The sequence below is a fragment of the Drosophila nasuta genome, chromosome 3, assembly GCF_023558535.2.
Source record: "Drosophila nasuta strain 15112-1781.00 chromosome 3, ASM2355853v1, whole genome shotgun sequence".
Classification (NCBI taxonomy): Eukaryota; Metazoa; Arthropoda; class Insecta; order Diptera; family Drosophilidae; genus Drosophila; species Drosophila nasuta.
Genome location: NC_083457.1, coordinates 25,946,510 through 26,065,225, shown reverse-complemented (window position 1 = coordinate 26,065,225; position 118,716 = coordinate 25,946,510). Strand labels below are relative to the sequence as shown.

Genomic DNA, 118,716 nt, shown 5'->3' with positions numbered 1-118,716 from the left:
AAAATAAAATTGCGACTACTGCAAACAGTTCAACTGTAAAAAGAACACTAAGTAAAAAGAAAATTCATACATATGTATGTAAGTATGCACAACACTTTCAAGGGCTTTGGAAAGCTTAGCTTTCAGGGATCATATCAAGTTGGCAGCTCTGATTACATTTGTGGTTATACCGTGGCTTAAGACTTATCGGAAGTCCTTACACTTGGTGCACTGGGTCAACTAATTTATTTAACTATGTGGCTGTATTTATTTTAAATTTATTTTCATTTAATTCTTTAAGTTTTTAATTGCCAATAAAATTGTATTCAAATATTAAAAATAAAAGACATAATATTGTGGCGGTCGAGCGATTAATATTTGGTGGATTTTAACTATCGAGTTCAAATATGTACATTTTTAGAAAAATATAAATTTAAGCTTTTAGGCTGCTTATAACCTTTTTTACTGTAACTACCTATTTTACCTCAGTTTTATAAATAAGAAAGCTTTCTTATAATTTACCAACAGTTTGCGTTTACTTTTATACCCGCTACCCATAGGGTAGAAGGGTATTATAACTTTGTGCCGGCAGGAAATGTATGTAACAGGTAGAAGGAGGCATCTCCGACCCTATAAAGTATATATATTCTTGATCAGTGTCAACAGCCGAGACGATCTAGCCATGTCCGTCTGTGTGTCTGTCCGTCTGTCCGTCTGTCCGTATGAAACACTGGATCTCAGAGACTATAAGAGATAGAGCTATAATTTTTTTTCGACAGCATTTGTTATGTTTGCACGCAGATCAAGTTTGTTTCAAATTTTGCCACGCCCACTTCCGCCCCCGCAAATCAAAAAAATCGAATAACAAGCGTAATTTTAAAGCTAGAGTTGCGAATTTTGGTATATACAATATTTACTATAGTAGTTATGATTCCTAAAAATTTGGTTGCGATCAGATAAAATTTGTCGAAGTTATTAAAGAAATACTTTTGTATGGGCAAAAACGCCTACTTACTAGGGGTCTTAGTTGCTTTGGCTGACAATCTGGTATATTGTGCCGTCTATGGTATATTTTGAATGCGGTACTATGTCGATATACCAAATATACCATTTGGTATATTTTTAGTATTTTTGCAGTATATTCGGTATATTTTGGGAAAATGGGTAGCGGGTATCTCACAGTCGAGTACACTCGACTGTAGCTTTTTTACTTGTTAAATCTTCTTAGTAGCTAAGCATTACAGCGTGGAAACAAATAACAAACAAACAAAAACTACTTAAAAAATAAAATATTTTATTGCAATTCAATTAAAATTTATATTTGAAATTATTTTATGTTATTTATGCATTCGTTATTCCAATAAAAATCTTGCGGTCAAGACGACTGTTTTTGCTTGTTCATTTAATATATGCTAAATATTGCTGATTAACTAGTCAAAGTATGTATAATCTGTGACTTATATAGTGAAATATTAGCGCATTTGTGCACATTTAAATACATTTTTGGATTTAGCGTTGTCGTTAAAAAGTTATTACAGTTCAAAAAACTCCAAATAAACAACGTAATTCTATAGAATCAGCATGTGCATTTTTGCAAATACATACTTGTATGTATGTTAATATGTATTGTATATTTTATTTTAGAGTCGGGAGTAACGATTACTTAGCGCGTCTAATTAAATCGTGTTTGGCGAGTTTTTTTTTTATCCGTATCTCTTACTGCGCAAAATATATTTGATAAACGAAAATTTTAGACCTTCATTTTTAAATTATGTATGTGTATACTGACATATATACTATAGGATATATCATCTCTCATGTTGAAACACAGTTAAATTTTGTGAAATAATTGCTTCTTATTCATTTCTAAAATATGTATTTGAAAACCATTATTTTACTAAAAACTTAGTATAACGTATCATATGATACATATGACTATCGGCAAGTAGAAATTAAAATTTATAACAAAAATTCAAATTATGGTGCGGGTAGAATGAAAACAAGATTCGTAGCAGTCCCAATATTTCCTTTCGGCACTGCAAGTGGTTTAATAAATTAGTTTATAATTTGTTTGTATAAGTATGCATATCGGAAATTTTTTCGCTAGTTTAATCTGGATGCTTCATTATAATAATATTATCTGTTTGGGCTGAGCTAGAATCTATGCAAACATTTCATGCTGTCGAAGACGTCTCTTGCTGCCTGTTCAGCAACTTGACTATGCCTATTTAATGTCATCTTAAGTCGATGAAAGGTTAATCCCCTACTATTAATATCGTCGAACAAAGAATAGCAGATAACAAAAAATAGATACTAATTTTGTGACTTTCATCTTATTCTTGCTCCACAAGTATAATGAATGTGTGTGTTTATTAACAATACATATATATGTACTCACTGCCACCTGTTGTGGATCTTTATAAGCTTGAGAGCTTTTATCTCAGATGAACTTATTTCTTACAGCTGTAATCGTATGTACACAGTCACAAACTTACATATGTACATGTACGTACGTATGTTATGTGTGTACTTACCTATGCTCATATTGGATGGGCTACAACAACAACAACAATGACACCACCAAGAACTGAGTTGTGTCTTTGCTGCTGCGAGAGTATTTGCATTGCTCAGTCAACTAGTCCGCCCCAGCCACGCACATAACCAACCATTTAAAGACACTTGTCTCGCTCGTCGCTTTGCGTCGCTTCGGTCGTATTGTTGCCGGCTTTTGCCAAAAACAGCTGAGCCCGCTGAGCTCCATAGAACCAGCTGCTTTGTGTTTATATTTTTTTTGCGTCAAATCCAGCGCATGCGCAGAGCGCACAACACGAAGCTGAGCTTCGGAAAACAGCGCTTATAAATTTGTGGTTTAGCGCTAGCCGATTCAGTCGTCTAACGGAGTTCGAAGTAGCTGGGCAGAAAAGTTCTGGCGAGCTTTTGGCAATAAAGCTGCAGCTTGCGTCTATTATTGTGTGTTGTTTCGTTATTTCCCAATTTTTTGCGTACCAATTTCTCATCGTCGCAGCGAGTAAACATAAACAAGTGCGTTGAGCTATGTGCAGTGGTGGAAACAAATAAAATCAAATAATAATAATATACATTCATTGGAATAGTGCACAAAGAAGAATAGTAACAAATAAGAAATAAGAGCGCAAAAAGAAATAAAAAATAAAAATAACGATTTGCAAATCAACAGGCAAAGCCCACTCTAAAAGTTTTCTTACAGTGTTTGTTCTCAGACACGCAAAAAAAAGGTAGTGAAGTGTTAAACAAAAACAAAAATAATAATCATAAAAAATTCAGCAGCATACATACGTACATATTCACACACACACACATACATATGATTGTGTGTACATAGTATTTGCGAAACACTTTGCAACACCTGAACAAAAGAACCGAGGTAAGTTTTTTGTTTGCTAGTATTTGTACAGTGTTTTGTTTTGTTATTATTATTTATTTTCGTTTTTTTTTATGCAAATTAAATTAAGCAATTAAACATGCAGCCAAAAAAAAAAATAAATATTGAAAAAATAGAAGGCGAACTCGAGTTAGATTTTGTCGACATTCATTTTGTCGATTGCCTCACAAATCAACAATAATAATCCAAGATTTCGAAACTTTCCTTTGTGCGCAATAATTAAAATTTAGCAAGTTTTATTTGGCTTTGCAGCATTCGCACTAGTTTTTCGCATATATATTTTTTTACAGTAATCATAGTTAAACTTTTCTGTTTGCCGGCGCGGGAATTCAAATGAAAGCTGGAAAAGTTTCAATAGTTCAACATGTGCATACACACAAAAAAAAAATATATATATATATATGTGTATATTTGTGTTTGTATATACATACATATATAATCTGTTTGACTCCCCAGCTCACACACACTCACATACGTATACGAATTTACATACTTACGTTTGATTGAACAACAAAAAAGTGCAAAAGCAGCAGCGTAAACAGCGTCAACAATCATACTATACTGAACACTGAGCATTGAGCTGTGAGCTGTGAGCTGTGAGCAGAGTGAGACTCAGTAAGTTGTAAGCAGTAAGCAGTTAGCACAGCTGCATTGAGACGACTTTGTTGTTGTTGTTGTTGTTGTTGTTGTTGTTGTGTTCTTTAAATTTGATTTTCATTAGGCCTTCAAACGGTATACAATAGAACTCAAACTATAGCCGGGGCTCAGCTCAAGAAAAATGTGTGAGAAGTCGAAAATCTACAGAAATGTGGGTACGAGTATGAATATGAGTACGAGTACGAATACGAGTACGAGTACTCGAACGATTCAATTCACTTGCGAACATTGAAATATCTACCTATATAAATACCAATCTGTATTTACACAGCGTTTGTTTGCAGAGTGCCATGCAAATTGGTTAAACAAATTGATTAAATCGGATTTTACCAAATCAGCAATTTTCAAATTTTCGTATCTTTAATCTGTGCTGTTCTCACCATCATCATCAGTGGCATATCGATTTAAAGAGATGTTCGACATTTCAAATTGGAAAAATCACGATAGGCAGTTTTGGCCCGCGGACAACCTTAAAATACGGACAGGAATTTTCTCCAAATGGTTGAGACAGCAAAGGATATCAGCTATACAAAAGTATATGTCGTCTGTGTATATCGATTTTTAAATCGGTATTAGGTTGCTAGAGACAATAGAGCAGTTGGAAAAAAGTACTTTCTCTATCTATGTGCCAGACATATATACACACATACTTTTGAGTAGATTGTAAGCCGAATTAGTGTGGCACTGATTGCAGTGACCAACATGTTTAGGCCTTGCGAATGCGTTTGAATTGCGAATTGAGGAGAATTGAGACCGGCTGATGTGCTTTGATTGGCTCAAACAACACGGAAATGCAATAAAGTGCAGGATACGTAAAGGATATGAGAAATTTGCGGCTGATTTGAAGTTTTGATTCTCTGCTCTCCTCTGCTCTGCTCTACTGCTGTAACTGTAAGCTGCCTTCATTTCCTAGGTTCTCACGCTCAGCACCCATTTTTCCTTCTATGTGCAACGCGTAGTTCTGCTTTCTAGCCTTCCGTTTTTCGTTTTGATTTCCTTTTGAAAACTCCTCAACTTCTGCAAATGTCGCCAACAGCATTTTGTGGTTAACAGAACAATAAGAATATGAAATAAGTTGAAGAAAGCAATTGTTGACACTTTATAATTAAAAATTAAATATTAAAAAGCTGTTCAGAAATAACTAATCTTTAGAATCACCTCACTTTATTTTCGGTAATATAAAATTACATTTTTCGATCGTCAAAAATAAGCAAGATATATAGTAAATATTATTATTATAATTACTTTGAAGTACAATACACTTTTTCTATCATCAGCTTATGAGATGGATTAAAATATTAAAAAGATGGAAGAAAATAACGAATATTTAAAATAGTCAAATACTAGTTAATTTTATTCTTATTATTATACTTAGTCTTAATTATCTTATGGATTATTGAAATATTAAAATGGTTGCTTCTAACAATTAATCGTAATTTGAAATTACATTTGTAATCATCAAAAATTAGCATAATATTATCGACATTATTAAATTACTTATTTCTAAGTACTTTTATTCTTATTCCATCATCCGCCAATTGGATAGATAATAATATTGTTTGAAAACATAAATATTCATTGGGTTCTCTTCTCTCAATTTCCAAGTCAAATAGTATGAAGGGCAAGCCCAGGTTTCGTTCACTTTAAGTCAATTACAAAAACAATTAACTCTGAGACGTAGGCAACGAGTTGAGTTTATTGCAAAAAGGCAAATTAGAGACGAGTACTAAGTACTTTCTGGCATAAAGCAAACAACAATAAAGCGCTCGGTTATATTCATGTCAGACGTCAATATATAGTGAAATACGCTCGTGCATTTGCAATTGAAAGCACAACAGAGCACAGAGCGCGTTACAGATCGACAGTAGACTGCAAAAAAGATGCAGTTGTATATATATATATTATATCTACATATATATGGCATATAGTGCATATATTCTATATGCGAAAAAAAAGGTGTTGATTATTTCTGAGATGGAGGTCTAGAAGATAGACAGAGCAGCAGATACAAATGTGTCTGTCTACAAACAGAGATGCAAATGGAGATGCATGCAGTGCTTAGTTATTATTTGGACACATCCAAGAATATGTATAGCCATGTGTATACGTACATATACATATGTATGTATGTATGTATATGCTTATGTACACAACCGAGGCTTTCAGCTATGCAAGACAATAACAGTGAGCAGCTGAAATGGACATGGCTTAGTCTGGAAACATACGCGAAGCGGATGGACTAATGGATGGATGTATGGCTGGATGCATGGATTGTTGGATGGTTGGATGCCTGGATGGTTGGATGGTTGGGCAGGGAAACAGATGGACAGCGTGTCTCTCGACGCGGTCTGTCGACACATCCGTTTGTCTTTGTTGGACAGTTAAGTACTGTTTATATGACTGAGAGCACAACACATTCATTTCACAAAGGCACACAGACCTGCCACAGTTAGCTGTCTGTTTATAGCATATTCATTTGCGTAGCTCATTTGTATTTATGGCCGCTGCCAAGATCGACTCGGCTGATCATTATGCTGGAACTGTAACTGCAATCAGGAATTAGGAAGATGTTAGCTCAGAGTTCCGTGTGCCGTGAAAATGAAAATTCTTCGCTGTGTGTGTGTTGTCGGATACATTTGCTGGCATTTTTTTTTTTTTGTTTGTTCTGCTTTTGCCAGTTGCAGTTTTGTGTTCTGCCGTGCGCCATGTTGCAATTATTATTTCCGGCTCGGAGCGAAAAAATAAAATGAGCAGGATGCAAAACACACACACACAAACACGCCCCAATACGGTGGCAGGCGTGTGAAAAAAATGAGAGAAGCAAAAAAAGGGAAGCATAAAGATGAGGGAACCCTCAAAGCGCGTCCCAACCTCAATTCGAAACCCACAGCCATCATCAGCAACAGCGTCCCGAAAGTGTTCCAGAGCAGCGAACAGCGAGAAGCGAGCGGCGGCATTTCCGCTTTTGTTTGTGCGCGACGCATAATTTGCGAGACAAACATGCAAAAATGCCAGCAGTCAAAGCATATACATACATGCACACACACACATGCACACACACACACTGGGACATTTTTATGCAGACACATTGGCGCACAATTCCCCAGCAAGTTGAAGTGCTAAGTGGAGTAGAGGCCGGGACCAGGACGATGCGAAACGAAACGAAACGAAACCAAACCAAGCCAGAGGCTGATGTGCGCTTCAAGACGTAAAGTTTATCTGGCGCTTAGGCGTCCGTTGCCGTTGCCGTTGCTGTTGCCGTTGCCGTTGCAACGGAAGAGCAACGTCACAGGGGCTTAAAAGTGTGTGGCACGGGGCATGGGGCACGGGCCAAGCTGCCACATTGCTCGTTTTGGGCTGGGCTTAATATGGCTGGCTAGCTGCTGCAGCCTCCTTCTGCTTTCTAGTTTAGTGTAAAGGCTTTTTAGGCGTTTGCTGGCTTGTTTATGGTTATAAGTTGATTTCCGAAATGAAATTTTCCAAAGAGCATTTTTTTGGTCTTTTCCCTTTGCGTGTTTCCCTTTTTACAGGCACCGCAACAGCCGGAAAAATTAAATGCCAAAGTGAAAAAATTCATTAAAGAAACAAAATTCGCTCAATAGTCGCTCGCCGCTGTCCATCTGGTGGCCACGAAGGGGCGGGGCTAAGGCAACTGCTTTGATGCCAATTTGATGATTCTCTTTAAACAGATGCCAAGACAGGATTACCTAAAATTTAAAGTAAAGGATTGTTGTGCGGACTTTAAGTCCATTCGAGTTGTGTGTTATTATTTGCATATTTAGAGAAATGCGCAATGAAAGGCAACTCACCAAAAAAAGAAGAAATATTATAGTACATCCATTCGCAGTCATTGTACGTGTGCCAAAGGTTTTTTTTGTCACCGCGGTCACATCGCAGTCATCAAGTCGGTATTCAGGCAACTGAACCCGAGACTGAGACTGAGACTCTAGCAGTACGAACCCCTCGGAGAAACCAAGGAATACAACATAATTGTAATTTACGTAATTGTGCCCCCAAAGCTGAATGACAAATGAGCAGAGGAAAACTCGACCAACGGACCAACGACCAAGGACCATGGACAACAAGAACAAGAACAACGACGACGACGGGTCATTGAGAAGAGTTTGTTAGTCAAATTGTAGCCGAACCACGAAATATAAAGCGGGTTCTACTCGTACTTTCTGTCGCACTTAGCAAACAGAACACAAAAGGAAAAGGCCAAAGTAAACACAGAGAAAGCGGTATATACAAACAGTTACATGGACATGTACACTCTATATGCATACGTATAACATAGTATAAGTATGGATTGCAAGTTGTGTTCTATTCACCCCCACAAATATTTCGCAGGGTTAACTTAAAGACGTCGCTCTCCATGCAGCTATCCAGTTGCTGTTGTTCACAGTTTACAGTTCTCGCATGTAGCATGGCCAAAGGCTGCAAGTGTGTTATGGCTTAGCGGCAACGTATGTGGCAAGCTCAAAACAACAAGATTATCCGATGCCATAAAGTCAATTTCAAGTAATTTTCGTGCTTGAGCACTAAAAACGCACACATTAAAAAGTCTAGCTTATGACAATACTTTTAGGCTAGGGTAAAGATCGGGATGATTTTTATTATATTTGCACTTTAATTCCAGAAAATTAAAGCAAAAATAATCCATAATAATAATCCACATATAAAAAATAGTCATTAATATTATTAAAATGAAGCAGACGCAAAAATGAAATATTTGAAATTTTTATTTTTATCAAATTTATATTATTACTCGTATTAGGCATTTTATTTTAATCTATTCCATTTTATTTTATCCTATTTTATTTTTCAAATTTTATTTTGTTTTATTTTTTTTAAGCAAATGCCAAAAAATAATGATTGATTTAACAAAAATTGAATATAAGAAATGATTAACTTTTATCAGCTTTTTATTATTTATTTTATTTTGTTTCATTTAATTTGATTTCATTTTAAGAATATAGCTGCAAAAAAAGAACTACTATTTTAATGAAAACAAAATATTTGAAATTATTCAATTTATTAAATTTGTATTGGTTTATTATTAAATTTTAAATAGAGGTAATAAATGATTATTAATTGAATTCAAATGAAAATTGAATTCAAACTGTTAATTTAATTTAATTTTTATTATTATTGGTTTTATTTTATTTTCGTTTATTTGAAATAAGGAAATAGATGACGAGTGTCTGAAAGTCGAACCCACTCAACTTGTTTTGCGTGTTTAACGTTCTCTCTTTCGACAACATACTTCGAGATTATATTTTTAGCTTAGATAACTGCCGATTAATTAATCTACAACAAGTCAAGCCACTGTGCGATGTGGTCTTAAACTAAACAAATCCCCAGCGCCCGCAAATTTAACTTGCAACCAGCGACAAAGTATTTTGCCAGCTGAAGCTTAAGTTAAGTCAAAATTAGGACACGCTCTGTGGCGTACACAATGAAGTAAATAAGGATCTGCAATGTGGCTACTTAAAAACGTAAATGTGTGTAAAAAACAATGGCAAAAGTGTGTGAGAGAGAGAGAGGGAGAGACTCATTCTTGCATTGTCGCAGAGCAGCGATATTTATTTTAGAAAAATGTTGCCAAGTTATGGCCATGGTGAATAGTGGCTGTGACAATAACCATGGTTGGTTTGCCTTCACCTTCTTCCACTTGGCACTTGGCCCACTGTCAGCCACTTGGACAGACGCCCACCATCACCACCGCCACCGCCACCGCCATCTCGACCACGCCCACCCTTGTGTCAAACGCCAACAACGTCGCCCACGCCTACGACAACGCCTAAGATCTTAGGCACACACACACACACAACGAAAACGAAAAGTCGTATTTGTTGCAGTTGCCACTTTTTTTTTGTGTTTTGTTCTTGCCTCTGCTTATTGTGAAGTATTTAAATGCTGCAATTCGAGCTTTGTGGCCGCTGCAAGCACTTGGAATGTGTGCCGCCCGAGCAGCCATTACATTTGTGGCCATTGTTTGCTGCCACTGTGTGGCTATTGTTGAGAAAAGGGCTTAAAAAGATTCTGCTGTTTATGTGTGTACATGTCTCTCTCTCTACCTCCCTCTCTACCTCTCTCTCTCTCACTCTTTATCCCTTTTGTTTGCAGCGCAATCCTTCGACTGTGCTCACTCAGCCATGGCAGGCAGCATGAGCAGCAGGTAGAAGCATCAGCAGTAGAAGCATCAGAAGTCGAAGCTGCAGCATATCTTTGTCCTTTGTGGCATATTGCTGCAGCGGGTGGCCCACAAACCAAACATCATTAAGTTGCCATGGCTAAGAAACAGATTCACCTGATTTTTTTTTGTATTTTTATTAGATATCTCTTTCTTTCGAGTTCATGATGGAGTGTGCCCAAAAGAAGCTTACTCAATTACTTCGATAGCCTTGGCTTTTTTTTCTTGACGAAAATGTATTTATAATTTATTTGATTAAATTACGTATACGTCTTGTAAGTTCGAAGTTGTTTCCTTATGTTTTTTAAGAAGCGTATGTTTGCCCATTAACTCACATGAATTTTAAATTTGTTTGGTAACATTTTAATTAGTTGGCTAACAACACAGCACACAGACTTTTTTCTGCTTCTACATTAATGTTTAATATGCGGTCTGAGTATTTTTTTTTTCAAAAGCCTCGAAGCCACATAAAATCATTGATTATATGTGCATACAACAACACATGTGCGGTGCATGAATACATAAAGTATTTTCATATTGCTTAAGATGATTTGGGCAAGTCGAGTTAATTGTCGACTTCAGTGAGGCATAGATTCAATTTATATATTGTATGTTATGTCTACTATTGATATTGGCCTGCAAGGTGACTCTTCAAGTGTGATTCCATGAACAAATATTTGTCTACACATTCGATTCAATCGGCCAATGCTCATATCATAAGTATTTCTGAATGTTTGTCATCCACATGTTTATTTACTTGTCCGCTTTTCTTCAGATGCTTCGGTTTTTGGTCGATTAGCCTTGAGCATAGCTTGCTAGCTGTGGCATAAACATAGTATCTATCTTTGGATTGCCAATTAATAAACTAATTAGAATGTTGCAATCGATGGTGAATAATGTAACAAACAAACACACACAAGAATTTAAGTGCTCAGCAATTTGTGATATCATTGTGCAAAAATTATACTTTTAACTCGTCAATACGTCAACTGCAATGAGAGAGAATTACAATTGCGGCAAATGAAACCGAAAAATATAATGACAAACCGCTTAGAGACAAGGTGCTGTGGCCAAGGCCAATCAGATTAAATGTACTGAATCATTAAAATAATACAAATAAACAAGTACAGCTTATAGTTGCGACTTTCAGTTACTCTGCACATTAATCAACAAGTGTTAAGAAAAATATATGATAAACAAGATAAATGAATATATTTTGAAGATGTAGCCAAGCAAAATATTTAGGTATAGGGTTTCTTCAATGAGAATAGCTTTAAATACTCTGATATTGGATTTATTAACTTAAATTCAACTCGCACTCTGAATAAAAGGAGTTCACGCATTTGAAACAATTTCCCCGAGTATCTCATACTCGCAGTATTTGGCTGGTCCTTGTCGTTTTTGTCTTAAGCGAACAAGGCGAAACAACGCATGCATAATTAATTTATAAATTGTTGGCACAAAAATGTCTTAGCCTGCTGCTGCCATGCCACGCCGTTGGTTGTTGGTCTAAACATGTCTCAGATGGCTATCAACTGCATGTGGGGGAGAACGCAAGGGATAAGAGTAGAGGAACTTTGTTAGCCTGGCTGATACGAGTGCCATGCTCATCTTTCTTGTCGCATGTCCTCGTGTGACAGCTGCCTAGACCAGGGTTGGCGGATTGATAAGCAACGCCGCCTGCCGCCTGCCTGTCTCAATGAAATTCGCATAGAATTAAATGCGTTCACATGTAGAAATTAGACAGTCTATTAGTATCGGGAGTGATCGACAACGAAATACTCTTTTTAATCAAGTTGGAAGAGTGAATGAAATGTTAGAAATAAGTCAATTTAATAATGTATATCCAAAAAATATATCATCTGATGTTTCTTACATTGTTTTTCTTTAATAGTGTTCAAGTAAAATTTTCAAATTGCTTTGCACCTGAATAGTGAATATATGAGTGTGTTCTAATAAATAAAAAAATGTATATATAGACCATATATTAGAAGAGCAACAAAAACAAATAAATATTCAGCAATTTTTTATGAAAAAATATTAAATTAACTTCCATTATTGTAGACATACGTACATGTTGTATACATACATATGTATGATATAAATAATATTTTGACATACCTACATGTTGTATACATATGTATGATATAAATAATATTTTGATTATTATTTGTAATTAGTGCTTTATACATGATTTACATTCATAATTCATATTTGTATTATTATAACAACTTAGTAATTTAGCTTTGTTCTTTAAAATTCTTTAAAATAGCAGTGCAGTTTTTTTTCTAAAATATATTCCTTTTTGTTAGTTGATAGATAAGAAATAAGCGAAAACCCGGTTAGATTTGGCCTGTATCCTTTTATTTGTTATTATCCATATTCGCTAAAATATTAATTTACCCAAAATGAAAAAATTGTTGAAATATTTAAAAATAAATACATTAAGTTGTTATTACTAAATTTTGATTATAAGGGTTTATTTTCTAAGCACTGATATTTCAAAGAGCACATCTGCTTTTATTTATTTTGCTTACAAATATTTTACGCATTAATACATTTAAACTAATTGTCTGCACCTAATTAAATCGTAAGCTTAGTAGCAATTGTATGCCACATTTTAGGAATCAAAGTTGCGTGCTTTAACATTTGCCTACTGCGTAATTTAACACTTTCGTACCTTGAAGCGACCTCACATCCTTTTTGTGCTTTCCCTGCCGTGCTTTCGTTTCCTTCGTGTCCTCCTGCTGTGTTTCACCGCAACTTCTTCATTCGACTCGCATGCATAATTCTCTTTTAGTTCGGTTTCTTTTACACTTGTATTGCGGTTGAGTTCTTCTTTGAGTGCGGTGATGATTTCAAATAGTTTTTGCTTCGCTTAGTTAAAGCCAGCTGGAGGTAAACGTCTAATCTATAATACAATTTCACCCAAAAAGCAATTTCCCTTTTTTTCTCTCCCCTTTTATGCTGAACTATGTGAGTTGTGGTTGACAAAATGCACGTAGATCTTAAGAACTCTCTCGGTTCATACTTCAGTTAGATTTTTTCGACGCTGCGAATGTTGAAATTAAATCTTTGTCCATAGTTTTTGAAAATCATTAAACTCAAGTGTAGCTGCCATAAATCATTTTACTTGTATTATTATTTTGGTATCGAAGAGCTGGACTTATAAATATTAATAGTTCAAAGTTAATGCAGATGTGCCATTAAATAAAACGTCAACAGAGCTATTAAAAAACACGTTGAAGTTTGAGGATAATATCTTAAATGGAACCAAGTGTTTTACCAAACAACTTGAAAAGCGTTCTGGCTTCTGGCTTGCATATACAAAGTATAGTATATAGATATGACATGGATAAAATTCAACTTTTTACGCTCCATTAAATTTAATTAATTTTTATTCGTGATAAATTTTGTTTTTGTGAAGTGCTGTCAGGCAATGTCGTCGGCACTGACGCTGGAAATGATGAGGGGCGAGAAAGTCGCGACGCGACGCGACTCGACTCGAGTCGAAGCAACGCGATGCGATGCGAAGCGGCGACAGTGAAAAGTTACGCTTTGTGTGTCATAAGAAAAATTAAATTTAAATAAAAGCTCTGTAACTACTTAGTACGAGTAGAAGACTTTCAACCATCCCCCCAGCCATCAGATGCTCCCGCAGCTATGACTGGCTTTTCCCTTCGACTTTTCCTCCTCACTTGAAACGTTGAGGGAGCAAAACTCATGGGATGGACGACTCTGCTGCTGCTGTTGCTGCTTTTGCTACTACTATTTATAAACACGACCAAAGAATTCCGGCTATCTGTAATCAATTTGCTTTTGCGAGTACACAATTTCCTCGTCATTTCCTCTCAGAAGATGCTTGAATTAATCGCAATATAATACGAAAGTGACTATGTAGCGCACAGAGAGCATTCATTTCATCAGCTTTAAATTAGGAAGGCAATGCCAACTGTAATCGCTCCATAATAATTTCCAAGCTGCATAGCTATTTAGAATATTTCAATTATACACAAATTGTTTAACTATAAATTGATTAATAATATATGTTAGTTTATTTATGGCAGTTGTAATTGAACCCTATTTGAACCTCATAATTGTAATGCAAATTGAGTGTTCAGCAATTTCACAAGTAATAGTCTAACATATAATATTGCTAGTTCGTTATTGAACTAAGGAATGAAACTGAACTAGTAAAGTGAAGGAACCTTATAAATTCACCTTCATTATTATTTTTGTTCTTATGTTCTTTAATTCGTTCTTGTTCAATTGATCATTTCAGATATAGACACGTTTGTTAATATCTTATTATTATTATTTCTTATCATCTTATTAGTTGCCCTCGATTCGGCAATTCTTATTTAGATAAAATTTGATTTTGTAAAATATATAAATAATGTAAAGTATACACATTTTGTATCTGCATAATAGACTAGTTCTTATAAAAATAACAATTGAGGACGTAAGCAAATGAAATTGCAACAAAGTTGGGAACAAAATCGAGCAAACTACTACTTTGCTGATCAAAAAATGAACAAACGAACTTATTCAGTCAATTGAACTAATGTTACAGAACACTATTCTATAAGACACTGTTTTCCAGTAACTTAAAACTTCGCAGTCCACTAAGCAAAGTCAACTAAAGCGTGCTAATTGAATCAATTATAAGTTATATTTCATATTTTGGTCGCAGCATAATGATCGGCAATCAAAGCTAAGTGAGTTGAGCGACGAGGAACAACAACTTCCTTGTTGAATCCGAAACAAAATCAATTCGTTACCCAACATTGTCTCTCGCTTTCATCATGCCATTTTGCCATTATGGGGGATGAACAAGAACAAGAACAAGAACAAGAACAAGAACAAGAACAAGAAGAACAAGAACTCAACACTCGCGCGGACATTCGTATGAAGTACTTGCGCGTAGTATCGCAGATGGCTGTAACTATTCCTATTCAGCAACTCGCATACAAAGTTACAAACAAATACATTTGTGGATATAAATGTATATGTATATGTGTGTGTATATTGTATATATATGAGTAAGTCGTAAAGTTTTGGAGTGTGCTTTACTGTTGTTGTTGTTATTGTTGTTATTGCTGCTTTTGTTTGGCGCTGTCTCAGATGTTTTATTGTTGTTGGTTTGTGTTGAACGTAAAATTAATTTGCACAGCCGTTTTTCATTTCGTTTGTTGCCGCGCTGCTTCAATGTTTAGTGTTTGAGCGAGTTTTCTCTGTGTGTGTGTGTGTATGTGTGTGTGTGCGTTTGTGTGTGTTTTGTTTTCGCGTGCGTTCTTTGCATATTTTATCAAAATTGCATTCATTCCAAAGTCATCTCTGCCCATTTTCATTCCAAACTTTTGTACATTGAAAAGGCGCTACAATTCGCTTACAACTTTCCCCGTTCCTCTCTCTCTCTCGCTCTGTCTCTCTCTCTTTCACTCTCTGTACAAATAAAGCTAGATTTATATCAGCTTTGCTGTCTCCAGCGTTTAATGCGCTACTTGTGGCCATTGTCTGCTTCTATCCTTCAAATTAGAGTGTTTAGCTGAGAAAGCCCTCCCCGCTTAGACAATGCCTTTCGCAAAATACGGGCGTGAAATAAAACAATTGTGTGCCGCTCGGGATATTAGCATATTTATGCATCTGCTTAGTTAGTCAACTCGAGAGAGACAGAGAATAGAGAGTTTTCCCCGTTAAGTAATTCAGATCTATCTGCAGGTGTTTCTGCACGAGAATTATTTGCCAAGTCTCTCAAACAGTAAATGAAAATGCCAAAATGAAATGTAATTAGTTTGTGCACAACAGAAATACCTTTGCTAACGATGCACTTACCATCATCAGCCAGATGGGCCAAATATGTAAATGCCTGAAGGTAAATTGCATATTTATCGTACACACGTTTGTTGATAGTCAGTCGATACTTTGTTGCATGCTCTGCTTCTAAAATAAACCACTTGACCAAAAATGATAACCCCGAAGCGTAAATTCATTGACCTGGCTGGTTTTTGTTAACGCCCTCAGCCAGCCAGCCAGCCATCCAGCCATCTAGCCAGCCAGCCAGTTGAGCACGGTCATAAAGTCCTGGGGAAGGAACAACAAAATTTATAGACAAACTTTAGCCAGACTAGGCGAGTACTTTTGCTTGGCTATATTCAAATATATATATGTAATATTCATAAATTTAATACGAACAAACATTTCTCGAATATTTTGTGTTACTCTCTCGACCCCTTTTTGCCGTCGCTGCTTCCACATTTATCGCGGAGGTGGCGTCAAGTACCACTGTTGCAACGATTTCCGGATTTTCTATTGCTTTCTCTTGCAGTTTTGCTACGGCTCTGTTTTGTTTCATTTCGTTTCGTTTCGTTCTGTAGACATAGTAAAAATAAATAATTCATAATGCAAATATGCCAGCAGAAAAACACACAGCAAACAGAAAAAAGAGAAAAACAAAAGGTCGTCAGCAAATACTCATAAATACAAAGCAAGAGCATAGATTTCACATCAGCGGGACTTCGCGTCGTATGCGCAATTTGTCTTGCTTAGTCTGACGAACGAGCCAGCGAGCGAGCGCAAGGGAGAATCTTGTCTTTTGGTTAATGGACGGTAGAGCTGATCTACTTATGACAGCATATTGGAGGGCAGCGCGGAGCACTGAACTCGGTCAAGCGGCGAATTAAGTAACGATTGAGAGCTTAACAGAAAAAAACAGAAACAGAAACACAAGAACAACATCGTCGTCAACCAAGTCTAGGCCAAAGGCAACCATGAATAGAGTACAATATAAAGGGCCAAGCATATTTAAAATAAAAAAAATGCTAAACCGTTGACGTAGGGCGGTCTAAAATAAAATAATCAAAAGTAGCAAAGGAGAAAGGCAAAGAGTGCGGGGGAAAGGAAGAAAATGCAGAACAAGGAATAAGCAGGCGTAATCGTCGGACAGCACACAACATGGCTGAATAAAAAAAAAACACCGAGAAAAAAATGCAACAAAATCGGATTAAAAGAGCTCAGGGGTGAAGCAACTGGGCAAAGCCCAAGTCCAAGCCGAGGCACAAGCGCAAGCCAAAGCCGAAAGCCAACCGCCAAACAGTTCTTTTTGCACTGTTTTGAACAAAAAAAAAAAAACGAGATACAAATTGCAATAAGACGGTCTTTTATAGTTCAACGATGGATTTACGATGTTGCACGACTTTGAACTACATTTGTTGTCGGTGTTCGGTTGTCGGTGTTGACTCGACCAAAATACATATACTTATTTACCTTGCTGCCTCCGGTTGAGTTGCTCATACACAAAAACTCAAAAAACGGGACATAAAAAGTGCAAAGTGTATACACTACTTTATGATATACACCATCATACAATATACACTATCTTGAAGTATAAAAAAAAACCTCTAGTCTGGTTTGTTGAATATACGAGTATTCGTATGCACATCCTTTGAATTCACATTCCTTGCTTGCCATGTGCTATGCAGCGAGTAGCGAGTCGAGTCGAGTTGAGTTGAGGCGTCGTTAAACTGCACGAAGCGACGTCAAGTTGCAACTTTGGTGGAACGGATGAAAATGTGGACCGTAAAAGAAGTGCCAGAGCTTCCAACAAAATTGCAGCATTCTAAACCGTTTTACGGCCGTTGCCGCACTCTATTCACACACCTCTTTCTCTTTTGCCCGTTTTGCCACTTGACTCTGCTATAAAAGTCAAACGCAAAGGTTCCAGCTCCAACTCCAGTCTCCACTCCACAGCCACGTCGACATCTCAGTCTCCCAGTCTGACTGTGGCACAGTGGCTAGCTAAGGAAATTACGGATTCAAATTAGCGGCACTCAATCTCAATCTAAGTTCTGCCTTCTAATGCGCTTAATGGCACCCCACTCAGCCCACTTTTATGCAATTTAATCAACTTATCGCGCAAAATGCACAAGCGTTTTCAGCTCACTTCGCTCAAGTGGCCAACAGCCGCAGTCCAGGCACGAGCTCTCGCTCTCTCTCTCTCGCTTTCGCTCTCTCTCTCTCTCAGCTATAGGCGGAGCAGAAAATCTCACTCGAGACCAGCGAAAAAAAAAGAATAGCAAATCGATGATTTTTCAAATTTTCATTAAACGAAATGCTTTTGCTCAATGGCTCTGCGCTGTTGCATATTCGAAGACTAATTACGCTTTATTTAATGCCGCCCTCGCTGGTAATATGCGAGTATAACATGAAAGTCGCTCGGGGAGACAAACTCGATGTTGAAATCGTAAACGTGGGGGGACTGGGAGAGTTATAAGGGGAGCAGCAATTGGGGGTTATACGAAATTTCATGCGCTGTTTCAAAGTTGAGAAATTGAGTTTGAGTTAAGTATTGGAAACATTTCAATAGGGCTTTTAGCATACGACATTAAAGTAGATTATTTTCATGGAATTTCAAATGCTTAATGCGAATTTCATAGTCGCGTCTGCTGGCATAATGTGTACTCTAATGAATACAATTATGAATACACTGTAAGAGATTTGCTGTATGTGGAATAAGTAATCTAGAATTTTGTGTATGAGGAATACATTATTGAGTAAATAATTTTAAAAAATGTTTTAGGTTCGGATAATTTTTAAGTGAAACAAGGCAGCTCCGACCCTTCAGCCAAGATAAGCGTACAATATCAATATTCCTATATTATTTTTTGGTGTATTATAACAATCAAACCACAGTGCTTCGTCTTTATTCAAAATGGATTTTGGGTATCTCTCAGTCGAGTAAACTCAACTGTAGGTTTCCTACTTGTTTATTTATTAATGATAATAATGCCAATAGTCAATTGATTTTAATAATATTAAAAAAATATATTTATAATACGATAGAAAAAGTTACCAATTGTAGCTTTCATCTTCAATCAACTCGGCAGTTAATTGCTAAATATTTTCATTGTATTTAAAAATTGCACAAATATTTTCAATAATAATATGCAACGTGCAAAACAATGAGAGGATTGCAAAAATGCGTTTTCTAATTAGTTATTGTTTGATTAGTAATCTTATTGTTATTATTAATTTGTCTACTCATTTAATTATTCCATGTACTCGTTGTATTGCCATTTCGCATTACGTATGTGTAATTAAAGCTTGAACTGCCTAAAGCAGATAGCTTGGCGGCAGTCGTGCTCGACGTACAAACATTATGTATATACTATATAAATATATATAGAAAAATACATAGAGATACACTCATATGCTTATATACATTTTGTATTTATATCTGGGCAAGTAAATATCGGACAAAAGACCGGTTTAAGTCAAGGTTATTAAACATTTCTTTCAAGTACACATTAGTTTTCACCCTTTGCTGTGGAAAACAAGTTTTCAAAACTGGCTCGAAACTGGCTGCGACACTTGCTCGACAAATATATACATATGTATATATATATATATATATATATATATATGTATAATCTTGAAGTGATGAAGCTAATGCAATGAAAATTGAAAATATTTGAGGCGCGAATTGCGTACATTCATCTTGCCGCATCATTTTCACACCTTATCGACAATTGCCCCCATCAGCTGGGAGGTAAACTTACAACAGCCAAAACAACAATAACAACAATGAGTACATTGAGTACTCGTTACGTTGCACGTGATGTAGAACTTTAAACAGATACAAGGTCAAGCTCATGCAGTGCCGCCAAGCAAACCGGTTAGCGTTTGAGCCAAGTTAGGCAAATGCTTCTCACATTCAGTCAGTCAGTTAGTCAGGCAGCCAGTCATCGAGTGATTCAAGTTGAGGCACTTGATAATTCAGCTCCCCAAACAGCTGTTGCCGCAGCAAACAACTGTGTGTTAAGCCATCTTAAATGCATATTAAATTATATGTTTGCATATGACGAGAAACAAGAATTCATGATCGATTTGTTTGGTTTTTTTCTATTGGTTTTTATTCTTGTGGAAGACACAAAAATGTGCAAATGAACGCTCACTTGGCTAATTGATTCGAAAATGTGGTGTAACAAGTGAGATGAGAAATTATTCCAGTTCACAGATATTTGAAATTTTTCAATTGATTTCATACAAATTTTCTTGTGGTGTCAAATGCCATCTATAAATATGTCGCATTGTGTGTTAGAGTGTATTTTTATATCTGTTACCGATAGGAATTAAGGCTATTTGAACTTTATGACTGCTGGAAATGTGTATAACAGGCAGAAGGAGTCAGCTCTTGATTCGAATGAAAACTTGGATCTCAGAGACTATAAGAGATATAGCTATTTAATTTTCGACAGAGAAACTGGTATATTTCGTACTCTATGGTATATTTTGAATGTAGTACAATATCGATATACCAAACATTGACTTTTAGTATTTTTGCGGCATATTTCCAGTATACTTGTAGATTATGGTTTTATTGAAAATGGGTTGCGGATATCTCATAGTCAAGCACACTCGTCTCTAGTTTTCTTACTTGTGTTGCTGTGTATTTGTGTATCTAGTTTCCTATGACAATATGCCTGGGCAAAAGAGCAAGAAACCAAAGCAGCTCAGCAGTCTAGAGAAACATGTGTGCGGACGTGTGGATAGCAGGCGTAGACAACAGTGCGTATTAGTAATTTATATGCTTACTTCGTGTGTAGCTGTCAGCTTCATGCATTTAGCTTGAAGCTGTTTATCTCTAAGTGACAGTTTAGCTTGATTTTGCATTGTCTGTCGCCCATGTGCTACAGTTATGCTAACATATAAACTTCTATATAATTGTCTATATACGAGTTGGTTGCTTCAAGTCGACTGGGAATTGTTTAAATTTGCCATCTTTAATGCTGTTAATAGGCTGGCAATCAGGCGATTGTTCGATGCTGCTGTTGGACAGTTTAGAAGCTTGCAGGTTGACCCCTTTCACCTACAAGTGATATGTTAATGCAATTTGTAAGCTGGTGCGATGCGTCGACAGCCGGGACTGACAAAATGCCACACAAATGCGTCCCTTCATTTTCCCATTTCCGAAAGCTATGCGCCTTGGGTTCCTCCACTCCTCCACTCCTCCATTCGCCCAATTAAGCCACATGTCTGCCCCCATTTGGCCACCCGTTTTGGTTTTGGGCGCCGCCCTGTTTGTTGGCCAAATATTTGGAGCTACATGTTACGCATTTACCAAGCCGCATAATACAGCAGCTAAAGTGTTGTTTTGCCATAAAATATTTAGCAGGCGAAGCTTGTGGATAATGTTTGAGTCGAGTGTGATTGAATGGTATCTAATATCTGCTTACGTGCATCTGTATCTAAGAGTATGTGTATCTAGTTGCTGTTGCTGTTGCTCTTAATGAAGCTCTACTAATAACTTGGTTGTTCTCAGCTTTGTTAATGCACTCGAATAACATTTTGCCTTATTCGCTCGTAAACAACAATGATATATGATTGTATTACACTTTTTGTGTAAGTTAAGTAAATAAATAAATTTAGATTCAATATAAAAAGGTTTTATGTGCTTCAGGTCTAATTGCATCTCCGTTTTGCTAATTATACCTTTTGACAGATCATTTTGTATGTCCGAGAGTGTTTCGTTTGAATCGTCGTCGTCGATTTTAAAACCGGTTTTAATTACGTTTCTGATCGACTGACTGAATTGACAAAGAAATCACATGTAGTATGCATATGTTATTAAATAAATTCAACTGGATCGTCTTTTTGTTTTTGTACATTTCGTTATTTGTCTGGGTCAGCAAGATAAAGATCTGACAGTTATTGTGATAAAGACATTATGATTGTGACGGTCGGTAAATAATTTAAAGTTCACTTTTTCGGGGTTGGCAAAATGCAAACGTCTGTTGGAAACTTTTGTATCACATAAATAACTTTCTATTATCAAAAACAGTTACCAAAAACTACTTACAATCTAACGTGTGTATCTCCGTGTGTGCGTGGGTGTGTGTAACTGTGTGTGTTAGACAATCGCATAACTTTTGGAAAAAGGACCGAACCGGCATGTGAAATGAGAACACAAAGACGCCCACAATTATGTTTGTATATTTGTCCCGGCCAAAAGCGAAGCGGACCAGAACCGAACCAAAACAGAACTGAGTAGAAGCCTCATCCCCGTTTTTGTGTCCTGGATCCCGTCCTTAGATGGGTTTCGGTGTGGTCATACATTTTAACGCCAAAGTTTGCCACATGCTTTGGACATTAGTGGAATGAAGTGTGGTGATGCTGCATAATCAGTATTTAGGCTTATGGCTGGGTTTATATTTCACTTAATATTTTTGCTTATGTTAATGCCGTCGTGTTGCTGTCGCTGTCAGTGTGTGTGTGGATTTGCGCATCTCCCATTTTTCAATTATGTATACTACACATGTGTGTGTGGGTGTGGGTGTGTGTGTTGTGTGCGCTGTGTATGTGTGGTAACAATAAAGTATTTAGACAGGTTGAACCAGAGCATAACTGACGGCCAGTCAACAAAGTTAACAAATACAAAACCAATTTAACTTCTTGGCTTCTGCCTCGACTTTGACTTCTGCTTCATTTTCATAAACAAATAAAAACGGAAGACATCAGTGCAGCCTCAATGCCGTGAGCCGTGTGCCGTGTCCTTAATGCCGTGTATGCTCTTACGCCTCGGCTTAGTCCTTCGAGCCACGAGTTGTTGTCGGCTGCTGTTGCCTGCTGCCTGCGTCCTTATCGCATGGCTAACTTAAGTCGCCTTCATGGCTGCTCAAAGCATCATCAGCTGCCTTTGTGTGCTCATTATGGCAACTTGACATTAATTGCATGAAAGGCAACAAAACGCCGTATTTATATTCGCATGTTCTCAGCACAATACATTCACGTACTTACTACACACATGCTCAATACCGAGTGCTAAAAGTAGATTTATGGGCATGCTTAGGGTTAGCAATGCCATCGCCATTGCACAATGAATGGATTTCAAATGATACTTACACGTGTTTTGCATCGTATGATTCTTGTGGTTAAATTATTGTGTTGATTATTGAAAAACTATATATCATAATTACATTTTTATATTACATTTTTATATTTTCAACTAGTAATAATTCTCAAATTTAAAATAATACTCCTAATATTATAAAAATTACACTTTCTTTTACTCACATGAGTTTTGCATCGAATGATTCTTGTGGTTAAATTATTGTGTTGATTATTGAAAAACTATATAATTACATTTTTATATTAAAATTTTATATTTTCCACTACTAATAATTCTCAAAATTCAAATAATACTCCTAATATTATATTATAAAAATTACATTTTCTTTTACTCACATGAGTTTTGCATCGAATGATTCTTGTGCCTAAATTATTGTGTTGACTTTCTTTACAAGTTGTAATTATATTTATTCTGAAAAATAATATTTAACATTTTTAGACAATAATTATTATTATTATTGTACTTATTTCTTTACAATTTTTAATTATATTTATATGGAAAAACGAATATTGAAATTTGATAATTAAATTTTTACTTTGACATTTATTTCTATACAAATTTGCAGCGGAAAAGTCTTGTGGCTTATTTATTGTGTTGATATTCTTTCCTACTACAGAGTTTTTATATTTATGTTGGCATTTTATAATTATAATTGTGTGGTATTATTTTTTAGTGGTAATTATATGTTATTTATAATAACGAAACTATATTCGAAATATTAAAAATATATTTATTATACAAAAACTTGTGATTAAGTTATTTTTTGGATTTTTTTCTAATAGTACTTATATTACATATATACTAAAATGGTCGCTTGTTTTTCTCATTTCAGGTACTTAAATGTTCCCAAGTTTATGAAGTAATAACGTCTTGATTTATAAGGTAATATTGTCATTATTTTTACGATGCGCTGCTGTTGTTAAATTACCGCAGCGAATTCAATTTTGTAGAGTGCCAAACTCAAGTTTTTTAATACTGCACATTATTAAGGAAAATGAAAAATGAACTTAAGCTTAACAAACTTATGATAAAACAAACTAATAGTATTTATGATAGAACAAAAAGTGGAAACTTGATAATTCTGTCAGTTCCTAACAAATTATATAAAGGAAAAGTTAAAAGTTTGAATTTTTTTTGCACAAAATGATTATTAGCTTATAAAGCTTTAATAAAAGAAAAAATGAAGATGAACGCTTTTAATCAAATTTTTTATTAATTTTCATAAATTTTGCTTCATTGTACAAGGAATATTGAACAAAAATTTGAAATTAATAAATAATCTAATTCCGATGGGTTCAAGAATTTTAGTCATTTAATGTTAATCAATTATTTGATTCTTTCATCTCTTCAATAATCGTTTACAATATGTACTTCGAAGCAACTCGAAGATACGAGGTAAATAAGATCAAGTATTTTCTGTGTCTTTTTGTTGTTATTGTTGTTATTGGAAACTTATTGGCCTCGTCAGAGTTGAAGTCAGAGATGGAGTCTGATAAATTGTGAAATTGTGGGCTGTGCTCATTTTTGAGATATTCGCTTATAAGTTGTAAAATTACAAATTGTTGTGTATCTTGAGAGGGGGAAGTGGGGAAGAACTGTAGATGGGGGTTGCTTGTGGTACACATGTTGATGTCTGTCCGTTGATTGTTGTGCAACAAAGGCGGCACAAAAATCAAATAAGCAACACCCAACCAAGAAAAAAAAATAAACTTTTATATAGAGCAGAAGGAAAAAAAGTAAGTTGAAGTTAAGCAAAAAGCAAAAGGCAGACGGCAGGCGGCAAAGTCGAAGTCGAAGTCAGAAAAGTCGGCAAGTCGGCGGTAACTCGGTAGCCAAGGAATACATATTGCCAACACAAACTGCAAGCCATCAAAAGCCGGAAACTAAAATTTTGTGGCAGAAGTTAAGCCAACGCGCAGAACTTGTCGATTGTGCGTTGGCTGTTGCGGCGGCATCAAAACTTTTTTATTTCTTCTTAGATTTTCTGTTGCGAAATTCGTGCCAAGAACTGATTTGACTGAGATGAGCAAAACTGTGAAACTCTGTCGGATGATTGGAAGAGACTGCAAGGGACGACAACGACGACGGCGACGGCGACGGCGACGATGATGTTGCTATAAGGTGGTGCTGATGCCAAAATGTTTTCTATTTCGAAATCAGATAGTTGCTTGTCGGATTTATATTGCTCTTTACAGAGTCGTTTTGCACTGACAAAAATGACTGGCTGACTTTCGTACACTTATCGCTGTTGTGTTACACGAAGTGACGCAGAATTAATTTTATCTTGGATTTAGTACTAATAAAAAAAACCTATATTATGCTGCTCAGTGTGACAGATATGATAACATAAAATTGATGCATGCTGCATTCTTATTCAATGCTGATTTACACAATAGCTTGTAGAGTGCTTTGCCAACTGCATGTGAATTCGAGTTCTTGAAGTTCTTATACAACAGAAGCACAGCCAGAAGCCGAACCAGAAGTAAAAGCAGATGCTTGCACCATAGTGACCGAAGCACTTTTGACTTTCTGTTGGCCATTTTTCTTTTGCTGCTGTTTATTTGTTTGTTTGTTTGTTTGCTTGTGCTGATGGTTGAGTACAACTTTATGCAGCAAAAGTTTGTTTATAAATCAACTTTTTGCTGTACCACAAGCGAACTTTGCCCAATGTACCATGCAGTTCTCCAGCACTCGCGCGAGCATTGTCGGAGCACCAACAAAATGGACTCAGTCGATGGGGAATTTGCGTATATTAACATTCATTTTCTGCAAATTATTGAGAAAACAGATTGGACCACTGTGGGCTGTGGGGGCACAGTCTCTCTCTCTCTCTTTCTCTCTGTCTGCTTCTCTGTCTGTCAAGAGCTTCATAAAAGTGTTAAATCAAGTTTTTCTTTAAACATTGTTCTCTGCTCAAAAGACTACCTAATAATTGCCAAACAAAGAAGAAAAAAAAAAAGACTTACTTAGATGACGTCGTTCCCCACTCATGATGATGATTGCCACGGGCTAACAAGTCTTTCTTGTTGCTGTCGTTTTGTTTGTTCGCATCGATTTGCTTCCTAGTTTTCGGTTGCTATTTTAAATGCCCAACTGGGCATTCACGTGTCTCTCGGACCATTCGTCATTAATCATTTATAATAGTGAAGGGTTTTGAATCAACATCATTGCCTGACGGAAATAGACAATGGGCCTACTCAATTTAAATGCCTAAAAATACAGAATAATCACTGAAGATACATTGGATTCAATTAATTTATATTAAAATGAGAATTTTAATTACAAAATTAATATCAATTTGGGTAAAAATTGTCTACAGCATATCTGCTAGTCGAGCACAATTGGCGAGTGATGCTCTTGACAGCTAGTTAATTGCATTGAAGGCGTTCATCGAGCATCGGGCATTATCGCATATCGAATTGTTTACGGCTATTCGATTAATTGTCATATCGCTCTCGCCATGGACATTATTTGAAGTATTGTAATTAAAAAATTTAATTATTTTAAGCAAAAAAGCCAAGCTTGGTAAACTGCATGACATTTTCATATTAAACACAAATGCATATAATGTGTTTTTTATGGCAACAGATTTAATATCCACATGCATATTGTATGCACACACACACATACGTATAATTTTGTGTGTTAATTAGCATTTCAGAGTCAAGCATCATTGACTGACTGGCTGAATATGTGTTCAACTCGAATCTGATTGTGCATGGAGTGTGCAAATATATATGGTAAATATCAATATAGGAAGGACATTGCAAAGGGCGAGAGCCAACAATTATTGAATTTGTTGTCGCAATTACATTTATTGTTTACCATTAGTATAACTATTTTGCTTTATTTGTGTAATTGTTTTACTAGTTGCATTCCAAAAATGCCAAAAGCGGTCGTCGTTACTGCTTCATTACGGGCATGATAAAACACAAAATATTTAAGCTAACAAATGTGCAGACAAATTTGTGGACTGCATATTCAATAAAAGTGTGCTTTAATAAAACTGAAATAACTTTAAATGCTTACCTAAATAATTATACCAGCTACACATTGGGTTGAAGGGTATTATATATTTGTGCCGGCAGAAAATGTAAAGAAGTCAATTCCGATCTTATAAAGTCGGCGTCAACAGACAAAACAATAGAGCCATGTCTGCCTGTCTGATATCGACTATTAGTTGGAGTCATTGACAATATGGAATATTCGGTTTTCTATGGTATCAAGCGCAATAGTATATCTATATACCAAATACAGAATCAGGTATAATTTGATATTTTTGAATATCGAAATATTATAGTATATCTTAACATCAAATATAGTTTTTGGCATATTTTAGGATTTTTTGCATATTAGTTCGGTTTATTTAAAGAATAATACCACACAGTATTTCTTTTACTGAAAATTGGCAGCAGGTATCTCACAGTCGAGCACCCTCCACAGTATTTTTCTTACTTGTTTTGTTCGTCTTTAGTAGCAAAAAGGTAAACGACATCGACAACGCTGAACAAAGCTTGAAGACTGAAGATTGTGGGCTGGCATAGTTTTTCCGATTAGAAGGGCACTCGATGCCATTTCGCCAAGAGTGTGTGTTTTTTTGTGTGGGAGTGTGATAGTCTTTGATAGATTGGCATGGCTGCCAAAAGGCGTTGCACAGCGTCGTTCCGTCGGCAAATGCAGTTGACACTCTTTGCTAGTTGGGCTGCCAAAGGCTGTTGTATATATTTTTTTGGCGGGTTGGTTGGTTGGTTGGTTTTACTCGACTGTTTGGTTAAGGAAATGAAACATGCAGCGCGATACAAGGTCTGTTGCTGCTGCTCCGCCTATGTATTCGCTTTTGCATGCACATCACGCCGCCGCCGCTGCCGCTGCCGCCCACTTTGCAAAAATCGTTGACATGTGAAATTTTAATTAAAACAAAAATGAAAATAATGCAACGACGCCTTGCCGTAGCAACAAACTTGCTCAAAGTGCAGCCAACCTGTAATAGCAAAAGCAACAGCAATGCCAACAGTAACAGCAACAGCAACAACGACAGCAACAGCGACAGCAACAGCAACAGCAATAACAACAACAACAAAAATGTCAAACGAACACGTCAAAAATATCAAGAGCATAAGCGCAGGTCGACATCGCGTTGGCAGTTTGGTAAGGCATTCGAGTGTGTGAGTGTGTGTGTGTATGAGTGTGAGTGTGTGCGGTACAAAGCTTTTAAGTGCTGGCAGGGAGTAACAAGCGACATCGACATCAAGTATACGCACACATGCACACACAAAGAGCAGCAGTAAGTTGGCAACAGTAAAATGGTTGGCAACCTCCATGCAGAGAGCAGAGCAGAGCAGAGCAACAGCATCTTCTATTAGTGCGTCTGCAACTGCAGCTCATTAGCACCTCTCCAGGTTTGGTCTCAACGCATCGCACACCTTCACGCTGTGTGCTTGGCTTGGTCGCGGTTGACTTGTCTCACCAGCTGGAGTATGCCCTTTCCTTGTCTCCTTCCTGATTCATGCAACATTTTGTTGGAATTGAGTGCAGGCTAAAGTGCTGCGCGTTGCGTGCTAAAGTGCCATACGGAATAATATAATTGCTGCTGCAACATTCGCATAATCACACAATTATCATTTATTTGCATAGAGCTGATCAATAAAGTTCGTATATGCAGCTGCTCGTTTACTAATTAAAAGCTAAACTTTAAATACAAATAATCGCATACATATTACGTATACGTAATCTGTAAATTTTGCGAAATTGAATTGTAAATGAATTTTGTGAGCACTTTTGAACTTTTCAGTTGTGGGTCGGAAACCCTTGACATGCTCCAACAAGTGGAGTGTGCAATGTTTTTCAAAACTTTTTCGGACGAGAAAAGTTAACGCAACACATGCAGAACATTTGCCAGTTATTAAGTCGTTTAGAGCAAAATATTAGAGAAGTGTGGTGTGAGTAGTTCCATTGATTACCTTTACTGCAGATCTCTTGGCCAATTTGCCAAAAGAACAATAATAACAACAACGTTTTGAGAGTTGCACTTTACGTCTTCTTTGCAAACAACAAAGTCAACAGTCAGTCTCATGGGTAAATTTAATAGTACACCAGGGTATATGGCAGCAGAAGGACGAGAAGGATGCAGGAAGGATGCGGATGGAGATGGGAAGCATGTAAGAAGCTAACAGCATTTGTTTTACTTTTTGCAAAAGTTGTTTTGGCCTCTCTGTGTGTGAAGTTGTTGGCACTTTTTAGGGGCTTTGAATGGCCTTCTGCTTGCTGGTAGCTGTCGGGAGACTAGTAAATCTAATTTCTAACCGCACAAGCGGAGACGTAGAGCTCAGCTCTTCAGCGGGTTGCGGCAACACATCTGCGGCATCTGCGGCAATGTAACTGCAACTTGTAGTCGTCCGTAGTACAACTTCGTCAGAGCGCGTCAACTGCAGAGACTCGCTGTCGACAGACGTCACTTTTGTTGCTACTATTTTAGAGCTTACCGACTTTTAAGTTGTTGCCCGTTACAGCGTACTACAACAAACTGCAGTTAACACATACTACATACGTTCTCGTTTGCTATCACGACTTGATGTGTACATTACACTGCGAGAAAAATCAATCAATCAAATCGAAAATCTTGATTCAAGAATTTGCGGTGTCAATATTTAAACGAGACTGTAACTTTTTTGATTCAACCACGAAATTCAACATTTAGGTACACTCGAAGAGTTCTTGATTTCAGAAAGTTCTTCAATTTCTTGATTTAAAAAGTTAAGAAATTTTGAAGCCTGTTTTAGAAGTTTTTTTTAAAACAATATGTTCTTTAATGAAGATTTGTTTTACTTAATGTCTGATTTAAGCTTTTTTGTTTTTAGTGTTACTTAAAATTTTTATGACTGAGCTAACTAAGCTCTGAACCTCGTCATCTCTACTTAGCAAGCTTTCAATAATAGAAACATATTACCGGTTAAAATTTTGTAGAAAAAAGAGTTAAAAGATTTGTTTTGTCTAGATTGTCAATACTGTTGTATTTTTCTGAATGTCATTTTTCATCCCATAGTATTTTATTGGATGAGAAGTCATTGAAGTTCACTCAAGAATCATGCTTTGGTCAAAATTAAGCTTGTACACATAATTCTTCATTGAAGAATTTTATTTTATACTTTTAAGAACGTTCATTCTAAAGTAAGGAGATTCAAGAATAAATCGTTATGCAAATTTCTAGATCGATGTAGAATTCATTTATGAATTTTATTTTGTTCAACGAATTGTACTGCAATTTTTCTCTGTGTATATGTATTTATATATGTTATATGTACTCGTACATATGTATTTATGCCCCGTCAGTCATTTCATAGTTTGACGGGGGTTGGCGGGGGAGACGGTGTTGTTCTTGTATGACGCATGTTTTAGACTGTTTAGGATTTTACTTTTGTTTATTTTTAGCAGAGGGCATTGCATGGCTGCAAGTGCGTGCCACATATGTGGCATGGATGTGCAGCTTCGCATCGCAGGCGGCAACAATGGAACTGCGGAAGTTGCCAAGCAAAGCGGCGGAAATGTAAAGTCAATGCCATTGTTGTTGCGCTGCTACTGTTGACAGCGCTATTGCTCTCTCTCTCTCTCTCTCTCTCTCTCTCTCTCTCTCTCTATTTTACACTCTGATTGCTCTCTCTTTCTCGCTCATTGACGCTGCAAACTCTTGAAAATTGTGAGGCATTGTTGTCACTGTTGTTTGGTGTCTTGCACTTACATTTTATCGTTTGTCGGATTTGTGCATCCTTGTTTGCATTTTTATTGTTGCTGTTGCTTTTGCTGTAGTTCGTTGTAGTTCGTTGTTATTGTTTTGTTGGTATTATTGTGCATTTGTGCTTGAAGCGAATTATGAAAAGTGCATAAAAGTTTTTGCTGCTTTGCGAAATGCGCATGCAAAAATAAATAAACAAACAACATTCATGCTCACATTCACACACCAATCCCCACACTCCACCCATGGGTATTCAGCTGCAGACGCTGCACACACAATTATGCCTGATTTGCAAATACTCCTACGCCTGCTGCTTATCCACATTCAACGAGCTGAGGTCCTGTGCATTTCCATATGCAAACACATCGTTATATTTTAGGTGCATAGCCTTGTGTCTGTGTCTGTGTGTTTCTTTGGCTTTAGTTTGGTTTTCGCAAGTGTATTTAATATGAAATCATTCGCTCTAATGTTGATTTTATATTTTATTGTGCTCGTTATACCCTGCAGTTTTTCCAACCATTTCCGCCAACTCTACCAAGAACTATGTATATTCCATAGTATAATTGCACCAAAGCAGCCGTCTCCGGGCGCATAAAGTAAATTTATTCTATCTCGAGTCTGCTTCTGCTTCTGTTTCTCGGTTTCTGTTTGTCTGGCTGTTTGTTTCGATGCGAATAAAACTTGAGAATATTGTACGCAGCATTGCGTATACGACTTGTTGTCATAACAGCACTAAGGTCAATGGCTGAGCTGCTCAGCGGAATTTATTTATCTGTTTTGCAAAAAGAAAAACACAAGTCCAAATCTCTATATTGATCAAACTAGAGCTCGTGAGTGAAAACTTTTCATAAATGTGAAATACGAGTGCCTATTATTTTATCAATTCGCAGTCATAATCCATTTCTAAACAAACTTTCGAGCAAATGCATGCATACATAAAAATGCTCTTCATTTAATTGGGTAGAATAAATTCTCTTATGTAGGCTATAAAGAACAAACTAAAATGCTTATTGCTTATTGAATTTCTTGAGTGAAATACTTATGTGGAAAATGTATAAATATTTGATTTGATATTTCTTTCGAAATAACTTCAAATGATTGCTCTATTAGTTAAACACTTCAACTGTATCATTTTTCTCTTCTCTATATTTGTTTAAACACACAAGTTTCATATAAATTTTGCTTAAATGAATAATTCATTTTTAGCAAAAGTTTAAACAAGTTGCAATGAAATATTAAATCATTGTTAAAACTGTTTTAAGCCAGCACGAACTTTGCAAGTAGTACAAACCAAACTTATTTTAACTCCACTCAGAGTTTTTAAATAATTACTCAAAGCAATGCTTAGTATTGCGACTAATTTCCATATTGGCCTAGAGCTTGTCCGCATTAAATTCCTGTTGGATGCACCTTATCCTGTTTCCGCATTTTAATAATTGTCAGTCACAAAGTTTTTGGAAAACGATAACGAAAAGTTGAATGTTGGAAATATTGTAAACAAACTCTTAATTATTATTTTTTTTTTTGTAACACTTGAGGAATCTCAACACTGCTTAACTCCTTTAATAAGCCACTATGTAGACATAGCAGAGTACAGGGAACCGGAAGGACAACAACAACCCACGAAACTATGTTTCAGTATGCATATAGTACTAAAGTATATACCGACAAAATACCGATGCCGACACGCTGCTGGAGTAGAAAGTTTTTGCTAGCTCAAACAGCAACTTTGATCTAGATGCTTGCATCTATTCGTGCTATGGCTTTTAGGCTGCTTATCAGAGAGGCCAGAACGGCAGCTCGAAACTTTTCGCCATGCAGAGAACTTTGTGTGTGTGTTGCTGGTGTTGACCAAAAGTTGTCACACTGCGTGCAAGTAATTTTTTATCAACATATTTGCTCGAATTATAAATAAAACAAAGGCCTAAGCATAATCTCCCCTTCCTCTTATTATTATCACCATTTTTAAAGCGGTTTACACTGTTCAGCCAAGTTCGTACAATACTTTACTCTGCTTTTTTCTATGCATATTTTGAGTGGGAGTTTCGACAACTTTGTTTAAAAACTGTTGCTTACCTAGGCACTAAGCTGCAAAAATTTGCTTTGCTGTTGCCGCTTTTGTCGCCAAGTACTTAGGTGTGTTTAGGCACTCACACAGACTCACACACACTCACACCTGCACACACTTATGTCGCTGCCTGAAAGTATGCAATACTTTTACTTTTTCTCTCCCGCTGTGTGTGAGTGTTTGAAACAGAATCCTGTGGACCACAGGAAAGCTGCTTAAGAACACAAACAATAACATTTTTTTTTGGGGGAAAATGTAAAGTGTTGTTCCTGTTTTTGTTGTGCTGTTTTCTGGTTGTCGAAAAATATTTTACACCTTTGCAACGAGCAACGTCGACTCTGTGCTGCGAGTAACTGCCTCCTTATCTAGGCGTCCAAAAAGCCAAAGCCAAAACATAAGCAACAAGGTAAACATTTTGGGGGTAATTAAGAAAAATTACCTCTTTCAAACAAAACATAAAAAAGGGAGCGAGAGCAAGAAGAGGATAAAAATCAACAAAACAAAACAAAAAAAAAAAAAAAAAATAGAAAAAACGAGAGAAAAACAAAACAAAATTGTAAACGAAAAGGAAAAGCATGACACGAAGAACAGGCAATGGCAGCCATAAAATAGCTTCAGACAAGGGGGAAAGCCACACGCAGACAAGCCAAAAGGACAGAGACTGAGTAGGGAAGGGCAGGACAGGACATGGAGGATGAGTGGACGGACAGCCGTCCATAGCTGCACCGTTGTCAAGCAGCAGGCGCTCGGGGACTACAAGGCCCGTGACTAGCCGTCCCTGACTGCTGCGAGTTGTATTTTCTTGTGGCGAGGAGTTTTTGGTGTTAACTTTAAATTAGCAGCAAAGTGGAAAGTGTTGTCGGTTGGCTTCTAAAATGTTTTGCGGTGTATTTCATTTATCAAAAAGGATATCTTTTAGTCAATTGCCTGCTGCTGCTGTTGCTTTTGCTACTCCGGCTGCACACCTTTCCCAGTTGTCATTTGTCTGTCTTTTCGTTGTGTCCTTCGTTATGTGGGTTCATAGCCAACAGAAATAATGCGAAAATATGAAGCAAATGTCGTGTTTTCTAAATTACCATTACAATAGCTTGGCTGTCGCTTTTATGATGTATTCGGTTGCCGAATGTTATCTCTGGTTGCCATAATGGCCAAGTCATTTACATTTTCTACTTCTATTATGAATCATTCTTGGCTTCTAATTTGTTCACATTATCGTAATTAACTCAGTGAAAAATAAAAATAGAATTGAAAGAAATGATAAAAATTTAAATGCTGATTTATGTAGAACAGCTTTTTCTATTACAGATGCGAACTTTTTATGTCAGTTTCAAATTAAAATCTGCGGCTAATTAAGTCAGTCTGATTAACAATTATTTGGATTTGATGAAACCCTATCATCATCGTCATTCTGACAGAACTCGTTTAATACCTGTGGGATTCGTTCGCAAATGAAAACCACGCACATGTCGCAAGTCATAAAAAAGATTCAGGATATTTTGCTGCTCAAACGTTGCGTTTGCCGAGTCCCCGTATGCTAATAAAATCAAAACTGATTACCACATCATCTTCAACGAGCAGAGCGCGAGCTGAGCTGAGCTGAACTGAATCGAAGCATGCATATCATATTACTCATACGCCACGTTATACAATTTACTTACAACGTCAACGAGCAGAACGTTGACTGCTTTAACGCGACCACGAGCAGGGCTAAGGGCATGGACGGGGACATGGGCGGGGGCAGGAGTACGATGAAGACAAATAGATGGCAGAGCGTGTAAGGCACGTAAATGTGAGTGATGGCTTCGTTGTTGCTGTGCGTGTCTGTCTCTATCCATGCGTGTGTTTGCGTGTGTGTGCGAGTGTGCGAGAGTGTGTGTGTGTGTGTGTGCTAGGGTTCTTCAACAATGACAACAACAAAGCAAAAACAATTAATTGAGTTGGCTCACTGCGTACGTGGCGTACGCCAGCCACTGAGAGAGTGCAACTGCGCCAGCTCCCAACACAGTGCTTGCGAAAGATAAAACGCTTTGCAATAGCGCTATAATTTAATCAAATTTGTCACCCTTGCAATTGAGAGAGTCACACGGCAGCGAAATTCAGCGTGTCGCGTATTCCATTCCATTGTGACGACGACGCAGACGAGGACGAGGATGATACGACTGATGCTGATGCTGGCGAGGTCGCAGTCGCAGTCGCTTGAAGAATTTATGAATGGGCTCCGTGTGGCAGCCAAAAGAGATAAAAAGAGTGAGAAAGAGAGAGAGATGCTTGGTGCATCGTCGGAATCGTTCGCACTTTGTAAATTCAATTTAGAATGCGTTTAACGCGCATAAAATACTCGCTATCTTCGACCATGAGCACAGCCAACCTCACCCAAACCACAAACCGTGTTGCTGTCCCTGTCTCTGGCCCTGCCCTCTGTTTATGTCTGCCCCTGCCTATTACTAGAATTTCTCCACGGCTATTGTCTTACAGCTGTTGTCGTCAACATTGCCATTGGCCATTGGTCATGAGCAGTTTGCCCTCTGATACCATACAAGTGCTGCTGGCAAAGGCCATGGACAAACAAATGACGACCCCACTCATCATACTTGCTAGTAGGTTGGCTATAAGGGGATTTCTGATACTGCTGGCTGTCGTCATGTTTGTTGACAATTTTCTAGAGAGGGGTTGTGGAACGGGGCTGCTAATAGCGACAATTAGTCACCAATACTTGACCCAGAGGCGACAGGTAATTTCTAGAGTTATGGCTAACAGATATTGTGGCTCATTAGAAGCTCTACTTAATCTGTACTTAAAAGTAAACTTAATTAGAAAATGGATTTATGATTTCCAACATCCAAGAAATAACTATATTAATGTTTATAGACAAAATTTTGTATTGTATTACAAATTCAAGTAAACAGTTAATCATGTTTCACAACCTTTTTTATTTAAGACAATTTATTAATAAACTTTACTTTATATTCATACAAACAAATTTCAATTTATTATTTAATTATAATCGTTCTAGCGCATAAATAAATTGAAAAGAAAAAGCTGTAGGAATCAAAAACTTTTATCACTTAAAACACAAATATTCAATTGAATTAAATTTTTTTTCATTTTTGAATATTTTTCTTAAACTGTAATTTACGATAGACACAAATGATACGTATAGATCGATTTGTATTTGTTTATTATATATTTATTGTATTTATTAATACCTCTTTAATATACATTGTGAATTCATTTCCAGTTTCAAAAAAAGGATTAAGTATCCAATTATCTAATTTAATATATTTTATTTATATATTATCTAAATAAATAAAATATATTAAAATTCATAATCAATGCAGAAAATGAACTTCGTGCACTTCTTAATCCTCACTAAAAAAGTTTTCAATTTTTCCAGACTCTGAAATTCCATTTCGCAAAAGTTTAGTTTTATGGAACGGCTAAAAACTATTTCCGTTTAGTTGAAAGGTCCGTCTGTTGTGCGTGCAGGGTTGATGTTTTACCATTTTTCATGTTTTTCCGACAAATAGCGGATGTGTTTGCATCGATTTGCAATCGGAATAACGCCTTCGATGGCTGTTCGAGGCAATATTAGTGAGCCACGCAACGTGCAAAGTTGTCAGCATCCTGCGACTATTGCAATGTTCAACATTTTATCAACAGACGAAGAAAAAAGCACACAAAATATTTATCAAAAAAGCTAACAAAAAAAAAAAAAATACTAAAAAAACTGACGTTAAACGAAAAGGTCGGTGGAACATGCCGTCAGTCAGTTTCGGGGATCGAGGGAGGAGGATGTGGGGGAATGGGTTGGTTGGTCGGTCCAATGGTCACGTATATTTTATTTTGCGAATCCCAACGTCGACATCAACGCGCTGCCAGTCTTCGTGTCCGTCCTAGTTCTCTTCCCCTACTCCTCCTTCCTCCATCTCCGTCTACATTTCCGCCAGGCACCTGACCTGTCCAAGGTGGCGCTGTTTCCGAATGCATCTGTGTCCGCCAGTGCGTTCATGGGTCGACGTCGTCGTCGTCGCTGTTTGCGATGTTAGTTGGCAGTTGACAGGTGCATCCGGTTGTGTAGGTGTGTGTGTTTGTGTGTGACCCGCCCCCGCCCCCGCTCGCCTTTATACATATAAAAATGTGTCTCACCGGCTATGAAAATGATTGAAAAATATTGATTGTACGCAATAACTAGAAGAAAGCATTTACTATTATTTAAGGTTCCATATTTTTGACATCCCCATACGAGCACATACATTTTTCAATACCACAAATATGTTGAACTGGACAAGGACAATTCAACAGACGTCGATTTGATTTAAATTAAACTATGCAAGAATGTAGCATAAATTTCTCTAAAGGGTTTTGCATTTCTTACAAGAATGTTTACCTCAAGACCATTTCGCATTCAATGATGATGCTTTTCCTGGTATAAAATGTGAGCAAGTATTTGCTAGTTATTTAATTTAATGCCAAGTTGTGTCTGCAATAAATATGTAGAACATGAAAAATATTCCGATACTTGCAATCAGTTGATTCAACTAAAATGTGCGATATCGATGTACAAATATTTAATTACTACATATACAAATAGTCTGTTTGCATTTATTGTGTTTTTTTTTTATTATTGCAATAATAATTTTAATTTGCTACAGTTGTCTCTAATTATTTGATTGCAAACTCGTTAGTGGTCAATCAAATTCCTTTGAACATTAAAAAAAAAAACCAAACCAAATATGCAATTATTAAAATTGCGAATTGTGAAAAAATGTGAACACCCTATGATTATTTAAATTTGCAATACAGTATGTGCAAAATTTAACGAAATACGTAATGTTTAATGTGCAAATATTAACATTTGTTTTATTTATTATTCACAAATTATAATTGGTTAAAAGTATTTTTTATTTATATTCTCAAAAATGTTTATAATTTTTATATTTATATTGAGAAAACCAACAATATTTCCGTTGATTCAATTAATTTAATGTGTTATTAAGAAATATTCAATGAAAAAATCAATTGAAGACTAATTTTAATTTTGTATTTTCTGTCTGATAATATAAAATAGTTATAAATAGTTATTCTCGCCAACATTAATTGAATTATTTATTTTAATATATTTACAGGCTATACACGGAATAATGCTTAAGCCATTCGGGTTAAAAATTATAACGATATGTCTTTTATTTACGAATGTTAATTCAGGTGTGCCAATTGGTAAGTCGTTTGCTTAACTTTTAATCACTTTTAACATATAAAATAAGACTTAAGCTTTCTTTCAATGAAAATATTGTATAATACATGAATTAGAAAAATTTATAATACACTTTATAAAGTCATAAATTAGAAAATTAATGACACGATATTTAACGTCGAATGCACTTAGCTGCGCTAAGAGTTCAAGTTGATTTGTTGCATGTACGATAATAAATGTTGCTTTAGGAACTGGTGGCCCATCGCAAATATTCGAGAACAAGGATGGCCTGTTAACCTGCGTGGTCTCCGAGAATGTGGCCAACAACACGGTGATATGGAAGAAGGGTGACGAGATTTTAACAGCTGGCTCAGTCCGCGTCACAAATGATAATCGTGTGAGAGTTTTGCATGATGGAAGTAAGTGTTTAAGAATTGTAAAAGAGCTTAATTGTTAAGCAAGTACTATGCATCTAGGCCCAAAGGGACGCAATTTGGAGACGGGCGGAGAGGTCTGGGTGCTGTTGATCAAGGACCTAAAGACAAGTGATTCTGGTGCCTATATCTGCGAGTTGAACTCGGATCCTGTGTTGCGCAGCATACACATATTGACAGGTAAGTGGAGCGTGCTCTCCCATTTTTTCCTTTACTTCTTTCGGTTTAAGCTTTTTATACTCGCTTCCCATAGGATTGAAGGGTATTTGAACTTTGTGCAGGTATAAAGAAGCATCTCTGGCCCCATAAAGTAAATCATATACTCTTAATTAGCACCTATAGTCGAGTCTGTATATATTGTCATGTCTGCATATCCGTTTGTCTGGCTGTCCGTATGAACACTTAGATTTCAGATATAGAGGTAAAGATTAAACACACGTTATTGCTACGGAGAGAAAAACTTTGTACATTTAAAGTTAAAATCCTCGATTTTTGACACACACAATAATAACTACAATTTTAAAATTTGTGGATTTGGTTTTGATTAGATAAAAATTTAAAAGCTATTCATCAGATAATTTTATACGTTTCATTGATTAACAATATGGTATATTGTAAACTCTTTGGTATATTTTGAAATGTAATAGTATACTAAAAATAGCTTTCGGTATATGTCAGTATTTTTTCACGATGAAACTCCTTTTGTTATTATTGAAAATGTGAGTCGGATATCTTACAGTCGAGCACACTCTAATCCAGCTTGCGTACTTGTTTTCCTTTTGTTGATTTTGCAGTCAAGGAGGTGTCGCAGGGCAACAGCACAGACACAGCAACGGCCGAGTCAAGTGACGTGTTCCTGTTGCCGCCACCACTCAATGCCCAGGACAATCGCAGTTTCTGGCGACCGAGTCAAAGTCCGCCAGTGTTCACACATGACTTCACCGAGTGCTGTGAGCGCGCCAATGTGTCCACGCAGTGCATGGGTTTTTGCAATGTGCACAACATCCTCGACGGCACCACGGATGTGGATCCCGAGGCCTGCGAAAAGGACTTTCCCAGTATTGTCAAGTGCATGGCCGATGGTCGCAATCATGTGCCCTGTTGCGTTGAGAAGCAAATACCCGATCTCTGCCAGGATATGTGCCGCGGCGAATACACCCCATTCACCGACCGCCTAAAGACGCGTGTCTCCTGCGTGCACCACACACTGAGTGGGCTGCAGTGCATTCTGAAGGGTGTGCAACAGATACCCAGCATGCCGGTTCAACTCTCTGTGGATCAGGTGCGTGAAAGGAGTGTGAACATCAGTTGGTCGCCGCCACAAAAGCTGGCCGATCAGGTCAGTCATTATACGGTGAATCTGACAACATTGCATAGCTTCGATGAGGACGAGTTAAGCGGTGAGGTTAGACGAAAGTCGCTGGAGTCAACGGAACAGCAGGAAATGGAACTGACGAAGCTCTACAATGTGCCCGCCAATCAGACGTATCTCTATCTGGACTCACTGTCGCCGCTGACCATGTATGCTGTCATTCTGACTGCGGTCAATGAGTATGGCTCCAGTTTGCCCAACGAACGTCTGCGGTTCTTTACCCATACCAGTGCTTCGGTGGCGGAGACACAGGCGGGCAACACCGACAAGCAGGTGATGCCCACGTTGCCTGACATTCGGGGATGCTGCGAGTCGAGTGGCATGACGCATCGTCTGTGCATGGACAAGATGTGTGATCCAGAGAAGGCGGATCAGGCGACGTTGCCTGACCTCATGGTCTGTGCGCCCTGGTCGAACATTACCTTCACTTGCTTGGCCAACAATATTGATCATACGCCATGTTGTCGTGCCAGAGGAATTCCATCGGCTTGTTTCCCGCTCTGCGCTGGCAAGCTGACCTCGCTGGACTTTAGCCTATTCAAGTGGGTTTCGAAATGTCAGTAATTGCAAATAGATGTTAAATGTTCTCCCATTTTAGATGCCTGCGCTTTATGTCTGAGTACAGCAGCTGCCTGTTTCAGGGCTATGGAGTGCTCGCTGATCCGCCTTCGAAGCTGCGGACTGTCGCCAAAACTGACAGCTTTGTGATACTCGACTGGAATAAGCCGAAGCGACTGGCGGACACGGTGACCACGTTCCATGTCAAGTTCCGTCGCCTGGGAGTCGGCGATGACTATCTAACGGTGGAGAAGGTAAGTTGCACGAAGCGAACTTAAATAAGGTTGACTGGCTAATTTAATTAACTTTGCAGCGTCAGCCGCCACTCATTCTCGAAGGTCTTGAGGCGGACATTTACTATGAGTTCTATGTGGTATCAATTAATGCGTATGGCAAAAGCGAACCATCTCCACGTCTCATTACACGCACCCTGGCCGCCGAGCTCGATCTAACGCCGGTTGCCAAATACAACATGTCGACGTGTTGCCAAGCCTCTGGTCTCTTGCCACAATGCGCTCCACTCTGCTCTTATAACATTCGGCTGTCGGACATTGAAAATCTCGGACCAACGTGTCGTGCCCAAATGCGTGAGTAACAGTTAAGCCCACAAACACACACACACACACATAGTAGCGTACACATTCAGCTGGCCAACTCTAATTAGTGTCAGTCCAACATCCTTATTAAGCAGCTCACAGCGCCCTGTTCCCTGTCTCTTGTTCCTTGTTATCCACCATTGACAATAGGGCCTTGCACAATAGACGAATCTGAATGGTTTTTCTGAATTTAATGAGCTCATTTCGGTTTCGCCTTTTTAATTGATCAAATTTGCAGTATTAAGTCCTAAACGAATCTTTGTCTACGTTGGGATTGTTTTTTAGTTGGCATGGCATAGTTACTGTAATATGAGATGCGAATTTCGTTTCGTATAGATTAAACTGGATTGAACTGGAAGCTGATAATTAGATAGCATTAAAGTAGAAATGATTAGATGAATTTGTCTAGATAGTCAAGCATTCTTTAAGAGATGTATTTAAAGCTAATTAATGGAGTGTTGACGGAGTGACAGCAAATCGAGAATTTTTATAAGTGTAAACACACTAAGATTTATATTAGAATTTCAAAAAGCTACAAATAATATAAATATTTTTATAAAAGTTTATAAATACATTATTTTATATAGTTCCCTATGAATAATATTTGCATACACTTAAGCAGAAGTTTAAATAAAGTACAGTAAAGTATTTCGAAATACTACATTTAAATATAACATTTTATTTTTAAGAATTATAATTATCATTATATTTTTAATAATGAGATAAATTAGTTCAGTATTTTATATAGTTTCTGTTGCTTAATACTTGGAAACACTTTTTGAATTAAAGCTTAAGCGATGTAAATTATATTTTGAAATTCAACATTTCAGAATTCCTAAGAAAGTATAAAAAAAGTATTTATTTGCAAGATTTTTTCTACTTTAAACATAATTAATTAATTAAAGATATTTTCTACTTTCAATAAATACTATTTGAAATTCATGGCTTGACTACAATAGCAAGATAAATTACTTAGCAAAGCTAGAGCTGTCTTTGAAGCAAAGTTTCCATTGATTATGCTCATGTCAAGCTTATTAGCGGATGACTTGCGTTTAGAAGAATTGCTCTAAGTAGATGTAAAATCTGCGTTAATTTCCTGAAAAATGCAGACAGAAAACCCGTCGAGTCATGCTTTGCATCATTGACTGCTGAAAAGTTGTTTGTCAGATTAAAGTTGAAGTGTCCAAATCACAGCCAAACAGGATATTGATGTATTCAAAGCGTGAATTGAGGCCACAGATACGCAGCAATTTGCCATGTCATAGTTGAAGTCTACTATTAACCACATTCTCTGTTATTCCTTAGCTATTCTGGCACGTTGCGCAGCTGGAGGACGAGATCACAGTCCGTGCTGCAGTCGCCGTGGCGTTATCAATGCCTGCATGCCACTATGCCGCGGTGTCATGCCCCTTGCACTCTCCACCAAATCGACGGCGGCAACCGCTGCATCGACGGCAGCGGGCATCGGAACTCTAACATCAACAGGCTCATCGACGTTGGCGAGCAATGTGCCAGATTGTTTATCCTACGCTGGCAACATTCTGCAGTGCTTCGAGGAAGGTAAGAAGCGAATATTCGAATAGTCGAATAGCCGTAACCATGGCACTTGTGTGTTTGCGGCTAATTCTGTTTGCCGAATGGCGTGTCTGGCGTGCATGTTGAGTATACGCACTGTTGCACACCATTGTGTGTGCTACATTATTTGGTCAATTCTTTGGTATATCCCACAAAATGGCAGACAAAACCAATATTGGCCAATTAAACTTGCATTATAAAACAACTGTTCACGTTGGCCTTCTACCATCTACCATCTATCTCAAACTCAATCTCTATCTCTCTTTTTCCATGCCAGGCACAAATAATATACCCGGACCACCAGAAGATGTGCATGCAACATCCGTGACGAGCAGAAGCATAAGTCTCGCTTGGACACCGCCCACAGTGGAAACAGCTTCAGCCTCTTCCTCCGCCACCGCGGCAACGCCTGTCGACATGATAACTGGCGATGAACTGGCTGCAGCAGCCGGCATTGTGGCTGGTGACGTTGCGACAGCAGCCGAGACATCGACAACGACAACATCGAAGTCGGCGGACACTGCAAGTGCAACGAATGCAGATGATATTGATTTTGTTGTGCAATATGGACGAGTGAATAATATGACCATGTACGAAACCATCGCGAAGCTGGAGAATGTGAGTAGTTATATTATTAATTGTTAAGTACAGAAAGAGAGAAAGGGGAGAGAGAGAAAGCGAGAGTAGAGTAAAGTAAACAAAAGTTTTGACTTACAATTTAAATACTGTTCCCTGCATGTTTCACTAAAATGACTTTCATATAGTAAAAGTTTTTTGCAAACTCTGCAATATGCAGACGCACAGACAAACAGTAATTTTTGGCTAAGCTGGTTACTCTTAATGAAATAAAGCGTTGGCCACTAATGAATGCAATTAAAACTGTGGCATGCAAATAAATGTAGAAAACTGTAAGCTTATTAGACTTGGTTTGCACTACAAATTTGAGATTAGCAGCGTAATAACAATAGAATTTCAAGCACTTTATAATTATTATGCTTTTTAAAAATATGTTTAATAATAGAATCGAAATAATTTAGAAATTTAGAATTAAATTAATTGGTTATTTTTATTGGGTATTATAACTAAAACAAAAGAAGCAACTCCGACCATATAAAGTCTATATATTCTTCATCAGCGTCAACAGCCGAGACGATATAGCCATGTCCGTTAATATGAACACCTAGAGCTCAGAGTCTATAAGAGATAGAGATATATTTTTTTTCGACAGTACTTCTTATGCTTGCGTGCTATATTTTAAATATTTATTATATAGTACTATATACATATATACCAAATATAGCCTTCGGTATATTTTTGTAATATGTGACGAATATAATTATTTATTGCAATGAGATAAACCAGAGTGACTAAAGTCTTAAGGTTCTGTATATTAAATATGTATATTATAAGAATTATAGCGTACTGTTTTGCTTTTTTTAACGTAGGTAGCGACTAGCCCAGCTTTCTTTCTTGTTTATTAACAGTTTATTTAAACTATTTGCGTTTATTTTTTGTATTGAAATTTAGAATTAAATTAATTGGTTATTTTTTTAAACTGTTAGGGGTCGTTTTCCCATTCAATTATCGCATAGAGGGTGACCTTAATCTGTAAGTAAGGTTTATGGTAGGGCTGTGTGTCATGGCTGCTGGTCGCCAACTGAAACTATTCGTTTAACGGTGCAAACGTGACGATAAACTAGACACAGAAAAGTTTGCCATAAACGCGGACTGCGCGAACTTGGCTTAATATACATATAAATTGCCATTGGCATTGTTGCAGTTATTGACTGTTGTTGTCACACATCACAGAGCGCAACACAGCCCAACATAGTGCGATGCGTTTTGCGGCGCCACCTGCGCTTGCTGCTGTTGCTGCTGTGACGTTGCTGCGGCAAGAATCGCAGTCATAGCCATGGCCATCAGCAGAGTTATTGGCCTCAAAAACTTGCAAATACGAAAACAAAAAGAAAAAAATGCGCTGTAAAAATAACTGAATAACTAGCAAGTGTTTGACGCGTGTTGCTGTTGTTGTTGCTTTTGTCGTTTTTGATGCGCGCAAAATGTTTTCAATGCAAGCTGCGACCCCTCGTTGCAGCAACAAGGCGACATCGACGGACCAGCCCATGATGCCAGCCAACCAGCCAGTCAGCCACCACTAGACACCAATCGAATCGATATTGGAGACGAGCTCAACAGCATGCCGCATGCTGGCTGCCGCATGCCGCACTGAGGCATGTTGTAGCTGTTGCCAGCTTTAGTTTTTGTCAATGTGTTTTTCTTTCACTCTTTTCAATTTCTGTCTCTGTTTCTGTAGCTGTAGCTATTGCTGTTTTTGCTTTTGTTCTTTTTTGCTCTCTTGTGTTCAAAATTCATTCGCCTGCTCACTTTGGTTTTGTTCCTCGGTTGGCTTGGCTGGTCTGCTCTGATCTCCTCTGCTCTGGAGTTGGAAGCTGGCCTGGTCAAGCGGGCGCATCTGTTGCGGAGCTGGTTGGCTGGCTGGCTGGCTGTCTGCTGGCTTAGCTTCTTTTATACTCTCTCACACACAATTTTGGTGTCAATTGGTTTAAATGCGTCTCGGTGCATCGGCCTCAGACTTTTTGGCTGCCTGCACAATGGCGCTATTTTTATCGGTGGTATTCAAACTCTTCTCCTCTTCGTTTTGTATCTCTATGTGTATCGCACGTATCTACAAAACTGTTTTTTTGGGCATCGGCTGGGAGAAAAGCAGGCGTGTTATTGGCACGTTGAGCTGACATCTGACCTCGGTTATTGCCTCTACTTGTATAGTATGTATATAAAAAAGTTAATTGCTTTCGAACGTGCCAGAAATACTTTGGCCTAAGTTTAAATATTTTAACCAGGCAAAAAAAAGGGCAAAAGCGAAATTAACAAAAAAATACAAGGAGAGATAAGAGCGAGAAAAACTCTCTCTGCCAGAATTTGCAATATGTGACTCGGTTTAATTATAGCAGACTGCCAAGAATTTATTTATTTGTATTCACATTAAGTAGTTTGGTTTGGTGGCGAATGAACAACACCTGAAACAAAAGTAAGTCAGGGAAGTGGTTTCGTATATATATATATTAATAGTTTGTAGCGGGAAAAACGAACGTTAAGGATGCTAAGGACACCCCAGGGTGTTTGTCGTGCTCGATTGAATCAGTGCCAATAATTTGGCAATTCCTATTCAACGCGGCAGCATGATCTCACCACCATTGGCATTCGCCGAAGCAATGTCGAAGCCTGGCCAACATCATGGACAGTGTCCTTTTACGAAAGGGTTGGCATGGTTTACGAGGCAAGGTTTGTTGAAGAGGAGAACAGCAGAGGAAGTGAAGGCGAGGCTCTGCTCGAACGTAACTTTTGTGATGATTTTTACTGCCGCAGCTGCTGTTGCCTGTTGGCGAAGCAAGCTTTATTTCTCATTTCTCTTTGTTGTCAAATTCACCCGAAATGTTGGTCATAAAAACTTTTTAATATGGTCGTACGAATAAAATAGTAAAATAGTAAAAAATCCTGCACAGACGACAGACGAAGTCCACCAATTAGATACATTCTAAATGTATATTCCAATAGACTTCGCTTCGGGAGTCTTTTCAAAAGGGTTCAAAATGACATCGATTACGCTGCGAGACTATGCGACTTTTTGAGGCGTTTCACCAGCAAATGACCAACCAGGGACTTGGTTCTATAAATGTGTACACTATGCAAAAGAAAAAAAATATCTTTAATGTCTGAGGAAAAGTTGGGTGGGGGATTGTTGTCCTGCCAACTTGCTCCCATTCCAAGTCATCGCAATGCTCTTTGAATATTTATTCGTTTACGCTGTTTGCTGTCATATTTGGATGCTGTTACTTGTGGTATTTAGGACTGGCTCACCTCAACCTGCCAACCGAGTCGAGCACGTGTTTGTGGCCACATTAATTATTCATTTCGGACCCTGGTCGGACTGTTTTCGCCATGCCAACTGTGGCACATTTAGATTGCGGGGTGGAAAATGTAATTATTGGTCAAAAGGGATATAATAAAGTGACAACAAAGTTGCTGCTCTAGTGTTTTGGGGCTATTAGTACTTGTTTTCGTCCACAAGGTCCTGTGGGGCCCAAGCTCTGACGATAGTACTTGGCATAGTTAAGACACAACAACAAAAAAGGTTTTCTTTTTTTAATTTAATGCTCTTAAGATAAGAGCGTGCAGTAATTTTAAAAAAATATGTAGCTAAATTCCAGACTTGGGCTCAAGGGAAAGAAGTCGTAAAACTATTCTATCTCGTGCCTTATTTAATGTCACTTTGCACAAAGCAAAAACAAATTACTCGGCAGCATTTTAGTAAATTGTGTGCGAAGTATCATGCCAATAAATTTGGAGTTCTTTTTAAAGAGAAGAGTTTCAAATTGAGCTCGAAATAAACAAGAGTTAAATTTGATATAAGATCAAATCTTTAATTGTACTCAAGACTACAATTTGCGTTTATCAAAAGTGATTTATTTTATTTATTGTGAAATTGGTCTACACCTAATCTGAATATCCATCTGTCAGTAAATAAAGTGTCTTGTCAGCGATTATGACTGAATACAACCCCCAGGTGGCAAATTGAAGGCCAAGCTAATTGTTTTTATGTCATTCCGTTGGCACATAGTTGGTCTGACAAGCCAAATATATATAAATATATGAACTTCTACGTATGCGTATAAATCAAAAACACAAGTGGTCGTTGCCCAAAACAACAAATAAAAAAAAAGAGAAGCCGTAAAAGGGAGGCAAAGTATGTATGATACTATGCTATGTAGAGGTTTCGATGCGTTCATATAAATTAAAATGTGCAACAGCAACAAACATGCCAAAACAAGAGAAGCAACACTAGAAACAACAACATCAACAACAACAAAAGTGCATCAACAACCACACACAGCAATGGCAACAACATCGAAGATACGAGCATAAAATGATCAATTTGCTGTTTGTCAGCTGCCTGAGTTGGCTTGACATTGACTCACTTACCAAAATGTCAAAGTCTTGTTACGGGTGGGCTGGAGGTGTAGCATTCTGCTGGCAGCAGGTGGACAGAGTGGAGGTGAAGGCGGAGGCGGAGGAGGAGGGGCAGATAGTCACGTATTTCAAATCGCTTAAGTGTGCAAGTGTGCAAGTGTGTGTGTGTGTGTGTGTGTGTGCGCACACTTTGTCATCATCAGTGGCATCAGTGCGAGCACACAGATTATTTATGCCAGCAGCATTAAAACTCACAAATAATAAAAACACATTTACGCAATAAGCGTGCCACACCACAAGCACAAGCATACACACACACGCTGGCACAAACACATACACATGTGGATGAGTGCAGCATTGGCATAAATTTTGTAGCATTTTCAACCGAAAGCGTAATTAATGGTCCAAAAACGACAACTGAAAGATAATCAAACAGTTTAACATCACAAACTGGATTTCTGGCGACTTTCGGGTATTCTACACGAGCATTGTATCTGTATTCGTCGTGCCTAGATGTATCTGAATCGGTATCAGCTAGTAGTTAATTGTACTCGCAATAAGTATACGCATTAAGTATACGCATTAAGTATACGCACATTATGCGAGTATATTGCTTTTTTTAACTTGCTATTTGAAAAGTAATTAATCAAGTGGTAGAATAGATTGGTGATAATGTGTAAAAGAGAAAGAAAAAGAATTAGCGATCAGAATATAGTTTTAAAATAATATTTTATTTAATTCTTCGCTTCAAATAACACCTCTATTTAAGCCACCTAAATTAGTTTGAAATTTTTGTCTTGTTCTGCCTTTTTTTAAACGTTTAAACTATTATTTAAAATACGTAACTCATTTATAATATTTTCTATTTAATGCTGGACAGATATATATTATAATCATTTTTGTATTTCTATTAAATTTTAAATATTTGGTACCTCATTTATAATATCTTCTGCTCAAGTCTGGATAGTATATGAAAAAATATATTATAATAATTTTTGTATTTCCACTATATTTCGAAGTTAAATTTTTCGTATAATTATTGCCACATTGTCTACTTATAAGCTACTTTAATAATCAACTTTTAGTAGCTAATGTAATGTGTTCTAATGTCGAGCATGCTTGACAGTAGCTTTGCTGTTCAACGCGCATCTGCAGCCAATACTCGGATGCTGGCTAATTCACTGTCAGCTGCCAGCTCTGAAATGGCGGCAAGCTATAGCCGCAGATTACGCAAGCAATTTTTAATGTGGGTCGCTGCTATGCCAGCGAATTATCCTGTCAGCGGAATAGCAAAAATGCGAATACGAATAGAGAAATGAATACATAGAACACACTTTAGTTTGTACATCAACATACATACGAATGATACATACTGTGTCAATTTCGGCAATGACTTTTGAAACAATATGACGCCAGCTGGCAGCAACAATGTAGCTGCTGCTGCTGATGATGATGCTGATGATGGTGTTGGCAGCTGGGTGTGCCTGAGTATGAGTGTGTGAGTGTGTAGAGTGTCGGCTGGCGGTGTCATTTTGCGGCTAAATACCACAAATTGCGCTTCGTCGCGGCAATTACAAAAAGTACTAATCATGACGGCAGCGCGCGTTGCCTTCTCTCCTCTCTCCTCACTTCTCTCTTGCTAAGGAAAACCGCAGAGTGCACTGCGACAACGGTTGTTGTCTCACTTAGGCTGCTGCTCTTGCTGCTGTTCATTTTTGTTTGTTTCATGTTTCTCTAGTATACTATACAAACGTAACTTTACACTTAGGAATTGACCACCAACGAGACCAGCATCGATTTGACCAATTTGGATGAGAATACCTTATACCGCATTACGGTTGTGGCACGTGGAAAATTTGGCACATCGCTGCCAGCATCAATGCTGCTGCTCAACACATCGAGTGTTGCTAGCGAAAATGGTAAGTCATTCAAGGCATTTTGGGGTCAACTCGATTGCACCACTTGCACGAAGACTCACTACCTTTGTTTTTCCTTTTGTGTAGTGCAACATTCAAATGACACCTGGGGAGCACCGTCGCCGCCTCATTCGTTGACCGTGCTCACACACAGTGCCACCTGGATGCAGTTGACATGGCAGCCACCAGAGTATTCGCATCCACACGAGCGCATTACCTACAGGTAAGTTCAGGGTGGGGTGAATGAACCACAGTCTGGTGGTGTTATTATGTGTTGCTAAACCGCCAGCATTGTTCTTACAGGGTCTATCACAAGATGATGAAAACTGACGGCTTCACCAAGATTGAAACAAAGCTGGCTTGGCTGCGACTCACCAATCTGAAGCCCAGTTCGCAGCATGTGCTCTATGTCGAGGCGGTGGGAGAACGTGCCTCCTCGTTGCCCTCAGAGACGCTAGTCGCGTGGACGGATCCCGCTTTGCCTGCCTTTGTCGATGTAATTTGTTTGAGAATATATCTGCATGCACACTTATGTATATACACAGAGATGGAGAGAATCGTTTAGTTTTCAAGAAAACGTCTTGTGTCAAGATGAAAAGGTTTCAAGAGCAAAGCGTGAACACATATTTCTAAATCAAACCAGTCTAGCTATTTCAATCTAAAGCAACGATTTTTCATTTTACATTTGATTGAAGACGAAAAATTCTGAAATCATGAAGCAGGGAATACTAAATGAGCAAAAGTGTTCTTGTATAGAGGTTGTTTAATGAAAAACAAAGTATTTCATTATGTTTGACAAGTTATTTATTTTTTAATGGTTTCATTTGATATATTCCATTTGTTTTATTCAACTTAAATTGACTTTAAAACTCTTAATATATGAAAGGTTTTTAGGGAACGAAGATTTTTAATTTTCTTTGAAAACTAATTTGAAGTGAAAATAATTTCTAATGAAAAAATATGTTTTTTTTTACATAAAATTCATATTTTAGGAATGTGAATTTATAGACAAAATTCAAAGCCCTTTTTAATTTTTTCCCATATTTTCTTCATTCTACTTGCTTTGCCAATAAAAGATTTAATTTTAACAAAGTTTCGGGTAGATGGAAACTCTGATATTAAAACTGAAAGAATTTCTTAAAAAAAACCTTATTTTATTCACATCAAATTAAAGAAAAAATTAAGATATTTTTGTTTAACTTTTGACTAAAGAAATGCTCACATTATTATTTAATGAATGTAAAATTCTTAAATTCGAAAGACGCGTGTTTTTCACGCCCTGTGTATATATAAAATATTTGAGAAAAGTCAGTTTTTCATACATGAATTCACTTTTTTCCTGCAACAGCCACCGACTGTGCATCCGGCGGACAACATACCCGAAGGCGGCTCAATGACCATTCTCTGCCTGGCTCTGGGCAATCCAGCGCCAACCATTTCGCTGTACGTGGGCGGCCACCTGGTGCGTCAGGACACCTCGCGGCACATGGTGACGGTCATACACAATGTATCGGCGGACATGGAGCATGTCTCGTGTTACGCGGACAATGGCTACGGTGTGCCCATGCAGGCAACCAGACGCGTCAACATCTGCTGTAAGTTGCGAGATTTGCGGATGGATTAAATAGACTTTTCATTGATGTTTTGCGTGTGTTCCATAGATCCACCCAAGATACAAGCAGCGGGAATTACAGTGGCCTCGGTGGGCGATGAGGTGGAGCTGCGCTGCACTGTGGACTCGAAGCCAGCGCCCAAGACCATCTTCTGGCGCGATCATGATGGACGCGTCCCTGTGCCCCAAGGTGGCAACTATTATGTGTCCGTTGCTAATGTGTCGACGATTTATACGATGTCGTTGCGCATCAGTAAGCTGCAGGCCAACGATGTTGGCGATTACTTTTGCCATGCCGAGAATCCATTTGGTTCCTCCACGACGCCGGTCTCGGTGCGTATACGTAATACGCCGAGCCTGAATCGCAATGTGTCACAATGTTGCGCCGAGCAGAACGTTTCGCTGGCATGTCGCGATGCCTGCACTTACTACGTCGACTTTGATGCGATTGCCAATCGCCCTGAATGCATTGTGGACTTTGATAAGTTGATGAAGTGCGCCGCCGATGGTTCCGACCATCGTTCTTGCTGTGCCGAGGAGCATGTGCCGCGCAAGTGCCTCAATTGGTGTCGTGGCGAAACGGTGCGTGCGAAGGAGATCTGCAGTCTGCAGTATTCGCGCACCATCATCGGTTGCTTTGAGAAGAATCGTGATCGATTGCCGGGTCCGCCGGAGAACATTGTGGTCAGCGTGATGTCCGATAATGAGGTGAACATTAAGTAAGTGATGAATCGAATTTCTTCATTTCGTTTGCAGCTATCAAATTTAATCTTTTAACTATGTGTCCGTTTCGGTTTGGTTTAGTTTTGGGATTTTTCTCTCTCGGTCGAATTGCCTTTGGGGTGGATGTGAAGTCATCCATTCCGAGCTACGCAAGCCAATACATTCATTATCCTCGCATCGTTCACACACACACATGTGTGATAGTGTGTGTGTATGTGTGTGTGCTGACTGCACTAATAGACCGCAAAATCCATTAAAGCTGAGATTTTTATCTCACTTTAATACACTTAGTCAACGTCAAAGGTTACGCACACACACACACACACACAAAGTCGCAGCAGGCGACTACGAAACGGACAACGGACAACGGACATTGAACGAGGGGAGGGGAGGAGTTTGGGTAGTTTGGATGTGTAATGGATAGCCGAGAATAGTGGATAGTGGATGTAGGGAATGGGACATTGAGCGTGGGTGGTTGCTAGGCTCCGAACGTAAGTTTGTACAGCAAGCAGACTCCGGGAATCGACTCGGAATGCCAGTTCGCATTAAATTTATTAAAATTCCAGACAAGTTTTGCGCCTGCAACAATATTACCACTCATAATATGGCGCCATGCACACGGTCTGAAAACTATTTCATTACAGATGGGACGCACCAACAAAGAATCCAAATGCCGTCGACGGCTATAGAATATATTACCATGAGGCCGCCGTAGTGCCGCCAACGTCGTCGCCCAGCGAATCTTCGATGGAGCCTGCGTCTACGTCGGATACCATGAATAATGCAACAAGTATGGGCAACGGCAACAGCAACAACAATCAGATAATGTTGGCGGGTGTACTGGAGATAAAACGCATCGACGTAAAGGACACAACAATAAGCATTAATGGGCTTAAGAAAGACGTGCTGTATGAGCTTGTGGTTAAGGCTGGCAATTCATATGGTGCGTGAACTCTTCGCTTTTGATGGAGCATCAATAGCTTACCAGCTACAGTTGCTGTTGCTCCGTCTCTCTGACTGTGTTTGTCTAGGCTTAATTTGCAGACTTGTCTGTCGCTCCGCTTTGCTTTGCAGGTGCCAGCGTACTCACTGATCCGATTAGATTCACGCTGGGGGAGCAGCATGTGACCTCGGCAACCAGCAGCTACTCCAGCGCCGTTGGCACAATCAGTGGCATTGTGGCAAGCATTTTGGCTATACTCCTGGCAGCGGCAGCCATTGTGTTCTATCGTCGGCATCGTTCGCATCACGGCAAGGCGGGCAATGGCAATGTCGCATTCGAGAATCCCACATATACGCGGGGTCTGGAGCAGGTGCAGGTGTGTATTAATTATGGGCCAGCTTTAAGACTAGCACAGCATACTTATGTTATAACTGTCTGCTATGTTCCTTTCTCTCTCCTCTTTCTCTGCGACTCTTTTATTGCAGTTGCCAACTGTGACATCGGCCATCACAACACAACAGCACCAACAGCAGCCGCATAACAATGGCAGCAATCACACACAAGGCAGCAACAGCAACAGTCAGAGCCACAGTCATAGTCACAGCAGTCACAGTCACAATGGCAATGGCTATGGTGTTGCAGCCACAATGACGACATCCACGTCCACGGCGACAGCGACGCCCGATACGGGGACCACAGCGAATGGCAGTAGGCATCACCAGAGCAATGGCCATCGCAATGGCCTCTCAGATGCGGCGCATCATTTTCACAACCCGCTCAGCAACACGCAGTGCAATGAAGTAAATCCCTCAATTTATGAAGAGCTCAAGCTTGGCCAAGAAGGTGCTGGATTTAAGAAACTTGTGCCATAAACGAACCTTCACCCCCTCCACTCCACTCCCACTCTGAAAAGCGACATCAAAGTTTAGCTAGTACACATACCAGTACATATGTACATACACACACACACACACACAGCACAGCAATACACATACACTGTGTACTGTATACAATCGCAAAATGTAGACATAGGCCGTGTAAACAGCGCGAAGCGCAACCATAAACACACCCAAACACACACACACATACCCAAATACCCCTACACACACACACACACACACACAGTGACATCTTTAGAGGACATGCACTGCGAGAACACCTTGGGTAACATTGCGTAGAAAATGTTTGCTAATGATTTTTGGGTAGCGTAAAGTAATAAATTTGTAGTATGTAACTGTGATTCAACAAAAATTATGTAAAATAAATTTAATTGGTAACGAAACATTATCTAAGCTAAAAACGTATGCTAAATATGTATCTTTCTTTTCCCCCAGTGTAGCTCATGCTGTAAACAGCAGCGTATATTACCATATTGAAAGATATGCTCATATAAGTTACTTTGGGGGCGGCTCGGCTCCGCCCAGGATTACGTTCTAAGCGGGTAAGATGTAAAGGGAGCGATGGGTTATTGAAGTTTACCAACGCTGTGCGCTGACTAGTGTCTAAGCAATATAGACTTACACATAAGTAGACAGTGAAAGAGAGAGAGAGAGCGGGTGACACGACCCATTATTATTTGTAGGCCAACAGCAGCAGCAAAGGGAAAACGAAAGAGGAAAGCGGCAAAGGGAAGCGGAAAGGCAGCTCTTATATCGCAGCACAATGAGTGAGAGAGCGCAATACTCTCTGTACACAGGGAACGTATGTAAATTCCGCTTTTTATTAGAATATCTGAGTAAGTTGCTCGACATGATAAGCCCTAATGCGTTATGATCTGATACTGATATGGATGACGCCTTCATACTCAGCCAGTCAGCCAGTTAGTGAGCCAGCCAGCCTTCCAGCCTTCTAGCCAGCCGACGAGGAGAGATTATTATAATTTAGTTATGCATAAGCGGCGACACTTTGACTTCTTTCTCTCGCTTAAGTGGGCGCATAGCATAAACAAACTGGATTCAACGAATATCCACAGACGACGAACCGTCTTCTTCTTCTTCATCTTCTCGACTTTATTCTCTGCTCATCAAATATGCTTGCCACTTTTGTTACTTTTTATAGTCGCCCTTAATATGCTAGTGAGCAGATGGAGCAGCCATTTTGCTCTGATTTCTTTACTTCCGTTTCCGTTTTCGTTACAATGTAGCTAGGCTGCCTCTCAACTGATGAACTGAATGCAAAGCAAAGCAAAGCAATAGCTTTGAATAAATGTTGTTTGAATTATGCAACACGTTTAAGTGCCAGTGAATGCATTCATCATTCTCTCTATAGCGAGAAACTGCTTTCTCTGCTTTCGTTTTGCAAGCCTATGTAAAATACTGTTTAAAGAAAAACATGTTTGTTTTCGGCGATACAAGTGTATGCTGTAAGAGATATTGACATTGCAAAACAATTAAAGCGAGCGCCAATACAAAAAATTAAATATTAGTTATTTTGCAGAAAGGTGCAAGCATATCGCATTTATTCTCTTTTATAAATAAAACAAGTAAGAAAGCTACAGGCGAGTGTGTCTCAAAAATAGCAAAACATACCATAGACTATATTTGATATTTTGATATAGTAATAGATTTAAATATACCATAAAGTATAAAATAAACCAGATTGCCAGGCAAAGCAGCTAAGACACGTAGTAAGTATACACGTCAGGTGTTGGCCAATTGAGGTGCTTTAGTGTACTTTTTGCCGCCTTGGATCATTTAATTTGCATCATCACATTGCGTAACTTAAAACTCCATTGAAAAATTGCGCAGAGATTTAAAAAAATAGTCCATCGATTGAGCTTCATGGGAATGAACAGAAAAACTTGCATAGCGTGTTATGTGATTTATGTGAAGCTACTCGCTGTATGATATTTATCGCTAAACTAATAACTCTTGGCATAATAAAACTGAAATGTAAAATATTGCATACGCCATGTTGTGCGAGATGAGGCTAGAAAAAGTTCATAGCGAAAACAAACAAATATCTGGAGTTTATATTAAAAATGGTTTTTTATTCTTTGTTTAATTATTTCCGGTGACCAAACAATTAACTCAAATGAACTGCAAATTGACGCCATAACAAAAATAAAACAATAAAATGTGTACTACAAAAAATGAAATACACACAAACACACACACACACAATAGACACGCTGCGTGTCAAAGTACAATGGGTAAGTGAGAAGAAGGTTGTTTCGGGGTTTGCTGTTATTATTAATTTTTAACTAAAGTCGCTGGCTTTGTTTGATAAGCGAACCTTCTGCACTTGCTTGACCCTGTTTTGTTTTGCTTTGTTTTGTTTCGTTTCGTTGCGTCTTTGCCTTTAGATTTTCGTTTATTTCTTGTTGTTCATTATATTATTATTATTACTTTATGTGTTGCTTGGCGTACAATATACACACATTTTTGTTTATCAATTTTTCATCATGCGCATTAACACAAAAATCTTTTTACGATTTCCCGTTTCTTTTATGTCTTCTTGTTTCCCATTTCCTGGGTAAAAATTTCAACGCAACGCCAACCGGCATCGCCGAATCGACTATCCACAATCCAAATTCCGCAGGCCTACGAATTTTAATTTTCGACAAGGGGACAGGCAATTTGTCGCCAGTCCTTGTCCAGTGTGGTTGCCACAACAACAACCTCGCTGCTTGGCCCTCAGCCAATTGGAGCAGCAGTAGCAGTAGTAGCAGCAGCGGCAGCAGCGGCAGTAACGGTGACGGCGACGGTGTCCAAGGGGGGCAGAGGCAGCACAAAGTCTGGGTCTAAGTAATGGCATTGCGTGAGTTTTCGGTATTAACGGACGCTGTGCTCAGCGCACATACATATCATCATGTACTTCTTCGACTTCTTCTCCCTCTCATATATAAATAATTACTACAAGGGAATTGCTCTAAAGTTATAGCGAGTGTAAACTGACGTTTTGGCTTATTAACGCGAAACTCATAATAACACTTGGCCCTCATTAAAACAAACAAACCAACACTCACACTCTGTACATAAGAACAATAAACAAACAGCACTTATAAATTCGCTCTACGAATATCAATAAATGTCTCTTACTGGCTACTAATTGAATTGTTTTCCACACATGCAGAGGACCAGCCACCATGTGCGTGCGTTAATATGTATTATTTGCCATTATTAATGTAACGCCTTATTAAGGGTAAATAAATACGCTCGTAAAAATACATTTAATATTTATAATGGCAAAGGGCGGGTACTAAATTAGCTCAACGCATTATGTTGCGTGTTTCAACATACGATTTTATCGACATCTTATTAAATAGCTTGCAGATCGCTGAACTGGAAAATCTTGCATAAATGTTTAAAGTATAAGGACATCTATCTATTGAAATAGTTTAGCGCATCAATAAATTATAAATATAATAAATTCTAAAATGCGGACGACAATTTAGTCTAACCAAATATTAAAGAAATTTTTTTTTAATTTATGAAAATAGGAAATTATTATTTATATTATCGACATCTTATTAAGAAGCTTACAGATTGCTGAAATGGAAAATCTTGCATAAATGTTTAAAGTACAATATAAGGACATCTATTGAAATAGCTAAGCTTATCTATAATACATAACTTTAATGTGCCAACGGCAAAGTACTGTAATCAATTGATAGTGAAATTTTAATTTTAATTGATGGAAATAATTGTGACTTATATTATATATTTGATTGATTAGTTTACAGATTACTTAACCATCAATACATTTAATATTTATAATGGCAATGCACACCAACCAATGCATAATTCGGCGCTATTTGACATACGATTGCATCGCTTATCTAACTACTACTGAAAAGCATTTTTAAATATTGAAATAGCTTAGGTCACCGTTATACACAACTTTAATATGCCGACGGAAAAATACTCTAGCCATTTTTTAGAGTAATTTTAATTCAACGGAATAAGTAATTATGATTGATATTACTTATTTGATTGATTAGTTTACATATTAGTTGACATCCAAAAAAATTGTAAAAAAAGGGAAATTTAAATTCTTGAATGTTCAAAGCCAACTTCAAGATGCCGACAGCAAAATTGTTCAACAAATTTTTTTAGAGTAATATTAATTTCAGGGTTTTGGCTGCTGTCCCTTATTATTTACTCTGCACAGTAGCTTTACTCTTATAGCAAGCAGTTTCATCTAAATATGTATTAAATTTATTGATTCAGCTCATCATCATCACGAGTAAATAATCTTATCTCGTCTAAAATAATCAGTTGCCGTGTACAACAGCTTCAACAGCGCGCACACAAAGATACATGTAACGACAACAACAACATCAACAGCAACAACAAAAAAACTGATGTATGCTACAATAAATACGTCTAAATGATGGAGGCGAACAAACCATTCTGCATTGTGAAACCCACACAAAAAAGAGAGATGACACCGACACATGCGAGTGCTTGTATTCGCACTCGCACTCGCAACTCGTGCTCAGACACAAATTCAGTAAACAAAAATTCATGGAGCACATGGCGTATGAGTGCTGTCAGAAGCGAAACGCAACGGCAGGCTAGATAAAATGCGGAACAACAACAGAGTGTACGAAGTGAAGTAAACAAAACAGGCGAGCCGAGGCTAAAGAGACTTCATTATACTTTCTAATTTTTTGGGCAGCCATTTGCATGTGTGAGAGCAGGCGAACGAAACGAAACGAAACGAAAGGACTTTTGCAATCTTTTTTTGCGATACACTCAGTGTGTGTGTGTTCGCGTGTGTGTGTGCGAAGAGATGGAACCACAACACATTGAGCAGGGCATTAACTATACAAGTGCTATGTTGTTTAATTGCAGAGAAATGTTAAATTTGCTTAAGCCGGTTAATGAGATATCACAACTGTCCTGTTGTCCCGTATCTCCTGTGTCATGTGTCGTGTGTGAATGTGTGTGTGTGTGTGTGTGTGATATTGTCTCGCTTTTGGAGATGAAACGCTTAAGTGTGCGACAGAGAGAAGCTTAACGCATTTTTGCGGACATACTGTGAAAAATATGACACCCTATTTCCGGTTTCCGTACACTGACAATAATGGCTGACAATATGGCGCAGCTTACGCTTAAAGTGATTGCCGCAACCGAGGCTGAAGCCGAGGCCGCCATTGCCGTTGCCGCTGCCGCAGCTGTAGCAAAACGTAGCAACTGCCGCAAAAACTCCCCAAAGAGGCGGGGAGCGAAGGGCGAGCAGAGGATTATAAGTCTGGATTTGGGTAATTTAAGAGGGTTTGTGATTATTTTTTTTGTTTGCGCTTTCCCTCCACTGTGTGTGTGCTGCACATGGCTGAAAATTAATTCTCATTAAATGAGCCGCACACGAAATTGTTTTAAAGTGATTATGGCCATGGGAAATTATGGGGCCAAATTGCCGGCAGGTCAGGGCAATGCCTAGTCACCGCCTCCAGGGACACTGATAACATGCTAATCCGTTAACTAAGCTCATAAGATGGGCGACAGGTGGAACGCGGGTGGCAGGAGGCGACCCACAGCACGCTAGAGCGAGCAGACAAACAACCAATAATCGTATTGGTCTCTATATATCGTAGTCTATGTGAATATACTCGTATAACAATTTCAGTAATTAGGATTGCTATTGAAATATAATCCGCTTTTATTAAATCGAATCCAGGACACAGAGAAACTGGAAATGTATGGCATAGACAGGTACAGCTCTCTGTCGTTATGATGGATATTAATATTCACCGAATTCGCAAATAATTTAAATAAGTATTATTTAATAATGAATGAATTATAATGTACTCGTGCGATGCATATGAGGCTCATACGCGAAGTTTTCATTATTATGCAATAGCCATCATAAATGCCGGACGCACATAATTAGTGTTAATTACCGAGTTAATGCAGTCTCGGCCATTGTATTCACTCTCGCACTCGCACTCACAATCGCACTCGCTCTTGCACTTGCACTCGTAATTTAATATAACGGTGTTGTCTGCATGTTTGTCAACGTTTCCATTTGTATGCGTTTGCATTTTTTTCGCATTATTTAATTTTATAATTTATCGTAAATGCATTTATCATGCAAATATGTTTTAATTATGCCTTTAAGTGATTTACATTGTTATTTGCATAAGTGGCAAACAAATATAAAACACTGACTAATAACACTCAATACCTTTGACTCTATCTGCTCTACTTTAGCGAGTTATGCAACTGACAGTTTATGCATATTATATGTTGCATAACGGATTTCATCACTGCAAAACATTAATAAATAAATCTTTTCAAACCAAAATATGTTTATTTATTTGTAGAGTTATTTATGTTTTTATACCCGATAACCTTATTGTAGAAGGGTATTAAAACTTTGTGCCTGCAGGAAGTATATTTATAAGGCAGAAGGTTGCGCCTCCGACCCCATTAAGTATATACACTCTTGATCAGTGTCAACAGTCAGCAGAAAACGTATCGGTTTCGGTATTTTTGAATATGGCTTTATTGCAAATGAGTAGCGGATATCTTATAGGCGAGCAAACTCGAATGTATCTCTCATTCAAAGTATTTGGCAAAAATGTATGAGATAGTATGATGTGTAATTGGAATCTGGCATTAAAAATCATGAAATTTACTTTCAAAATGATCAAATGAAATGTGTGTTAATGATTTTATTTAACTGTACATAAAATACATGCTAAGCTATTTTTATATATATATATAACAAATTAAGCAAATCAAATCAATTAGCAAAAAACATCAGTATTAAATTCAGTCATTCATTTAATTTTACACATATTTGATTTAAATGCACATGTAGCCATTGAGTAAAAACCTATTAAGAAACAAGAATTCGCCTCTAGGTTACTTTGCACTCGACTGCTGCCAAATCGACAGCACTAAATGTCAAGGAATTAAATTCGATGCTTCCGTGTTGTCCTTTGCCTCTAGGAATCTCTGTGCCAATAATAGCTCTCTAGGTATGTTAGGTGAGTGTGTGTGTGTGTCTGTGTTTGTGTGTGTCACATTCCCACTCGCAGTACAATTCAACTTTATTTATTAAAAGTGCTTATTACTTTAACACTTGAGCGCGATTTAACACGATTTTCTCAAGTATTTTTGTACGACTTTCTCGACTCTGCTCCTTCTTCCCCCTCCCATCCTCATCCGCAGTCTCATCCATCTAGAGCGTTCCGGTGTCAAGGTACGTCCGACTCTTTCGCTGTCTGCCAGTGCAGCGATACCAACAGTGGGCGGAATTCTTTCAGCTACTTCTGCCATGACTCTAGACTACTTTCACCTCTCATTTTCCATCTACTACTTGCAGTACTTAAGTTGAAGCGTAGCAATCGTGACCCATCGTTTGCCCCTGCTGCACTTGTGAGCATTTAGCTCACCTACAACTACTAAAGCGACAACTACAGCTACAGCTACAACTACACCTGAAGCAGTTTCATCTTTTTCCGGTGCACCGAAGCTTGAGCTGCTTCATCATTTTTACTCTTTTGACACACACACATACACACAAACAGCGTCAGAGTTATCCCAACACGATGCGACATGTACTTGCACTAACTTGTACCAGTGTGAGTGTGAATAAGAGGATGGGTACTCGGTGGGAGTGTGGGGTATTCGTACTTTGCCACGACTGATGCTGCGGCTTATAAGCTGCCTTTAGCTATGCTTCATGTTGTTGCTATTTGTCCTTGCTGTCTCTTCAACGCCATGACTGTGGGATCTACTAGAACAGACGGACGGACAGACAGACAGACGGAGAGACACACTCACACATATATAAAATAAGATATATATGTAGTTCGGCTTGACTGTCTGCCTTTGCTTGCTTTGCTATCATCTGCTATCATTGCCAGGAGTGAAAACTTGGGCTGCCACTCGGATTGCCTCTGACTCAGAGACTTAGCAAGAGAGACAGAGAGGGGAGGGAGTCTGAGACTGTGGCTGTGGCTGGAGTTTCGGTTTGTTGCTGTCCCTAATATTGCCTTGACTGTTGTCAACATGCTCAACCTATTTGCTGGCATTTGTTGGTGTTGTTGACTTTAAGTGTGTTGATTTCATACAATTAACTTTTTGCCTGTTTGTTTTGTGTGCTCCTCGTGGTTTTGCCATAATTTCCTGCTCCCTCCCGTCGCCCGAAGTCTGCTGCCTCTGCCAGCCACACACTAATAGACATTTGTTGTGCCATTCGCTTTGCGGATTGTCAAATTGTCAGCGTGCCAGCGAGTCACTGACATCATTTGACAGTGTCTTCAAAACATATGATGCCACAACACCAAAAAGAAAAAAAATAACGATACAAACGAACAAACACTTCATTCGTTGTGGCATGTGCAAAAGCCATTGTCTGAAAAGCTGATGCCGATTGACATTGAAAACATCTTTGCTTTTACTCGCATTATTTTTAGCTTCTAAATTTATACACCACATTTGGATTAAAAAGTACAACATATTTGTGTGGCTTTTAAAATTCATATTGGTGGATCAAATATATATTTATAAATATTTGCGCCATACACACAAATATTCCCAAACGCTTTCATAAATTCATGAATTCCTTTCGATTCGCTTTTATTGTTCGGCTAAATTTTACGCGTAAAAAGTCATTTGTTTTGATTTAGCGGTTTTACGCAAAGCGAATTAATTTACATTATTTTGAATACATCGCTGACACGTCGTTGGCTATATTTACGGCCGTGGGTTTAAATACACAAAATACTTCACTCTCACATTAAGGCTAAAGCTTAAGCTGATTTTGTTTAGAATTCGAGGAAGGAAATCTTTAAAAACGAAAGTCGACTATTGGATATTGTAGGAATTTTTGGGGTATGTTATTATATTTTGAGAAATATATTTTCTGTTTAGTGCATATTTTTATGATAATAAACAATTTCTTTGGATGCATTCCAATTTAGCTAACTTTAAATATGTTCAAGCATATCGAATGGCTATTTAATTGGCATATTGGTTGAAATATTCGAATTGAAATTTTATTTTATTTCGTTTGATAGAATTGTCTTAAACAAATATATCACATAACATGTTTTGCATGTTGAAAAGTAATTGAAATGTGCACAACTTTAAGGAGCAAACCAATCGAAGTCGAACATAAAGAGTTGATGCTGAAATAAGTAGCAAAAAAGCCTTAAGTATATTTGATTGCGATGAATGCAATTCTTTAAATGTTGTTCTGCTTGGGAAACTTAATCTGCGAATATTTGTAGAGAAAATTGAAAATTTTTAAAATGTTTTAGCAATGTAACTAACGTTTTCTGTTGCCAATAGCAAAAATTTAATACACGAATGGCAATGGAAACTAATTACAAGTAAGAAAGCTACAGTCGAGTGTGTTCGACTATGAGATACCCGATACCAATTTTTAATAAATGTAATAATATGAAAAAATATTAAAGTATACCAAAGGTCGTATTTGATATATTGATATAGTATTCTAAATATATATATATAGTGTACAAAGACACTTTCCATTTGCCTCTTACATACTTTTTCAGTCGACACAAAGTTACAAAAACCTTCTACATTATGAGTAGCGGGTAAATAAATTATGGGGATGCTTAAAGGCTTTAATTGCTTTAATCAGCATAATTTACCACAACTGTTACAACATTCATGATAGGTGTTGATTCTAAAAATTAAATTGGATAATGTGCGGACTCTTAATGAAAGTATTTTCGCTGGAAATCCTGCAATCCTGTACTAATATCATAAATGGTTAGTCGTATATACATATAAAATTCAATTTCCTAGCTTTAATGGTTTGTACAGCGTGTGGATTGCCAATCCCTCAGTCTGTCAGTCAGTCAACCAGTCAACCAGTGAGCAGAAACAGTTTATTATAGTCGCCGAGAGATTAGTTAGGTGCACTCGCAAAAGAACGGAGTGGAGTGGAGGGTGGGTGAGGATAAATGGGTATTCTCTGGACGAGAACACTCAAGTTTACACGTTTGTTTTGCGAGATTTGAGAAGCTTTCATGAATTGGGTGCCATTTGGTCTGCGAGAGCGAGAGTCTAGAGAACGTCATCAGCACTCATAAGCCACTAAATAAATGTGTTATGGGTGCGCTTAAGTGCTCATTAATTCCAAATGTCAAACTATGTGTTCGAGGAAGAAACCAGAAACAGGAAACAAAAAAACAAAAACCAGGCACACACTTAACCCGGCTGGAAGAGAAGGTTTCAACGGAGCGGAGACAAACACTAATGTAAATGATGACGATAGCTCTACGCTCTGTACAATATTTATACTTATATATGAGTACGTCTCTTGGTAAGTAGTACGATTCTGGCATGCTGTAGTAGATTATTATCCGGGAAGCGTCAAAACCAGGCCGACGGCAAATGCGTAAGTAAATATTTAGGAGGCACGATTCAGCACTCAATTTTCAGGTTGGCAGCGAGCCAGAGACTGTTGCCCAGGTAGACGAAATGTAGGCATGCCGTGGAGGCCCGACGATAAGCATTATTGTACACAAAACCCAATAGACGTCATTCTGTGTTGCCTTTGAAATGGAACAGGTATTTCAATTGAGATACTTCTGCTGATGCTGCTGCTGTTCACAAATCTCGTATCTCGTATCTCACATCTGGCATCTGCAATCGCAATGCAACAGCACATCGTTCAAAAGTCGACAAAAATGTTGGCCAAAAAAGAAGGAAAAAGTGATTTAGGCTGGTCTGACTTTTTGGCTTCATGGGAGCACGCACACTCACTCGGATTTGCCGCGTGATTCCTTTTGCTGCTGAGTTTGAGTTTGAATTCGAGCATCGAGTATAATGCACATTGCTACAAATTGCGATTTCCATTGCGATTGCAATTGCAATTGCAATTGCACTTGCCATTGCCATTGCCATTGCCATTGCCATTGCAATTGAAATACATATCAACGGGAGCAGCAGCAAACTGCAAACAGCAAACAGCAAACAGTTGCCTTTTCAAATTGTGATACAAAAACTCGACTCGACTTATTCCCTGACTGAGTGTCACTTTGAAGCACTCACATGAGGTGTGAGCTGGCAAGTACTCTGCTGTAGTAGTAGATATCCATTTGCCAGACAATTTCCATCATTACAAATTAAGCACTGAGTGTGTGTGCCAAAAGCAGCTCGAGAGTACCTCTCGATGATCTCTCTTTCTCTATGAAAAGGAATGCTATCAAAGAGCAGAGTGTCAATCGCCAATTGGACTTTATTCATTCATCTTCTTCTTTTTGATGTTACGAGTGTGAGCCGAGTGTGTGTGTGTGTGTGTGTGTGTACTAAGTTTTATGTCTTAAACAATTTTACCTTTAATTAAAATTTCAGCAAAGCTTTGTGTGTGCACAGATAGTAGGAGCGTGAGGACAAGGAGCATAGCCGGATCCACGCCCGCATAAATTAACTTTGGTCCCACTCTCCCAAGCTAGTATGTCGAGGCCGGTGTAAACGTCGCTGTAAGTACCTTATCTTAATGCGCGCCATATCTACCCTAATGCAGATAATAGGCCAGGCCGCTATTTAAAGTCTAACAACCCTTTTTATATGCAAATTGTTGCGCCACGCGTATACGCCCCGACGCCCCTAACCCGATACCCCAACTCCAAGTCAGGCAACACCCCTAAATGATACCTCCCGGCTAAGGCGACTGACTGCTGACTGAATGAATACCTCGGCACCTACTCCATCCCCCACGCTCTCTTCTGCTTGAACTGACAGTCTCACTCAGACACACAACCTGACTGCGCACACAACTTGACATTTTTTGTACATACTCGTATCCCGTTTAAACATACAATCCTACACATCAACGAGACTACGGCAACACGGCAACGGCAACGGCAACGGAGCGCTCGTTTTTACTCTTTTTTTTTTTTTAATTTCCCTCATTTAAACAGTCTGTGAAAAGGAAAAGCGATGGTATGTGTGCGAGTGTGCGAGTGTGTGTGTGCAGGAGTGGGTGTTAGCTTTCCTTAGCTGCGGTCTTTAGATGTATGTGTGAGCTATGCTTCAGCACTTTATAGCAGTATGACATCTACAGCCTTTCTTTGTCTCTCTCTGTGCTGCCTGTGTGTGGGCGAAAAATGTTAAAATAATTTGCAATTTAAATAGTTTTAATTAACTTTTACTAATTTGTCGACGCTCACAACTTGGCACAACTTGGCAAACTAATTTTAAAGTGATTTATTATTTAAACGGCTTGCTGATTGGCAGCTCTGCCCAAAAAGCACGGAGCGCGTAAAGTGCCCTGCGGCCCAATTAGTAAGGTGTGTTTAGCGAGTGCTCTGTGGCCGCCGCTTTGATTGAGTGAAAATGCTGTGAAAATGGCTACAATAATGGCCAACAGTCCATGCTGAAATTGTGCGCGAGATAAAGTATGGAAATTGTGGCTGAGCATAATTAACTACTTACAAATATTTAACAATGTTGTTGAAATGAAATCCATTTGGCTTATCCTAAATCTGAACTTGGCAATCATGCAAGGGCCACAGAAAGTTCACTTGGCAGCCTCCCGATCCATAAGAGAACGTCTGATTATAGCGTCGCACCAGAAATAATCCATATCCCAAAATTAAACTTATCGCAGCAGCAAAAATGCCGCATGCCACATGCTCGCAATTAAATGAATTCAATCTGAAAGCGATAATGCATTTTAAAAATATTTCTCTAATAATAAGACTCACTTTTGTCGCCGCTTTAGAAAATCAAAGTTTGAACGTCCAATAAAATTGCCACAGTCTCTGCACTTTACTGTGCACACAACACCACGATCCGGTGGATTTCGGCTATATTTATTCACTGTTCGGATAATTGTGCTGCGTGTCCGCCGAACTAGGACGCGAATTGAAGGTCGAACCGTCAAGTTCATTAGGGATGTCTTGAAATTCGACATATTCATTTCAGCATTATTTGATGAGCCTTGGATATATTTCTCTTACTATAAAATATAATATTTACAACGCTTGCTAAGAAAGTAAACCATATAATTATACACTAACTTAAATAGTGTTCAAAGATAATGTTATTTAACTAAAGTTTCTTAGTCTTAAATTCCAAAACTAATATTAGCACTAAATGGTTCTCAATATAATTTAATTTTATTAAGCTCTAAAAGTAAAGCTAACTTAACTAATATTAATACTAATATTATAACTAACTAACTAATATTATAACTAGTATTAGAACTAAATTATAATTAAGTAAATATTAAAAAAACTTAACTGTAATTTCAAAATAATGTTAATTAAAATTTTCTGTCAACAAAACAGAAATTACATTATTACTAAATTTGCTTTTGCCCTGAGATACTTACAGTTGTACTTCAAGTAATACCCTTAAGCCCACTTTGTACCTTAAATATCCTTTAATCGACCTATTTAATGGTTAAACACAACTTTAATAGTTACTCTCATTCGTAATGCCAATTTACGATTTATTTGTAAGCTGATTTCAATTTGAAGAGCTCTGCTCTTGTGCAAGTCGTTGCCCGATTTGTTGGCATTAATTTCCAATAAAAATACTCGCTGCTGGCTGCGCAAAAGTAATTAACAACAAATTACAATTTACAAATTTAAAAAAAAAAAAGCAAAGCAAACCACAGACGATACACTTACAGCTAATTATATTTGACGTTGAGTTGAAATGATTTGCAGCGTTAAAAGCACAAAATAAAACAAGAATTACAAAGACACGAAATTCACATTTTCCAAAAGTACGCAAAAAAGTTTTGGTTGGCATTAAGCAAAAATAAAAAAAAAAATAAAATGAAAATGGGAAATAAAATTACAAAATAAAATAATGAAACAAGAGCGAGAGCGGCCTTCAATTAAATAAATCAAATAAATTAAAAGTGGCCAACATACAATTGAAAGCCAGCCACATAATTGATTTACCAATATATTTCTCCAAGTTTGGACCTAATGAAAATGCTGCCAAGAGAATAAAAAGAGGAAAGAAGAAGAGAGAGAGAAAGAAATGTTTTGGAGTGAGTGAGGTCCAAGTGCGATAGCAGTCTGTAATTTGTAATTGGCCAACTGCAGTCGGCTAAGTAATTGGCGCCACAGAAAAAAGGACTCTCATTTACTAACACATAAAAGCACTTACATACAAACATACATACTAACACATATACACATACATTTTCCGCACATCAATTGCCGCAAAACCGCTTGCAAAGTAGAGGAAGCGAAGCCAAGTCGTGCCACACAATATTTTGGGCAAGTGATGCGAAACTAATGCGCCCCAAAGTAGACTACACAGCGCACTTGCTGCTCTTGTTGTTGCAACTGGACGCAAAGTTGACCAAAACGAACTTTTCGACTGCCTCCAGAGCAAACAGCAGCTGGGTTTGGTTCCACATGTTGGCGCAAATTGCAATCATATTAAAAGCAGTAGCCGCCTCGGAACGAATGAATTAAAAACAAAAAAAAGCGAAAGGCAAACAAACCAACATGCTGCTGCTGCTGCCATGCCACATAATGTGGCACCCACAAAATGAATGTGGCGCGAAAAGGCATTTAAAATGGCCAAGCGTGGAGGCGCCTCCCAAAACCGAAACTAATCATAGTCGCGTCGCCGTCGACGTCGTCAGCATCGAGACAGCGGCCACTCGCCGTAACCAGGAAAACCCGTAACACTTTGTCGGCAGCTGGAAGCGAGATGGAACTGAAAACTGAAGTTGCGAGAAGCAGTCAGCAAAAGGGAAAGGAGGAGAAGACGAGAATTTGTGTGTGTTTTTTTGGCGCGACAGTATGACCACATTAAAGCATGCTGCCAAATGTTAATTTCCTCGCTAAAAACTTTTGGCCATTTGCTTTATTGGAGCATGGAAATGGAATGCGGAATGGCAACAGAAGAAGTCGGAAAAAATACGCAGAGAATGCTGCTATAATTTGTGGCCGCTAAAAGTTGAAGAAATGCTTTTCGAGCAGCTGAAGTGCATTTGGCTTTATTGTATTTAGTTAATGACGAAAGTTTCTAGCACAAAAGTCGTTTGGACGGGATTTGAATATAAACGATATGCGAATATAAACTCATTTGCAAGCAAATGCTGAGATATACATTTATGTATGCTTGAAGACGAAATGCGTTTCAATCGCTTGAAGTGCATATCCATCATAAGCTTATGACCGGCTCTACTCGGCTCGTCATATGAATCATCATCATGGCCATTTTTGCCGAGTGCACGCAATAACAATTAATTGTGCCCACATGCAACAGGAAGCAGCAGAAAGCAAAAACTTAAACAATCACATTCACACATCCTCGGGCACAGACAATTGAAACTTTTGCCAACAGCCGCCGACAACCCAGTTCCATTCCACATTTCGAGGACACGACGACACAACTTTTCCACTTTTCTTTTGCCCTGCTTGGTTGGCTGGCTGGCTAGCTGGCTGGTTGGATGGCTGGTTGGCATTGCATCGCATCGACCATCGACCAAATTATCGCAGAGATGTGTTGGCATACCATGTCCACGACTATACATTACCATTACCATTACCGTTAGGGCAACACTGCGACAGCGACAGCGACAGCGACCGAGGAGAAACTTGTATGTATTTTCGGTGTGGGGGCTGGCACGAGAGTGATATAAGTACTTGACCGGGAAGTAGCTATGGGTGACTGCTTGTGGTCGTTTTTCGTTTCCTCGTTTTCTTTGTCTCTTTTCCCCGCCTCACTCTCTCTCTCGCACTCCTGCGTCGATCCATTCATTTTGTCATGCGTCTCATTCATTTTGACAAAGCAGATGCTTGGTCAGCCCCAAACTGATGATGATAATGATGATGATGTGGGTCTCTGCGTCTCCGTGCTCATTGAAGTTTGCTTACGGCTGAAACGTCCGATAGCCCCCGATGGTAGATGCAACAGCTTCCACACATTTTTAAGTAGTCCTCCAACAGCAGACAGATAGCTCAGACAGCCGGACAGATTCCAGATTCAGAGTCGAAGTCATACTTGTGATTGTGTCGCAGTCGTTTCGCCTTTGTTGTGGTTCATTCAGTTGCATGCAACGTCCATCCACATCCACATTTCACATCCTCATCCTCAACCACATTCACATTCACATCGCTCTCTGTCGTTTGCTGTTGCATTCTTCAACGTATTTTTAGTGGCGTCATGGGCATCATACTCGTACTTTGTATTGAAAAGTTATCTGGCGCGAATCCCCAGCTATGAGAAGCTATAAGAACTGTGTTTATTCACAGCCTGCATACTTAAAGCGCTGGCTTCCCAATTCACCCAGCAAGCCATTCAGCTGGCACTTTATAGATTAAACTTTTGGCCCAGCAGCAAACGACAGTTGAATAAACTGAGCAAGCACATCAAAGAATATAAACTAATCCGTATTCACACTATTAATTTCGGAATCATTTTATAGCATTTTAAAAGTCGTTTGCTGGGTAAAAGTGATTCCCCTGCTGTTCGTCCTGTCTTGCTACTGGTTGTTGTCTCGTGTGGACGAGTCTGTATCCTTTGTCCTCGCTGCCATTGTTTAATGCTCACATTAAAAATGCCTCATTGTTGTCGTTGTCGTTCTCGTTCTCGTTCTCGTTGTCTCTCTGGCGATGTCGCTGCCGCTGCCGCTGTGGCTGTCGCTTTTGGTGTCGTTGCAGACTTTCGACCACACCCTTTGCACCAAAAAATTTTCTATTGCATTTTTTCAGGCTAGCTCGCTACTACAGCAGGGGACATTGCACCGCACCGAAAAGTTTTCAATAAAAAATGTAGGCTCACTCGAGTATGAGCGCAAATATTTTTGGTGCATTCTTTCTCGACTTTTGCGCACCATACAAAAATCCCTTGCGAAAGACTGGCTAAGATTATTTTATACGCTCTCGTAACTACGAAAGCTGGCGTGTCTTCATTAGTTCATATTGGTCAACCATATATTTTACAGTCAATGCTTTGCTTATCCTTGACACAGTGACAGGATATCCGCAGCGTAGATTGCCAACTAGTTGTTCCAACTCAATGGCGATAAAAAATATGCATAGAGTTTAAATTAATGTGTCAAATTGCCATATGATTGACCAGAATCCGATATGGTTATAAAGCATAGTATCATCGACCTGAATTTATTTTAAAAAGGGAACGAAAATAGTATTTATTTAAGGTAAGTAAGCTAAATAGTTTTACTCTATACTCATGGGGTAGAACGGACTTTTAATACATACTGTAAAAGCTACATGAATAATATTCCTGAAATTTGGTTGCAATCAGATACACATTTTAGAAGTTGAGAATCTGGTATATTTTTAACTTTATGGTATATTTTGAACGTAGTAGTATAACGATATACCAATTATAGTCTTCAATGTAAAATAGTGTTTTAAATTCGTGTATTTTTAGAAAAATACCGCACTGTTTTTGATTTACTGAAACTAGGAAGCGGGTATTTCACAATGGAGACTCAACTATAGATTTCAAACTTGTTTTCTACTACAATAACATATATAATTATAAAACATATGCTTAAATAAAAATCCCATATTTTATTCCTATAAAGTTTCCTAAACTTTTATGTTAAGCTAAAATAATATCCACAACCTTGACCTCAACATATTCCACACACGCAGTCAAAATAAAACAAATCATAACAAAACATAATTTCTTCAAATAGTTGCTAATATTATTCAGACATTATTCTGCAACATTTTGCCCCCAACCAAATGCTGAATTTGTCTTGACTTTTAAGAAATTACCTCTGATAATTGCTGACGGAATTTGTTGGCCAAGTATACTACTCTTTTTACCATTGCCAAGTGGAAAGTGTGTACAAATCACGCACATTCCGGAAATAACATTAAAATAATACATTAACTTCACCAAACGTTGCGTCGCCCACGCTATTATAAGTACGGAAAATGTAATTAATAAAAAAAAAAAGTTTTGGCTTAACTCTAAGAGGGCGGGCAATGCGTGTTGAGCGAGGAATTTGGCGAGCGGCACAATGATCGCCAACCACTGTGCCTAAGGCTGAGAACGCCTACTTCGAATCATATATAGTATAATGTAATAAAAAGAAATTTCCACAAACATTTGGCCTAATTGTGCGACGAATAACCCATCGACGAATTTACTAAACTCAGCACTCTCAAATGCCAAATTGTTGTATGACTGCTCGTAAGGTTTTACCAACTAACTAACTGGTCGAACAGCGTGACACAAAGGAAAATCACCAGAGCGAGAGCAAGAGGAAAGAACAAGAACAAGGTGTGGACTGCAGTGGAAGACTGCCCACACGTTGCATGTATAGAAAAGTACTCACGACACACCGAAAAGGTCTGAAAGGTACTGTCGTTGCCACCATGACATCGGTGAAAAACCAACTACACAACAATAATGTCACGATATGCAATAAACTAATAATTTGGGCTCGGCCTAACTGAATTAAAAAGCGGTATACATAATTAATAATTTTAAATATTCATAACTGCATTTCTTAAGGTAAACACAGTTGCTGAAATTTCAAAAATGTTTTAATATATGAAAAATATAAATAAAGAAACAATTTGAAAATATAAAGGTTAAACAAGATCAACTTAGTATTTGTCAAATGTAACTATTAAAACAAAACAGAAATTCCTTAAGAAATATTAATCCAATTAATTTATTGCTTCGACAGTAATCATTAACCTACTGATTTTATTAGAAATTTTGTCACTTTATGGTACATTATATTTTCTTTTTTACTTGTCGGATAATTTCCTATTTTCGTGCATACTTTTATGTCATAATTTGATACGACTTTCCTTAAAAAGTAGAACATATTTTAGTATTTGTATTTGGTAGAAACAAATATTGTATTTTGTGTTTGAAAAATGAATTATTTGATTTAATTGCTTGTATTTTGATTACAAAACTTGTCAATAAAAATAAAAAATTGTTTGTGCTTCATTACTGTAAATGTAAATAATAAACCTTAAATTAAATTAGGATTTTGTAGTTTATTGCACTTTTCGTTATTTCTAATACGTTTTTGCTAATATCGTGCAAATTTTTATATCTTCACAATGTCGTAATTTGATAAATAATTGCTTTAAAAGTGGAACACTTTTTATTGTGGTATAAATTCAATATTCTATTTTTCAAATTTGTATTTTAGATTTAAGTTTCGATTTCAAATTTAATGAACATTTAATTGCAAGTTTGAGACACTTATTTAAAGCTTTGCCTTTGGTGTTTTTAAATTATATGCTAGTCTGTGCTTATTGCACGTAATTACTTACTTTAGCAAAGATGTTTTGATTGCGTTTCTTGGCGTTCATTAGTGGTAACAGAGCTGAATTATTTGCCATATACATTGGACCACAGTGCAGCGATAGCATTAACTAGCGTGAGCTAACTTTTGCGGTTCCTCAACCTGAGCTCGTGTTCGTAATGTCGCCGAAAGGGAGAAACGACAACAAACTCCCGCTAGTTTGGAGCAGCGAGTCGGTTATGGAGCACGACAGGTGCGAAAGGTGGTAAGCAGAGGGGGGGGGATTCCCATAGCAAAACGGTTTAGAGAAAAGGTGCCGAATGGCCCACTGCCAAGGAGTTCGGTTAGGGGGCGCTTTATAAGCAGGGCACAATTAGACGATGTGGTCGAAGGTGGAGGGCAAAGGCAACGGTAATGCCGAAGAAGTCGACGTCGAAGTCGAAGGCGAAGTCGCGTGGCAGCATTAGCCCATAAGTCAGGCACTTGCACCAAAAGCAACACAGCAACAACAACAACAACAACAATAGAGGAACAACAACAAAGTGTAATTCAATGCCCGCGATGTCGACGATGTTGGTTGGAAGTTAACGCGACTCCGCGTCGCGAGTCGCTCTCTATGAAAATTGGCTGCCGTGGAGGACTTTAGAGTGGACAGGCACATGAAACACAATTCAAAAACACTTTGACCGGCAAAGTTGCCAGACGGAATTTCTTCTTGCATTGTGCACAAAACACGGCGGCGCGTTGCCAAAACGTAAACGAAGAGAGAAGACGTCTTAAAAGTTGCACACTTTGTTTGCGCTTGCCAACTTTCTTGCCGAGATATTTTAATAAACTTTTGTTCGAGTTCATTAAATTCGATTCAAGTAAATGTGTGAGTAAGGGCAACACAACTTCGACCCACCAAATAAGTCGAGCGGAAGACCCCCAAAACAAGAGTGAGATAAACAAAGTGAGAGCGATAGAGAGAGGGACAACTGCAGCTGATTGATAGCCAATTAGTGCAAGTGCGAGTGGAAGCTGCAACTGCAGTAATAACAACAAGACAACATCAATTGCAACTGTTTGTGCATTAATAAGCGACATCCCATCGGCCTGACTCCAAGCCAAAGTGTCATTAACCTAATTGGCGCAGAAAAAAAGAGAAACAGAAATAAAAGAAAACGTATAAAAGTGCTGAGCAGGGACGAACAACCTCAGCCATAAATAAAACGCAAATGCAAGGCAAGAAGTGCAACGTGTTGCAATAAAAACAATTTACATAAAACAGGTGAGCGAAAAGCAGCAGAAAAAAAAAAACATACCAACACACACTCTGAGTGAGACTGAGACTGAGACGACAACAGGGAAACGAAATGGGAAATCTACAAGCCAAAAAAATATAAAATGCAAAAAAAAAAACTATTTGCCTCCCACATTTTTGGTGTGGTAGAATTTCAATGCAGTTGAAATAGTTGCACACACATACAGAGAGTGTGCTGGACGCGATTGTGGCATGAATGGAAAGTGGTGAAAAGCGAAATAGGGAAATGGGGGGAAAAGACACATGGAACAACAAGAACACTGCAGAGCCCTATGCCACTTGAAGCCGTTAAGCCCTGTGACCGGGATCGAGCAGCGGGCAACGCCTTTGGCCAGTCCATGTCCATATGTGAACATGTAGATATATGTTACATATATATGTGTGTGTGTATGTGTGTGTGGCACACACTAAAGTCGGCACACAAGTTGCCTGTAATTTCGGTCAAAGTAAAGTGGAGTAGCCACTTCTAAAGCTGTTGGCGCTTCTCTCTCCCTTTCTCCCTCGCAGCCTGCAGCTGCAATTGCAGTTCGAGCAATTGAAGTGCGAGGTGTATAAAGCAAGGCAAATAGTACGCGATATTTCCACACAAGTGGTGGTGTCCAGAGCCACACAGTGTTCGCAGCAGGACACGCCGGGATTGAACGAGTGCGAGTGTTTGCTCCTTACACTGTTACTCTCTCCCTTTGTGTGTGTGTTAACGGACAAAGGAGCACTGTGAAGTTGTTAGTCAGACAGTTGTTGAGCTGCGTCTGGAGTGGTCCCTCAAGAGCCATCGACAGTGGACATGACATAGACACCCAGCAGACATTTCGGAGCTACCAAACATGCCGATAATGGGCTCAAATATATTTTAAAGAAGACTTGAGCACAGCTGCAGTGCAGAAGATAACATCAAGAATATTTTCAGGAGTTTTGTCTAGGCTAAGTAATGGGCTACTAAATCTGAATAAGTAATATGTTTACTAAACTAATCAATCATTAAAGTATGCAGTGCTTCTAAATAGTTCCCAAAATGATAACAGCTGCATCATAAAATACATATAATTATTGACAACAAGAAAGTTTTAGGCAACGGATTACTAGCTTAGAAAATGTAATGAGTTTACTTAACAAATCAATCATTAAAGAAAATACATCCTTGTGATATGAGCTAAGGGTTTGGTCTGAATATTTTCCCCCTAGTGTATTATTATGGTACTACATTGATTATATTGGTTCAATTGCTTAATAAAACACATCTAGAAAAGAATAATTAAAGCATTGAAATGTTACTCTTTAATACTCAAAATGAGCTTTCTTTATTTTCTGAATTTTTTAGGATCATATATTCAAAGTGGCGTCAACTTTCATTATTTTTGCTAGAAAGTTTTGAGGAAAATGTAAGTGGCAACCTCACGGCACAGAGCACTCGAGTTGACTAAAAAAGGAGTCGAGTTGTTAAAGCAACAGCAGGCGAGAAGAGTTTTGTGAGTCGACGCGACATCGCGCAGCTTTGACTTTTGACCACAACAAACGCAGTCACGCAAGGCAACCGCTGGCTGAGATTGGCTATAGAGTTGGCAATACGAGTAGAGAGTTGGATTTAAGAGAGAGAGCGGACAATGTCCAACGAAGAGAACGACTACTTGGACGGCATGAGTGCCCATCGCAATGGCAACGTTGATGGCGATGGCGACGGCGATGGCAATGGCGGCGATGGCAAAGGCGGCAGCGGTGGCGGCGATGACGACGACGGCGGCGTCGCAGCTGCTAATGACGAGTCGGCCGTGCACCACGGTGGCAAAACAATGCCACAAATTAGTTCGAACTCACAACTCGAGGGAAACGTTTCGCCGACATTCACTCAGACGACTGGCCAATTCGATGATAACGATAACCAACTGAATCATCATAACGCATCGCAATTGGGTCACAATAATCATCATCCGACTAACGATAGCAACCGCAATAGCCCGACCAAGAGTCCCACGGCACGTGGCAACTCTAGCTTCCAGATACAGCCTCAGAGTGCTCACTATGACGACGATGATGATGACTTAGCAGCCGGCGACTTGCACTCGACTACAACTCCAGGAGGTGGGGGAGGAGCAGGAGCAGCTGCTGGCCGTGCTGGAGCCGGCGGTGGCTCCAGTCAATTGCCGGACTATTGGCAACAGCGCAACGGCGGCACAGCTGGTCACTCGGCTACTGCTGCAGGTGGCGGTGGCATCCAGAGCGGACATCAAAGTCGCGCGATTAGTCCCAGCTATCTGGATAACATGAGCGAGACATCGGAGCAGCCTCCGGTTGTCCCCCTCGTACGTTCCAAGTCGCGTCCCGAGATCTCCAGTGCGGCGGCCTCACGCTACTCGAATCTCTCGTATTGGAAGGCACGCCGTGTGGTCTTCTATCGCAATGGTGATCCCTTCTTTCCGGGCGTCGAGCTGCGCTATCGTCCCGGTCGGGATGTCACCTCGCTCGATAATCTGCTGGACAAGATCTCGCCCAAAATGGATCTGCCGCGTGGGGCACGCTACGTTTTCTCCATGGACGGCGATCGCAAGTATCATCTGGAGGAGCTCGAGGATGGCGCCTTCTATGTGGTATCCTCATTCAAGGCATTCAAGGTGAGTTCCTAACTTGTTTCTAAAATGGATTTGCAGTTATGCGTCCTTCGGATGTGTTGTTCTAGCTCGATGCATTTTGAAGTTTAAGTGTTGCTTTCCACGTCAACTTTACTGCAAAATCAATAGAAATTTGAATATTTTGGTATAATTTTGCATACATATGCAAATATATGCACACATACTTATATTGTTGTATAGTATACCATATATATATATATATAGAAAGAGAGAGGAGTGTACAACTATATACGCTATTGGTTATTGCGGTCAGCGTCCCACTCCAAGTGGCAGCCCATTTCGTCACTTGGCCTAAAAACCTCAGATATTCTCACTTTTCCTTTTGTTTTGTTCCTTTTTCCGCTGCTGTTAGCTGCTTCAAGCGAAAATTTTTCGCATGCGAGCACTTTCCTTTTCTCTCTCTCTCTCGTCTCCTTCTCATGCTTCTTTTTGTGCCAAGCAAGTACTCGTTGCCAGCATGTGTATGTGTGTGTGTGTGTGCTTAGCAAGTGACCCCAGTTAGCACCCTCTCTTTTCTATTTGTTCGTGTTGTTCTTGCTCATGTTCTCGTTCTTGTTCTTACGTGCTAAGGCGATTTGTCTAACATTCGTGGGAGTTTTACGTGTAATACTCCACTACACAAAATACACTCAATCGCGTACTCACACACACACACACACACACACACACACACACACACACACACACACACACACACACACACACACACACACACACACACACACACACACACACACACACACTCATGCTTACGTGTATACTTGTTAGTACGACGCTTGACTTGCACGACTTTGAAATTAGGTTGCGCGTTTTATGGTTCCTTTTTATGAAGGGCCTCGAAGAGAATGCGGCACACACGGAAGAGAAGCTAAGAGTGTTCTTTAAGCGTAGTGTTCTCTGATTATAAGTAAAGCGTGTACTGTCTAAAGTTTTGGGGTTGGATTATGAGAACTTGACTTGTAAATGGAATTAAGAACGGGATCAGAATAGCTTTTAGTACATGGAAGCTTTCGCAGCATGGAAGATCCTGAAAATCCTACTGCTTTTTGTATTAACTTTATGAATAAGAGTATTTACTTAAATAAAGTTTACTTAAAGCTTACAAATAATACTCTTAAAATAATCCGCAAAAATATAGAGTACTACAACATTAACAATCGAATCTTAGCTGCCCAATCCTTTGTGATTTTTACCATCAATGTTGCCTGAGAATTTAGATAAACTTGATTTTCTAATATTATCAGACTTCAAGGTTTGTTTAATATTAAATTTATTTACTATATACTATATTTCGTCATCTGAATTGAAATTGAGGTTCATCATCGTAATGTGTATGCCAAAAGAATATTACCCATGGCAATGATTTATTCAACGTCGTCTTGATTTAGACCTGTGTTAATATAATTGTTGAAATATTCTTTTCGTTGTATCTTAGTCTCTAAATGGTCAGATCAGATTCCTCAGTTAAATACATGCCCATAAATTCTTACTTCACTCAATCAAAGTGTCAAATCAGGCTACCAAGAATAGTAAATTATTATATGAAACTCACTTTCCAAAAGAAATTTTCTTTGGCTATTTAAAAGCCAATGAAAATAAATTGATTTGAATTCAACAAATTTGTGCATCGCACTTTTTGTTTTATCTAAAGCATTCAGCTCATTAAAGTTGGCTATGGGGAAGGCAGCGGAACTTCGGCGTCTCGGAAGTTAATTGAAAACGAATCGTTTTTCGTTTTGCACGAAAGACAAATTGAAATTTTGGGCAATCATCAAACTGCACTTCCCGCATGTCCCAGGCGAACTATTGAGCAAGTTTTGCGTATTCCCTTTGGGCAAAGACTGAGTCTGTGTGTACAGTCGATAGGAAGTCATGCATCCATAATTGATAATAGCAAGAGGCATGGGCCAAGAGTTATGGGGTAAGGAAATGACGAGACGAGACTAACCTAACCCAGCGCAGTTGTCCGCCGCGATGTCTTGGCTTTGGCTTGACTTGACTTGGATTTTGGCTTGATTTCGACTCTCTCATAATGCAGTCTCTGGCTCAAAAGCGAAACTGGCAAGACAAAGAGCCAGCAGAAAGCCAAGCAAAAGCCATTTGCGTTCGTCGTCCTTTCTGTTTCTGTTGGTCGTGCCACGGCGTTGCATTGCCCGTGGCTGGTAAACAAAAGCGCAGCTAGAACTCTTCGCTCTCCCGCTGAATCAAAACCTCGGGACGAAAGGCATCTGAGTTGGAGCCGCGGTCGCATCGCCAACAGCGCTCTTGACGTACAGAACGTGGAGAATGTGTGTGTGTGTGTGCCGCATGTGGCATGCAGCAAGTTGCAGGGCGAACAAAAGGCAACAAAGAACAATACCAGAGAGCTCAGAGCTCAGTGCTCCAGAGCACGAAACTGTGCCCCCCTGCTAAAATGGTGCGAGTGCATAGAAAAATGAATGCACTTCATCTCTCTAGAACTCTCGCCCTCTTTCTTCATTCCACTTGCCTTCTCTCCCTCTGGGCGCCTCATGCAGAGAAGAGGGCCAATTTGAAAACTTGTGGCGTTTCACTTAGGGAAATTAAAAGTGTTTGCACGAGCGAGAGAGCAAATGGATGGGAGAAACAGAGAAAGAGAGAAAGAGCGGAAGCAAGTTCTAAGCAGTGCAGTGAAAAGGCGTGAACTGCAAGAGCAATGAACATTGCTAATAATATAAATTAATTGGGCTCCATTTTCGGCTTAGGACTTAAGGCTAACGGAGTATAGTTTACGGTTCCACAAGGAGCAGGCAGGACCAAGAACTGAGGCACGCAAACTTCAGCTAAATTTTGTACAAAAACTGTTTACGAAACCATTTATGATAATTTATTCGTCATGTTGCATGCGTGACCAATGAAGGCGACTTTTTCAAACATTTTGGGTGCAGCAGAAGCAGCAGAAAATTGAAGTCGCCTTGTTAAGTCATAAAAATAATTGGCCACAAGCAACAAGGTCAGTTTGTGGGGGTCGAACAAGGTTGCACTTGCACTTGCTCTCATTCAATAAATACAATTTGAAAATCAACGAATTTATAATACACTTTCAAAGCGTAACGAAGACACAGTGCAGCATTTTTGGGGAGTTTGCCATAAATATATATGCCACACAGGTGCAGCAAGCCAATTATGAATGATAGCCGACAAGGGCAACAGCAACGGCAGCAGCAAGTCGCATGTGAGAAGCTGCCACACAAAACTCTTGGGAGTGTTGGCTGTGGAGTGAACATGCAAGGCTTGTCGGTGCTCCGCTTATTGTTGCCTCGTGCTGCACCCCAGCAAAACCGAAGCAGCAGCAAAATGGACACGAGAAGCTTATGAATTTCAAGCCAAACCCCAGAAAGAAATTAAGATTTTTGGCACAAACGTGCGCGGCATGCCAAAAAGCGAAACCTCTGCACTGCGAATGCAGCACGCAAGGTCAGGCATTGGAGCGTTGCGGCATGTGGGGCATGTGGCATCATCAGGCAACAGGCGCGTTGTAATTAACTGCAAACAAGCGCGCACGAGCGCAAAGCTAGAGAATGGGAAACGAGATTTGACGTCAATTATTATTTTTTTTTCTCTCCCGTTCTTTCGTTGTTTGCGTCCAAACACAAAAGCCACTAAAATTATGGCCATCAAGCTGCAGAGTGACATATGAGCGAGATTACACCAAACACACAAAGAGAAGCTCTCGCTGTCGCAGCCATTGCCTTCTCCTCTACATTCTCTTCCCCTGAGTCGTTGCCAGGCGTCTGATGAATTTCGCCAGCATTTACGTGATGCATTCGCCTGAGCTGCGGACACAAATTGCGCATTTGCGTTTTGGCCCCAAGGACGTCATCATTCTGCTCTTATTGTTTTCCCTTATGACTGTGTCAAGCACATTAAAGGAATTCTTTTTATCAATTATTGCCGACTGCAATGAGTAATATAAGTTCATTCACAGTCCTTTAAAACAACGTTGATTGCACTGTAAACAACAGCTCAGCTCTGAATTATTTCCTTACTCTTTTTTTTAAAGATCACTGAACTGAACTGAACAATCGCATAAATTACTTCAATTAGTGAGATTGGCATATGGAGTTCTCGTATTTGTTCTGGGCAATTAGAGATGAACTCAAATTAACAAATCAAATGAAGCACAAGCACAAATGCCTGATAAGCAATCGAGAGATACGAGAATGCCTATTGTTGCCTTATTTGTACTGAGTACTATGCAAGCATGTGCGTTGGTGTAAGTGCTTGTGTTTGTGTGTGTGGGAGTGTGTGTGTGAGTGTGTGGGTGTGTGTGCCAGCATGTGTGCCAAGGACCTTAAGGCATTTGCAATTATGGCTAAAACAGCAAACAGACGCCGCATAATTTGCTTACGTAGACGTAAGCTAGACATCTATTAATATTACGCATACGCCACGTAGCAGGCGCATTGACTTGGCAAATTTGCCCTACATGCAAATGCCATTGTTGTTGCTCGTATTGTATTAGCCCCAATTGCCGCTGCTGCTACACAATTTTGGAGGCAGCTGCAATGAGCTTTTATCAGGGTATTAATAAGCACTTTAATAAATTACTCGCCTGTCAATTAAATGGTTTTATATCAGCTCCCCTCATGCTGTCGCTGCTATTTAAACACCCAATTGCGAGCACTTGACTCAATTCGACTCGACTAATTCTAAATCATATGTGGTTCAGAGCTAATCCGTTGCCTTAATTGAAATGCACAGACCATGAACATTGGGACGGACAACACTCGACATCGCTATTGATGATATAAATAATAATGCGATGATGTTCGAAATGTGAAAATTTGTAGGTGTTGAAACAAAAAAAAACAGTTGACCAAAACAGCCAACAACAGAGCAGAGCTCGAACCAATAATAACAATTATTAAAACCAATGGAACACAAATTGAAAATAATAAAGCCAACTGCCACACTCAAACTCACTCTGCTCACTCTGCTCACTCACTTACTCTCTCTCTCGCTTACTCTTTAGAGCGAGAGCAACAAATTGTTCAATTACAGTGGCTGCCATTTTGAATTTACTCAGAAAATTCTGCAATAATTGATTATTTTTGCTGCATTGCAAATACATTTCATAGTTGCTGAAATAATTTCTTTAAAACTTGAACGAAATTTAAAAGAATTAAGTTATTTCTATCTCAATATTTGAGAAGAATCTTGAGTAGCAAGAGTATCTTTATAACAACAAAATATTGAAAGGGAGAAGAATACAAGTAATTCCTCAATTGCAAAATAAGCATTTTTAATTAAACTGGACAACATTTCTTTGCTTTGCAAAACATTTACTTGTCTGGTTTATTTTTGATGCGTATACTTAATATTTGCAAATAGACTTGAGTGGCAAGAGAAACTTTATAACAAGCAAATATACAAATTAAAAACTACAGGAAACAAATTGCACTTTCCTGATGTATTATTGTTGCGTATACTTAATATTTTAAAATATTTTGAAAAATAGTTGAGTGGCAAAAAAGGCTTTATGAGTAATTCCAGAATAGAAAAATAGCAACTTTTAATTAAACTGAACAACATTTCTTTGTTGAGAAAAACATTTACTTGTCTAGTTTATTTTTGATGTGTATGCTTATTTGCATATATTTCAAAATAGAATTGAGTGGCAAGAGAAACTTTATAACAACCAAATACAGAAATTTAAAACTATTGAAAAAAACTTTTACTTTTGTGGTTTATTATTCTTGCGTATACGTAACATTTTTAAATATTCAGAAAAATACTTGATTAGCAAGAAAGTTATTCCTGAATTGTAAAATAACTATTTTGAATTAAATTGAAGAACATTTCTTTCTTTGGAAAAGCATTCATGTACATGTCTGGTTGATTTTTTATGCGTATACTTAATATTTTAAAATATATTTCAAGAGAGGCTAAGAAGCACTACTGAAAGGATCACTTTTAAATAAACTTTACAAAAATTCTGCTATGCAAAACATTCACAAAGTTTGGATATTATTTTTGCGTATACCTAATATTTTAACTATGAGTAGAGTAGCAAGAGATGTGTTTTAAAAAAAGTATAAAAGCAAAGAATAGCAAAAAATTATCACTTTTTATAAAACTGAAATGCATTTAATTGATAGGCAAAACATCGATGCGTATACTTAATATTTCTTGAGTAGCCAGAGTAAATTTGTCACAAAAATAATATATACAGTAAAGTAGAATATAAAATGATAAAAATAATCACTTTTAATTAAACTGAATAACATTCCTTTTACTTGGCTAGTTTATCTCTGATACGTATACTTAATATTTCGAATTATTTCCTTAAAGAGACATAATAAGAAAAAATGTTAAAGTAGAATATAAGAAATTCCTGAATTGCAATATAATCACATTTAATTAAACTGAACAACATTGCATTGAAAGGCAAAACATTTAGTGGGCTTGTTTATTATTTATGCGTATACTTAATATTTGTAGTGTTCGATTGCAATTGTCGAATGTCTACCATTGTGGCACAATCAGCCGCCATCACCCATCACCGGTCACCCGTCAGGCAATTGCCATCGAGCATCGAGCTTAACGTCAACCACCCACAGAATAATAGTAAACGCAAGCAGAGAATCAAAAGGGGGGCAAAGAGACAGAGGGAGAGAGAGCGAGTGAGCATTGTCGGCTCTCGACAGCCGCCGGACATTGCTGTATAAACATGACAATTTAAAACGCATTACAGTGTGGCAATTAATTAAACTGTCATTGGTTGCAAGATTCAGAATTGGTCGCGTGCAAAGAGTCAAAATAAATTGTGTACAAGGCCAGAGTGGAGGCGAAAACAACAGCATTGCATTAAATATTGCACTCTGGGGCAGAAGAGGACGAGATGGTCAGTTGGTCAGACCTAGGATGATGGCCAGCAGGGCAGACAGTCTCCTGTCTGTTGTCCTCTGTCTGTTGGCTGTTGCTGCTGGGCAACAGTAAAGCATTGCGCGAATTTATTGAATTGTAAAAAGCACATATATCAGCGTTTTTAATTGCAGCAACAGCAACAGCTACAGCTACAACAATTGCAATTGCAATTGCAATTGCGAGACAAACAATGGGGAGTGTCCTTAAATAAATAGTAAAGGACAATTTTAAACTGTTGCAAGCTGCGCCAAAGGTTGCTGCCACTATAAAACTTTATTGACTCTGAGCTGATGCATTGTCCGACGCTAAGTACACGAAAGAGGCTTGGCCCGAAAGCTGCAGCTGCACTCGCTTTAGCAACTGGCAAAACACAACCGGGCTAATAAGAAATAAACCCAATTTGGAAACAAACTAAAGAAGAGCCAAAAAATGCTCGCACCCTAAACGAAATTAACGTAATGTTTGTTGGCAGCATCACGCAGAGAAATCGGTTTTATGGCCAACCGCAGACATTGGCCTATAGCTTAAGTCGGCACAAGTAAAAGCCAAATGACAGTAATTAGAAATTGTAGTCTTTTTTCTTTGTTGCTCTCGTTTTTCGGCTGCCAAGAAAATAAGTGGCCAACTTGCAACTGGCAACTGGCAAAGTGGCAAAACAGAGGCTAAAATAAATGATCACAAATTTTATACAGCGACAAAAGCTAAAGTACCTAAACTGTTTATCCAATTTAAGCGGCAAAAGCGAAATTTGCAAAATAAATAAATTATTCACAGGCAAGCAAAGGCGGGGCCAACTAAACTGCAATGCTCCCTCCCTTGCCTCCTCCTACTCCTTTGCTCAGATTGTGCCATCATATTTTCATAACTCTAAGCCTGACGTCAAGGGATTTGTTTAAACTATGCAAAACAACTCAATTCACCGGGCGTCGAGCGGCAAAGTAGGCAACGACGACGGCAACGTCGACGGCAATGGGAACCATTCTCATTGCCCCCAAAGCGCACAGCAATAAAACACAGACGAGGCGACAAGCGACAAGCGTCTGGGGGGCATGCAGCATTTGGTGTCGCCCATCCGGAGAACGGGCGGTGTTGGGAGTGTAGGGGAAACGACGGAAAACGACGTCTTCAAGTTGAATTGATGGTGCAGACAACAAATTCGACTTGTGTGTGTGTGTGTGTGTGTGTGTGTGTGTGTGTATATGTATTGTATTCCATTGTGCCGCTAATGGTGAAAGTTGTCAAGCGGCTCAGCGGAAGGACCTCTCACTCAGCTCCTTCCTCTTCTTCTTGTTTTCCACAGACAACTTTCACTCACTGACAAGGGAACTGAGTTGTGATGAGACTTGCTACAAATGCTTCACACTTTTAATTATGAACACAACTGACAGTTGTTTAATTAAATTGCAAATTAAATGACGATTTTTTTTGTGTGTATGAGAACTAAAACTTTTGACAAGGGAAACATATTTTAAAGCAGACTTGCCACACATTCTTTATGCTTTCCATTGCATATCGAGTTGGCTGTCGTTTACTGAAATTGTGCATTATGTAAACAACATTTTTGCCCCAACTATTTGCAATTTGTGCCACTGTGCAGGCATTCTAGTCGTTGAGCTAGCGCGACATATTGAAAAGTTTCAGAATTTGCAAACAGTTGTGCCGCACCGTCAACCACAAGATCGTGCGCTGGCCAAAGCCGACGACAACGACGACGACGACGACGGCGACAGCTAAGCTGCGAGGTCCCAACTTGGTCACGTCTTCGTCATCGACGTCGCGCGTCCTCCTCCGTTCTTGTTGTTGTCGTTGCTCTGCCGTTGACGTCGTCGAAAACTTATGAGTTTTGAAATGAAAACTGGTGCAAACGGAAATGCAATTGAAACGCCGCCATTGTTGTCGTTGTCGTTTCTCGCTGAGTGTGTCTGTGTGTGTGTGTGTTGTCGTCGACATCGTTGCCGTCGTTGTTGATGGTTAACGTGTCACAGTGCCCGTCATTCTCAACCACATCGCCAACGTCTTGCCTTGCACTCGTATGTGACTGAGCTGCGGCTTTCATATAAAGTTACTTTCTAAGCCATTTGAAAATGCCATTAGAGTATATCACACACTCACACACACACACACGCTGACACACGCCCCTTCCCTCCTTTGTTTGCTAATGTTTATGTATGCGCTGCAATATTTTGCGCCATATTGTCGCCATATAGCCATATCGCTTCGAGACCACAAGAAACACTCAAAACTTTCGACCATAGGCGTTCCGGCTACACTGTGGCCAAATGCCACAAAATGTTGCAGAGGCGCAAAACAGTTGAAGCGCCAAAGCGAACGGGTGAATGCGGTTATACGCGGGAACATGTTCTCTTCTGGATCTCGATTCGGATTCAGATCTGGGTAACACGAGAAACCTTTTAAAATTCGCCCACGTTTCGTGTGTTGTGTGTAGTGTAGTGTGTGTGTTTTTTTGTGGTATTAATTGTGTTTTGTCTCAGCGAGTGTGAGAGCGTGTGATGAATGCCTTTTGTTGAGGCACACAAAATCACCTTGAGAGTCAAGCGCATAAATTAGGCCAACGTTTGTCACGTGCTCACATTTCATTTATGGCAAGTTATTTGGAGTTCAAGGCGCAACATAGCCAAAAATAAAACCAAAACTAGGCTAAGTAGCCAACAAGTACAATAATAAAATAATTACGAACCACAAAAGCAAAAGAAAAGCCGAACTGATGTACGCCGAGTCGACAACCACTGAGATGACCACATACGCTGCTCGAGAGCCGCCTGAGAAGTTGACGACGTTGCGTGACTTTTGGGCCAAGGAGTCGGCTGTAAATGCCTTTCTGCAGACATCACAAGTAAATACATATATATATATATAGTGAAAGGTGTCAATGCAAAATGAGATGTGGCATGCATCACAAGTTGCTGCAAGTGAACTGATTAAAATGGCAAAATTGCCCAAAAGTGATTCAAAAGTGCTTTAGGGAAATACTTATTCAGGCCACGCACATAAATTGAAAATGCTCAACTTTTGCCGCACACACACGCACACGAATGCACTTGCCACAACTAATGCCTCAAGTTGCAGCAAAATGCCGAGGCAATGTTTAACATTTCCAAACGCAACTTTTGCCAGTTATAATTTATCAGATTTGGAAAAGTTGAGGCAGTTTTCAACAATGATATGTGCATAGTTATGAAGCTGTCTTCAGTTGTGCAACTGCATATGAATACAAATATATGGAAAATGAATATGTGAATGTATGTGAATATGGGCGAATGCACTTGCATCTCAAGTTTGTCATATAATTGAATCAGTTAGCATACAATGCTGATTTTTCCACTTCTCTGTATCTCAATTAATTGGTGAAAGCATCTCCGTTTATTTAAGCAATCCATGAAGTTGTAAAGCCGTTAAAAATTACAAATTCATATGCAACAGAGCAACAGCAAAAGCAAAAGCAACAGCAACTGAAACGGCTACGGAAGTCAAATAATTCCGACACGTATGTCCATGGCACTTTGGCTATGAAATGAAACGCACACAAAATGTCGAAAGAAATATGACTTTGCTTCGTAAATTTATGCTTGCCACAACAACAGAGCATAGAATCAGAGTCAGAGTCACACCCTCGCACACACACACATACATACGCATGGGAATGTATAGTATATAGCTACATACTTAGTACAATGTCGCACTCATATGGCTGGCAAAGCAAAATATTCGAAACTTTGCATATGCATGAGGATGAGAATGGGAATGGGAATGGGGAAGAGGACTCCTCCATGGAGTGTGCGGCGCATTACATTTGTAAAATCTGGCACACGAATGCAATAAATCACAACACACAGCTCACACACTCACTCGTGCACATAATGGTTATTATTAGTAATGCAAGCGTGTAGTTCGCCACTTCTCAGACTTTGCTTTTCTCTCGCAGCAGCAGCAGAAGAAGAAACTGGCAAAATTATTAGGGTCACATGTGTAAAAGGATATTTCCTTATTAACCCCGATGCAAGCGAGTGTGTGTGTCGATATAGTGTGTATGTATGTGTGTGTGGCAAGTCACAAATTATTGTGGTGTCAAATAATGAGGCAGAGTGTCAAATTTGCATGCACAGAATGTTGCAATGCCAGTTTGTTATTTTGAAAGGGATCAAGATGCATAAATTAAATCACAGTGCCCCATGATAAATGGCATGAGGAGAGCGGAGGGTGCCGCCTTTTTGTCGAGCAAAAGATGTTCGCTTTGGCTTTAATCCCAAATCCCTCATCCCAGGCGACCAACAAATATTTCCATTACAAATTGCTGACGCAAAGTGAAGTCTTCTCGGGCTCGTAAGTACTTGTTCTCGGACTAAAGTGGAAGTTGCAGGAAATAAGTGTATACTTTACTGCATACTTAGCTGTGTTTGTGTGGCATGCAACAGCTAACTGATACTCGTGACACACACACACACACACACACACATCTCTGTTTCCCTTCCGCTCTCTCACACACACACATAATATATTGGTGTCTAAGCCAGACAAAAGGCGGACAATGCGAAAAGAGTTGGCGTTACTGTAGCTGTTGCTGTTACAGTGCCTGCCACACATATTCATTCACATGCACAGTTACGTGTTGTGCCCCTTGTGTTTGCCACTTGCATGTTGACGCGTCTTCTGTCAGACATGATGAAAATAATGGAGCAGAAAATGTCACTTGGAAATGGTAAAGACATATGTGATATATATGCATGTTCCACACAAATACATACGTACTGTATGTGTGTGTGTGTGTGTGTGTGTGAATGTGGCACATGGCCACAATGCCCACCCACAATTGTACATGGTCTAAACGTCAAGTTGTCATGCCTGAAATGATTTAGTAAAGTTGGCATTCCTGCGCGTTTCCCAGCACTCATTAACGTGCCACTGGAGACAGAGCGGCGCACGAAATGCAATTAGGCAGCACTGCTGCTGCTGTTGCCAGTGCTGCCATTTTCTACCTTTAGCACTGGCAGCACTGCTCAAGAAAGAAGCGAAAATCGCATTTAACACATTCATCAACAATTTGTCAGCATTATAGAAAGCAAAAAAAAGTACAAAAGTTGGTATTGAGAGAGGCATGTGGCAGGTAATTTGCAATTTGCATAACGTTTATCGGACAACAAACAGCAAAACGGCGTTCCAATGTCAACTGAGCGAAGAAAAAATAGAAAAAAAATCGCACGGCGCCTCAACTCGTAATTAAATTCAAATCAGCTTATGAATTTCTGTAACGCTATTCACCAAAAAGAAAATTTAATATTCCTCCCCCAAAATACAAAATGAGGCAAGTCATCCAGTCCAGTCCAGCTCAGTCCAGACAGTCACAGACACCGACTGAAGGTCATTTTTGCGAATTGAAATCTATAAAAAAAAAATAGAAATACTAAGCTGAGCATGACATTTGTATTTATTGTATATTGTGGCATATTTCCTGTGCTCGGATTCAAATCCGATTCGGGTCACAAACAGATTTGCCAATTACCAATTGATGCCACCCCCGTTGCACGTGCCACACGAGCGTATTTCATACTCCCATCATTTATTATGTTTCTTTTCTTTTCTCTTCATTTTTTTTTTTAACTAGTTATGGGTTAATGACAAAGTTGACCTCCGCTACACACGGTTAAAGTCGGTGCTGACGTGACCATTAACAAACGGCGCGCATGTAGGAAATAATTAAAATAAAATAAAATCAACAAAAAATAAAAAACGAAAATACGACAAGCTCTAGGATTTATAAATCATAAAAAATTATGTATAATATGCGTGTGCTGTGGCAAGGAATCTACAAAAAAATCGTAAGAAAAGGCACAACCCACATAGCAGAGGAGTGTAGAGAGGGGGAGGAGCAGGGTAACCACAAGCGGGCGGATTATAATGGGGAAGGCGTGGTAAGGCCTTTGGCAATCGTTTCTTAGGTCATAGCCACATAAAAGGGGTTACACACACACAAATGGCCCGCACTCGTTTCACAATGGGAGCAAAGCCTCCGTTTCCATCTTTGACTTCCCCCACTCCTTCTCCCTCTCCCTCTTCTTAGCTTGGTCTCAGTCTCAAGCCAGCAGCGCGTTTCATGCACTGGAATAATTAAGCCATAAACCTCGACCTCTTTCTAGCAAAGCGAGCTACAACTTTCTTTTTGCTCATTTTTTTCGGCCGACTTGTGAGCTTGAAATATTTACACCTAAAGCAAATAATAAATGCTGAAATTATTTATACACGCACGCACACACACACACACACACGCAAACGAAGAGAGAGAGAGGGGAGAGGAGAGAGAGAGAGCTGACAATAAGCGACGAATGGACGCACGTCGATGGCCGACGGAATGGCGGCGATAAGTCACCAGCCATGCCACTTCCGCACGAATGTTGCATAAAAATATTCGGTGCTTTGCGAGGCCATCAACAACCCCAGAGTCGAGAGGGTCAGGTTGCTCTGGATTATAGCCCAAAACACACACACTCACACGCACACACTCGAGTGTACTTTAGAGGCAACAAAGGAGCAGAGAAATAAAACATAATAGTAATAGTAATAATAATAATAATAATATCGCAACTATCGCATCAAGGGCGCATAAATGAGCCAAAAATATGCCAATTGAAACTATTTAAATGAAAAGCAGCGCAACAAACTGCAAAACAGCAGCATCTAGCTGCTGCTTCCACTGTTGCTGTTGCTGCCCCAATCTGCGGCAAAGGAATTTTCTGTCGAGTACTCGCACACAGTTCAAATATGCAAAAAGCTGAACTCAACTGAGCTGAGCTGAGCTGTGCTGTGCTGTGGGCGGGGTAAAGGAAATTGCGAGTATTATTATGACTTTTATTAATTTTCCTTGCCCTGCTGCTGGTTTTTGTGTGTTCTCTTTTTCTCGCTTCCCCACTCCTTTCCACTATCGCTGTCCCGCTTTGTTCGATTGCTGCTACCTTGTGGCACATAAAGCACTTTTGTTTCAACTCGACTTTGTACATTTCTGTGTTTTTTTGTGTGTGCTCAGAGAGCAACGGCAACCGCTGTGTCCAGTTCAAGTTTTTCACTAAACAACTTTGCACGCACGCGTTGGCCAGACTCCTGCTGAAGCAGAAGTAGAAGCAGAAGCCAAGCCACAAGAACTAGTTGAAGCAGCAGGCAAAGAGCTGAAGAGCACAAACTGAACTGAAGCTGCAGCCTTACCGGCAATTGTGGACTCTGCGGTTTGGCTTTGGATTTTTGATTTATGTGCGCTAAAAACTTTAAATTGTGTGTGCTTCGCAGTAATCATTTTGCCAAGGCATAAAATCGGTAAAGTTTTATTAACAAGTTGAGCCCGGTAAGCGACAACTGAGTGTGTGACTAGACTGTCTATGTGTGTGTGTGTGTGTGTGTGTGACAATAGATACTGCAAAATGAAAAATATGAGTTGATGGTCGAACATAAAAGTATGCAACACTGAGCTGAACTGAAAACTCAACTCAACTGAAAACGAAAATGAAAATGAAACTGACCAAAAACGCATTGCCATAGTTTCGGCCAGACAATGAGAATTATTTTTCGGCCGATTGTGTGTGTTGCTTATGTATGAGCACATATTTTGGAATTCCATAAACCATTCGCTCGAATATCAAATGAATGCACCTTTCATTGGGGGACTCGAAGTTGTTGTCAATAACTGAACAACAACTAGACAAAACAAGCTAGGATTACATTGTGTTTGTGTGCTTCATAATATTCAATTCTATTTCCATATTGTTCGATCACTTCTATTGAATACTGTGTCGTGTTTTATATTGGCAACATTTTGTTGTTGCCGTTTTGGTTGTCTTCTCATACACAAAATGCCCATCAAATGTATCTCTTTTTGCCTGTGTGTGTGTGTGTGTGTGTGTGTATGGGTGTAGTGTTTGTTTATTGAACCACAGCCTGCGTACGTGTGCGGCGTATTTATTTTCATACGGGTTCGAGTCCAGTCTTGTTGGTGACACAATTGATTGGAAAAACATTAACATTACTCTCGTGTTTGTGTTTTCACATATGTGTGTGTGTGCAAGTGCGAGTGTGTGTGTGTGTGTACCTAATACATGTCCAAGTTAAGTTGATTGTCATGTCAAATTGACGGCAAGGGTGACAGAGTCAAGATTAGACCTTCTATCACATCGCAAAGCAGCTTGTGTGAAAGTGTGATCATTCGACTTTATTCCAATCGAGAAGATTTTTAGCAAATTGAAAACTTTTCCAATCAATGCGTGAATCATTTCAGTTTACAATAATTGTTTTTCCCCTGAAATATTTGCTTGATTGAAGTTGATTTAATATGTGTTGGGTGAGCAAGCTCAAAATGTTTGACAACGCTAAAAAATTCAATTTATTTATAAACAAAAAAATATCATTTGAAATATAAAATTACAAAAAGAAATGAAATAAATATTCCAAATTAAAACATTTCACACTGAAATAAACGTTTAGAGTCAATTTAATATTTGAGGTCTGCAGTCTAAAATATACATATGTCTTAGTTTTTACCTATATTTGTAGTTTTAAATACATATATACATATTTATTTAGTTTCAAATAAACAATCCTATAAAAAGATAGATAGATATATACATGGAAAAGGTAATAATTTTATAAACTTTACTTGTATCCAACATGGATTCGATGCTAACTAAAATTCGGTTAATTCAAGTTTAGCTCGTGAAACTTTTCCAAACTCAATGGCAATTTAATGAAAACAGCTACAATGTATCATCGACTACCTGCGCGATAAATAGGTTTCAGGAGAATCAATAGAGCAAAACAGAATTCCTTCATTTTGAGTTTCAGCACGTCATCGAAAATGTCTGTACTCGCCGGGCTTGGGAAATTGATGGCTTTCAGGTGACAGCAAAAGGCCGGAATCAATTTGAAATTTAATTATGTAGTCGGGACAGCAGCAAGGACAATTTATTTTCACCTGCAACTATAAATCCAGTTAGGCTATTAAATGCAACCAAGTTTATTAAACATTTCTTTGGCTTGATTAAAGATAAAGTTTCTAGTTTGCTGCTGGCCAAGTAACTTTTATTGTGCTCTGATCGAATAACAAAAAGTGACTTAACTCGATTTTCTGATATACAAAATACGATGTAGCAAAGAATCAAATAGCAAAAGGCAGCATAATTATTTTGTTAAATTTCAAAGAAACAAAATAACAATGAGCAAGAACTATGGGGGTCACAGAAAGAGAAAGCAAGTGTATATAATGCAAAAATAGACGTAAACGGTGAGGAAAGGAGAGGGGCAAAGGACGATTCTAATTCATACAGTTTCATTCACAGCCCAAACACACGATATACAACCATAAAATGCTAGCAACAACTACGAGAGAAAACAGCAACAGAAACCGAAACAGAAACAGAAACAACAAACAAAATGAAAGAAAATTGAAAAGGCAGCTGGGCAGTAAACTGCACATAGAGAGAAAGCGAGGCGAGCGTACTGACGACGTTGAAGAATGGCCGTAGGCAACGATATCAAAGCGAAAAACTAGCGAAAAACCCCAATGTTCGAGTAGGAGCAGTATAACATACTATACACATTCATTCGAGAGGGAGGAGGGGGTTGGGGAGAATTGGTGAGAATACGTGCTACTTGCAAGTGAAACACAAATACTACCGACATGGTAATAAATATCCATATAAAGCCACTTCAAAGTGAAAAGCAATAAGCTAAACTACCACATCAACTTACAGAGGGGCAGGCCCACTCTAGCCTCTAGCCCACTCTTGTTTCTCTCCATTCTCCACTCTCTACACCACTCGGGGGCCCAGGCTGGACTTGAACCCCCACCCGCAGCAATGGCTGTTGAGGCAGTCAGTCAGTCAGGCTGGCTGCCGGTAAATACAACTACGACAACAGCAACAACTAGAACTACAGCGACGACAACAACCACTACAGCGAGAACGACAACTACAAAGACAACTACAACTACAACTACAGCTAGGGATACAACTACAACTACAACTACCAATACAACTACGAGTACAACTGCGATACACGCACTCTAGGCAAAATTGCTTGCTATGCATGCCAAAACCAATACCAATGCCAATACGAATGCCAATAGGAATAGCAATGTCCATGCACCCCATTCTTCATCTCCCTCCACACACCACAGTCCAACGCAAAACCAATACCAATACAGTGCCGAAGGCAAAGAGCGAAAGTGCCAAAGTCGATGGTGTAAGCTAGTGTGAGCGTGTGTGTGTGTATGGGAAAACCCAAGAGCGTCGCAATAACTCGGCAGTGTAGCCGAATCAACAGAACAACAACAAACTACTAACAAAGTGTGTATGGAGAGTATCAGCTGTTGGCACACGACGTTTGACGAGGCAAAACAACTCACTTGATGGTTCAGCAGCTAATGAGACATGATTGTGCTTGAGCATATCATAAATATGATGTTTAGATAGCAAATCAAATACGTGTAGTATACACATATGTTTTGGTTGTATTATTTGTATGCATGTTTGCATGTTAACAGTTTGCAGTTTGCAGTTAGTCGATAGCATGCGATGTTGACGACCAAAAACAACAACAACAAAAGGCCTGCCATACTTTTGGCGCGCATTTAGCGAGTGAAGCGCCATTCAGCGTCGAGTGGCGGTACTACAAGTACGCACACTACCTTGCTATAGTTGTTGTTGTTGTTGTTGTGTTTGTAGTTGTCGCTGTAGTTGTAGTTGTAGTTGTCGTGGTCTCGCGGTCGTAACCTGCCGAAGAACAAACACTGAGGCAATTACAAGCACTGCGAAAGAGCGCTGTAAACGGACACAACAAAATGGCAGCTAATGTTCGCGGCTCGAGATTGCTGCTGCTGATTTGGCTAAACAATAAATAAATACAACTATACGCGGCGCACACACACACATTCATACATTCACGTGACTCGTAAAGTGAGGCACGCGAGTGTGTGCGAATGTGTGTGTGTGTTCTGTGCAAAACGAAATAAAGTCGCGCGTTGGCAATTTGAATATGGTTTATGTACGCGACACGTGTGAAACACACACACACACACACACACACACACACAGCTCAACACGCATACATTCGCATGCACTTACATGTGTATACGTGTAATACCTGGTCAGTCGGATAGCGTAACGTAACGTAACGTAACGTAGCGTGACGTGGCGTGACGCGGCAGGGGAATCGCGTGAAGTGGCGTCGCAAAGCAAGTGAGCCTTTGGATTTGTGAATTTCAGCCACTTAGCTGCAGTCGCAGAGCGAACGCCAAGGAAACGAAAGCTAAATAGCGAGCAATTTGTTGGCTCCCGGGCAAAAAAAGCGAAAAGCATAAAAAACAATAAAATTAAAGTTGAAATTTAAGCTAGCCGCGTGATACAAAAAAACTTATGTGCGGTTCAGATCCAGGCTGACCGACCAGCTGCCTTCCAGTGTTGCATAAGTGCAGTGTTGTAGTAAAGACCTGGGCAAGCAATCAACTAATTTAAAGTGCCATTAAATTTAAATGCTTTCAATTAACTCACTTTAAAAGGCAGCGCGTTGCACAGTGAACAGTTTAAGCGCTACATCCGAGCGGGCGAGAGAGAAAATTACGTTTATTTATTATTAACTTAATGCTGTGCTCGTCTGTTGTTGCCGCTGTTGTTGTTATTGTTGCTGCTGTTGTTGTTGCTGTTGTGAAGGAAAACTGCAACTGCAAGTGAATTAAAAGCAAAAAGCCAACTAAAGTGTGCAAACAGTCGCACCCACAGCTCGACTCCTGTCTTCCGCCCCCGCCTCCCGCCACCACTTACAATACGAAGCTACTCATCAACAGGGCAGAGGAGAAAAACTTTCGCTTAAATGTACATCGACGAGGATAGCGAAGAAAGTTCGCCCTTTGTGATGCTCACATCGCCGTCCAAGTCTTGGGTCAGTGTTCAGTGTAAACAATGAGGCCACTTACCCACTCAACCACCATTCGCATACTCTCCACTCTCCGCTCTCCACTTTCCCACTCGCCACTCGTTGCTCGCTGCTTGCTGCTCGCTGTTCGCCATTTGCCATTCTCCGCCGCCAACACACATCTCTTAATTTCACATTTCTTTTTTTTTGTATTTGCTGCCCCCAACCATTTTGACGTATAGCACACAGTGCAGCACACAGCAAAAGCAAAAGCAAAAAGAAGTTGGCAAAAAGTTTAAATGACTTTTGTTGTTTTTCTAAGTGTTTTTTAATGGTCTACGTGTGCAGGCTGTGCGCCAGCCTTTTTGACGTGGCGTATGCGCAATTTTAAATATTTCACTTGACGTTTCTGCGGTTGTTCTCATAAGTATAGTACACCTCGTACATCGTCCTAGGCGGGTAAGTTCGTCGTCGTCCCCACTCGTTGTCTCCGCTCCTCACGGTGAAAGATACATAGTCGTAAATTTTCTCGAATTTGAATTTCAAATGCAGTTGCTTAGAACACGTATGTTTTCCAAAAACTTTCAGCTTGTCTTGCACACACATTTCATAGATCTATTCAAATGGAACAAGTGTTACGCCAAATGCCATTATTTTTCAATTGAAACTTAATGTCCAAATAAATTACTGACTAGCCAAACTTTTTGCAATCGTATATAAACTATTTTGATTAGTTTATTATTGTTTTATGGCTCAGTTGCATATGGCTAATCCAACAACTCACTAGAGTTTGCTGACTAAACAGTTTTACAATTAATTAAATCCCCATTTGTCAACTTATATGGTTGTAGTAACTTCAAAGCAACATTTAGAGAATAAACCAAAATTTCCTGAGAACTATGCAATATATAATTTATAAATATTAGTCAATTATATATATGAACAATTCCTGAAAAGTTTATAATGTGAATATGTTTGTCAATTATATATTTAATTTTACAATTGCTTTCAACGCTTAATAACTTCTAAACTTGCCAACCCATTTAAATAGTTCAAATTTATTAAAACAAACTAAGTGAGATAAAAGGACAGACATAGTAAAAGCAAGCAGAAGATCCCACTATTTAAATTAACCGCTTATTTCATTTGATGACGCCATCCATACATTTAATACATACACCCTTTTCCCGCAAAGGCTAACAACCCCATTGTCTTGAGCAGCTAGAAGAAGAGGGAGGAGGTGTTGATTTAGCACCAAAAAAACATCAAAAAGACTAGACCTCATGCGTACCACATGTAGTATGCGTATTTATTTGTTTACACACACAGAAAGTGGAGAGAAGATAACTGTTTTGTCTGACTATTTATTTGTTTACGGCAATAAAAATTCAATACCCTCGAGCAATAATAAGCATTGCGATTATCGAAGGCGGTAAGGCAAGGCGAGAGAGCAAGCTCACATATTAAATATGCCCCCGAAAAATGTGTGGCCTTGGGACGACCCCAAAGCTGCGTCTGAGATTCAGATTGGGATTCAGATTCAGGAGACCCTTGACACACAGTTCAGCACAGTTTGAAGAGTGAGTTCGGTTTGAGATGTAGTACGACGTTTTGTCGTTGTTGTTGATGGCTTCAATGAATTTTCTGCGAGGCTGCACCTCAAACGAAGGGCTTTGAAGTTACACTCAGACTCCCAATCCCCTTTCCCCTCCCACTCCACTCAATTCCACTTCACCCAGGGCGAACACCCGTTTCTCTGAGCTTGCTGCGAGTTGCTCAAAGTTTAATTGAGCGCGTAATTTAAGCTTTTGCTAAACTGCTATTTGCTAAGTAGCTACAGCTACCCCGAGCCAAGTGCGTTAGTTAAAGTGGCCATTTTGCATGCCTTTGGCCTCAATGTGGCAGCATCTAGGCCACAAGGTTGCTCTCTTCGATGCGTTCGATTTGATTTCACCCGTAAACAACAAAAGATTTACTTTTATGCATTTTTAATTGGTTTCATAGTGCATATTAAGCATGCCAGTAATTGATAAAAAGGTTAAGAATCCATCCACTGATAACATTGACTTTACAACAGCACAAAAAAGATACCAAAAAAGAGAAAAATTCAAATAGCATACAAATCCCAATTCACACCGAGGGCGAGAGAGAGTCAACGCCGTCAGTCTCATGCCGATATTTTAGCATTTTGTTGAATTTCAATTTCAATTAAAAACCTTGATTTTGATTGTAACCCTCTGCACATGCTGTGCCAGAAAATCCACACAGGCTTCCTATGGATAATGCTATAAAAAACATTCATTTATACAAGCACAAACATAGCACACACTATATACCACATATACATATATATGTATGTATTTATATGTATGTATATATAGTACATGCATAGTGTACACACATAAAAATTTATAAGAGTGTGTGAGCTTTTTAACATATATTGCGACTGTATTCAGTCGTTATTGGGGTCAGGTCGGTCAGGATTCACTCCGTCCGCCCGTCTGTCTGTCTGTCTGTCTGTCTGTCCGTCCGTTCGTCTGCCTTTTGGGCGCTGCTGTCACAAAGCAAATGTACAAATGTTGGTTGAAGAATTGAGTTTAAAATGAATTTGCATTAATTTCAATTTGAGTTTTTGTTTCTTAAGCTCCTGCGGCATTTTGTTTTTAAAATTATTGTGTGTGCCTTTTCCGGAATCTAATAAAGTGAAAAGCGAACACAGGCGCCGTTGACGTTGACGTTGGCGGCGACGCAGACGCAGACGTCAACGTTGATGTCGACCTCGCTCTCCCAGCCGCAGTCGCAACTTGCAAATTAAATTAAATTGAAAAATAATTGGGGCCATAAAGAAATTAAAATTGAGCATTCACTTCCGAAAACAAATTCAACAAGGACAAACACAATTTTAATACAATTTATTATTATTTATCGCTTTTATGGTGACTTTAACTATTGAAATGTAATTATTTATTTGATCTGGAAAAACGCTTTAAAAATGTGTGTACGATGTTATGCCCTATAAAGTATATAAATTAGTATAAGTGTAAATATACATCAAAAATATATTTGAAATTCCAACTAACTCCAATACAAATAACAATGATTTCCGTATAAAATGAAAAAAGTATTTTCTAATAAACTTCTGCCCAAAATTATAAGTCATATCTTAAAGTTTTGTTTCGTAACTCGAAAAAGAGCCAAATATAGTATGAAGAATACAAGCATAAAGAATAATGTACAAAATGTGTTATTTTTTCTCAGTTTGCATCTCCCGTTAGGCTGCAAGTTTAAGATTTTTTTAATATTTTTAAAAATGTTCAGAGAAGCGCAACTAATTTAATTTATTAGTTATGATAAATAAAAGCTTTCTAGAGACATCTTAATTAATACGAATAATTAAGTATTTAAGTAGTAGTAGTTTATTTTATGTCACATCAATATTATATTCCATTTTAAAATCTTAACCAATTCATTGCTCAAATTGTATGCATTGATTTGATTGTGTTTTGCGTCGCATCATCGTTATCTCAAATGTTGTGCCAAAGGGGATTAAGCAAAGTTGATTGGACGACCATTTGATTCTAATCTACGATAATTGATTTGCTTTTGTTGGAAGACCACAAAAGTATTCCCGACTGAGCAACTTGCGAGCACGCCTCTCATCCCCCCCCCCAAAAGGAAAGCAAAATGGCGTTCGAAGGAAAATTAAATTTACGAAACATACTCGGAACAAGTGCTGGCCATAAAGTTTTAGTGTGGCGTCGTCTGTTGTCCCTGTCCGTGCGATTATTATGGTCCTGTTTTTCGTGCGTGCCGCAAAACAATTTAATTAATTCCAGATTTGCGCGAAATTTTTCACGAAAGTCGCCAGTTGCTGTCCGCCTATCCGCCTGTCCGCCTTCCGTCCTTCCTTCCCGCCATCCTAACGATGCGAATGTTTGCGCGAACACTCGTCAACCCAAACGAATCGAAATGAAACGAGTATATGCAGATATACAACGTAGTCAGTGCCGGACTTTCCGTATTTTACTATTTATTTATTTCTCTTCCTCTCACTCACTCACTTACTCTCTCTCTCCCCTCTCTTTCTCTCTTTTTGCTCCGGGTGTCTCCGTGTTTGTGTGTCTACAGCCTGCCAGCTACGGTAAAAAGAACGGCATGTGGTACGCTTCGCCCGGAAATCAGGGCTGGGGCTCGAAGCCCGCCAGCCGAAAGCCTTCAATAATGGAAGCGGATTTGGGCACATTATCGACCACATCGGGCTCGATAAAACGCAGCGCCGGTCGGGTGATACGCATCATCAATAATTTGGATCATTCGGTGCAGGTGAGTACCGCGACTGTCCGTGTATGTGTCTGTGTGTGTGTGTACATTCTCTGAAAGGAATGTACACACATATGCATATACATATACATATACATCACACACACACATGACATGCATTGTACAGACGATATTTATTGTTTCGTACGTCATCAAGAATGCAAAATGGAAAATGCAAAAGGAACCAAAAGCAAAAAAAAAACAAAAACAAGTAAGAAATCTACAGTGTGCTTGACTGTAAGATACCCGTTACCGATTTAGTGTAAAAGAAAATCAGTGTGGTACTATTTTTAAGATATACCAAATAATATACCGCAAAATACTAAGCTATACCGAAATCCATATTTGGTAAATCAGTGAAATACTACATTAGAAATATACCATAAAGGTGAAATATACCAGTTTGCCAGCCAAAGCAGGTAAAACCCGATTGCAGTAGTCGAATTTTGCCATACCGAAGTACTTAAATAACTTCTCAAATTTGTATCCGATGGCAATCAAATTCTCTGACATCAGAATACTATAGTCATTATTGTGTGTATCAAAATTCGATTAAAACTTTAAAATTATACTTGTTATTCGATTTTAATCGATTTGTGGGTGCGCAAGTGGGCAAGTAAACAAATTTGGTATGCGTGCAAACAAACTGTCGAAAAAATGATAGCTCTGAGATCTAGGTGTTCATACGGACTGACCGATAGACAGGCAGACAGACAGATGGACAAGGCTATTGACGCTGATTAACAAAATATATACTTTATGGGGTCGAAGATGGCTGATTCTGCCACAAAGTTATAATACCCTTTTACACTATGGGTAACGGGTATAAAAATAAGCGGGGAAAAACAACAATAAGAACCGTGGAGGAAAATAGTACCTCATGCGGTTTACGGAATTGCTGAAATTTGCGCAATTTTCGCATTTTCGAATATGGTTGGCACTCATATTTGTTATTGTGCAGCTGCTGATGCGTTAACATGCTAACGATTTAATTGCAGCGATTTAAATTTATATTTATGTTAACACAAGCCAAAAGCATTGCTCGTTCGATAAGCAATCGCAACTGATTAAACAACAGCTGGACTCTATGTCTAGTTTTTCTTTTTTTTGTTAGGGCCTTTAGGAATGTGCCAAGTGACACTGATATTTTTAAATAAAAGCCAACTCTACCCTATTCGATTGTGGACACGAGCATTGTGTGTGCTCTGTGTATGCATAGCATCGCTTGGCAAACAGGACTTGGATATTTTTCGTGGAATTCCAATAAAAAATGTGATGAATATTCATCGAGGAAAATGTGCAAATAATACAAAATACATATAGGGGAATATTCGAGTACTCGTGCAGCGAATCGTCCGCTTGTTTCTCTCTTCCCTGCCTGAATGACAAACACAAATGAATTTTTGGCAAATTCGCTTTTGAACTTTGATTGTTTGTGTTTAAAATATTCAGTTTACCAATCCATTCGACTAGGTAGCTTTACCGCACTCACATTCACAGTACTCATACTCTTGTTGAGTTGTAGTTCATTCGAGCACATGTTTCAATAAATATTTTATGGTCAGACATTTATTTGTTTTTGTGTTTTTCTGTGTGCGCCGCATTCGATGGTTATTTGTGTCTGTTGTTGTATCATTGTTGCTCATTTCATCCATCGGGAAAGCATTTGTTTTTTTTTTGCAATACATTAAGCCTCAACAGCTGACAGATTATTTTGAGCTTAACTTACTTACTGTCATTAAGAGACATGTGCATAAATAATTCGGTAATGTAATGCAAACAGACGCACTAAATAACTAATAACGCAACGCGAGAGTTGTTTGATTTGTCAATTCATTTTACTATATATAATATTGACATTTTAAATTGTAAATAATTAGGAAATGTTTAACTATAATTTGTCAATTTATTCAATGTCAATAATTGTCCACTAGTTGGCCGCAATATTTCAAAAACTTCCCTCGCAAAATGCATCGTCCTCTGGGGTCGGCATTATTTGATGTGGTTTACTTTGCTCTTTTTCAAACGCATTTTTCATGTTATTGCACTTTTTGCCAATTATGTTTTTTCACGCCGTGATTAAGTTTATTTTAATGACCGCACAATCATTCGGTTTCCCGGCTTGGCCAGTCGTTGCATTTATAATTCGTATTTTTATAGCAGCATATTTTAGATTGAAATAATTTATACGCGTTTTTTGTAGAGCACACTGCATATTCATGCTTCCATCACCAATTCGAATATCATGCCACCGCATGTGGCATGTGGCACAAAGTTCAATAGCTGTGCGCGTTGCACTTCACTTTGACATTCAAATAGGCCGCAGGCAATGGCAATTAACCTTTGCCTACTTTTTGGCGCAACCCGCGAAAAGTGTTCGCCAATCATATGGTAAATCAATTGTCTGCAATTTGTATTTTATTTGGTTGCAGGCAACAACGATGGCGATGGCGATGGCGATGGCGATGGTTGGTTGCTCTTGCCACAAGAAAGAAATTGAAGCCATGGCCAATTTACTGTTTTCCGCTGACACACAAAAAAGTCTAGCCTCAGTCCCCCCCACTTTTCAATCCCTTCCTCAGGCCGCCACACTGCAGACGGAATATTTTGTGTAGTACGTAGCAGAGAAATGGCCAAAATATGAATTGGCATGCGACTTCTCTACAACTCTTGCTCTCGCTCTCTGCATGTCGGAGTATTTACGCTCCGTTGCCATCGGCATTAGTGTTTTTGTTGCTAGAGTTGGTGTTGGTGTTGGTGTTGGTTTCAACTTTGCTAGTAATAACGTTTTATGGTAATTTTCCTAAGTGCAACTCAATTTTTTAGCAATCTTTGGCCTCTTCGACGTTTTATGAATATTACAGAAAAACGAAAGAACGTTGTGGGTGGAAGAGGAGAGGAATTTCCCTCTCTTACATTACTGTTTGCATGGGTAAATTACACTTGGTTGCTGCCACTGCAGCGTCGGCATAGTTAACTATGCATCTTTTTCGCCACGGCTAAGGCCGAGGTCACTGCAGAGATGACTCAGTGCTCTAAGTGGAGGAAATTAAACGGACACGTGCAGATAAATGTTTACTACTACGCCGTAGTCCGAAATGTGTCGTGAGTTGCGAATGAAACACGGCGAAAAGAATGATCTATCTCTTTACTCGACCATTCACCACTTGCCAAGAAAATGAAAACAACTTGCTTTAAGAATTGCAATGCAAATGCGGCAGGAAAATAGGAAATTGTAGCACTTTGTAGCCAGAACCTCCAGCGCCCCCGTAAGTCTCTCACTGCACGCTTTCAATGGCCAACCAAGGCCAAGGACATGTCGCGTATACGACGAGTGTAACGACGACGCTTGCCAAATATTTTTGCATGTTAAAGAGGATGAAATGAAGAGGGGGCGAAAGAACCGCAAATTGGCAACGAGTGCAATACGAATACGAGTACAATGAATGAGTAGGAGTTTCAGTATGTGTTTCACACACAATACCTTTTAGCACTTGCCACTGTTGTGTTTGTTTGCTGTTGCCACTGTTGCGTGGCGTTGCTGCTGCATAATGTGGCATGCTACTCTCTGCTTTGCTCTGCTCAATACTCAATACACGCTATCAGCAGCAAGTTTGAGTAGATTCTGTGTCAGTTTGTCTGCTGCTAAATAATATTTGGCAACAGCAAAGTGCAACATGAAACGTGCAACGTGCCGCATTGCAATCTGCTGTTGCACTTACAAAGTATCGTGCTGACGTCTGATCAACTTTGCTATTCACTCATAATGTCTGCACACAGAGTCTGAGTCTGAGACTGACTACAGCCAAAAAATGGTTCATTTTTCACTTTTGCATAAGCTGACGTCCTCCGCAGGCGTATTGAACAGTCAACAAAGACGAGCAGCAATAACAAAGGTGGCAACAGCAATGGGCGTACACACACACACACACTCACACAGATGCATGTGTTGGCTTACAAGCACATGACCTTAATGAATGCAAACACAAAGCGTCCCAAGTGAGCTGTAGCAGCTTAGCCGCGTTGCAAGCCAGCCAGCCAGCCAAGTTGCAAGCCTTGTATCCCCTGAGACGACTAGACATGAACTATCGATCGCTTACATTGTAAGTCGGTTATACTATTCCACACTACTAAATCCACAGTACGAGTTTGCTTGGCCCCTTAAAGTATGCAATGGTATTTTATTGATCAGAGTTCAACTATCTGTCAGTTGCCATGCAAATGAATCCTGCCCTAAACTTTGTTGCACGTCTGTATTGTTGCCAGCTTTCAGCTGAGCTTATTCGTTGGTATTTTGTCGTAAATAAATGAGTAACTCAACAGCTTATAGCGTATGTTCTCAGTCGAGCATCTCGTTTATACGCTTTCTTGGCAGTTTAACGTCCTTTTGTTTTATGCATGTATTTTTATTGGAATTCTTGCGTTCCGTTCGGTGCTAAAGGACCCAAAGCAACTAAAGGAGCACAAGTTATTTACTATATGTAAAGAAAAAAAGAAATGTGCATGGTTTTGACGTCACACAGAAATGAAATCAAGCATGAGGTGATCCCAGGCACACACACACAGAGAGACTGCAATCTCTCTTTAAAAAATGTTGAAAATGTCCAACTCATGCAGCTGTGGTTCTCCTCCTGCCACACCCACTACCTCCCACACATTGCACACACACACACATGCATATGGTTACGAATCTGCGAAATGGACAAATACGTCCGTGCTGGTTTCCTTCCGGCAGCTGTTTGCTGTCTACCGTTGTGGGCCCCAGCTCCTGCTCCTGCTCTCCGAAAAGTGCACGTAATTGGCTTAACAAATGCCATTTGTTTGGGGTCACGTGATTGGAGCCAGCAACGTAATGTAATTATTTGCGCACATAATTATATTTGTTTATACTGCATGCATATATGTATAGAGTAAATCAAGTACCAAGTCCTCTTGAGGCCCAGCTGTGCGACGCTCTGTCTGTGTCTCTGTCTGCTTCAACGTCTTGGCCGCCTGCTGAGTCTTCGATTGAATCAATGCAAATTGAATGCTCACACACTCAGATACCTGCTACAATACTGCAGGCATTTGCAATAAGTGGCATTCATGCATAATTTATGTATAGTTTGCATATCGATGAGTTCATTTGGTTGCCCTGTTCTTGAAACTACCAAATAAAAGCTAATTGAGCACACTTCATTCCAGCTTGTTTGGCCTAATTAGCACAATAAAAAAACAACCAAAAATAAATAAGTTAAAGCAACAGAGTCTGCTCTTCATCTCTCTCGCTTAGACCTATAGATGTGTGCAAGTTTTGTCTCAGGTGTTTCGATTTGATAAACAATCAACAATTCGTGATTAATAGTGCCAAGAGCAGGAGCTAGGCCGCGCCAACTGGCTCAGCCCACATAACGACCATTACGGCCAGCTGCACTAAATGGTGAATGGTAAATGGTGAATGGTGAATAGTCAACCGTATTTGGTACATGGTACACTTTGACCATTTCTGTAGAACCCTTCTCCTAAATCAAATTGATGACCATAAAAGTCGAGTGGAGGAAGCCAGCAAGGTTGCTTCGTAATGTATTGTTTACATGTGATGGCCAAGAAAGAGTTTTCCCCATTGAAACAATAAGTATGAAGCGATAAGCGTTCAGTTGACATATGCGGCGAGCAGTTACTCTGCTGAGCACAAAACTATTAAATTTTATCGTGAATTTACATTTGAGTACATGCAGTTATTTGTAAGATTAAAAACTGATAAAAATTATACTTAAAATATTTAAATACGAATTGTACTTTTACTCAGTATGGAAATTCATGTACTTTCGTCCCTACAAACTCATAAACTTCTATCAACAAAATCAGAAACGGAAAGGAAATATTTTTATTACTCATACGACCCATGAGACGGCTTAAGAGTCAACATTTCCGGGATCAAGTTGAAGACTTTTCGTTCGCAAATAAATTTCTGTGCAACGAGTCATAATTTTTGCGCAAAAGCAAAAGCCTTGCAAAGTTGAAAGTTTTAAAACGATGATGCGAGGGGAAAACTAAACACACACAAAAAGATGTTGAATGCAAACCTGGGAGCATTTTGGTGGGCAGACTCTCGCAACGAAATGCAATGAAGTATCCGTAAAAGCAGACCAGCACTCAGCAGGGATATAAAACCATTAGGCGAGCGTCTTTCGGTTGAATGCCAACTAAATACATAAATTAGAGCCACATTGCATGCACGACGATCGCAAAGTTTGCACTGTCCGCAATTGTCGCAAGGACACAGCTCAGATAAACTTTATGCCAGATGCTTTAATTTAATATGAGAGTGAGGGAGAGAAAAGCAGGAATGCAGAAATGTAGGAATGCAGCAATAGCTTAATGCGTGAACGACATTTATTAAGGCCCGAAGGTCATTAAAACTCAAGTTGCATACTCGAGGCGAAGCAACAGCAGCGAATAGCAAGCAACAAGCAGAAAGCAGCAAGAGGCAAACAGCAAGGAGAATGGAGCAAGGAGCAGAGCAGGCTTGAAGCTACTGTTGGCTTGGCCAACAAATGCAACAATGCGTATCGCTTATCTGGCGTGGGTGCAGCTTAAAGTGGGGGAGGTGAAGGGGATTGTGTAGGATGCGGCGTCTACATCCAATTATGAGCGCAAAAGCTTAAGTGCAACAGCAACTACAACAGCAGCAGCAGCACCAACGGGGTGCTGGAATAACAAGAACAATAACAAGTAGATGGCAAACAATGCCGCCTGCAATAGTCCAACCTGACCTGCTCAGCTCAGCCCCTTCAGCTGCCCTCCTTGCTCCTGCAGCAACAAATAATATTAAGCATTGAAATAAAAAGCAAAGTGGGTCATAGCCTCGGATTGTGGGCCGTACATAGACTTGACTCGTATGTATGAATTATGTATGTACATGTGTGCGTGTGTGAACCTGTGTGTGTGTGTGTGTGTGTGTGTGTGAGCGAGTGCTGGGCGTAATTATAAATATTTGTTGCCAGCAAAAGTTTTGCGTAGAAACTTAAAGAGTCATGGCCGGGCCAGCGGAAGTTGCGTGTCACGGTTAAATTTTGTCGCAAGCCCCCAAAGTGTTGAAAAGTCAACGAGCGCAGTCAATGCTGCCACACACACACACACACACTCACATACACGCACACCCACATACAGCGTCTACATCTAAATAGTGTTCATATTAGCAAAAAGCCTAATAACTCACATTTTATGGCCAAGAGTAATTACACAGCCATAAATCCAATCACCTTTGACCCTTTACTTTTCCATTGTTTTTACTCACATACTAAATATATACTATATGTATATTTTTGTATCTCAATCTAAACATATATTCGATTTCTTCTTTCAAGTGTCGCGTTTTGCTAAACCTACGCACTTCGCAGCCGTTTGAGGAAGTGCTCGAGGATTTGGGTCAAGTGCTCAAAATTAATGGCGCCAAGAAAATGTACACGGGCACCGGCCAGGAGGTAAGCTCTCTCTCTGTCTCTCTCACTTTGTGCGCTGCTCACTCCCTTGTAATAACTTAATTAACATGCACTAATTGAAAGCCATGCACTACATGAGTGGAAAATTGAGTTGAGTTTGAGCAATTGCCTTTCCGTTTGTTGCGTTTTTTTAGGTGCGCAGCTTTTCACAGCTGCGAAATGAGTTTGCCGATGTGGACACATTCTATTTGGCCACGGGCACGGCCTTGATTGCCGGCTCGCCAATACGTCGCTCTCGCTCGCGTCCCTCGGTGGTGGCCGCCGCACCCATACTGCCCACGGAGGAGCTGCCGAAGGTTCCGCTGCGTGGCACACGACCCCGGAGCAAGAGTCGACCGCGCATCCTTTATGCGCCAGAGAGTGAGATACTGCGACCCAACGGGGAGTACACCATGCTGGACATCATGAAGGAGGAGCCCACTAAGGTGACAATTCGTGGTCTGCGGCGCACCTTTTATCCCCCAGTTCACCATGCACCGGCAGACAATTCGCCACCAGATAAAAAACTGCAGCTCCAGTGGGTGTAAGTATGACTATCATTTCAATGTATCGATAGCATGGTAGAAAGACTCTCTTTGCCGACTATTGGTAGTATAGTAACTCTACTTAGAAAGTACAGATACAGTTGACTCACGAGTGACATTAATAATAAATATAAAAATGGGTATAATGTACTTAAATCCAGCTCTTTAGTAAAAATGACTCTCATTTAAATGCATCGATAGCATGGTAGAATGTTTATCTTTGAGTAATAACTATGCTCAAGAACTATATATAATGTAGTCTAATGACTCGCATTAATAAAAATGGAACAATAGGATTCTAAAATCTATCTTTTTAGAAACTGTCTATATAATAGTTAATTTGGAGTTATTCATACTTACCACTACTATATGTAAATGTAAATCCTAATATTACTTGTAAGAATCTTCCACTTCGCAAACTATCAATAGTGTAGTATAATAACAATCCTTATCTTAAAACTATCGATAGCAGTATTAGTATTAATATTTAAACCTAATCTTATTCTTTGCTTAGTCACGGCTATCGAGGCATCGATGCACGCCGCAACTTGTGGGTACTGCCAACAGGAGAGCTGCTCTACTATGTGGCTGCTGTGGCCGTTTTGTTTGATCGCGATGAGGATGCACAGCGTCATTACATCGGACACACCGAGGATATCATGTGGTAAATATTTTCTATCTTCTCTCCAAAGTGCTCTCTAATTATTCTCTTGCTTAGCATGGATGTACATCCATCACGTGAGTTGGTTGCTTCAGGACAAAAGGCAGGACGCGATCGCAAGTCTCAGGCGCATGTACGCATCTGGAGCACAGAGTCCTTGCAGACACTCTACGTCTTTGGCATGGGCGAGCTGGACACTGGTGTAACAGCAGTGGCTTTCTCTCAACTGGTAATTCTAATTAGATAACTCTATCAATTACATACCAGTGCTGTCTGTGTATCGGTCTATATCTATCTAGCAACCTTTAAATATTCAGTTTGTGTGTCCTCAATCTCTATAAAACAATGGACTATTCGAAGACATCCATATTTATCATTTATATGAAAACAGATTTAAAATTGCACTACACAAAGATAAAGAATTCCCAGCAATCTACACAAACTTATTTAAAATATTATTTAAATAGCATTGGTTTAAATTTATGTGTTAATATTTCCATGCATGTTGCATGTTTGTATATCTGTTCATTTATCTGTAAAAGACTTATAAAAGTTTATAATATATAGTGTATACTTAATTAAGCATTCATCTATTTAGTTTACTTACCCGTTCGTATGATTAACTAATTTCTGTTACTTGCAGAACGGCGGCAGTTACATTCTGGCCGTGGACAGTGGACGCGAGAGCATTTTGTCCGTTTGGCAGTGGCAATGGGGTCACCTGCTCGGCAAGGTTGCCGTAAGTAGCATTAACCTTAACCCTTCTCTATGCATAATATTAATGCCATATTCACGCACAGACTCTTCAAGAGGGACTCTCGGGCGCCGCCTTTCATCCGCTCGACGATAATCTCATCATCACCCATGGACGTGGTCATTTGGCGTTCTGGCATCGCCGCAAGGATGGCTTCTTTGAGCGCACGGACATTGTGAAGCAGCCATCGCGTTCGCATATCACAAGTGTGCAGTTTGAGCCGGATGGCGATGTGATTACTGCCGACTCCGATGGCTTCATTACCATCTACTCCGTGGACTCGGATGGCGCGTATTTCGTGCGCACCGAATTCGAGGCTCACAACAAAGGCATCGGCTGCCTCATCATGCTGGGCGAAGGCACACTATTGTCCGGTGGCGAGAAGGATCGCAAGATTGCTGCCTGGGACTCGCTGCAGAACTACAAGAAAATCGCCGACACAAAGGTGAGTGACAGGTCCTTGGTTTGTACATGAATTCGTGACAACATTGTATCAATGTTCTTTTGTAGCTACCCGAGGCTGCTGGCGGCGTGAGGACCATCTATCCACAGCGACCAGGTCGCAACGATGGCAACATCTATGTGGGCACGACGAGGAACAACATTTTGGAGGGCTCGTTGCAGCGTCGCTTCACACAAGTGGTCTTCGGCCATGGGAGGCAGCTGTGGGGCCTGGCCGCCCATCCCGAGGACGAGCTTTATGCGACAGCCGGCCACGATAAGCACGTGGCCCTGTGGCGCAAGAACAAACTCATTTGGACCATTCAAACTGGCTACGAGTGCGTGGCATTGGCCTTCCATCCGTTTGGCACTGCGCTCGCTGCTGGCAGCACAGAGGGCCACTTGCTGGTCATCAATTGCGACAACGGTTCGGTGATGTTGACACTGCGTGTTTGTGGCTCACCCTTGAACTGTGTGTCTTACAATCAGGGTAAGCATGTGCTAGCAATCTGCATCTCTCTCCCACTCACTCCACGTATTTGTATTGTGTATTTACTCTTTAGTTGGGGACATGATTGCCATGGGATCACAGAACGGTAGCATCTATTTGTTCCGCGTGTCGCGCGATGGCTTCTCCTACAAGAAGGTGAACAAGATACGCGGCTCGCAGCCGCTCACACATTTAGATTGGAGCATGGACGGCAACTTTGTGCAGACCGTGACCATTGATTTTGATTTGCTGTTCTGGGATGCCAAGTCGCTGTCGCCGGAACGAAGTCCCATTGCCATGAAGGACGTCAAGTGGTTGACCAGCAACTGCACTGTGGGCTTCCTGGTGGCTGGACAGTGGAGCAATCGCTACTACAGCAGCGCCAACACCATCATCGCCACCTGCAGTCGATCGGCTGCTCACGACATGCTCGCATCTGGCGATGCCGAGGGATATCTGCGTTTATACAGGTAAAGTGTCAGTTTTTATCTCTTTTTATTGAAATTTTAAAATAGAAAATACAATTTAATTCAAGTAACGAGTGTCTAAGAAAATAAAGAACACAGAATCGAAAAATAGCCTAAAATGAAATAGTTAAACCCTGAAATAAAAATTCTTAAAAATAATAAATAAAATAAATACTTAGAAGAATTCATATAATACGTATAATACTCATAACACTTATAATACTTATAATACTTATAATACTTATAATACTTATAATACTTATAATACTTATAATACTTATATTACTTATAATACTTATAATACTTATAATACTTATAATATTATACTACTACTACTCTATACTTACCTGTATTCCTCAGATATCCTTGCATCTCGCCGCGAGCCGAATTCCACGAATCCAAGGTCTACTCCGGTATGCTGGCCTGCGCCCGCTTCCTATGCGGAGATCACACGCTCATCACAGTGGGTGGCACAGATGCTTCGCTGATGGTTTGGGACATTGTTGAGGAATAGCTGAAATGGCCACCGTGGCGCTCCGCTGCACCTTACGAATCGGGCTATCAGGACTACTGGCATCGACGCGTCTCGCAGGTATCCTCGACGGTCCTGGACAGCGATTCCGTCGATTATCAGTAAACAGTCCTGTGATTTCCCCTTTTGGTTCGTTCTGCTTTTTAGCAGAAGTGCAGATTCGCTTGCATTTTTTACAACGATAACAATTGGCCAGCATTCCATTGGTTTAATACTTATTATATTAGATAAATGCACAATTAACGAAACTTCACGAACTTTATATGAAAAGTAAAAATTATCCGTTTTACTGGCAAAAAAATCAACTTAAAATTCACAAGCTACGAAATGAAGAAATGCAAAACAAGTATGCACATACTATCAGAATATATATTTATGTATAAATATATAATAATAGTATGTGTCTCTTCCGTTACCCCCCAAAAACTTGGCTTCCATTCGAAAATCTTCCGTTGAAAATTGCGTCTTGCCGTTTACTTTTGTTATGATATAATCTGTATGTTATGTTTTATTAACAACTACTGACAGACTTAAATGCCACTGGTGGATACTGTAACTATACAATATGCATGCATTCACAGAACTAAAGCTCCCATTCCAACTACTATACAAACTACTTGTATACCCTACAGAAACAAATTGCATGATTACATCGATACTCTTACATCATTTCATTGTTGTACTCGTACTTTTTTAACAAACGCGGTAATAGACAGTAATCGTAACTCGGACCCCCACAACACGACACATGAATAACGAAAACAAACTTCAAGTGCACTTAAACATATATTGAATATTACATATACATAAATTATATTCAATGTATATTGTTAATGAAACTTTTAATATAAGCGTTGAAATAAATAAACCGTTTTAACAAAACTGACTTGTATTTTTATTTACTCTTTGATAACATGCCAACTTTTAAATTACGCGGCTACACAACAGGACGTTAACTATCGTATAATCGATACGATGTATTGTTTTCGAATGTGTGACCAGACTTTAGCATTTCAGGACACTGCAGTATATTTTTATCGGTTGGCAGTCCCAAATCAACATGGCGCGAATTTTTAGATTATTCATTGCCAGCAATACAACAGCTAAAACTGTCTTATCAAACTTGCCAAACCTGTCAAACTTTCGCTAAATGTTAAATACTCATTATACTAATTGAACTGTGGTAAATACTTCATTTATTTATTTATTTATTAAAGGCATAGACTATACATTAATTTATAACCTAGCGTAAATTTACTAGCGCTGGCTGCTTTGGCCTTTGGCTAGGTACAAGTATAATTAAATTATTTACAAAAGGTATTTAACTATATATCTAACAAGTTATAATTTTAGTTATATATTAATATTTTTATATTTGCTGCTTTGAAGAAATTGAGGAAGTTAGAAATATTAGAGGAAGATGAGTGTGATATGAGAGAGAATGGGGATTGATCTCCAAAGAATTTAGCACGTAAGGATGTTAATAATGGACATTCTAATAGTACGTGTGTACGACTTCATTTAAGCACCAATCGTTAATATTGTCCAGACCAACAAACTATCTAAGCTGCAACCTTTGAGAATTTCATTTCTGAAATAGTTGTAAAGCAAAAGTATCCGCTTTTAAAATTAGAACTTTACTTAAAACGCTCTTAACCAATTTGACCAAATCCAATCTTGACCAAATGAGAGTCAAGAAAAAATTAATTTTTCGGAATCCACTGAACTATTTATTACAAGGCTATAAATCAATATTAAAATCGTCAAAATTTATTTTCATTCCATTACTAAAATGAATTTGTAGGAAAACATAAAATTATACTTCTTAATATAATTTTATAAAGTAACTGTTGAGGTTATACATTTTAAAGTGTTAACTATTTATACGCAGTTTCTAATGATTGTGAACTGTGATCAAAAGCGAGAATATTTAAGCACTTACTTATTTTTTCCTTTTTTAAAAGTCAAAACAAATAAATGCTGTAGCTCTGAGTTTTCCCATGAGCCTTTTAAAGTTTTAAAAAATGTAGAATAAATATTTTATTGCAAGGTCAGTTGTCATTTAGACAATAGAGCATGGAACAAAGCGCTCTTTTCGTGCTCATGCAATTCAAAGAGCGTCAAGCAAAAGAAAACAAATAAATTATTTACAAAGTATATTTTATTTTTATAGTTAAGCATGGAAGACAATGATTAAAGCTATTGGAAGACAATGATTATATGTACATAACCTATTTACATTTCTTAAATTAATTGTTATTTAATTCATTATTTTGTTGAATCAATTGCAAGAGCTGCAGAGCTGAGTTAAAGCTTTCTCAAGGCAAGTCAAAGGCTATCAGTCTCGTAGTCTCGCCATCACAGATTCATAATTAAAGCCATCAAACTCCTTTATTGACCATGGAGTTGTAGGTTGTCCCATCACAGATTTTTTTGAAACTTTAGAAGTCTTCTATTGCATCTAGCACAGAGCGATTTGACTTGTTTCCAGTTGCTCGTTCAATAAATTCTGGAGTTCCTCCTCGGTGGGACAAGAGGAGTTGACAGCGACTTCGGATGCTGTTGCTGCTTCCATCTTTGAAGAGTTGAAGATGCGTTTAACTGTCTTCAGGAGCTTCTTTAGGTTGACTACTGCGCCAGTAGTCGAGCTCTTTTGAGCAGACTTGTTTGATAGTTCGGTGTAAGTTGTTGCGTTGTTGGCAATCATTTTGAAAATTGTTATTTCGGTTGTGATCTGCACGTTACAAGATCTGAACTGAGAATGATACCTCCATGGCTGCCATGCTCGGCTTTTATACCATTTCCAACCACCACCATCAGCGTTTGCAACCCCTATTTTGTGCTCTAGCAGCTAGAAGATCAGAGTTTCAACCTTGTTTACAACGGACAGATTTCATCACAATGGAATGAAGGAGAGATCTCTAGGTCTAGTTTAGTCTAACAAGAACAGCAACAGCTCTTTACGCCAGGTCATTAGTTAGCATTTTATGGATGATTGCCTACAAAGGATTGTGCAGTGTCATTTGGAGGTTGTTTAATTAAGCCAATTTATTCCTTAAAAACACTTAATATTGATGAAATTAAATGAAGGAACTTGCTCACATAAAAATAAATATTAAATTAAATTTGCCTTTTTAAATAGCAGTTTTATATTCTGACTAAAATTATAAATACCGCTACAGTTTTAGATCTACTTTTAAAGTAAATTATTGACATTTCATCCCCAACCTATTTAACATAAATATTACATTAAATTAGTCTTTTTTCAAGAGCAATTTTATATTCTGATTAACTGTTTTTTAAAGAACATTATTGCCATTTTGTCGTAGTAAAACCTGATATTTAAATAAAGTACATTAGCTAAGATCTGGACATAATGATCAACGATACTTGTCAATAAACATATATTTTGTAACCGTAAAATAATAAATTTGAAAAGGATTTAAAGCAGTTTCAAACCAGTCAAGACGTTTTCTATCCTAAAATTATATTAAACAAAGTGTGGATCATGTACGAAAATGTCAATTTTAAGAAATTTATTTATTTATATTTTGGGTACATAAAATACCAATTGTAATCAATCACAAAATATATAATACAATTAATAATACATACAATTTAAGAGTGTTATGTAGTTCAATTTTATTCAAATCGTAGCCAACATAAAACATAACAAGCATACACAAAAGAATATAACTCACGATTAGAAATTTTTGAATTACTTTTGAAATTATTTATATGGAGTATCCTTAATAGTTTATTCCAAAAAACAAGCTGTCTTAAGAAATAGTGCTAAAATTGAAAACGAACTTCCTGACAACATTTTCGTTATTTTCAGAATTATGGACTTAAGTCTACCATTTGACATGTTCTTTTTGTATTATGGATCTTTGGCAAAAACATATTTGGCCATCTATATGACTCTTGGTCCGAACATCTTATAGCTGTGAAAAAAGTTCTTTAAAGCAAATGGAGTGCTATGCCAAAAAAAATATTAATAAAACAAAATAATTTCCACAAAAGTAGAATTTTTATTTATAACTTATAACTAAGCATGGAAGACAATTATTTAAAGCTAATGGAAGACAATGATTATTTACTAAAACTATTTACATTATGAATAAGTTTTGTTGGTTGTATAAATTGTAAAGAACACAGATGTGAGTAAAGCAAAGGCTGTCAGTCTCGTAGTCTCGCCATCACAGATGCAAATGTAAAGCTGTTGAACTCCTTTAGTGACCATGGAGTCTTTCGTCTCATCACAGAATTATTGTAACTTCAGAAGTCTATTGCAATTAACACAGTGCGTTGTGTGCGGCTTCGATTTGTTCGTTCAACAAATTCTGGAACTCTTCCTCGGTGAGACAAGAGGATACGGCAGCTACTTCGGCTGTTGACGATGCTTCCGACTTGGAGTGGGCGAAAATGCGTTTAACTGTCTTCAGCAGCTTCTTCAGGTTGACCACAGCACCAGTAGAGGTGCTCTTCTGGGAAGACTTGGTGGAGAATTCACGATAGTTTGTTGCGTTGATGGCAATCATTTTGGAAAATATTCTTTTGCTTTCTACACGTTTCAAGATCTGAACTGAGAATGATACACCTCTGTTGCAATGCTCGGCTTTTATACCATCTTCAGGCATCACTTTCCACCACCAACGGTGTTTTCAACCCCTATTTAGGATTCAAGCAGGTAAAAGATCTACCTGACAACTTGTAACGGATTTCACCACGTAAGTGTCACGTCGTTAGGTTGCGTTAGGTTGAAACTGACCAGAAAGTGAGATGCGCTCTTTGCGCCAGCCAATTAATTAACATTTATTGGGCGAAACCCTTAAAAGATTGTAGGGTTGGTCTTAAATTGCCCTTTATTTAAGAACGTCAATCTTTTATTTCCAGTTTTATGCGATTGCAATTAAAATGGTTTACTCTTTCACCAAACAAGTTGTTCCTTACAACTTGCTTTTTAACTTGAAGCCAAACTGTACATTATTGAGATACAGAAGTTGTTATATTTGATCCTGTAAATAAATGTTCGTTTTTGCCATATTCCAAATCCATGAGTTGAGTATTTAGCTGGTTGTATCAATACACACAAAATAAACACTACAGGTTGGATAAATAATTCCACAGTAAAGTGTTCAGCCGTTCATCGCAAATAGATTTATCTCAAATTTTTCGCTTCCAAACTCCTAATTGATGGTTTACTTGTAAGCAAACACGATCCACCTGTGCAGACTTCGAGGATAACGTAGTCATCCTAAGTAAACGCACTTTCATCCTTGTGACTACTTGCAAGTCAACACTGTATGTTGACAAATATGCATGTGTGTTTGTCAACAAATGTGGAATGAAGAATGAAAGAAGCAGAAAATTTTAAAATATCAAATAACAAACAGATTAGAAAATACATTCATGAAATGTTCATTCGAAACGAATGTCATGGATAGAGGGATGTGATTGTAAATTTTATGTATCAGTTAAAAGAAGACATTTCTCACACCACAAACTATAGGTAGTCCTGATCCTTATCGACTGTCGATTTGATTTCGGTGTGCTCGTCTGTCTAGTCGTCATATCATTATCGTCTAGCCCTGTTCTTTTGTCACGCCATTAGACGCTAGTCATCTAACATTCGTCGAGAGTCTAGACGCTAGACAGTCACGAGGTAGAGAGGAAATTATCTCTCAAAAATAATTGGCATGAATTTTTATAATTTCTGTGTGCAAATATATTATGGGTCAGATATCACCGAGTCCCTTATCAACAGTCAACACTATTTATTCCTGCAGACACTTGTCTAGACGTAGCCGTCTAGACTGTAGACTGTGGACAATCGACTTTGAACACACCTTAAATTAGATATTTTGAGTCTCTCGGTTAGAGATTGTGAGTTTTGCCTCATTAAGCGTTGATCAATATAGATGACAATAATGTCTTCGATATGTATTCTTTATAATAATTTTCTGTAGATAATACAGTTTATTTATAATAAGCCTTACCTTAATAATACTTTACTAGCAATTTCATTGAAAAGTTGTTCACCAAGTTGGTTAACCAAGCGTCTACAAAACCTTCGGTTAACTAGTATGTCTTTTAGTATATTTGTTTTCTAGACTCGTACAATTTCGAGGTCTGGTAAATGGCATGCTATATCTAGCTAGAGTAAACTTTTTGTTCATTATAAAAAATGTATACAAATTGATGGTAATTGTCTCTGATGATCGCAGCAGCAGCAATTAATTACGAAGCACACTCCTATGTATGAAGTACAAGGTTTGGAAAGGCCTTTAGCTTAACCACGCCCACTTAACACATCCGCCCGCTCTAATATTTTGGTTCGCCGCCTATTTAGATATAAACATATGAAAATGTTATACAAATACATTCATTTTTCAAGCTTACTTTTTCAACTTACTTACAGTTCTGCTCAACTCTTATGAAACAGTTGATAAGTCAACAACCAACAGCGTACTCTGTCAATGTAGTACAAAGTCTTTTAGTTCTGCACAACTATTTAGGCACAGTCACAACTGCCTAGTAACAGTTGACCAAAGGCACCTTAAGCACCACCTAGGCAATCTTTTTGAAGTTCCCCCTGCTTGACCACGCCTACGTAGCTCATCCACCCACTCTTGGTCTAATCAAGCACACTCATTACCAGAAATATACATTGTCCATTTGGTGTATTTTACCACTCTTTTACTTCGGTCAGTTTACTCAATTCAATTTAGCTTGACAGAAGTCAATTAAATTGCATAAAATATGGAATAAACTATAAAATGATTATTTTATATATACGTATATAGAAAAATATAATTCAAATTCTAATTAATAAATATTAAAATCAAAAAGTCAATTGAAAATTCCTCAATTACATTTTAAAAGCAAACACTCTTATTTCAAAGGACATTCATTCCGCACTTATAATTGAGTACGTATGTTTATAGTCCTCAAATTAAGTCTTTGAAGAGAGGAGGCAAATTAGAATCGTCGTGAAAATTGCGATTTTCTCGGTATTTTTCTCAATATGTGCTGAATAAACGTGTAACCAACTCTGAAATCGGTATTTAAGGTAAACTTGCAGAAGTAATATGAGCAGAAAATTTCAAATAGTTCGTGTCGAACAGCTGAAACGAAACGAGCAAAGCCGCACAATTCAATTGCAACGATTTGGAACCAATTGATTTAACATAGGTTGATTTCTAAGAAATAAAATAAATAATTGTCAAAAAGTCCAGTCAGTAGTGGCAGTGACAAGTCCCAAAATCCGTAAGCGAGGTCTCGCCCACACA

General features: G+C 38.8%; 4 protein-coding genes and 1 long non-coding RNA gene across 7 annotated transcripts; 2 read left to right on the top strand and 3 right to left on the bottom strand.

The window, feature by feature from the left end:
- The first annotated feature begins 2,861 nt into the window (after positions 1–2,861).
- Positions 2,862–54,180, top strand: LOC132789124 (Ig-like and fibronectin type-III domain-containing protein 2). Of its 2 annotated transcripts, XM_060796907.1 has the most exons (18): positions 2,862–3,382; positions 23,993–24,042; positions 38,084–38,174; positions 38,400–38,570; positions 38,628–38,765; positions 39,380–40,499; positions 40,556–40,769; positions 40,829–41,102; positions 42,417–42,671; positions 42,964–43,304; positions 49,444–49,594; positions 49,679–49,814; positions 49,895–50,087; positions 50,940–51,186; positions 51,253–51,922; positions 52,571–52,869; positions 53,001–53,245; positions 53,355–54,180. In XM_060796907.1, exons 3-18 carry the CDS (start codon positions 38,099–38,101, stop codon positions 53,739–53,741), a joined length of 4,917 nt encoding a protein of 1,638 aa, XP_060652890.1. In that variant the 5' UTR covers positions 2,862–3,382; positions 23,993–24,042; positions 38,084–38,098; the 3' UTR covers positions 53,742–54,180. The 2 variants fall into 2 exon arrangements, with proteins under 2 accessions (XP_060652890.1, XP_060652891.1); XM_060796908.1 differs by lacking the exon at positions 23,993–24,042.
- A 12,059-nt stretch (positions 54,181–66,239) lies between these two features.
- LOC132791053 (uncharacterized) lies at positions 66,240–66,726 on the bottom strand. Its single transcript, XM_060799835.1, has 2 exons — positions 66,512–66,726; positions 66,240–66,461 (listed from the first exon to the last, which is right to left on the bottom strand). Exons 1-2 carry the CDS (start codon positions 66,724–66,726, stop codon positions 66,284–66,286), a joined length of 393 nt encoding a protein of 130 aa, XP_060655818.1. The 3' UTR covers positions 66,240–66,283.
- A 7,007-nt stretch (positions 66,727–73,733) lies between these two features.
- LOC132791052 (echinoderm microtubule-associated protein-like CG42247) lies at positions 73,734–112,290 on the top strand. Of its 2 annotated transcripts, XM_060799833.1 has the most exons (12): positions 73,737–74,302; positions 75,654–76,941; positions 99,880–100,074; positions 107,421–107,537; positions 107,690–108,078; positions 108,594–108,743; positions 108,798–108,969; positions 109,384–109,479; positions 109,541–109,939; positions 110,005–110,425; positions 110,499–110,895; positions 111,253–112,289. In XM_060799833.1, exons 2-12 carry the CDS (start codon positions 75,937–75,939, stop codon positions 111,404–111,406), a joined length of 3,495 nt encoding a protein of 1,164 aa, XP_060655816.1. In that variant the 5' UTR covers positions 73,737–74,302; positions 75,654–75,936; the 3' UTR covers positions 111,407–112,289. The 2 variants fall into 2 exon arrangements, with proteins under 2 accessions (XP_060655817.1, XP_060655816.1); XM_060799834.1 differs by lacking the exon at positions 99,880–100,074 and having other exon boundaries at positions 73,734–74,302; positions 111,253–112,290.
- On the bottom strand, positions 92,351–96,001 carry LOC132791054 (uncharacterized). The gene is made up of 3 exons (XR_009632858.1): positions 95,813–96,001; positions 92,501–92,821; positions 92,351–92,443 (listed from the first exon to the last, which is right to left on the bottom strand). It is a non-coding gene; the product is annotated as an uncharacterized LOC132791054 (long non-coding RNA).
- Positions 112,291–115,460: 3,170 nt separating the features above from the next.
- LOC132790335 (uncharacterized) lies at positions 115,461–116,854 on the bottom strand. Its single transcript, XM_060798828.1, has one exon. The coding sequence runs from the start codon at positions 116,062–116,064 to the stop codon at positions 115,720–115,722; it is 345 nt and encodes a 114-aa protein (XP_060654811.1). The 5' UTR covers positions 116,065–116,854; the 3' UTR covers positions 115,461–115,719.
- Positions 116,855–118,716: the final 1,862 nt, after the last annotated feature.

What these genes read in the sequence shown, in the direction of transcription:
- LOC132790335 (XM_060798828.1), bottom strand. Translation starts at nt 116,064, where the DNA reads ATGCCTGAAGATGGTATAAAAGCCGAGCATTGCAACAGAGGTGTATCA.
- LOC132789124 (XM_060796908.1), top strand. Translation starts at nt 38,099, where the DNA reads ATGCTTAAGCCATTCGGGTTAAAAATTATAACGATATGTCTTTTATTT. An exon ending in CAGCATACACATATTGACAG is followed by an intron (nt 38,766 to 39,379) that starts GTAAGTGGAGCG and finishes TTGATTTTGCAG; the next exon opens with TCAAGGAGGTGTCGCAGGGC. An exon ending in TCTGCAGTGCTTCGAGGAAG is followed by an intron (nt 42,672 to 42,963) that starts GTAAGAAGCGAA and finishes TTTCCATGCCAG; the next exon opens with GCACAAATAATATACCCGGA.
- LOC132791052 (XM_060799833.1), top strand. Translation starts at nt 75,937, where the DNA reads ATGTCCAACGAAGAGAACGACTACTTGGACGGCATGAGTGCCCATCGC. An exon ending in AGAAAATCGCCGACACAAAG is followed by an intron (nt 109,940 to 110,004) that starts GTGAGTGACAGG and finishes GTTCTTTTGTAG; the next exon opens with CTACCCGAGGCTGCTGGCGG. An exon ending in GGATATCTGCGTTTATACAG is followed by an intron (nt 110,896 to 111,252) that starts GTAAAGTGTCAG and finishes TGTATTCCTCAG; the next exon opens with ATATCCTTGCATCTCGCCGC.
- LOC132791053 (XM_060799835.1), bottom strand. Translation starts at nt 66,726, where the DNA reads ATGAATATGTCGAATTTCAAGACATCCCTAATGAACTTGACGGTTCGA. An exon ending in TTTCTAAAGCGGCGACAAAA is followed by an intron (nt 66,462 to 66,511) that starts GTGAGTCTTATT and finishes TATCGCTTTCAG; the next exon opens with ATTGAATTCATTTAATTGCG.